The sequence below is a fragment of the Hemitrygon akajei genome, chromosome 19 (genome assembly GCF_048418815.1).
Source record: "Hemitrygon akajei chromosome 19, sHemAka1.3, whole genome shotgun sequence".
NCBI lineage: Eukaryota > Metazoa > Chordata > Chondrichthyes > Myliobatiformes > Dasyatidae > Hemitrygon > Hemitrygon akajei.
Genome location: NC_133142.1, coordinates 14333137 through 14477315, shown reverse-complemented (window position 1 = coordinate 14477315; position 144179 = coordinate 14333137). Strand labels below are relative to the sequence as shown.

The following is a 144179-nucleotide window of genomic DNA, read 5'->3' as shown; positions in this document are numbered from 1 at the left end:
TATCTGAGTACAAATATGTCACCACATACAATCCTGAGATTCATTTTCCTGTGGGCATACTCACCAAATCTATAGATTAGTAACTATAACAGGATCAATGAAAGATCAAGTAGAGTATAGAAGACTACAAACTGTGCAAATGTAAATATAAGTAAATTGCAATCAATAACGAGAGCATGTAATAACAAGATAAAGAGTCCTTAAAGTGAGCTAATTGGTTGTGGGAACATCTCAATAGATGAGTGCGGTTAGCCTTCTTTAGAAGAACCTGATGGTTGAGGGGTAGTAACTGTTCTTGAACCTGGTGTTGTGAGTCCTGAGGCTTTTCTACCTGATGGAAGCAGTGATAAAAGAGCATGGCCTGGGTGGTGAGAATCTTTGATGATGGATGCTGCTTTCCCATGACACTGTTTCATCTAGGTGTGCTCTATGGTTGGGAGGGCTTTATCTGTGATGTACTGGGCCGCAGCCACCACTTTTTGTAGGATTTTCCATTCAAAGGCATTGATGTTTCCATAGCAGGACAGTTTGTGAGTGCAACGTTTAGTTACTATTTTACTGCGGCGTTTCTTCATGCACCATCGCTTTATATGGCTTCAGAATAAAAGACTAAATGATTTTTCATGTTTTGTCCTAGTCCAGCAACTAAAGCAAACCTATTAAGGTGCAAAGATCCAAACTAATTGTTTACAATGCAGTCATTTAGGGTACTGAAAGTAGTTCCTGATGCAAGTTATATGACTGATGAACAAAAAAAAAGAAGTCCTGAAGTGATTTGCTGTGACAAAACAGAATTATTCCCTTCGTTCTTAGGCCTGAATTACTGGATTCGGTCCAGTGCTATTGAAACACACAGTAGTAGTATTGTTAAGCATGAAAGCAGTATTGTGGATACTCACTGAAAGTGTAAAAGATTACAAGTAGCAGCCATTCTTAGAAATAGGTGGAATCAAGATTTCCATGATTACATTTGTATTTAACTCCCTTCAGCAAGAATAAAATTCCTGCTGAGTAAATTATATTTTTCCTTCATGTAAGAATCTATCTGCTCCAGCTAGGCTACCCAACAGTGATATCAGTTGCAGATGACTTGACTGAATATGACTGGAACCTGTGGAGGAAAATTCTCCCTGTCTGTCACTTCTAGTGAAATCATGTTTATATTTTTATTCTTATCTTTGAAATTCTATTATCATTATAGAGAAAGGGTTAGTATAAATATGCTCTTAGGTTTGTCTTATAACAAAGATAGTATTAATTTTTTGTATTTATTTGTGAGAGATTGGTGTTACTGGAAAGACAAAAAAAATTATTGCCCAAAGCTAACATTCCTTGGAAGGCAGCACTGAGCCACCTCAAGGTTCAAGGTACATTTATTATCAAAATATGTATGCAGTATACAACTCTGAGATTTATCTTCTCCAGACAGCCATGAAACAAAGAAAACCATGGAGGCCGTTCAACGAAAACATCAACAACCCCCATGTGCAAAAAAAAAAAAAATTGTGCAAACGGCAACAAGAAAGAATGGGTGAAATTGCAGAACGCAGGAACTTAAAACTGAGAGAGTCCAAGTGAACTACAGTCCAATCCATAAATCACGGACACAGAACTTCTATATCATCCTCCAACAGCATCAAGGGACAGAAAGTTTCTCGAACGTTACATTCTTCCTGCTTTTGGCACTCTCTCAGCACTAATAAATATTATAAGTTGTTCCAAGATTTACGCTCACACTCAATGAAACAGCAGCAATACCTTTCCAAATCAGAGTAATGTAGAATCTGCTGCAATACCAACTTATCATTGTGAGCATTTCAAAGTTCAAAGCCAATTTATCACAGCACACACCATATACAACCCTGAGATTTGTTTTCTTGCAGGCATACTCAGTAAATCTAATAACCATAATAGAATCAATGAAAGACTGCACCAACAGGGCAAATAACCAGGGAGCAAAAGACAATAAACTGTGCAAATACAAAAAAAATAAAACAAGGGGAAAAATAATAAGTATTGAAAAGATGAGATGGAGTGTCCCTAAAAGTGAGTGCACAGGTTGTGGGAACAGTTCAGTGCTGGGGCAAGTGAACGTGAGTGAAGTGAATGTGATTCAAGAGCCTGATGGTTGGTGAGTTGTAACCGTCCCTGAACCTGGTGGTGTGAGTCTTGAGGCGCCTGTACCTTCTTCCTGATGGTAGCAGTGAGAATAGAGCATGACCTGGGTGGTGGGGGTCCCTGATGGTGGAGGCTAATTTCCTGCAACAGCGCTCCGTGTAGATATGCTCAATGGTGGGGAGGAATTTACCCGCTATGGACTGGGCCGCGTCCACTATTTTTTGTAGGATTTTCACAAGAGCTGACTCTAAGAGCCTGTCCATTGTGCAAATAATATCTATTTAAAAGGTGTATTTTGCATAGGAGGGGTGATTGATAAGTTCGTGGCCTAGGGCAGAAGGAGTCAATTTTAGAAAACCTAGCACATTTATTTTTCCTACATTTACACACTTAGTCCAGCAGTCGTGGAGCATACGGTTCCCTTCTTTGTAGAAGTTGGCGTCTTGGACCTCCAGAAGTGGTACACAGCATGGGGTGATTGACAAGTTCGTGGCCTAAGGTAGAAGGAGATGAGTTATTAACTTCAAACTCTCTGCATTTTCACTCAACCAGTTGAACTGCATGTGCATGTAATGAGAGCTGTACAGGCAGTCCCCGAGTTACATACGAGTTCTGTTCATGAGTCCGTCTTTAAGTCGGATTTGTATGGAAGTCGGAACAAGTACATCCGGTATTATTTAGCGTCAGTTAGTCAAACGTTTGTCTTAGTATATAGTATATATTTTACCTTTCTATGCATATAAAACACTTAAGAAACGTATGTATTCCAATAATTAAACCACTAGGTAATAACTGTAGCTTTCATTGGGGCAGCACCTTTCACATGCTCCATTATTCTCACTTTATCCGTTATCCTTTAAAATTGTTCCGATCGTTGACCGACTGTGGCCTAACACTTTTCCAATGACCGATGCCATTTCATCTCTTTCCAAACGCTTTATTATTTCCACTTTATTTTCAATCGCGATCGCTTCCCGTCAATGGAACAGAAACACTGCGGGCGGCGGCTCCCGAGCTTTGCCGGCTCCTGAGGTCTGCTGGTTGCTAAGGACCACCGCATTGAGACCGGCTAACTGGGACAAGTGGGGGCTCTGCTGGGTTTGGGTATTTGATCATCCACAATATTCCGCGTGAGAATTTAAACTGGAGGTGGCAGTGTTTTCTTTATGAGGTTGAGTTGCGAGCTCAACATCAACCCAGCACGGATGGTATGGGAGTCACTGGATCGACATCAACCTGGCACGGGAGTGGTCTGTCACTAAATCGAACTCGGGAACCGCCGTTCTCCAGCCCGGCGCTGATCTCACTGCGCCACCAGCCGACCGGAATGGGGGGGATGGGCGGGGTCAGGGTGAATCTTACTAAGAAAAATTTAAGCCAAATACAAAGTTAAACACTCAACACAGTGTCAACGGCAATGACTTCAAATGGCTGACGGCGTCGCGATCTGACTTAAAATGGCGGATGGCATTCTCCTTCCTCGGTTCGTAAGTACAAGTTGTCCATAAGTCGGACGTTCGTAACTCGGGGACTACCTGTATAACTCATGTCCTTCTACCTTCGGCCACGAACTTATCAACCACCCCTGCTGTGGACCACCTGGAGGCCCAAGACACTCTCGTTACGTGCACATGCAGTTCAACTCTTTGAGTGAAAATGCAGAAAGTTTGAAGTTAATAACTCATCTCCTTCTACCTTAGGCCACGAACTTATCAATCACCCCTGCCGTGGACTACTTCTGCAAAGAAGGGATTCATATGTTCCACGACCGCTGGACTAAGTATGCAAATGTAGGAGGGGACTATGTTGAAAAATAAATGTGCTGGGTTTTCTAAAATTGCCTCCTTCTACCTTAGGCCATGAACTTATCAATCACCCCTCGTAAAATAAGTCATTGTTGTCGGCAAAATGAATCGGTGCAATACTTTTGATGTTAATGTAATCCCAACAGGGAAACAGAATATTCACAATGTACGGCTAAGGCCTCTTGGTTTTGAAAGGAATGGCATTATTTAATATGACAATACCTGTTTCACGTAATGAGTTAGCTGCCTTGCTTGTCCATTAAGTGGAGATTTTCTAACAATATCTCACATTTTCTTCCAATAATTACAATGGAATCTCAGTTCAAAATATCTGAACAGACTCCACTGTGTATTGCAAAATGTAATCAGCTGATCATACCAATGACCAATTGTGATCGCATCATGTGTGCGTCTGTCTGCAAGTCTGGTCTGTATATCTGAGTTGTGTCTTTGAAATAAAGCCATGCAAAGTTTAATAGGCTGTTACAGAGGTTAAGGGTTCACTGAGTCAAAGAGTTCAACATTTATCCTCCAGATATTGACCTCTCATTAAGCAATTTCCACTTTAATTAGAGCATTATTTTGACAATTGGTAGCTAATTTTGACTAAATCTGTGACCATTATAGATTTACAAACCTTTTCTAGTTTTGTGCATGACAGCAATATTTTAAGGTATGGCACACAATAGGACTGTCCCCAAGTTTTCAACTTCACTCAAAGATCTTTGTCCCGTGTTTGGCTAATGTTTTATTTATTTTCCCTTATAATCTTCAGCTTCTATTGATACAGTTTTGATGCACCATCAATAACTCTCGGAGACGGGAGGCGAACGATAGGCTTTCATTAGCAGCAAAATGGAACACAGCATCTCAGAGACTGAGGGGGGGAGCAATGCCTCCAATCGTCTTTATACAGGGGTCTGTGGGAGGAACCACAGGAGCAGTCAGCAGAGGGGCGTGTCCAGACAGGTATACATAGTTTACCACAAGTTTAAATGCCTCCTTTCTTACCATGGCCTCTAAATTCAGTTGGAAAATACTCACCATTTCTTCATTGCCAGTGAAACAAGATGTGAAAGGTTACTTTCAGATTTCTGTCCTATCTCAGGCACACAGGAAATTCTGCAGATGCTAGAAATCTTGAGCAACACACACAAAATACAGGAGGAACTCAGCAGGGAAATAAACTGTCACCAATTAGGGACAAGACCTTTCCTCACAGTCATGACGCGTTGGCCCGAAACATTGAATATGTATTACCCCCCCCCACAGAGGCTGCCTGAATTGCTGAGATCCATCTGCCAGTCTGGAGGCATGGCCCTCTACCCTTCCACTCTCCAAGTGGCACAGTTGGGAGAGGCATGGCCCTGCAACCCAGATCATGGGGTCTAATCCTGACTGGATGTTGTCTGTGTGGAATTTGAACATTCTCCCCTGGACTGCATAGCTTGCTCTAGGTGCTCTGTTTCCTCACACAGTCCAGAAATATATTTGTTCCCTACAAATTGTCCCCTGTCTATAGATGAGTGGTAGAGATTTGGGGGAGTTGAGTAGAATGCAGAGGGAATAAATGTAAGATCAGTGAAATAAATTATTGTTAGTGCAAACTTGGTTGGATGTTTCTTTGTTGAATCTCTCTGTGACTCTACGATTTTTACCAACAATTGCCAATCGATAATTCAGGGTTATGTTTCATCCTGTATGCTTTCTTTGTACAACTAATCACTGGAAGACCAAATAAGTAACACCCTTAGAAGATAGTCTGTCCATGCACGTTAATGACCATCTAAATATTAAAATATCCAGGCTAATGCGCTTTTCACAAATCCACAATTCCTCCTAATGATAGATTCAAGTAACTTCATCCCATCTAACAATAAATTTGCAAATTTGTAGAAGCCCCATGTTCACAATCGCCACTCTCCTTTTAATATATTTTTGAGGAACTCAACATTCTTATCTCTTGCAGGTCTGTTCGTTCCCAGGAAGGAGGTACACAAGGGTGAAGGAAAACACTCAACGATTCAGGAACAGCTTCTTCCCCTCTGACATCAGATTTCTGAATGTTCATTGAACACTCACTGCTTTTTTTATTTCTACTGTTGCACTACTTATTCTAATTTAACTATTATATATATAGTTATTATGTGTTATATTGTACTATTATAATGCATTACATTGTACTGCTGCCACAAAGCCAACAAATTTCGTGACACATGCCTGTGATATCAAATCTAATTCTGATTCTGTATTCCTGAGATGTTAACTCCCATGAATCTATTTGTTATTTTTGCAGCTTATTCAATGTCTACTTTTGCAGCTGTTTTTATAATAGTTTTCCTTCATCTCCAAATTACTCACCTGTTGAGCTTCATTCAGCATAAAAGTTTTTGCTTTTTTCCATTTTTGCATGGTTCCACAAATGTTTAATATCTACCACATGTTGTCCTAGCTCAGCCCGATGATCAAATTATTTCTCACACATCTAAATTTTACTTACAAATTAGAATTCATATTTTTTATACTTTTCTCACTCTAAGATCTAAAATCATGATAGGACCATAAGATATGGAAACAGAATTAGGCCACTTCACTCTGCTCTGTCATTCTATCATGGCTGATTTATTATCCCTCTCAACACTGTTCTCCTGCTTTCTCCCTGTAACCTTTGACTCTCTGAGTAATCAAAAACCTATCAACCTCCATTTTAAATAAATCCAAATATTAGGCTGTATGGGCAATGAATTCCACAGATTCACCACCACTTGGCTAATGAAATTACTCCTTATCTCTACTCTACTTTGATGGCAGACTTTTATGTAATCTCAAAACTCCAGAAGGCTGCCTAACTCTAGAGAGATGAGAGAAGTAACGTCAGTCAGTGGTATCACACAAAAGTATGGGAGGGGAGCTTGCTGAGGAAGTTTGCAAACTTCCTCCGAGGGTGTACTGATAGCAAATGGATTGTGGTAGCAAGCTGAAGCACCGCTCGATATGGCCACTGCATCTTGATGCTCAAAGGCAAGCCATCAAGTTCTTATTCTGGGCTGTTATCCAGTGACACCAGGCTCTGCAGCACCTCTGTATCAAAGGTATTTGTCTGCAGAATGTGAACATAGCCCGTAATGCAATCATTGTCCAAACATATCTGCCTCGAATTGTGAAAGTGTTTGAGAACCAACCAGACCAAAAGACCATATCAAATTAAATCATACTAATACCTTTCTGCATTCAGATTGTTAACTAGTACCAACTACTTAATCATTACTAACTCTAATAATGCCCTACTTCAAATAATTAGAGAAAACTCTTTCCAACATATTCTTTAAACTCTTTGTATTTTCATTTGATGAAATCATTGCACGTGCCCGAATGAAGCACATTGTTTCTACTATAAGTTGCTATATTTTTCAAGATTGTTTAATGTCATTGCCAGTACTCAAGTGTAAAAGAGAATGAAATAATTGTAGTGTGGATCCAATGTAGCATATAAAAGATACACTGAGATAAATCACACAATAATAATAAAAAAAACACAATAAATATAAATACATAAGAACACTTCTGTACATAGAATGATTGTATGTCTATAAAGTGACGCCAGGCACAAGATTTCAAAGTTCAAATTTCAAAGTTCAAGTTCAAAGTAAATGTATTATCAAAGTACATTTACGTTACCATATATGTTATATGTTACTCCTGAGATTCATTTACTAGTGGGCATTCACAGCAAATACAAACATAAAAAAAAACAAAAAAACAAAAATAAACAATGAATATTGAGAACATGAGATAAAGAGTCATTGAAAGTAAGTCCATAGATTGTAGGATGAATTCATTGCTGGGTGTGAGTAAAGTTGTATGAAGCTATCCCCTCTGGTTCAAGAGCCTATTGGTTGAGGGGTAGTAACTACTCCTGAACTTGGTGTGTGGGTTCTGAGATTCCTGTACCTGCTTCTTGATGGCCTGGATGGTGGGGGTCTCTGATGATGGATGCTGCCTTCCTGTAGATGTAGTCAATGGTGGGGAGTGTTTTACCTGTGATGGACTGGGCTGCATCCACTACATATTGTAGGCTTTTCCATTCAGGGGTATTGGTGTTTCCATACCAGCCATGATGCAACCAGTACTCTCTACCACACATCTATAGAAGTTTGGCAAAGTTCTAGGTGATATGTTAAACTTTTGCACTCTTCTAAGAAAGAAGAGGCGCAGCCACACTGTCTTTGTAATGGACCCAGAACAGATCCTGAAATGATAACACTGAGGTATTTAAAGTTGCTGACCGTCTCCACCTTCTCTGCTTGGGAAAAGTTACTGACTTTGAGTCTGGTGGTCTGGCATGGATGCTACATCGCCCCCTCTCTGATGGGAGTGGGACAAACATCCACGAGCAAGGTGGGTGGTATCCTTCATGATGTTACTGGCCCTTTTCCACAATCCTTCAGTAGAGCTAAAGGTACATAAGTCACCCGGACCAGAGGAGCTGCACCCTGGGGTTCTGAAAGAGGTAGTGCTAGAGATTGTGGTAGCATTAGAAATGATCTTTCAAAAATCATTGGACTCTGGCATGGTGACAGAAGACTGGAAGATTGCAAATGTTACTCCACTCTTTAAGAAAGGAGGAAGGTAGCGGAAAGGAAATTATAGACCAGTTAGCCTGACCTCAGTGGTTGGGAAGAGTCAATTGATAAGGATGAGGTGATGAATACTGGGTGACACAGGACAAGATAGTACAAAGTCAGCATGGTTTCTTTCAAGGAAAATCCTGCTTGATGAACCTATTGAATTCTTTGAGGAGATTACAAGCAGAATAGATAAAGGGGACGTAGTGGATGTTGTATATTTGGACTTTCAGAAGACCTTTGACAAGGTGCCACACATGAGGCTGCTTACCAAGTTAAGAGCCGATGGTATTACAGGGAAGTTACTAACATGGTTAGAGCATTGGCTGATTGGTAGGAGGTAGCGGGTGGGAATAAAAGGAACCTTTTCCGGTTTGCTGCCAGTGATTAGTGGTGTTCCGCAGGGGTTGGTGTTGAGACTACTTCTTTTTATGCTGTATGTAAATGATTTAGATGATGGAATAGATGGTTTTGTTGCCAAGTTTGCAGATGATATGAAGATTGGTGGAGGGGTAGGTAGTGTTGAGGAAACAGGTAGGATGCAGAAGGACTTACACAGATTAGGACAATGGGCAAGAAAGTGGCAAATGAATTCTAATGTTGGAAAATGTATGGTCATGCACTTTGGTAGTAGAAATAAATGTGTGCACAATTTTCTAAACAGGGAGAAAATCCAGGAATCTGAGATGCAGAAGGACTTGGGAGTCCTTGTGCAGAATACCCTGAAGGTTAACTTGCAGGTTGAGTCAGTGGTGAGGAAGGCAAATATCATTTTAGGATTCATTTCAAGAGGTCTAGAATACAAGAGCAAGGATGTGATACTGAGGCTTCATAAGGCACTGGTGAGGCCTCACCTTGAGTATTGTGAACAGTTTTGGACCAGTCATCTGAGAAAAGATGTGCTGGAGAGGGTCCAGTGGAGGTTTACAAGGATGATTCCAGGAATGAAAAGGTTATCATTCGAGGAATGTTTGATGGGTCTGGGTCTGTACCCACTGGAATTCAGAAGGATGAGGGGGGATCTCATTGAAACCTTTTGAATGTTGAATGGCCTAGACAGAGTAGATGTGGAAAGGATGATTCCCATGGTGGGGGAGTCTAGGACAAGACGGCACAGCCTCAGGATAGGGGGGTACCCTTTCAAAACAGAGATGCAGAGAAATTTCTTCAGCCAAAGGGTGGTGAATTTGTGGAATTGGTTACCACATGCAGCTGTGGAGGGCAGGACGTTGGGTGTATTTAAGGCAGAGATTGATAGGTTTTTGATTGGGCATGGCATGAAAAGTTATGGGGAGAAGACCGGGAACTGGGGTTGAGGAGGGGATTAAAAAAAAGGGAACATCTATGATTAAATGGTGGAGCAGACTCAATGGGCCAGATGGCCTAATTCTGCTCCTATGTCTTATGTCTTATGGTCTTATATGTCCTTGATAGCAGGTAGAATGGTGCCAATGATGCATTGGGCAGTTTTGACTACCTGTTGCAGAACCTTTCTGTCTGCCGCAGTGCTGTTTCCATACCATTCAGTGATGAAGCATGTTAGGATGCTTTCTACTGCTCATCTGTAGAATGACATGAGTGTAGGTATACATAGTCTTCAGCCTCTTCAGAGAGTAGAGGCATTGGTGAACTTTCCTGATTGTGTAGAATGTGTTCTGGAACCACGGAAGGTTGTGTGAAATGTGCTCTCCATGAGTTTGAAACTGCACATGGTTTCCATTTCTGTGCCGCCAACATACAGGGAGATGTGAGTGGTGCAAATTCTTCTGAAGCTGAGAAACATCTCCTCATCTGTTGACATTAAGAAAGAGGGTATATGACTGGCAACAGGCACTGAGCTCTTCCAAAGCCTCTCTGTTGGCCATCTCAACGCTGTTAGTGATGAGCCCCACTACTGTCGGGTCATCAGTGAGACTGACAATGCGAATACTCGAGTGCTTTGTTGTGCAGTCACGTGTGAACAGAGTGTACAGCAACGGGGTCAACACACAGCCCTTGGGGGCACACCCATGTCAAGGATGATAGGGAGGGAGGAGCGGTTGTGCATCCTGACTATCTGGAGTCTGTTGCTGAGGAAGACTAACGCCCAGTAGCACGGTGTTGTATTTAGACCGAGGAGTAGGAGCTTGTTCACCAAGGTCTGTGTTGAATGCCGAACTGAAATCCAGAAACGGCATTCTGATGTAAGTATCCTTGTTTTCTAGGTGTGTCAGGGCCAGGTGCTATGGCGATGCCATCTGTCATGGAGCTGTTCCATCAGTAAGCATATTGGCAGGAATAGAGAGGTCTTGATATGTGCCATTACCAGCTATTCAAGGCACTTCATGACCATTGTCATCAGTGCCACAGGTTGGAATCTATTTATTTCTGAAGGTGTAGAGTTCTTTGGTACAGTGATAATGGTGGCTGATTTGAATCAAGTGGCAACACCAGCTTGGATGAGTGAAGTGTTGAAGATGTCCATAAAGACATTAGTGTGCTGGCGCGCACACTGCCCGAGTACTGGCCTGGCCACCTTACGGGGCTAACTCTCTGCAGAGTCCATCTCACGTCTGCTGCTGTTACAGACAGTGGATGCTCATCTGGGAGGGAGGTAGTTTTCATGGCCAGGGTTGTGCCTCAAAGCATGCTAGAAGTTGTTTAGAGCAGCAGGGAGGGAGGCACTACTAGGAAATTCAACACTGTTTCTCCTTGTATTGTCAGTAATATTTTTGATGCCCTTGCTTAATAGTTACGCAGGCCCTGGTGACATCACTGCTCAGATATCTCGCAAGCAGACACTTCCAGTTTTATGTCTTCTACTCTGTAATTTTTCTATCTGTAATATTTCCCCTATCCATCCTTCCATCGTGTGGGACTAGAAATAATTCTGAGTAAAAGTACTGGGCAATGGTTTTGTTCTCCCAATTTCTCAAGGATTTTGTAACAGTCTGGATAACTTAGTGCCTGGAGGCAACCTGATCATAGCTAAGCATCTACAATGGTTGTCACATGATATCAAAACAGATCAATATCAGTTAGCGGGACGCCATTACAGCTCGGGGCATTCCAGATTTCAGAGTTCAATTCTGAGACCCTTCATCGGGGTCACAGCCCCATATGCCGACTGTTTATGCCCCTCCCTAGATGTTGCCAGGTTTGATGAGTTCCTCCAGCATTTTGTGTGTATTGCACAAGATTTCCAGTGTCTGCAGAATCTCTTGTGTTTATAATAATGCAGGTGGACATTTTTACACTGGAACTGGCCAGTTCTGAAAAGAGCAGGGAACGTTACTTTTATGAAATAGTTAAATTCAAAAATGAGACTTGAGGCTGTAACAAAATGCCAGGAATGCTCAGCAGGTCAGGCAGCATCTGGAGTGAGAGAAATTTAATTATATAAAACTTGAGGCAGATGTCTACAAGGCTGTAGTCCTGTCTACAATGACAGGTGGGTGTGAGGCTCAGATTTTTCAGATCCATTGCTGCCACACATACATATTTGAATAGTTTACAATTGTACTCTCTTTGATACGTACTATAGATACCACAGCAAGGCAGGGTTCCAAACACTACAGTTTTTGAAATGTGCAGTATTTTAAGTATCAATCTGAGGTTTGTTACAGCTCAAAAGTGCTGGGCTGGTTGTGCTCTCACCCAGAATTCATGCAACTGCAGCAAGAAATAAAGAATTACAAAAAAGAGATTTAAAGATTCAAAGTAGATTTATGTCAAAGTATGTATGCAGTATACAACCCTGAGATTTGTCCTCTCACAGACAGCCACAAAACAAAGAAACATCATGGAACCCGTTCAAAGCAAACATCAAAACCCCAACATGCAAACAAAAAGTACAAATCGTTAAATGGCAAAAGAACGAGTGAGAAACACAGAACATAAAAACACAGAGTTACTGAAACAGTCCTGGAATGTTCATTCTTAGTTCAGTTCAGTTCAATTTAACGTTGTGTCGTTTGTTGACTGCAGGCCACAGAGGCAGTCCACCCTGATGAAAATTGTGCAAAATAGCAATTAAAAAAAGGAGTAATCAGAAACCTAAAACGCATATAACCTGAACTGCAGAGTCCAATTCACAAAACACATCGACTAAACCTTGGCGAAACCCCAAGACTCCAGCACCATCGAGCCAGAGGGAGAGAAAGACTGGTGAAATGCAGGGACCTTCCCCCAGGAGCAGTGGGCAAGGTGGAGAGAGATACCGGTCAAACACAGGTACCTTCCTCTGGCAGCAGTGAGCAAGATGGAGAGAGAGGGACCGGTTAAACTTAGGAACCTTCCTCCAGCAGTAGCAAGTGAGAGGGGGAGAGAGAGAGACGGTCCAAATGCAGGCAGACGGTGCTGGACACCCGCTTGCCTTCCGCTCTCATCCTCATAGATTTCTATCTTGCTCAAAGCTTCAATCAGTGAGATCGGCAAGAAATGGAGTCGATCACGGGCTTGCACCCTGTCTCCAGGATTCTTGGCCTCCAGGCCGCACACTCCGCTCAAAACCTCACTGAACTCCCTCGGAGAGAGCAAAGCACCAGATCGCTCAACTGGCCCGAAAGCACAACATCAAAATGTAAGTCATAGGTTCCAGTCGCACATAGCTCAGTAGCAGAATCATATTTGAAAGAAGAATAATCAAATTAAAAGTAATTCAGTAATGAACTGAGAAATCATTTGAAAGCCTGCCGCATTGATAACAGCACATGGGCTGCAAAGGGCCAAGTCGCACCTGCTTAACTACAGCTTGTGATATTGAGCGCAGTAAATAAAAATCAAAGAGCAGTTAGCGTAATGCCAGCAGAGCGATGTTGGCAGTCATACAGATCATGAATTGGCTTTACATTGCACATCAAAACTCACACTGAACTGTTTGCAAAATAACTCATTTCAATGGAAATTGCTCAGAACTATAAACTGAAAAGTCTGTGATCATAAGAGCCCGCAAGTAATCTTGAAATTCCAAGGGGAACTCTATGTTCACCCAGCCTAATCTTAGTACGAAACTCGAAGAATCCCCAGGAGAATAACAGGTTTGTATTTAAGATGGTTTTCTGCCGATTGTAAGAATCTTTTCCTTAATCTGTCTTGTCTTGTACTTCGCTGAGGATTGTCTCCCTGTGGTGGAGAGGCTTGTGAGTTCCTGAGATCTGGAGAGCGATGCTTTCTGGAGCTAAGCTCCATTGTTACCCAGGGAGGTAAGGTCAAGGGGAAAGTTGCAGACAAAGAACAATCCGACCAAAACCTCAGCAGTGGAGCTGGTGGAAGATGATGACACATCACAACGGCAGTGAAGGCGGAGGAAGGCTGCAGCAGTGAAGGGTCCCCAGTCGTCTTGCCCTCCAAGTCACTGGACCCTGACACCAATCTGTCAAGTCTGTGTGGTGGCTGCCTCTGTATCAGCCTCCCCACATTAAACAAAGTCACCTTCAGGCATTCTCTATTAAGGGAATCCACCATAACAACGTGGATTAAGTCCTGTGCTGATCAGCAAGTGGTGAAGGAAACGGGATTGTGAGGCCTGGAAGCCCCTGGCTATGAGCTGGCACACTGGGTGGTAGGTGTTCGATTCCGTCGTTGGGCTCTCGGATTGCGGCAGAAAGAGCACGTTGGCAGCTGCGCCCATTACTGAGCAGCCCTTTTCAGGATTTACTCAGCTCAGTCACTCTGGGACCGGGCTGGAAAGGAAATCTCCTGACTGGATCACCATGTCCAGAGGGATCACCACACGCAGTCAGAAAAGAAGAAACACGACTGTTGGAGCCTGGAATATGTACACTCTGATAGATAGTGCAACCAGTGATCGACCAGAGAGGAAAACTGCAGTCATCGCCAGAGAAGTGAGGAGATGCCAAACTGACCTCGCTGCTTTTTCTGAAACGCGTCTGGCAGAGGAAGGGCAACAGAAGGAGAAAAAGGGTAGTTACACCTTCTTCTGGAAAGGAAAGGCAGCTGATGAGCCCAGGATCCATGATGTTGAGTTTGCAATAAAAAACCAGCTTGTCAGTCGACTCTCTGAACTTCCCACGGGGATCAGTGATGTCTCATGACCATCCATTTGGTGCTTGACAACAACCAGATGGCAACCATTGCACTTATGCACCAACTCTGGGCTCTCGTGAATATAAAAAAGAGGCCTTCTATGTTTGCCTAGACACAACACTGTTGACCATCTCCAAGGAGGATAAGATAATTCTCTTAGGGGACTTTAACACCAGGGTGGTCAGGACTTCAACCATAATAAAGGAAGACATTGGCAACATCAAATCAAATAGAGTACTTCTTCTCACTATATATACCGAGGACAATCTTATCATCATGAACACTCTCTTCCACCAGAAAAACAAACTCAAGACATCTTGGCAGCACCCCAAGCTAAACAGTGGCATCTCATTGACTATGTCATTGTCTGAACTTGGGGCCACCATGATGTGAATATCACATAGGCCATAATTGGCGCAGAGTACTGCTGGACAGATCATCGCTTGATCTGCTCCACCATGTCCATCAGACTCACAAAAAAGAGGTGGTTTCATAACAACCAGACCAGGCCAAGACTAAACCTTGGGGAAAACCTTCAATGGGAAGATCTGGAGGATATCAAAGAACATTGAGGCCAGCTTAAATCCACTTCGGGTGCAAGTCCAGAAAACATCAAGATTGGTTTGATAAAGAGCAGTTTATCTCTAAGAGAAGGAACGCCTTTTGTGCTTGCCAAAATGAAATCAGAGGCAAGGTCGAAAGAGAAATTTCCTCCAGAGCCAAGGCAAATGTCCACTGTAGGGTGAATGAGCTAAAGAATTCCTGGTGGACTGAGAAAGCCCAGGAAATCCAGAGACTGGTAGACGCTGGTAACATTAGAAACAACTTCAGTGCTACCAAAACAGTCTATGGTTCAAGTTACTGTGGATTGTAGATTACCCCCCCCCCCCACCCCGTCCAACTAATATGCTCAGATGATGAGAAGAACTTGCTAAAGGATTGGATGGGTATCAATGATCAATGGAGAGAGCAACTTTCAAGAATTTCTTAACTAAGAGAGCATTGCTGAACCAGAAGTTACTAACCAAATCCTCCAGAGACCTGTGAGGGAAGACATGGTGGAACCTCTCAGGATGAAGGAGGTTCATGATGCCATCAGATGCCTGAAGACCAACAAAGCCACAGTTCCTGAAGGGATTCCAGCATAGATCCTCAAGAAAGGTAGACCATCCCTCCTGCACCACATACACACCCTGCTCCCAAAGTTTTGGGAAGAGGAACAACTGCCCTCAGAGCTCTGGGACGTTCTAATAGTGATCCTATTCAAAAAGGGAGTCAAGGCAGATTGTGGCAATTACAGGCGAAGTGTCAGCTCATATCCTTGTCAACTGATTCCTTCCACTAACTGAAAAAGTATTCCCTGAATTTTAGTGCCGTTTCTGCCCATCTAGATTGCTGAAGACATGATCTTCACAGCACACCAATTACAGGAAAACTGCTGGGAACAATGTCAACCATTGTAGTTGGCTTTCATAAATTTGACAAAGGCATTTGATACAGTAGACTGCCAAGCTCTCTAGTGTATACTATCAAGATATGACTGCCCTAACAAGTACTTACAAATACTGAGGCTACTGCAACATGTTATGTCAGCCACAGTACTCACCAACAGTGCTGCTGAATCAGGGCCCTTCACTGTCAAGACAGGAGTCAAACCGGACAGTATCAGTGCACCCACCCTACTTACCATCCTTCACCTCATTGGCCAAGACCTGCCACAGGGAAACCCAATCGTGTATAGAATGGACAACAGGGTTTTCAACCGCAACTAGTTCAAGGTCAAGAACTAGATCAGTACTGCCATTATCATAGCGCTTCAGTATGCGGACGACAACACCATCTCAACACACTCTGAGAAAGACCAACAATGTATTCTGATTAAAAACACAAAATGCTGGCAGAACTCAGCAGGCCAGACAGCACCTATGGGAGGAGGTAGTGACGACGTTTCAGGCCGAAACCCTTCATCAGGAGTTTCCTCCCATAGATGCTGTCTGGCCTGCTGAGTTCTGCCAGCATTTTGTGTTTTTATTTATTTCCAGCATCTGCAGATTCACTCGTGTTGCCAATGTATACTGAATGCCTATGCCAAGGTGTACAGAGCCCTAGATATTGCTTAGACTATAAAAAAGATACAAGCCAAGCAGCCCTCCATAAAAGCTGATATCACCTTTGAAAACATAGAACACTTTCCCTACCTTGGCAGCATTCTCTTCTCAAAAGCAGTCATCGACTCAGAGATCAACTACTGCCTGAGCAGTGCTAGTGGAGCCTATGAAAGATTAAGGAAAAGAGTCCTTGAAGACCCTGACCTACTGGTCGAAACAAAACTTTTGGTCTATAGAGGGGTCATTCTTCCTATAGTGCTGTACGGACAACCTACAGTAGGCACTTGAAAACCCTGGGAAAATGCCACCGAAGATCTTTACAAAAGATGTTAAGGATTAGCTGGAAAGAAAGGCATGCAAACATCAACGTACTGGAGGAGGCCAACATGAACGGCAACTCCACCATGTTAAAGCAACACCAACTCCAATGAATAGGCTATGTCATCCACATGCCTCCTCGCATCTCCCCCAAACTGATCCTTTACTCCCAGTTGAAGGAAGGTCAGCTAACCCCTGTTGGGCAAAGGAAGTGCTTCAGAGATAACATGAAGAAATACAACATCGCATCTGAATACTGGGAAGACATTGCACTCAATAGAGACACCCGGAGAAAATCTGTTCAAGAGGGAGCTGAACTACATGAGAATGACCTCCACTGTGCTGCAGAGAACAAGTGAGAGGAGAAATTAAAAACCAGAAGACCCAAACACTAACCACATCCACCACTTACTCGTGTCCACACGGCACCAGAACATATGGCTCCCTGATCAGCCTCTCCAGCCACCTGAGATCCCACCAATAGACAACTCCTTATGAGAACATCTTACTCAACTCAACTGGTTTCACTCCTACTTCTTGTCATGTACCAACAAAGTGTCTCAGCTTTACTTTTCAATGCCTTTTGATGTTATTCACCAGTTTTAATTTTGTACTTTTAATGCCTGTCAGAATCTCAGCTGGTTTATTGAATTTCATAAAATATTTTGTGTAGTTCAAATTTGTTAATATAATATTGTAAGAGCAAATGTCTTGGTTCCATTTTCAAAGTAAGATGTTCTAAAAGAGAACAATGAACAGATATGAGCATATTATCTAATCAGTAATTAATTTCAAAGTACTACCGGTAGTTTTCTAAGGGAATTTTATTTGACAAAGTATAAAGCAGTATATTACAATATAATAATTCCTTTTCAAACAATTGATAGCCTGGAAATAGAGGTTCATAGAATCATAGAAATCTACAGACATTACAGGCCCTTTGGCCCACAATATTACCCCGACCATGTAACCTATGATAGAAACTGACTAAAATTACCCTACTGCATAGCCCTCTATTTTTTTAAAGCTCTATGTACCTATCTAAGGGTCTCTTCAAAGAACCTATTGTATCCGCCTCAATCACTGTCGCTGGCAGTGCGTTCCATCGCCCACCACTCACTGTGTGAAAAACCTACGTCTGACATCCCCCTTGTACCTACTTCCAAACACCTTAAAACTACACCTCACGTTAGCCATTTCAGCCCTGGGAAAAAGTCTCTGGCTATCCTCATGATCAATGCCTCTCATCATCTTATACACCTCTAACAGGTCACCTCTCATCCTCTGTTATCCTGAGAAGGCCAAGCTCACTCAATCTATTCCCATAAGGCACGCTCTCCAATCCAGGGGACATCCTTATAAATCTCCTCTGCACTCTTTCTATGGTATCCACATTCCTGTAGTGACATAAACTGAACTGAACACAGTACTTCAAGTAAAATTGATCACTGAAGGATTTATTTTCAACATACAATAAACAGGTTTTTCAGCCCAAATTGTGTTTTCTTTTTCCTCGTTTATACCTCACACAGGCCCCTGTGTGTTCCATAGTTTTCTCATGTATTCATCTACATTACTTTGAAGAATTAGCTCTTGCCCATTTTCAAAATCGAGTGGTCTTCAAAACATATTCTCTGTAGCATCTCCTAGCGGAAAGGTTTGCTACTGCTACACAGGGTGGAGGCTCCAGTTTAAACTAGGAGGGCAGGGGGATGGGAGCTCGAGAGCCAGAACAGATAGTGGAGTGGTTGTGGAGAAAGATGTTAAGCCTACATACAAAGTGGGGAATCAAAACATCGAGCATGGTGGGACTAATGTTCTGAGCTGCATATATTTCAATGCAAGGAGTACTGTGGGAAAGGCAGATGAACTTAGGGCACGGGTGGGCATGTGGAATTATGACATGGTAGCTATTACTGAGACTTGGTTGCAGGTGGGGCAGAACTGGAAGCTCAATATTCTGGGGTTCCATAATTTTAGATGTGATAGAGTGGGAGGAATTATGGGGTGAGGGTTGGCATTACTGAGTCACAGCACTTCTCAGTCAGGAGATATGGGAGAACTTGACTATTCAAGCTTTATGGGTAGAAATGAGGAATAAAAACGGTATTACTACATTATGGAATTACATTATAGACTACCTTACAGTCCAAGGGATTTAGAGGAGCAAATCTGTAGACAGATCGCAAACTGTTGAAAGAAACATAACGTTATGATAGTAGGTGATTTTAACTTTCCACGTAATGGCTGGGGCTCTCATATTGTAAAAGGGCTGAATGGGAAAGAGTTTGTCAAACGTGTGCAGGAAAGTTTCCTTAATCAGTGCATAGAGGTCCCAGTGGAAAGTGTGCAATACTTGATCTGCTATTCGAGAATGAGACAGGGCAAGTGACAGAAGTTTGTGTAGGGGAACAGTTTGCCATTAGTTTCACAAAGTAATTATGGAAAAGGATAGGTCTGGTCCTCAGGTTGAGATTCTAAATTGGAGAAAGATCAAATCTGATGGAATCAGAAAGGATCTGGCAAGTGAGGATAGGCTGTTTTCTGGCAAAGATGTTCTTGGTAAGTTTGAGACCTTCAAGAGTGAAGTTTTGAGAGTACAGTGTTTGTATGTTCCTGTCAGAATAAAAGGCAAGGATAACAGGTATAGGGAACCTTGCTTTTCACAAGACATTGAGGCCATGGTTAAGGCAAAGAAGGAGGTGCATTGCAGGTATAGTTACAAATGAGGACTTGAGTATAAACATGCAAGAGAACACTGAAGAAGGAAATCAGGAGGCCTAAAGGAAAACATGTGGTTGCTCTAGCAGACAAGGTGAAGAACCCTGAGGGCTTCTACAGATATATTAAGAGCAAATGGATTGCAAGGGACAAAATTGGTTCTCTGGAAGATCAGAGTAGTATGGAGCTGAAAGAGATGACGGAGATCTTAAATGGATTTTTTGTATTTGTATTTACTCGAGATGGACATAGAGTCTGTAGATGTGAGGCAATGCAGCAGCGAGGTAATAGATGCAAGTGTGGAAATTGTAGGGGTCCTAGCAGAGATAGTTGAAACATTCTTAGCCGTGGTTGAGATGCCAGAAGATTGGAGGATAGCCAATATTGTTCCGGTGTTTAAAAAACGCTCTGAACATAAACCATGAAATTATAAGCTGGTGAGCCAGACTCGGTAGCACGAAAGTTATGAGAAAGCATTCTAAGGGACTGGATATATAAGTATTTGGATAGACAGACTGATTAGGGATAGTCCACATGGTTTTGTGTGTGTTAAGTCATGTCAAACCAATCTTATAGTTTTTCATGGAAATTACCAGGAAAGCAAAGCAGTGGATATTGTCTACATGGTCCCTAGCAAGGCCTTTGACAAAGTCCTGTATAGGAGGTTGGTCAAGAATATTCAGTCTTTTGGCATTCAAGATGAGGTGGTAAATTGGATCAGACATTAGCTACGTGAACGAAGCTAGAAAGTGTATGTAGATGGTTGCATCTGTTTCTGGAGGCAGTAACTAGAGGAATACTGCAGGGACTGGTGTTTAGTATGTTGTTCTTTGCCATCTATATCAACAATTCGGATGATAATGTGGTAACTGGATTAGGAAATTTGCAGATGACATAAGATTGGGGGTGAGTAGCGGACAATGAGGAAGACTATCAAATCTTGCTGCGTGATCTGGACCGGCTGGAAAAATTGGCTGAAAAATGGCAGATGAAATTTAATGCAGACAGGTGTGAGGTGTTGCACTCTGGGAGGACCAGCCAGCATAGGCTTTACATGATGAGAGGGAGGACTCTACGGAGTGCAGCAGAACAGGGGGATCTGAGAATACAGATCCATAATTTCTTGAAAGTGGCATCACAGGTAGGTAGGTTTGTAAAGAAAGCTTTTGGCATATTAGCCTTCATAAATCAAAGTATTGAGTGTAAAAGTTGGGATGTTATGTTGAAATTGTACAAGACATTGATGAGGCCTAATTTAGAGTATTGTGTGCAATCTTAGTAACCTACCAACAGCAAAGATAAAAATAAAATCGAAAGTCCAGAGAAAATTTACAAGGATGTTGCTGGGATTAGATGTATACAAAATTGTGAGGGGTGTAGATAGGATAAATGCAAGCAGGCTTTTTCCACTGAGGTTGTGTGCGAGTACAACTAGAGGTCATGGGTTAAGAGTGAAAGGTAACATGTTCAAGGGGAACATGAGAGGGAAACTTCTTCACTCAGAGAATGGTAAGAGTCTAAAACAAGCTTCCAGCTGAAGTGTTAGATGTCCGTTCAAATTCAACATTTAAGAGAAATTTGGATAGGTACATGAATGGGAGTAGTATGGAAGGTTATGATCTGGGTGCAAGTCAATGTGACTAGGGAGCTTAATGGTTTGGTACAGACTAGGTGAGCCAAACGGCCTGTCTTTGTGCTGCAGTGTTCAATGACTCTATGATTTGCTTTATATGTAAGAGAGAAGTTTCTGCCAATTCACAGAGGCTTTTAGAAAGTGAAATTGACGCGCAATCACACATATGTGAAACTAGAACACTTCTGACATTGGTCATAATAATTACGGGCACATGTTTGCTGTAAGATGATGATTGTTATGTTGATGAGGACATTGGTGTGTTTGCAGCTCTTGCCTGCCGGGAAAACAGAGACACTAGCACTAGTCAGCCTGTCTACTGTGCACACCTTCATCAACCTTCAGGACAGCAAACAAAAAGAAGTGGTGCTGGCTCTCTCACATAGTGTGTTATTCTCCAAGGTCCTGAATGCTGAGCAACATCTGCTGTAGTCAGAATATATCAACCTTTAAGAGACTCTCTCAAATGCTTTTTAAATGGCCTACCACATGACTTATGGCTGTTCAGTGAATGAAAGATTGCGCTGACTACAGAAATGGCTGGATTGGGTTGGTAATCCGTCCCAGCAATATTTTGGGCCACATGTGAATGAGTTCTGGTTAGGGGTTCCTAAACTTTAACTCTGGAATTCTTGGAAAGGGTAAACCGCAAACTACAGTTGTAATGGGACAATATTTCAGTTACCACTATTCTGGGGTGCTAAAATCTCCTTCTGCCAGGAGTGATATTCCATGACTAGTCTGTATTCTCTTAGGCAAGGCATATTGATTTTTACAGATCAGAGAAGCATCTAGTACTGTCTAATGGCTTCTTAGAGGAGATTTAGTATATCACCAAAGACTGACAAATTTCTAGAAAAGTACCATGGAGTGCATTTTAAAACACATCATCAGCATCCTCGGCATTGGACCAATAATATTCTTTATGTGTTTCATATACAGTGAGGGTCCAATTGTTCAGCAAATACTCACCAGCACATGCATACCAATTGAAACTTCCAGTAAGCAGTTAGATCTACACCACAGTGTGGAAGGTGCATGATGTATGGACAATAACTATTGTGGCAATGAAAGTAGACCAAAGTGTATGTTATTATGACTCAATTGGTACACTTTACCACTTTTCTAATCTTTTTTTTCCTTTTCTCTACATCAACAACTTATCAGATTACGTCCCAGTAACAACATGGGCTCAAAGTTTAATAACCTGCCTAGTATTTGTCAGGAAAAGCAATTTAGAGCCAGTTTTCTTTATACCCAATAATCAAAATTGTGTTTCTATACTCAGCTCTGAAGTGTATATCAAACACTGTTTTAATATTAAAAAATATTAATTTATATGATAACAATAAAAATGAAAAATAAATGATGTAGTATCTATTAGTGAAAGAATTTTAAAAAAAATAGCTGAGTATAAAATAGTACCTGGTAGAATGCAATTAGTCTTTGAAAAATATTTAGAGTTTTAAAAAGATTAATAAATCATAATACAACTATCACTAAGGTAACTACATTACTATCAAAATATTATATGAATTAAAACTCAAAAAGTTTCCTGTTATTATCTGGGGGCTCTGGGATTCTAATAGCTGGATACTTTATTCTGAAGGCCAAATTATGTTAAAGAGGGTAATGAAGAATCAAATTCACATTAAACAAAACCCTTTATTTGTGTTGTACCTAAGGATGTTAAATTAATCATCTTTGGTGTTTATTTTCAAATAATAGATTGCCCGAATTTGTTCTCTTTCACTGAATTAACATTTTCAGGAATATGAAATATCTGTGGAGCTACCAGGAACTCTTGTTTGGTGAGAAAGTCATTACCAAGGAGAGAAAAAAAAAATCTGCTCCTCGACGTTAGGAATTACAATTCTTGTCAGGAATAACAACATTCTTGCTTCATGCAGCAGGAAAAGTTTACATGTAACACAAGGTGTGCTATTATTCAGCTATTGCAATACAATGTAGCTGTAAGACAACACATAAATAAAAGATGATTACCTGTAGCAAGGGACTTTCAACTGCGAGAACATCAAAAGACCGAACATAGCCAATTTCCATTGTAACACTGTGAATAAATCAGGTTTACCCCCTTGTCTCTCGGAAATAGAGTAAGTACATTAATAGCTCTTGTTATTTGTGCAGAATTCCCATGTGAAAACTGTTTTCATTTTTTTTTCAGTTCAGAACTTGGTCTGTATGTTCAGGAGTTCACAATGTGGGTTAATTATTTTGCAATTTTGAAGCAGATAACAATTACAGAAAATATTAATAATATCTCAGTACAGCAGGTCTTCAGCCCGATACACCCATGAACAGTCAAAGTTTTCTTAACACATTATTCTTACCTTGAAGTTTAATATATATATTTTTTCTCGTTCACATATTTAGCTGCTGATGATTCTTAAAGTAAATGTTGCTATTTTTTCTGGCATTGAGCACTTGCTTGAGAGAGAGAGAGAGAGAGAGAGAGTGTGTGTGTGTGTGTGTGTGTGTGTGTGTGTGTGTGTGTGTGTGTGTGTGTGTGTGTGTGTGTGTGTGTGTGTGTGTGTGTGTGTGTGTGTGTGTGTGTGTGTGTGTGTGTGTGCGCGCGCTTTTCCCCAACATTACTGAAAAGACTACTCTCAATAGGTTTTAAGCAAAAACAATAAGGTGTATAATTGGATCCAAAAATGTTGGTAGAGTTTTCTTGTTGGCCCACGTCCATGTTATGAACAGAATATTTTGGGAAACAGTGAAATAGTGAAAAAGGATTTTTTTTTGCAGTTATAGTAGGAATCAGGGCGAACCCTCATATAATGAATGATTTAAATTTCAGGTGTACCTAAATACAATCAAATCAAATGCTCTAAGTCCATTGCTCATAATTCTCTCCAGGCTTGACAAGAAGCTCAGAGACCTCAGCCTTCATCCTGCCTTGTGTAGCTGGATCCTGGACTTCCTGTCAGATCGCCAGCAGGTGGTAAGAGTGGGCTCCCTCACCTCTGCCCCTCTGCCCCTCAATACAGGTGCCCCTCAGAGCTGTGAACTAAGCCCCCTCCTTTACTCTTTGTATACTCATGACTGTGTTGCCACCCACAGCTCCAATCTGCTAATTAAATTTGCTGACAACACGACACTGATTGGCCTAATTTCAAATAGTAATGAGGCAGCCTACAGAGAGGAAGTCATCACTCTGACACAGCGGTGTCAAGAAAACAACCTCTCCCTCAATGTCACAAAAACAAAGGAGCTGGTTGTGGATTACATGAGGAATGGAGACAGATCAATCCTTATTTACATCAATGGCTGTCCTGTTGAGAGGGTGAACAGCTTTAACTTCCTTGCATAAACATCACCAAGGATCTCACGTGGTCTGGACATACCGGCTGTGTGGTGAAAAAAGCACAACAGCTCCTCTTTCACCTCAGACGGTTGAAGAAGTTTGGCATAAGTCCCCAGATCCTAAGAAATTCCTACAGGGGCACAATTGAGAGCATCCTGACTGGCTGCATCACTGTCTGGTACGGGAACTGTACTTCCCTCAATCGCAGGACTCTGCAGAGAGTGGTGCAGACAGCCCAGCGCATCTGTGGATGTGATCTTCCCACTATTTAGAACATTTAGAACAAAGACAGGTGTGTGAAAAAGGCCCGAAGGATCATTGGGGACCCGAGTCACCCCAACTACAAACTGCTTCAGCTGCTACCATGTGGGAAATGGTACCGCAGCATAAAAGCCTGGACTAACAGACTCCAGGGCAACTTCTTCCACCAGGTCATCAGACTGATTAATTCATGCTGACACAACTGTATTTCTATGCTATATTGTTGTACATACTATTTATTATAAATCACTATAAATTGCGCATTGCACATTTAGATGGAGATGTAAAGATTTTTACTCCTCGTGTGCATGAAGGACGTAAGTAATAAAGTCAATTCAATTCACGTCCAAGCTGGAGACTCGGGAATACCATCAACTCAGATGTAGAATTCAATTCAATTCAACAGATACTATTCTGTGACTAGTAGTGTTGTTTTAACGTAGTACTGAAATATCTGCCAGTACCACAACCTATGGCAGGGGTTCCCAATCCTTTTTATCCCATGGACCAAAACCATTGAGCAAGGGGAACCCCTGGCCTAAGGCATCATCAGAGAATCAGGGAAATTTATGATTCAGAAAGCCGTTCATCCCACCATTCCCCAGCTGACTGAGAAAGAGCCTCCCAGTATTCCAGTATTTCAGCATTTGGTTCACAGCACTGCAGGGCAATGGCTCCTCAAGTGTGCTGTAAAAGGGTCAAGAATTTCTGCATCTACTTTTCCAGGCAGTGAGCTCCAGACATCTAATTTGATCAGACTGATTTTGTTTCCCTTATTCACCTTCCAATCCTTCTCTAAATGAGTTTGAATCCTAGTTTTTAACCACACTTCTGAGGAAAACTTCTCTCTGTTTACCATAGGGGTGGCATGTAATGTAGTGGTTGGCACAACACTTTACAGTACTAGTGACCCAAGTTCAATTCCTGCCACTGCCTGTGAGGTGTTTGTATGGTCTCCCTGAGACTGTGTGGGTTTCCTCCAGGTGCTCCAGTTTCCTCCCACAGTTCAAAGACGTACCGGTTCATAGGTTAAATGGTCATTGTAAATTGTCCCCTAATTAAGCTAGGATTAAATCAGAGGATTAATGGGCAATATTCATCAAAGGGCTGGAAGAGCCTATTCCGCACTGTACCTCAATAAATAAAAAAAGAAATAAATAATAAATAAATATCTCGGGTTGTCATCATTTTATATTTCCAATGCTAAGTCTTCCTCGGTCTCCTCTGTGCCAAAGAAAGCAACCATAACTTACTCAATTTTCCAGTCCTGGCAACATTCTCAGAAATGTCTCTGCACCTTCTGTAGACGAACCACACTCTTCCTGCAATGTGGTGCCCAGAACTGTATGCGTAACTTGACAATTCATCGTTACAAAAGAGCCAATGATTATTCTGTTACACTGACAATAGTTTGAGGTTTTAAATGGTGCATTCCGCGTTAATCATACTGCTCCCACACCGACAAGTTTAAAAGATTGTCCCTTGTTTATAGCTGCTGTTTATTATGCCTCCTGCTCCCTTTGCCCTTATTCATTAGTCTTTCAATGTTTCTATTACCCTTGCAGTGTTTCTTTTTCCATCCATACCCTCTCTTCTATTTCGTTTCGATTTACTTTCAGGCTATCCCCAGCTATGTGCTGCAGTCAGTCCGATTTCTAATTTATGTCACGATTGGTCTTACATCTTTGTCCCTGAGACATTTCTGCACCTTATTTTTTGTGTGTGGGGGGGGGGTTTGTTGCTTGCTTAGATGTTTATTCTCCCTTCCTCATTGCTCATTCAGTGCCGTGCTAATGACAGCTCTTGTCCTCTTTCCATTGCAGATCACTTTCAGGCGAAGGAAATGTTGGCAGCAATTCTGTGCAGCTGCATGCACAGGAAGCAAGGGGCTAGCTGCAGAGATCAATGCCAAACTGCACTCTGATCAAGAATGATTCCAGATTAAGCCAAAGGAAAGAGGAATCAAATGAGGGTGGATCAGAAATCTCTCATACTCCAGGATCTCACATGGCCAAGAGTCGATAGAGTCTCCACGACTCCTCTAAATAACTTTCAATCTCAGAGTTAACACTATATCTCAAAAAATTCAAAGTAAATTTATATTCAAAGTATGGATACATCATTATATACTACACTGAGATTCATTGTCTTGCAGGCATTCACAGTAATATCAATAGAATCAGTTAAAAACTACATACAAAGACTGACACTGAGAGCGTCCAGACAAGTTGCATCTCCACCTGTTATTTGAGCTGCCGAGCATTGGACCAGAAGTCTCCACGGAGGACTGTGAGAACGGCTGAGAGGATCATGGTGGTCTCTCTACCATCTATTGGGGACATTTATCAGGAGAACTGCATACGTAAAACCCTTAGTATTATCCCACCCATCCATCCAGCATCCTCTCTGACTTTCTACCATTAGGCAGAGGACTCCGATGCATAAAACTAGAAAGGCCAGGATGGGAAACAGTTTCTTCCCTCAGACCATTAGGCTTCTGAACTCCCTGCCGCATTGCATTCAAACTGTCACTGACTAATCTGTTCTGTGCCTTACAATATTTAAATTATGCACTTTACTTCATTTATGTGTAATCTATCTGTAGATCGCATCCTTACTTTCATAAGTCATTATGTGTACTACAGTGTGTTACAACCTGGTTTGGAGAAACATTGTCTCCTTTGATGGCGTACATGTATACAGTTGAATAACAATAAGCTTGACTTGACTTGATGGACACCACTGTGCAAAAGAAAGCAAGCTGTGCAAATAAAAAAACAAATAATACAAATAGTACAAATAATAATAAATAATTAACTAAGTTGTTGAGAACGTGAGTTGTTGAGCCTTGAGAGTGAGGCCATAGGTTAAGTTCAGTGAGGTGAGTGAAGTTATCTAATGCCTGTTCAGGAGCATGGTGGACAATTGTTCCAGAGCCTGGAGGAGAGGGACCCGAGTCTCCTGAACCTTCTTCTTGATGGCAGTGGTGAGAACAGAGCATGGCCTCAGTGAAGATTCTTGAAGATGGATGCTGCTTTCTTGTGGCAGTGGTCCTTGTAGATGTGCTGAATGGTAATGTGATGAACTGGGCTGTATCCATTACTTTATGTAGGCATTTCAGTTCTTGGGTAATGGTGTCTCTGTAACAGGCTGTGATGCAACCAGTCAGGTTACTTTGTTTTGTGAAAGTTTTAGATGAATTTTCATGTCTGGAGATGCAGAGGAGGCTTGACCCAAAAGTAGGGCAGCAGAGATGACTCAGCAGTGAACTATAACTTTAATAACAAGCCACAAGCAACTGCAAAATAAGAGACAGAAGATGCTGAACACCTCAGGCAACAAGGTAACTGGAGGCTAGGAGCAACTAGTTGAGGCTGGCTGGTTTTGTGACTGAACAAGGGCTGTGAATGAGAGCTAGGATTAAATAGGCTGCAGGTGATGTGTTGGACATGAGTGGCAGGTGACTCCTATTAGCTGGGTGGAGACTGGGAGGTGCCTACCTGTGCAGGCATGACACATCTCGCACAGCAGCATGAGACTGAAGTTTGCAGCTCTAACCTTTGTCAGTTGTGAATTCATTTTCATTATTTCCCTTCAATATTTTCAAGAACGTGGGAAATATTCTAGTTGTCCCAAGTTGTTGCTGGTGGTGGTGCAGCTCGAAGTGCTGAAAGGTCGGTTCACCTTTTCAATTTAGTTTTCAAGACAAGCGATGCATAACACTTAAAGACAGTGCTTCCAGTAATGCTTCCCTTTGTTTCCCCTCATTCCTGTGCCCCCTGCCCTTCAGCCTCAGGACCTGCCCATCACCTCCCTATGGTGTCCCATCTCCTTCCCTTTATTCCATTGTTTACTGTGCTGTCCTATCGGATTCCACTTTCTTCAGCCTTTTGCCTCTTCCACCTACCACTTCCCAGGTTCTCGCATCATTCCCATTCAATCCCCCTCCCCAGTCACCTACCTACACCTTCTCATCTGGACTCACCTATTACCTGCCAGCGCCTGCTCCTCCCCCTCCTCCTGTCTTCTTATTCCGGCTTCTTATTTCCTTCCAATCCTGGGTCCCAATCAAGGGTCCCAGTCTGAAGCTTCGGCTTTCATTCCCTTCCGTAGATGCTGCCTGACCTACTGAGGTCCTCCGGCATTTTGTGTGTGTCGGTCAAGGATTCCAGCATCTCTATAATCTCTCGTGTCTCCATTTTAAAGCCAGTTGTTTCCTGGGCAAAGCGTATAGCTCTCGCTGTGGTGCTTCGGGGCTCTTAAGAGAACTCGCCAGTGTTATGTTACTTCTGTTTAAACGTACCATGGGTTAACAGTAAAGAATTAGAGAACTTTTATTTACAGTACTTAAAAAACATGTCTTAACCCAGCCACGTGCTGGAACATCCTGGCAATCCCACACATGCTCAGTGCTCTGTCCAATCACGTACTGGCGCATCTTTGTACATGATATCACCGCAGCCATTGGAACACACATCTTTTCTTCTAAGTTATTCTCAATCCCCCATCCTGGTTTGAACAATCATGTTTTATTTTTTTTCTCGGTAATCTACTTCTTGTTTTAATGAACCAACAAAGCAGATATCTGCTTTATGTGCTGCTCAATGCTGCTTACCAAAGGTCTAGCATCAAAGTTCAAATTTCAAAGAAAAATTTGTTATCAAAGTGCAGATATGTCCCCTTTTGCAATCCTGAGGTTCATTTTCTTATGGGAATACTCAATAAATCTACAGAACAATAATGATGAAAAAAACCCACCAAATTAGCACATGCAACCAGAGTTAAGAAGATAACAAATTGTGCAAATGCAAAAAGAAATAATAAACGAACAAACAAATAAATAAATAAGCAATAAATATCAAGAACACGAGATGAAGAGTGTTTGAAAGTGAGGCCATAGGTTGTGGGAACATTTCAGCAATGGGGCAAGCAAAGTTGAATGAAGATATCCTTTTTGGTTCAAGAGCTTGATGGTTGAGGGGTAGTAACTGGTCCTGAATCTGGTGATGTGAGTCAGGAGGCTCCTGTACCTCCTTCCTGATGGCAGAAAACAAACTCGGCAACCATTCGATAGCATACAGCGTGACGGCTAACTGGAGGAGGAAGCCTGTACACAGTTGCGTCGTGGAATTTCACACCTGGCGTTACTGGTGTCTTTGCATGATCACCTCAGATGGTAACCTATCATGCCCATACTCCCCAAAGGAGCCACATGCTCTTCATAAGACCATGGGAATAGGATAAGACACTCAGCACAATGTGTCTGTTTTGCCATTCGATCATGGCTGATTTATTTTCCCTCTCAATCCCACTCTCCTGTTTATTCTCCATGACCTTTAAAGACTTATTAATAGAGAAATTATCAATCTCTGCTTCAAATATACTTAATAACTTGGCATCCACAGCTGTCTATGGCAATGGATTCCACAGATTCAAAAATCTCTGACTGAAGAAATTCCTTCTCATCTCTGTTCTAGAGCGATGTCATTCTTTTCTGAGGTTGTGCTTTCATGTGCTAAACTCTCCCTCTGCTGGAAAAATCCTCTCCACGTCCACTGTGTCCAGACCTTTCAATACTCAGTCAGTTTCAATGAGATTCCCCCCTCATTCTTCCGAACTCCGGTGAGCAAAACTCCAGAGCCATCGAACACTTCCCACATGTCAACCCTTTAATTTCTGGGATCATTTTCATGAACCTCCTCTGGGCCCTCTCCAAAGCCAGCACATCCTTTTTTTAGATATGGGGGGTCAAATTTATTCATAATACTCCAAATTTAGTCTGATCCCAAACCCGATCCTGTCATCACTCTACATCTATGTGTGCTCCATGATTCAGAGGTATTTCATAAAGTGTGATGCAGTAAACCTGCCTAAATTTACTTCCAACTTTCTCTAAGCTTACAGAGTTCAACTGTATCTCCATGTCCAGCACTATGTTAAGCAAGGTCTGATAATTTGGTACTTACAAAAGTTGAAATATGAGATTTGTATTGTGTTCTGTATTGTCCAGTATTTTTTTTAAGTGAGCAGCAATAAAGGAATAATGATTTAGTTGGGGAAATCTCCCAGGAATTTGCTTTACATTACCATATTAAATATATATAGCCAGTTATGAAAGATTATACATCTGATAATAAATCATACAAGGTCTACATTCCATGAGATGAGAGTAACTTCATCTGTGAATCTGCTGGAGTCATCTATTGTGTCCGGTGCTCCCAATGCGGCCTCCTCTACATTGGTGAGACCTATATTGGGGAGCACCTCCACTCTCTCTGCCAAAAGTGGAGCTTCCCGGTGGCCCAACATTTTAATTCTGACTTCCGTTCCTGGTCCAACATGTCGGTCGGTGGCCTCCTCCTGTGCCACGAAGAGGTCATCCTAGGGTGGAGGAGCAACAGCTTACATTCTGACGGAGCAGCCTCCAACCTGCAGCAGGGATATTGATTTCTCCTTCCGATAAAAAAAATCCCTCTCCTTCTCCAATTCCCCAATCTGGCCTCTTCTCACCTGCCTATCATGGCCCCCTGGGTCCCCTCTCTTTTCTCTTTTTCCCACAGTCCACTCTCCCCTCATATCAAGTTCCTTCCTCTCCAGCCCTTTATCTTTCCTACCCACCTGGCTTCACCTAGCGTCTTCTAGCTGGTCCTTCTCCGCCCTCCCAAAAACCTTTTTATTCTGGCATCTTCCCCCTTCCTTTCCAGTCCCGAAGAAGAGTCTCTGTCTAAAATGTCGACTGGGTTTGTCCATTCCCATTGATGCTCCCTGACCTGCCAAGTTCCTCCAGCATTTTGGGTGTGTTGTTTTGGATTTCCAGCACCTGCAGAATCTCTTGCATTAATGAGGTCCTGATATTTCCCTGTTGTGTTATAAGGAAAAGAAATGCCTAGTACATCACATACTGTGCATAATCATGAATCTTGAGCTGAATATCATGGGCTCTGAAAAATATTCTGCCTTCCTATTAAAGTAAGCATCATTTTAACAAAGGCACAGCTTCTTTTATACATGGTGTAAGATAAAGATTTTATTTGCTTTCCAAAAATTTGACAACATATATATGACAATCATGCCCTTTTATCAATAACACCATTTAGAACTGAACTACGCCATGTAATATATACGTTGAAAACTGTACATTTGATCAATTTAACATTTATAAATCTACAAAACAATACTCTTTTTACTAGACTCATTATATATTGAATGTATTTTATACAAATTAAATACATAGCTGATGCTCAAAGAGTAACACCTTAATTATGTTTTTTGTGTTATGAGTTATTGCAGTGTTAAGGTCTATGATGGAAGAATTATTATTTCTGACAAAACTACATTAAATAAGATGTAGACATTTATACTTTTTTTTACACATTTGCTATACAACAACATTTTGACAGATATAGTTGTAATAGATCTTTTAAAGCAACCAATATTTAATCAATGCACATATACTTTCTATGCCTTTACTTAGAATACATTATACAATATAGTTAAAATTTCTTCCGTGGTTCTGTTTCCCTGTCACAATTGCTTAGCTGCCATAGACACAAGCTGATGTCTGTCTCAAAGTGGAAAACTGTTAGCACTACCTTGATCTGCTGCTACCCAATGCTATGAGATCAATAATCATTTATCAGCCTCTGGGTTATAAAGTACACTGTTATTCCCAGATCTGAACTGATAAATGGAGCAATGCCATAATATTTTTGCAACTATTTCTAATATTCTAAATGAAATGGAAGGTAATGGTTAGTGAATAAAATGTTTACACAAATATGTAGGTTATATTTAAATGACCAAACTAACCACTATAGTTTGGCCTTTGACTGTAAAGGTTTGAAAGAGTGTATATGATGATCTATTTAGTTGAAGCCACTCAGAGTTAATGAATGAAGTGGTAATATAGTTGTAGATATCTGAGCATACAGACTGAGAAAAGAATGCTGAACATTTGCCAGTAGTTTAAGAGCAAGAAGCTGGAAAATGGAGGTTACTGATCCACCTTCTAATTCCCTTTTCTCTTCTGAACTTTCATGAGCCGTATCTCATTCTTCCATGTCCACTCACTAACACTCCCTTCCCTGTGCATCTTCTCCTCATTCCTAATTTCCTCCAGTCCATCCTCCTCCTTATTCCAGTCTGTACGACTTATGTTGTCAATTATGGATAAATTAGTGCTTCTCATTCTCACAAGAGATGGCAAAAGGAACAGAATTAAAGGTGACTATCTTGAACACTAATTTAAATTATAAAACTCTATCAACTATATAAAGAATTTCTTTACTTTTTATTTCTTTCTCCTAATATCAACAATCTGCTTTCTCTCACAGGATAAAAGTAGCAAATCTCCACATCGGCATTTGACAACATTGCTCGAGTGAAGCAGAAACTGGAGTGTATGCCCAGACAAAAGTCTGAAAAGTGGGCCACAGGTACACACAGGTTTCCTATCCATTGTCGCATTCATTATGGGAATGGAGAGGTTGCAGGTAAAGTGAAGTAGATTCTGGAAAGTATGACCGGACAATTAAAGAGTAAGTGAGGAAATTCTTTAGTTTTATTGCAAAACCATAATTTTGATTAATGCTCTTAGTGCTATCAACTTGACTAGACTGAATATGTTGATGTGCATACAGTAAGACGGTGATTATAATCACGTCCACATGATCACAAAAATCTTAGCCCCATGCAGGACACGAGGAAGCCAAGAGGCCCAACATGCTTGTGCTTACTCTTCAGAAGAGAAAACCATGAATTAAAAATGCTAACAGTCTGCCTCTGTTGATGGTTTGCCAAAATTACATTGTTATCAAAACCTGGAATGATTTTTTTGAGTTAAGAGTTTTACTTGATGTCCAACAACAAAGGTTTATAGCCTTTACTTTTAACTATTGGTCATATTTGTGATAGGAGGTAGGTGCACAATAATGTAACTACAGTCCTTGGTCTCGATCAACCATTGTAAGATTTATATTCTGGGCAGTGTTAGTATCGTACACTTAATAAATAATCTACATATATGCTTCATCACTTGGGGTATTGCCATGCTCTGGTTGTTCAGGGCCATTCTCCCGACATTTCGTGTCCTCAGTTGGTTGAGTCATAAGTCGAAGGCGCTACAAGCATAAGAACAAAAACAGCTTTAAATGCTTGGAATATTGATAACAATGGCCGGGCAGAAGATGCCAAGAACTAATCCCAAAACAATATTAACAGTGCTGCTTAATGACACGAGCACGGCCAATTCGTTGCCACAGGCCACAAGTCAGTGAGTATATTTAAAGCAGAGGTTGACAGAGTTTTGATAAGCCAGAGCACGAAGGGATGTGAGGAGAAGGCAGGAGATTGGGTATTTGAGGGGAAATGGATCAGCGATGATATAATGGTGGGGCCGACATGATGGGCCAAATGGCCCAATTCTGCTCCTATATTCTTATGGTTTTATGGCCTAATTACATTATGCCTGGAGCAGGTGAGATTGGTGGGTTCATCAAATATACAGTGGAATCTCAAGACCATAGTTTTCACAACTGGAATTCATCTTGTGAGTTGGAAAAGATATGAGAAAGAAACCTCAATTAACACAGCTTAATGTCTGACATCGAAGGATTATTATATAAAAACATACACAATATTTCCAGAAAGATCTTCATCCATTTTCCATTTACCTTGACACCTTTCAAATTATTGTTGGAGGTTTCAATTAGGCTTGTTTAGAGAAGTCTCTGCCCAATTATCATCAACATATATCCTGCAGCACCAGGGGTCCCAGAGCATTCGACCAGAGCTATACTGTAATTATAAATGCCTCCTGTTCCATGCCTCGGCCACATTTTGGGAAATCTGATCACTTGGCTATCTGTTTGCTATCTGCATGCAGGCAGAGGCTGAAGGGCAAGGCTCCAGAGATAAGGACAGCAAAAGAGGCAGAGGAGCAAATGCATAATTGCTTTGAGTTGGTGGACTGAGCTGTGTTCAAGAACTCAGAGGAGCTGAATGAATACACCATAGTTGTCACAGACTTTATAAAAATAGTCCTGGTTCAGTGTGTCCCACAAAATCATTCAGAATCTTCCCTAACCAGAAACCCTGGATCAACCATGAGATCCACAATCTGCTGAGGGCCAGACCCGTCACTTCCAGGTCTGACAACCTAGTAGGATACAAGGTACAATCTGCAGAAAGCCATCTCACATGTGAAGTGGCAATTCTGGATCAAACCTGAATCACTGAAGGATGCTCAACAGCTTTGACAGGGTTTGAATGCTATCACCTCTTACAAAGCGAAACCAAGTGCCCATAAGGCTTTGCTCTCAGATGGGCTCAATGCCTTCTTTGCTCTCTTTGACTATCAGAACTTGGAGGAAACTTCATGAACTCTCAGAGCTCCTGATGACCCCGTGATTTCAGTCTCTGACGCTGACGTAAGAGCATCCTTCTAGAGGGTGAAACCACGGAAAGGATCTGACCCAGATGGAGTACCTGACTGAGTACTAAAGAACTGTGCTGACAAACTGGCTGGAGTATTCACAGATATCTTTAACCTCTCGCTTCAGCAGTCTGAAGTAACTACCAGTTTTAAGCAGGCTTCATTTATATCGGTGCTTAAGAAGACATGGTAAGCTGCCTCAATGACTATGGTCCAGTAGCAGTTACATCCAGTGAGATGAAGTGCTTTGAGTGGTTGGTGGGAGGAACTAAACATGGTTTTAGCAGACCTGGGTGACTTCTTTGAATTCATCTGTGAAACAAATTAAATTTCTGTCCTCATATCTTTTTTTCCCTTTTCAAGTTGGCAAGGATCCTGTTGGAGTCCATGATCTACAGCTGTGCTCAAACTGTGTTCTTCACGGACGATGGATTCTTGCTCTTTGGAAGTCGCCAAGTGGCACTTCAGTATCTCCAGGAGCGGCTTGGAAGATGTGCCCCTATGGTGCGCGGCCCTGCCTCAATGATGTCACCGAATGAATCATCGCGGGAAATCGAAACATCGAGACTGAGGATGCAGCTGTCGGAAGCCCCTGCACTCATACGATCGCTTTCTCTTTGTCTCGATGGCGAGAGAGGGTTTGCTGACGCTTGAGTTAGTGCAACTCGAAACAAGCAACACGACAGACTGTAACATCGAAACAGCGAGTTGTTAGCCTTCCCTCTCGCTGTGGCAGGAGCGATATCTCTTTCCCCTTGTTAGTGAGAGAGAGAGAACTTGTTGCAATGTCGAGGTGTTGGAAATAACAGTATTTTGCCACTTGTGTATAGGAGTGGGGAAGGGGGCTTTGGGGTTCAAATGTTTTCTATCACTCACTCTTTGGGATTTTCTTTCTCTCTGTTTTGTGGATGTCTGCGAAGAGTAAGGATTTCAGGTTGTATGCTGTATACTTTCTCTGACATTAAATTGAAACATCAAACCATTGAACATTGAAGCATATGAACTCCTGCCTGAGAAGTGACTTGATTCTACTCTAATTTTCCTACCTTCACAGCAGATCTACAGCAGATGCCATTTCATTGGCTCCACACTCAACCTTGGAACATCTGGACAGTGAAGGTACATAAATTAGGGTGCTCTTCATCAACTCTAACTCAGCATTCAATACTATCATCCCCTCAAAACAAATCAATAAGCTTCAAGACCTTGGCCTCAATACCTTCTTGTGCAATTGGATCCTCAATTTCTTTACTTGCGGACTCCAGTCAGTTCGGATAGACAACAGCATCTCCTCCACAGTCACTGTCAACACATGAGCACCCCAAGACTGTGTGCTTAGCCCCCTGCTCTCCGCACTTTATACTTATGAATGTAAAGCTGAGCACAGCTCCAATGCCACATTTAAGTTTGTGGATAACACCACTGGTGTTGGCCGAATCAAAGGTGGTCAGAAGGCAGCCATATAAAATTGTTAAATGAAACATTTCAAGTGTTCACATGTACCTGTTTCAAAGAGCCCTTTGAAGTGAGAAACATATAACCCATGTAGCCAGGAATCAGCATCATGGATGACAGAGCCATGAACCAGCCCACACCTTGGCCCCACTTGGGGAAAACGTAACTCCCCATTGTGAGTGGCTTCATTTGAACTGCACTGAAGAGAAACACACCCTGAAGACAGAAAAAAACAAATGACTTCATTTGCTATTTTATTTAACAGACTTTTCAAAACCTATTTTCAAATCAGCGAATTACTTCAAGCATAGTTATTGGTAAAATATTAAAAACTATATAAGAAAGATTAAGAAAATCTGAGACACCAAAATGAGATGAATAGAGAGTTGATCTAATTTAGACCATCATAGAGAATAGGAACAGACCCTTGAGCCCACAGGATCTGCACCATACACGATCCTGGATTAAACTACCTGAACAGGATCCATATTGATGTATATTCATAAATCTGTCTCTTAAACACCACTATAATTTTAGAAGGATGCGAGGGGATTTGATTGAAACGTATAACATTATTAAGGGATTGGACACGCTAGAGGCAGGAAACATGTTCCCGATGTTGCAGGAGTCCAGAACCAGAAGCCACAGTTTAAGAATAAGGGGTAGGCCATTTAGAACAGAGTTGAGGAAAAACTTTTTCACCCAGAGAGTTGTGGATCTATGGAATGCTCTGCCTCAGAAGGCAGTGGAGGCCAATTCTCTGGATGCTTTCAAGAAAGAGTTAGATAGAGTTCTTAAAGATAGCGGAGTCAAGGGATATGGGGAGAAGGCAGGTTCAACCCTGGGAAAAAAGGTTATCCTGAATGGCTATCCTATCAATTGGGTGATGGAGTGGAGAGACGTCTCTACCAAAGTGCTCCTTCTCTCTGCTAGCCTGCAAATCACCCTTGGGCAAAGTGTAGCACCTGCTTACCACCCCTCCACCAATCAGGGTCACATGAAGCCTTGGGAGCAGGTGGTGGATGGTCATTTGAGTAGATGGTGCATATCCCACATCATGGTTATGTGACCACAGATGCTGAGCAGACAACCTCTGAAGAGTATTGATAATGGCTGGAGTCACCCATCTTGTAAAGACACTGCCCTGAAGAAGACAATTCTTCCGTAGAAAAATTTGCCAAGAACAATCATAGTCGAAGACCACAATTGCCCACATTATAAGATGCGGCGCATAATGATGACAATGATGATCATGACCTTATCAATTACTCTCATAAGATTATAAGCATCTCTCAGGTAATTTCAATGAGGAAATTTGTGCTAACATTTTTTAGCTTTTGACATTAAATAATGAAATATTGTGTACAAAGACTCTGTTTTTTACCCCCACGATAATTGGAGTGAAGAAAGACCAGCAAAGTTTCCACCATAGGCAAGGTTTATGGCCAACCATCTCTTCAATGTTACCAAAGAATCTGTTCACACCTGAAGAAAGGGAAAATTAGTCTTATTCAAGCAATTATAATATGAACCATAATTCTGGGCATGTATACATAATAACATCAAGTATTAATTAACTAACCATTGAATCATATTATTTAAAATTATTAGTTAAATCAACGTAACAAAGAAAGGACCAGGTTTTATGTATGGAATGTAGAACGTAATACTTAATTAAAGCCTTGAAAATGCAAAATATTCTGCAACTACAAGTGATAAATTTTGTGTTTCTGTCTCCCCAACTCTGTTGGTGTTTGATGTGATCTGAAAATGTTTGCTATACAGATCAACAGATATCTTCTTAATGTATTCATGGAGTTGTTGCATAACACTGAATAGGCTGGAGTTGCTGTTAGATCCAAGGATAGAATCTGTGAATTGGCTAGCTTAAACAAATATTTCCCTGTACAGCCTGACGGTCAGAGATAACGTGTTCATTTTGGATTTTGTTTGTTGTTCGGCTGCTCAATACATTTACAATAGATTAATTTTCTGTCATTAATTTTCCATAAATAGAGCTCTATTGAATGGTATATTTTGTGTCAGTGAATTTATTTCTCAGTTGCAAGTCGAAAATGCATGGTTCACACTTACAACTGTGACCTTGAACAGATTTTACTTATCATCTTATTGATAGAGTTTTTCCAGTCACTCAGTCCTGTTCCAGGTAGATAGAAGCAGCTTCACAGCGACAGTCCCACATATTCGCTTGGATCTATATCCACCTTCCATTAGTTGTGACTGGACTATGGCACATCAATCAATCAATCAATCAATTTATTTTTGTTGTATCCTCGAGCTTTGTGCAACAGATCAAAGAGAAAACGATTCCGTATCCATTTCATATTTCACTAAGACAAAAAAGTGAAAATGACTTTTCCTCCTCTCTTCTTGGAATCTTACTATTGTGTACTGGTGAAAATGACTCTTACTGAAAATTTTTAAGTGGGCAACATAAAGGGAGATTATTGGATAATCTAACATTACTCTTTTTTTAATCATGTTTGCGTGATAATTTTGGATACTCTTCTGGAAAAAAAACAGCATAACAGCAAAAGCTTTTGCAATGAACTGAGTAACAGAAATATTACATACATTTACATGCAGGGATTTTGATATTATGTTGAAATATTTGGGTTGTAGAAAATAATTGGGGTTGAATACTGGGAGTGTCTTTGTAAAATGAAATATATCACAAAGTATGAACATGCTAAAGTAGCAAGTAAGTTTTTCATCAGAGCTGTGGTCAAAACATTTAATCGTACACTCAGAGGCTATTTCATTAGGTACACCTGCACTCCTGCTCATTAATGCAAATATCTAATCAGCCAATCATGTAGCAGCAACTCAATGCATAAAAGCACACAGACTTGGTCAAGAGGTTCAGTTGTTGTTCAAACCAAACATCAGAATGAGGAAGAAATGTGATCTAAGTGGCTTTGACTGTTGAATGATAGCTGGTACCAGATGGGGTGGCTTGCATATTTCAGAAACTGCTGATTTCTTGAGGTTTTCATGCACACTCATCTCTGAAGTTTACAGAGAATGGGGTGAAAAACGAAACAAAAACACCCAGTGAGCAGCAGTTCTGTGGGAGAAAACAACTTATTATTGAGAGAGGTCAGTGGAGAACGGCCATACTGGTTCAAGCTGACAGAAAGGCGACAATAACTCAAATAACTATGTGCTACAGAAGAACATCTCTGAATGCACAACATGTTGAACCTTGAAGTGTTACTGCCCCAGAAGACCATGGAGAAGACTCAATGCCCACTTAATTAAGTACAGGATGTACCAAATAAACTGGCTACTGAGTGTCCAATCAATTGATGCCTTGTTATTAATTTAATGATTCTTCGAGTTTAAATGAATGAAAAATAATTTCTCTAGACACTGCTAGATGTATGTAACTCCAGAGAACTATCAGAGCTTCTTATTTACTGTTCCAGCAGCTGTGAATTTGCTTCATTGTCATTCCTAAGGATATTGGCAGTCTCTTCATCAGTACTGATTTTCATTTTGTCCATTTCGACATTTTTACTTCCAGGCTCAGTAAATCTTCTTCGTTTGAAGTTGCCATTTGCCTTTCTTTTGTCAATTTTCTGGCTAATTATTGCCTCTTCCCCGACTTGTATTCCCAGCAAAAAAATTTCTTTCTTCCAATCTTCTTCCTTTGAATTCAATTATTCATGAAAGTAAATCTATCCTGTCATCATCTGGTGAATATATTATTCTTTTTTAAAAATTCTTCAAATGCTTTTTGTTCAGTTGCAATTTCCATATTTATTGATTCTTTCTGTCATCTGTTCTGTTCTCTTCCAGATAAACACTAACCTTTCATATAGAACTACAAACAATTGATTGGAAACTTTACACTGTTCCTATTAGAAGTACCATACACTGCTTTATCCTGGACTGAACACTGTGACGTTTGACAGCTCTGATATGAAAGCTCAGTAGTTGTGTTAGGAGAGTTGATCAGTAATAGATGGAGGATGAAGGATTAGTTTAGTTTGTCAAGTTAAAGAGCAAGAATTGTTGATAGATTTCTTTTGGGGGTGCTTCCTCCTTTTGTCCTGACTTGGGCACGGACAAGAATGCTTATGGAAACTTAAGTCTCATGAAAAATAAACACATTATTTATTTATTGAGATACAGTGAGGAATAGACCCTCCAGTCCTTCCAGCCCCATTGCCCAGAAATTCCCCAATTTAACCCTAGCCTAATCACAGGACAATTTACAATGACCAATTAATCCACCAATCGGTGCATCTTTGGACAGGGGGAGGAAACCGTAGCACCCGGAGGAAACCCACGTGGTCATGGCGAGGACGTACAAACTCCTTACGGGCAGTGGCGGGAATTGAACCCAGGTCACAGGTAATGTAAAGTGTGGTGCTAACCACTATCCTACCATGCCATCCCTTTAGATGAAAAATAAGGGCTGATATAGCATAGAGAGAAAAATCTTCCAGGCTTACCGCAAACCTAAAACAGAGCATAAATATTGTTCCAGAAGGTAGGACAGTTGCATGTATCATGGTGTAGTGGACATTACTGAAATACTTCAAAAATAATTGTAATAGATCTCCTCATTTACAGTATAAAATAATGGAAGTTATATTAGACAGCAAAATAACTAATAATTCTGCCAGTATATTTAATCCAAATGTTAAATGGTATTTTCTATGAATATTAGCCTTGAGTTATATTACTATGTTATTAGTTACACAGTGTGATATCCAGTTAGCCACAGCAAAATTGCAGTGTCTCTGGGCATACTGAGATCAGTAACCATGGATAACTACATATTAAATTGATTTTATACTTAACAATATACATGGTGAATTCCAGCTTCCATTATTTTATTGGAAGTGACAACCTTCTTATGTAAACATGTTAATAATTCTGAAGTAGGTTGTTCAAGCCCTGAATTCGGTGCCATATTAATGCTGGTCTATATTTTATTTCCAATGAGTTTGTTGTACTTTTCCTGATACTTTTGCTCAATAGAAATCAATCAAATGTAATCTTAAGCATTCCCGATTTGTGGGAAAAATTGCCATCAGTATTTCTCCAAAATGTCCTCTCGTTTCAATATTATACCACCGTCTTCTTGATTTGCCAGTTAAATGATTTATTTTGCAATTATCATAGACGCTAAATCATTTAAAATACTTAGATTGGATCAACTTCGATCTTGGTAAACTTCAGGAAATGTAGAGTAACACATGCAAACTGCTGGAGGAACTCAGTAAGTCAGGCAACATCTATAGAGGGATAAACTTGACCAAGAGCCTCAACCCAAAACATCCACTGTTTATTACCCTCCATAGGTGCTGCCTGACTTTCCAAGTTCCTCCAGCACTTTGGATGTGTTGCACAAGATTTCCAACATTTGCAGAATCTCTTGTGTTTACGGAAACATAAACAGTTTCCTCCTTATTGAATTTTTTAAACCTGTTTTCACACCGGTGTAGAAATGCAAAATGCAACAAATGCTAGAAATCTCAATCAAAATCATTAATGTACCAGAAATACTCAGCAGGCCTGTCAGCATTTGGAGAAAAAGGAACATGTTGACAACCTTTCATCAGAACTGTTTGAGAAAAGGCAAGTTTTAAAGTGCATTTTCGCTTTCATCTTGAAATGTAATATTCTTCTCCAAATATTTGGTTCCAAATCTGAGTGCAAAATTCCAGATTGAATCTGGTTCTTCTTCATATATCCAGCATCTCCTGCACAGTTTTAGTTCACAAACACTTCGAAATAAAGGCAAACACAGCAAAGAAGTGTCTCAGCCCGAAACGTCGACTGTTTACTCTTTTCCATAGATGCTGCCTGGTCTGCTGAGTTCCTCCAGCATTTTGTGTGTGTTGCTTTGGATTTCCAGCATCTGCAGATTTTCTCATGTTTCTGACAGCTGTGTTTTTGGTGCCTTTTTGATTACTGTTTACAACTGTCAACAAATTGTGAAAAAGACCACTTTAATTCCTATGTTCACTTACAGCTGCTGGGCTTCCACAATCAAGAAAACATTCCATTTTTCTTTCTTAGGTCTAAATGACATGATGTTGCAATAACTTGGGTTGTCATTGCTTTGCAAACTCACTTTATCTCTCCTCATCGCTGTATAATTTTCTTCTCACTTTCACACACCTGGTATCCCACAAGGAATTTCAAGATCATCATAATGAAAAAATGGCTGCAAGGCTATAAATTCCCCAAGGAAGGTAATGATTACACAGCAGGTAGTTCCAGATTACTCTGATATCATTGTAACCCCAGCTCAGTGTGAGATTACATTCAGATTACACCAGAGTCAATATAAAGAGGCTTTGCTTCATACTGACGACGCAATGTGTCACCTTGGCCTTCACTCTGGATTCACACTGATGCTAGAAACTGGATTTATGAAATTTGTAAAGGAACACAGAATGGTAAAGTCACTCCGACACATTTTTTTGATCAAGATTTCAATTCCTTGTACACGCTCAACTGTGAGACTGACCCCTGGATGATTCCAACACTTCTAGATTGATGAACTTCCAAAACCTCACCTCTCTGAATAGCAGCTGTGGAGATGCATCTCTACCAACGGAGAAGGAAAGTACTGCTTCCCTCCGCTAGTCTGCAGGCTATCCTTGGGCAAGCTGTAGCACATGCTTAGCCCCCCGATCAGGGGGGTGTGAAGCCATGGGAGCAGGTGGAGGATGGTCGTATGAGCAGCTGGTGCATATCACAAGTCTTGGTTATGAGTCCACTGACCCCAGTCAGACATCTCTGAAGAGTATTGGTAATACTTTTTTGTAGAAAAATTTGCCAAGAACAACCATGGTCATGGACAGACCATGATCGCCCATATCATACAACACAGCACATAATGATCGAGCTACATCTCATAACATGATCAAAGCAGAAATTTGAAATATGTAAAAAATGTAGCAAGCTTCTACACGCAGAATTGAAATGGTTATATGTTTTGTTGGGATACAGCACCTAATAGGCCCTTCTGGTTCTTTGAGCCATCCTGCCCAGCAATCCCCTGATTTAATCCTAGCCTAATCACGGGACAATTTACAATGACCAATTAATCTACCAACCAGTACATCTTTGGACATTGGGAGGAAACTGGAGCACCCAGAGGAAATGCACGTGGTATTGAGGAGAATGTACAAACTCCTTACAGGCAGCATTGCAGTATATACATTAGGTTTTAGATCAGTCTAGAGCTTTTTTTTAAAAAAAATCTTGTCTATTGCAAAAGGTCTTTGTCAAAAACTTATAGGAAGATGCTTTACTTTTGTATTCTTTCAATGAGATGGATCATCAGTTTGCTATAGTGGGTGACATTGATTTACATCTCAACCTACATCTCAACCAATTTTAACTAATAGAAGTATGTCTAAACCAGGTTGCTGTGCACCCACTCCCTGACCTCTTATCAACAAAAATCTGGTTATGTTGTAAAAAGTCTTAGTTTAAAATGAGATTTTGTATGTAGATGTTTTGCTTCGGCCAGCATATTGCCTTGCTTTGCCAGCTGCTCAGAGAGATTGATGGAATCTAATAGGCAGAGATAGATTTGTTGAATTCTGCGTTACACTTGGCTTTCTTAAGATGAGGAAATATCATTCACACTGAGATGTTGAGATATTATGCTCATGAATCTTTCTCATGTATCTTCACAGTAATATCTCCATGTATTAATTTTTTAGTCATGCTCAGCCCATTTATTTGTTTCCCAAAAAACACAAATCTTCTCAAGCACATTGCAAGTGCATTTCCACTTGCTTAGCTTGTATTATTCAATTCTTCACACTTTGATGCAGATTTCCCCTTTGGGAATTTTGCAATCCTCTATGAAGTTACACAAGGGGCCACTGGTTCAGGATTGGAACCTTAATTTCCAGCCTCTGGGAGACTTTGTAAAGCCAGCTTTAGTTTTTGTTTGGTGAAGTTTGATATCATAGAAGCTGCAACAACTTTGTCAAAGTTGTCAAAGCTCAAGATTTTGAAGTCAATCAGTAGCCAATATTTGTCGCGTTTGTAAGATCCCATTGATTTTATGTCCTCCAGCTTCACATAGGTTTCCCTCTGCATGTTTCATAAGTAAGAAGAGAATTACACAATTTCAATTTGATTGATTAGGTAGCCAGAATCTTTGGAAATCATTGGACTGATGAATAAATGGTTCCTTAAGGTTGTTAAAGCCAGGGGTGTTAATGGGGATGAGCTTCCACTACCTATTAAATGCTCCCAATGGCATGTGTCACAAATAGTCTCTGAAAATCAAATCCAGCTCCTGGCCCTTATGTGTGCCTTAGCCACTAAGCCCAGTAGAACCATTTCTACTGACTGGATAAAGGGCAAAGGCGGGTTACTGGTTCATCAGTTGTGGCTGGCAGCTCATCCAGGAGAATGAAAACTCTGATCTCAAACTTCCACTGTCTTTTGGCTATCCCCACTCATGGGGAGTAAATCCTGAAGGAAAATCCCGAGCTGGAGTCCCTAAGGTAGTCCTATGTTGAGTTCAACACTGACTGGCAACTCCTGCGACATCACTGGTACCAAACTGTGTTAGTTTCTGCCATTCCTTTGGATTCATCAGCTGCACGGAGAAGGGGAGCCTGTTGTGTGGGCAACAGCTTTCTTTCCATACTGTATTGCCCAGGCTTGTGTACTGGCTCGTGTATCACGTAGACAGCTGGACCAACCGAGAGCCTCACGTTAAATAAATTGATACACTAATTTTCCCCATTCCCCATTCATTGTCAGCACGTTCTCCTTTGGATATCATCAACCTTTGTAAAAGTTTTAACTATAGCATCAATATTACTTGATTAGCATTTCGTGACAGAATCCTGAGATCCGTACTGTTCTATGTCACGTTGGGTTCAATGTGCTAACCTGTGTAGTAATGTATCACACTGCAGATTATTTATCTTGTTGGTCTTCTTAAAGTTATCTTCATTGACATCTGCTTTCTGTTAAGTATAACCAGGTTTTTGATACCCTTGTGACATCATTGCTATCACATAACCTTAACATTTGTTTGGACAGTGCCATGAATTGTATTGACTTCATCAACGCATAGTGGATATTACCTGGCTTCATGCTGAATTTCTGTGATCAATATATATCCTCTACCCATAAGTTACAGTTTCCAACAATTTTTTGACATTGTTGCCATTGCTTATTAGTGATAAGTCATTTCATTTAGATACACACCTTATCAAATGAAAACATGATTGAGAATCTTCTCTTAACTGATTCCACTCAGCTTGAGAAATCTATCAGGTTACAGCTGATAGTAATCTGGTAATTTGCAATAATGGCTTGTTATATTTACACTGCCTGCCACTGTAAAACCCAAGAATCATACACATGAAAGAGTCCTTCCCACTTCCTACACTGCTCTTCTTGAATTTCATTTGACAGAGGTATACAAAATTAGGAGAGGTAAATGCAAGCAGACTTTTTTTCATTGAAGTTGGGTGGGACTACAACCTGAGGTCATGGGTTAAGGGTGAAAGGTGAAAAGTTTAAGTGAAACATGAGGGTAAACTTCTTCACTCAGAGGGTTGTGAGAGCGTGGAAAGAGTGGTATATGTGAGCTCGATTTCAACATTTAAGATGCTTAGGTAGGTACATAGATGGTAGGGCTGTAGTCCCCATGCAGGTCAGTGGGTGTAGGCAGCTTAAATGGTTTGGCATGGACCAGATGGGCCAAAGGGCCTGTTTCTGTGCTGTATTTCTCTATGACTCTAATGCGTCAAAATTTCACTTAATACTTGGAACAATACTTATCCTGAAATATTTAAATTTAGATTTTCATGTGAAACAGGGAGGGAAGGGGTTATATTTGGAGGTTAGGCTATGTTTTAATTGGATCACATAATTGTTTCAGCTCCCGGAGCACTTGGATGGCAGGAAATAAAGAGATTACTAACATGTTTCATCCACATGCTAACTGCACAAAGCCAAGTCAATACTGTTGCAGGACACGTTTGCTCCTCAGTTTTAAACTGGAGTATAGCCATTCTCCAGAAATAACATCAAAGGGCTTTAGAGTAAATACCTCACATAAAGGGTTCAAGAGTAAGTACCTCACATATAACATATACTCATTTACGAGATCATGTAGTCAATCTATTGCTGACAATATTAACTAGGGCCAATGCATAGAAATTTGGACTGGAATTGTAGGATTAAGCCTCGATGGCAAGAGTTAGTTTTGCTTGCAAGTGTATTATTGCTACAAAATGGTAACCAAAAATGGTTTTCCTCAACTTTTGTATCTTTTGCCCTTTCACAAACCTGGTTTTTGTGTGGTATTGCAAGCAGAGAGTTAGAGGCTAGTCTGTGTTATGATTTGATCCAATACCCACTATGCTGTTTGGAATTGGTTTGGAGAAGTGTAACATGGTCTGTGTTTCCATCTTTTATTTTCTCTTCAGAGGAATTTCCTGTCTGTTCTTAACTGACAAGCCAAAGGGGTTTGCTCCGGATTTCCCTTTTATCACACTCAATATTAATTTCTCCCTTTCTTTCCTTCCAATATGACCATTACTTTTCCATTTTGTGATTTAAAGCCTGAATTCAACTTTTGAAATAAATAGATAAAGTCAGGTGGTTGTGTAACCCAATTTTAATTATTTATTTGGCAAGACAATACTCCAGAGTGGTCCCTCGCTAGCGCCCTCTACTGTCATTGGGAGGGATGTCCAGGAGACTTTGGTCCCAGGTTCAGGAACAGTTATTACCCTTCAACCAGACACCTGAACCAACATGCATCTCAATGCTGAACTCATTCAACAACTTTTGGACTCTCATGGACTCTACAAATCAATGTTCTGAGTATTATCTATCTATTATTTATTTTTGTATTTGCAGTTAGTCTTCTTTTGTACATTGTTTTTGTCAGTCTTTTGTGTGTGTAGTTTTTCATTGATTGCATTGCATTTCTTTGTTCTACTTTGAATGCCTGCAAGAAAATGAATCAAAGTTCAAGGTACATTTATTATCAAAGTATGTATGCAGTATCCAACTCTAAGATTCATCTAAGGGCAGTATATGGTAACATATAAGTACTTTGATAATAAATTTACTTTGAATTTTCTTTCTGTCCATTCTTCTCTCCCTCCCAATCTTCCTTTTAATTTGGAATCCAGGTAACTATCTCTGGCAATGGCTATTCAACAATTGCTTTGGCAGTCAGAACTGTAGCAATTTTCCGATTGCTGGGGTTGAAAGCTTTTGAGTGAAATGATATTGCTCATCTCCTTCAACTCCAGTTGAGTTGCAGTACAAGCATGGGGAATAGACATCACAGGAAGTCGCAGGCTTTGTGAGAGCTGACAATTGAATGGTGTTGAAGGTGGCGAAGGAAACGTTACAGATACTTGTTAGCATTCCTATGTTTAAATCTTCATTTTGTGGGCACGCTTTTGGGATGGGGGATAAAATCAGCATATGAAGTTGGTCCTTTGCTTTGTGTATTGATAATAAGTGAAATTGATGTTTAGTTCTCCTTTTTTAGCACCATAAATTTAATCTAATTATAATTTTTGAATATGTTGAGTCTGATTTGCATTTTGACATACAATTTTAAATTTCTTAAGATCGGCAAATATTTTCAGAAATATAGTCAATAATCATCTGCCATCATTTTGGAATTCCCATTGAGAGATTCCCAATTTTCAAAGCATTCATGGATGGATAGTATCATTAGATAAGAAACATTGTTCGATCTGCTTTTTTTTCCACTGTGAATTCAGCATCAAGGCAGATTTTCCCTCAGTTGAATGATTTATGTTATGGTACCCTGAACAGAAGGTAACAGGCAAGTAGTTTCAATGAATGTTACTTCCCATTTTGTATAGGAACTGCAGCAAATAGAAGTGTTGTCATTTATTGTTATGGTGCATGTCACCAACTAACTTGTGAAATAAATTAATTTATTGATTGAGGTACAGCCTGGATCAGCCCTTCCACCCTTCGAGTCACACTGCTTAGCAACCCTCGATTTAATCCTAGCCTAACCAGGAGACAATTTACAACCGTACAACCAACTGGTTTGTCTTTGGACTGTAGGAGGGAACCTACGCAGTCATGGGGAGAATGTACAAATTCCTTACAGGCAGCTCTTAACTGTGGCTCAGCTGTCAAAACATTAAAGGCTGGAGCACAGCCAATTACTCAATGTTCTGATCAGTTAAGATAATCACTCTTCCCCACAGTGCAGGTTCATACCTTCCTAGAAACAGGACAGGAGATGTCTGACTGAGGTTCATGAGAAAATGAGTGCAGAATGAATTATATTTTTTTAAAAATCAATACAATGATCACATTTCAATCTTTCACTGTGACTGTGCATGTGATCTCCAAGGATAAAACATTGTTAAATCACTGCTGGAACAAAGTCTGAAATGCTGGTTGCTTTAAGAAAAATGCCATTTAAAAGGATGGTAAGACATAAGGTGGAAACCAAGGGTACAACCATTAAAACTTAATTACAAACTCTGTATCTTCCATAGTTCTCTAGTTTGACCTCATTCTCATTAATTTTAATGCTGACCAGATACAATCTTTCTGAATTGCTTACTACAATATCCTGCCTACAGTAATGTGATAATGAGGAAATTATCTGTTATCCTGTGTCCTGTCTATATCCTAACTTAATCTAATCTTTTGATTTGACAAATTTACGTGTCAACCCTCTTTAATAAATCCAACTGAGAAAAGGAAAACTCATGACCCAACATTGGTGCCTTTAATAAAGATAGTCTGATATGGTTAGGTCTGGGCAAAATGATGATTCTGAGCCAGCAATTAAGCCAACAGCTGTCCATTTTCAGTGATACTCCAAAAGGAAGTGATGATTGCTGTGTTGGGTGCCCTTAACAAACAAGCATTGGTGTTAATCATGTACTTTGCCCTCCATGTTGATCAAGGCAGCATCCATCATTGAATATCCCCATCACCCAGGACATATCCCCTTCTCATTACTATCATCAGGGAGGAGGTACAGGAGTCTGAAGACCCACGCTCAATCTTTTAGGAGCAGCTTCTTCCCCACCACCATCAGATTTCTGAACAGTCCATGATCCCATGGACACAACGTCACTATTTGCACCATTTATTTTTAATAGTATTTCTTATTGTAACATATAGTATATTTTATGTATTGTACTGTACTGCTGCTGCAAAACAACAAAATTCTTGACATATTTCAGGGATAATAAACTTGATTTTGATTCCTCATTTTTAGTGTAAATCAGCTGCTTGTGTAGTTGTAAAGAAACAGTGAACTGGCTCTATCTGGTCTATAGTTGTATTGTGATGGGAGGGAACACCAGCCCACTTATTCTGCTTTGACAGTGCTGTGTGTTATGTTCATTGTTCCTTATTCTGTATCTGAGAAGTGTTCCAAAAAAAGGATATGTCAACATAATTGCTACTCAACTAAAGTGTAACATGGTCTGCAATTTTGCCTTTACATGGAACAATCTTCATATCAGCCAACCAACACACACTAAACAGCAAATACATAAGAAATGCATTCTGATTTTGATCTAAAAATATGAGTTTTGCATAAACATCTGGCTTAACTGTTAAAAGGTTTGAATAAATTGCATCCAATAGATTAGGTAACGACAAGCAATGATAACTTATTTAGTACAACTTCTATGTAATCACAGAAATAAATGTTTGCTGGAAAATTGCAAAGAATATACTCTGATCTTAAACCTAGACAAGTTATATTTGTAAATATTCTTTCCTTATCGGATGGCATGGGATCCTACAACCTGAAATATCTGGTGTTTAATTGAATCTAATTTCCAATTCTGAAGTAAAGCCAGTTGCCTGGGCAAACGTTGATTCTCAAAAGGTTCTATTTATGCTTTGCAGAATATATGTGAGTAAAGCCATCAGTGATATGACCTGATATCGAACTATTGTGTAAGACTGATGTTTTTTTCGCTCTTTAAGTTACGGAGTTGAGCTACTTGGCAAGACAAAATATTGTGGATTTGCAATGGATATATTTAAAGAAAAGGACAATAGTGCCTGTTCTGTAGGCTCAAAACACTTTCAGCAGAGAAGTTTCATGGCATAAAATCAACAAAAGATTTACTGTTAATAATTCTTACCATAGCACCAAGATATTGAGACGGTCTCAAAGAAAACAAGAAAGAGCAAAGACATTCCACTAGCAGAGTAGTAGTCAAAAAGCTTAAAGACATACAGACCACCCTAGAGAAAAAAGAATACATTGCTTAGATATGATTTTAATACATAACACTTTAAGATGTCTTAGTTATTGCTTGTATTCAAACTGCATGCTCAAGTCGTAGATGCCCTAAATATAAATAAGACCTGACAATTGTTGAATTAATTTTGATTCACTAGCTTAAATCAAAATTGCATCATTTCCATATCACAAAACTGAAATTACTGCTAACATTCAATCTCTGATAGCTAAATGAGCTGCACTGTAATTAAGGCACCTATCTTCAATGTGTGTGTGTATTTGTACAGATATCTCATTGTTTATGGGTGCATTTCTTCCCCTACATATTCTGATACATTGTGACTGACTATTATTAATAATAACCAGCTCTCTGGTTATTTATTTACATTGGATACTGATGGGAAAACTTCAACAGAATCATGCTCCCAATGGGCCCAATTTGCAAACTTTTAAGTATCTTTGATTTAAGCTGGTGCATAATTTCTATTGGGAGCTCCTACTGGAACTCTTTTCATTAATATTACGGAATCAACTCATTTAGAACTATTTTTTTATAATTTTCCTTTACTTAATTGCCATCTAACATTTTCTGCACCAAGTATGCACTTGATTAAAAAGCTGACAATTTAAATTTAATTACTTATCTTTAATACAAATTTGAAAAATCATAAATACCATTTATCAGTTTTCATAAAAAAATATTTTGATGTTCAAAGCTGGTTTTATAAATGTGTGCTTAGTGCAAGAAAAACTAGAGATCAACCACAAAGAAAGTGTTAAATTGGAGTCAGAATGTCTACAAAGTGCAATGATTTGAAGAAAAATTGTTCTGTCGATGGTCCTAAACTACATGATTTATAAGGCCATAAGACACACGAGCAGAGTTAGGCCGTGTGTCCCATTGAGTCTGCTCCACAATTTTATCATAGCTGATTTATTTTCCCTTTCAATCCCTGCCATCTTCCTGTAACCTTGACAACCTGACTAATAAAGAACCTACCAACCTCTGCTTTAAATATACCCATTGGCTCGGTGTCCACGGCTGTCCGTGGCAATAAATTCCACTCATTCATGACTCTCTGGCTAAAGAACTTCCACCTCATCTCTTCTAAAGGGGCATCTGAGGTAGTTCCCTCTGGTCTTAGATTGTATCCATAAGGATTCTACATTTTGTGATCCTGTGTTAGTTCTTTCTGAGGATTGATTTCATTTTCCACCAACCCCTCTCTGCCCACATACGTTATATGTCCTTGGACATTAAGCTCCCAGAAGTGATCTTCTTTCAACCACAATTCTGTGATACCCACAATGTTGTACTTGCTAGTTTCTAACCGCGCTACAAGATAATGCACACACTGAGTGCATTCAAATATAACACCTTCTGTCCTGTATTCACCAACCTTTTCAATTTTGCCTGAAGTTAAATTCTTACCACTTTTGGTTATTTTTCATAATAACATGACCTAGGAGAAAAGCTATACTGAGGTCCTGGGATACATAAGCAACTCCTTGACATAAAAGGATAAAGTCATGGAAGGACAAACCAAGGTATTGAATATAAAGGCAAAGAAGATTGAAAGCCACAGTTGGTACTTATTCTAGACAGTTTCTAGAGTAGGTTACATGGTCGGCACAACATTGTGGGCCAAAGGGCCTGTAATGTGGCGCAAACTTCTATGTTCCATGTACAAAATAGAATTTCAAATGTTCAGAAATAAGATGGGCTGTATATTCAGATATAGGAAGGGTATAGCATCAACTGAAGAAAGTACAAAATAGTGTTTGTTGTGTGACACTACAATGGTTATAAAGAAAAAAGCATGAAGTTAGGGTTTGTGTTCAGTGTAAATGAAGAGCTTGAAAACTGGCTGATCAAAATGACAGCTCTGAAGAACAATGAGCATATAACTTGCAACAACAGCTTCAATTGATGGTTAAGTGGTGACAACATCAGAGAGTTATTTGAGCTAATTAGATAATAGTTTGAAAGAATGCCAGTGCAACAAGTAATTGTTGAAGTAAAATCTATAGCTGTTTGAAACAGGAATTAGACAATTGTTTAATAAAGGAAAGCACAAAAAGAAAATGGGATTAGAATATCTGCCTCTTGCAGAGAAGGAAATCGGAAGAAATACTTGTTGGGCCAAATGGTCTGTACTGTGCTTCAGCTTCTACTAGCAGGCTTGGTACATGTATTCAACTTCAGTTTGAAAATGCAATCAGTAATCAATTTTTGATGCTTTGTATTTCAGTTTTAAAGCTAGCTAGGTTATATATGGCTTAGAGCTGTCAGAACATTGCTTTTGATTGCAATGAAATCTGGCAAAACTTGTCCTGAAGAAAATATTTAAGTTCTGCAAAAAGAAAATTGAAAAGTTTTTCTTTGATAAAGTTAACTTAACAATCACACATAACCATTATCCTGTGCAACAGAAACCTTAGTAGCTGAAATGATGTTATTATATCTGTAGGTTATCATGGCTCCAGTATGTTATACTTTGTTAGTGAAGCACCTGTTAAAATTACAAACTCGCCCAAAACAGAATGAAACAGAGTTTGATAATTCAGTTCAGAAAATAAAACAAGAGTTTCAGTAACTCTACGGAGCATATAATGTATTTTAAAAAGAATTTTTAGCTACAGAGAAAGTCATTTGATCTGCTTCAATCAGTCGATTTAGCTCATCCAGTGAAGGCATTCAATACAATAAGTGACTTTTGTCTTTGGGATCATAGAAATAACAATCAAGGTAGATATACCAAGATGCAGAGCTGAATTAACTATACTGAGGTGAAAAATAAGTGTAACTGACAACTTCTCTCTGCATTGATAGTATACAAATTCAATTTGCTCAATTTGAAATTCTGCATTAATTTGCTTGAAGCCCTTGTTTTATTTAAGGAAAAAATGCTAATATGTGTAATTGATTAAAAAGATGAACAGTGAGAAAATATTTCAGATGTTCAATAAAGTTGCAAATTGATTCAAAGAACAAATTTTTACTCAGTGTAGGGGAGGAGGGGAGTACCTCCTTATCATTGACCACTGGGCGTGCTTGGAAAGTTCAGAAAAGAACAAAATAGGTATTGTCTGTAATACAACCTTGGGTTAAGGTTTAAGAGTTATGAATAATATCAGAGATGAACCAAGTTTAAATGTCTTTAGGTTGTGATGAAGATTGGATGAATAAGTAGAAAAATGAGGCAATGAAAATTAATGACTTTCTACTCTCACAACACAATATGAGTGGGGGAAAGTTACCACAAAATTCCCTGGGAGAAAGCTAATTGCTTTAAATTAGGTTGAATCGGACCCCTCGAAGTCCAACCCTATGTCCCCATTGTGGGAGGAGGAAACAGACAAGGCCGGTTAACAGGCGAAGTTGTATAGGCCAATCCCCTGTACAGTGGATATAATGGATTACAGAAACATTGATCAACTCCAAAGAGGTCATCGATGTTCGATGCTCCACCGGGAGCTAAGGGCCTAAGGAGAAGTTGAATAGGAATATAGTTATGGAATATCTATAGTTACAAATTTACAATATACAAAGAATGAAAAGATTGTTCCCTGATCAGCTATTCCTGACCTAACTAAAGGGAACACTATGAAATCACATCTGATGATTTACAACTACATAGGAGCAAATGGAAGGGGGCAGGGTTAGAGAAATGTCAAGGACTGTAATTCTACATATCCCTCATATATAATTACAGTAGCCCTTTGGGCATATACTATGCTTCACTTAAATGCAATAGCTATAAATTCAACATTTAACAATTGTTACTGATTTCATCTTGGAATTTAATTCTCAAATTGCAGATGTCTAAGATAAGTAATGCAATTTGTTCCCATATTTTCAATCTATCTGATCATATCTGATGCAGGAATGATGTTGAACCTCCAAACTAAGTCTTAGCAAATCACCCTCAGCTAAATTTGTCCTCTACTACAAATGAAATTTTTGAACTTTCAACTCAGTGATAATTACCAATTTTTTGTAGTCTGGGTTAATTCCCATTAGAAAATAAAGCTATTTTCAATTAGAATCCACATGTAAAGGAAATTATCAAAATTTTGACACTGGCTAAAATATATATTAAAGACATAAATATAAAGTTGAAACTAACATCAAGCTCAACTAGGAATAGATAATGAGCAATAGAATCTTTAAAATTAAAATCAGAATATTTTTGAAATAATTTTAGTAACACTTTTTGTAACGTGCTCAGCTCATATTAACATTATAAGCTACAGTCCCAGCCGTTAACCTCATGTTGGACAGAATAGTTGATAGCTACTTGCCATCAATATTGATCGGTAGAAGTTTAAGAAAAGGAACATGATTTTCCTTTTTAATATTAAAAGGGGGGGGGGCAGGGAGTGAAAAATTATTTCATTTTTAATAGATTGTGCAAGGTAAGTGTTGCTTTAATAAGGGTAAAGAAACACAATTTTGATAAAGTATAGAGTTATGTTTTTTTAAACTGTTCAATTCTATTGACATTTGAAATAGAATCTCAGAATGATCAGTGTAGCTTCAGATAAGTTAAGTGGCCATATTTAACTTTAAGGTAGGGCCATGTAAAGTCTCATACAGTATATTAACCAATTCAAATAAAGTTCATGAGGTTAATCAGAGATTAATCATTGCAACCCAGAGAGTTGCATTTAACATTAAAAATGTCTAATAAGAAACTATCTCAAATAATCACACTTCTGTAAAAATATAAATATATCTAATGTTTTGAATTGCAGAATGGTTTTTAACATTTTGCACAGTGTGGGGTGCTGGAGCCAAAGCATTCCTTATTCCTGCCAAGAAATCCAGTTTGTGTTGAGGTATGGGCTCCATTTGCACCAGTCTAACATAAATCAGAACTTCAAGGATGGGAGGATCTGAAATGGCAGTTTGTGGGAAATAATAATTGAGAAGAACTGCGTGGTTTCCCACCTGCGCTTTCTGTCCGACTTGAAAAGAAAATTGTAGCTCGAGTCGATTGTGCTTCATGCAGTCTCAATTTGTAGAGCAAAATGTTTTCCAACTTAAAAAAAAGTGTAGGTACCCTGGCTGTCCATTTCCCTTACCAATTTGACAACTAGAAGGGCACTGATGAATGTAATTGGTAGAAAGATCAGTAGGGAGTTGAGGAAACATGTTTTACCCATGGAATCTGCCACCTTTAAGGGTGCTGAAAACAGGAATGCTCATCGCATTTCAATGTGCCTGGATGCAACTTTTGACATTCCATGGTGTTTTCCATGCATTATGCAATGAAAAAGTAAATTAGTCTGAACAGGACTTTTTCTGGTAGGCATCCTTTAGGATACATTTATTTTTAAATAATTCTAAGTGTCCTATGAGAATGCTGTATAGGTAAACAGGAAATGTTTTGATACAATTTTAGGTGGCCGCCACTTCATTTAGACCGGGATGAGCAGAGAGCAATGGTCCTGTCATTGTCCAAATTACATCAAAATTGTATAATCGTAACTCTTATATACAGATATTTATTTATTGAGATTCTGGCCCTTTGAGTCACACTGCCCAGCAATCTCCCAGTTTAATCCTAGCCAGGACAATTTACAATGACCAATTGACCTATCAATGGGTACATCTTTGGACTGTCGGAGGAAACCGGAGCACCCAGAGGAAACACACACAGTCACAGAGAGAAACTCCTTACAGGTATTGATTTACTTCTAAATTTAATTTCAGATGAAATCATGATTGAATAAGCACAAATCATGTTACATAGCAAATGGTAATGTATTAAAAGCTACCTGTCACTTTTTCAGGTAGAAATCAATATGCATCAGAAGATTTTATATAGTTTCAAGGAGATTGATTATATATCTTACCTGGGTTATGTTGGACAGTCCTATCAAGTAGGAAATAACGCAGACTACAGCAATAAAGATTTCTCTTCTTCCTCGTAACAGTTTGGGAAACTCATCCACCAGGGCAGTAATAAAACCTTCCACAGTGCAGAACTGAAAATTAAGGAACATTTTGCATAAATACTAAATTGGTAAATTGTTTTATTATTGTCACGTGTACAGTGAAAAACTTTTTTTTTCTCACAGCATCCATAAAGGTAATTTCATCACATCAGTGCATTCATGTAGTACAAAGGAAGACAATAACAGAATAGTGTTACAGTTAGCAAAAGCACAGTGTAGGTAGACAATAAGGTGCAGATACATAACCAGGTTGATTGTGAGGTCAAGGGACCATCTTATCATACAAAGGAACTGTGTATAGTCTTATATCTCTGCAGTAAAAGCTGTCCTTGACCATTGTAGTATGTATTTCAGGCTTTTGTAACTTCTGCCCAGTGGGGGGGGGGGGAGTGTTAAAAAAAAGCCTCTAGGATTTTTGATTATTTTGGCTGCTTTACCAAGGCAATGAGATGAGTAGACAGAGTCCAGAGGGGGGAGGCTGGTTTCCATGATGTGCTAAGATGTATCCACAGCTTTCTGTAAAAAAAAGCTGAGAGTTATGGGCTGCGTAGGACGGAGTTATATTGATCATGGAGTGATTATATAGGCTGTCGTAACATTGTGGGCTAAAGGGTCCATACCGTGCTGTACTGTTCTATGTTTTGTGCTTTATGTTCTCTGTAGTTTTTCTGCAATCTCAGGTTGGAGCATTTGCCATACCAAGCGGTGATGCATTCAGAAAAGACGCTTTCTATGGTGCATCTACAAAAATTTGGTGGGGGTCAAAGGGGACATGCCAAATATCTTTATCCTCCTTCAGAAGCTCAGGTGGTGGTGCGCTTTTTTGCCCATGGCATCAATGTGGTTGGACCAGGACAGGCTATTGGTGATATTCACTCACAGCTCTTGGCCTACTTTAATATCTTCCTCCACTTTTAGTAACCATTTCTTGCAAACAACATTAACTAATTTAGCAGGGAGAATTCTGGTTGAAGATCATCAACCTGAACCTGTTTTTCACCATGTGGGTTCCTCAGCTGTTGGCTATTTCCAGTGTTTAGAATCAGGTTTAGTATCACTGGCATATGTTGTGAAATTGGCTGTTGCAGTATATTGCAATACATAATGATAAAAACTGTAAAGTACAGTAAGTACTGTAAGATATAAGTATAGTATATAATTAGATATGCAAATTACAGTAAGATAAGTTTTTTTTAAAGTTAAATTTAATTAGTAGTGCAAAAAGAGTAAAATTAAGTAGTGAGGTAGTGTTCATGGGCCCAATGTCTATTCAGAAATCTGCCCCTCTCTGCTCAGTTCTTGAAAATTCCACTTCCCTGGAATGGATGTAGGGAGATGTTCAAACCTGAGCCGAGGTGACAGATTACTCTGGCTGGCAGAATGTTTTCTAGCCTTCACTAAGCCGCTACCGTAAACACAGCTGAGTGTGTATGCGAGTAGAAGGTGACACGTTGTGGATGTGGGCTGTGGGTGAAGGAACCTGCCATGATACAAATATAATCGAGTTTGCTAGGTTCAGTAATATGCAGAAATAGGGACACTTACCCCTAAAAAATAAATTTCACAGCTGTATTTGTTTAACAAAACTGACTTGTCTAGACTTCATAGAAAGATCGAAAACCTATAGCACAATACAGGCCCTTCGGCCCACAAATTTGTGCCGAACACGTCCCTACCTTACAAATTACTAGGCTTACCCATAGCCCTCTATTTATCTGAGCTCCATGTACCTATCTAAAAGCCTCTTAAAAGACCCTATTGTATCCGCCTCCACCACCGTTGCCAGCAGCCCATTCCACGCACTCTCCACTCCCTAAGTAAAAAAACTTACCCCTGACATCTCCTCTGTACCTACTCCCCAGCACCTTAAACCTGTGTCCTCTTGTGGCAACCATTTCAGCCCTGGGAAAAAGCCTCTGACTATCCACACGATTAATGCCTCTCATCATCTTGTACACCTCTATCAGATCACCTCTCATCCTCCGTTGCTCCAAGGAGAAAAGGCCGAGTTCACTCAACCTGTTTTCATAAGGCATGCTCCCCAATCCAGGCAACATCCTTATAAATCTCCTCTGCACCCTTTCTATGGTTTCCATGTCCTTCCTGTAGTGAGGCAACCAGAACTGAGCACAGTACTCTAAGTGGGGTCCGACCAGGGTCCTATATGGCTGCAACATTACTTCTCGGCTCCCAAATTCAATTCCACAATTGATGAAGGTCGATACACCATATGCCTTCTTAACCATAGAGTCAACCTGCGCAGCTGCTTTGAGCGTCCTATGGACTTGGATCCCAAGATCCCTCTAATCCTCCACACTGCCAAGAGTCTTACCATTAATAGATAGATAGATAGATAGATAGATACTTTATTCATCCCCATGGGGAAATTCAACTTTTTTCCAATGTCCCATACACTTGCTGTAGCAAAACTAATTACATACAATACTTAACTCAGTAAAAAAAAATATGATATGCATCTAAATCACCGTCTCAAAAAGCATTAATAGCTTTAAAAAGTTCTTAAGTCCTGGAGGTAGAATTGTAAAGCCTAATGGCATTGGGGAGTATTGACCTCTTCATCCTGTCTGAGGAGCATTGCATCGATAGTAACCTGTCACTGAAACTGCTTCTCTGTCTCTGGATGGTGCTATGTAGAGGATGTTCAGAGTTATCCATAATTGACCGTAGCCTACTCAGCGCCCTTCGTTCAGCTACCGATGTTAATCTCTCCAGTACTTTGCCCACGACAGAGCCCGCCTTCCTTACCAGCTTATCAAGACGTGAGGCGTCCCTCTTCTTAATGCTTCCTCCCCAACACGCCACCACAAAGAAGAGAATACTATATTCTGCCATCTTATTTGACCTACCAAAATAACCACTTCACACTTATCTGTGTTGAACTCCATCTGCCACTTCTCAGCCCAGTTTTGCATCCTATCAATGTCCCGTTGTAACCTCTGACAGCCCTCCACACTATCCACAACACCTCCAACCTTTATTTCATCAGCCAATTTACTAACCCATCCCTCCACTTCCTTATCCAGGTCCTTTATAAAAATTACGAGGAGTAAGGGTCCCAGAACAGATCCCTGAGGCACACCACTGGTGACTGATCTCCATGCAAAATGCTAAAATCTAAACTTCTTGCTAAAATCTACAACCACTCTTTGCCTTCTGTGGGCAAGCCAGTTCTGGATCCACAAAGCAATGTCCCCTTGGATCCCATGCCTCTTTACTTTCTCAATAAGCCTTGCATGGGGAACCTTATCAAATGCCTTGCTGAAATCCATATACACTACATCTACTGCTCTTCCTTCATCAATGTGTTTACTCACATCCTCAAAAAATTCAATCAGGCTCATAAGGGATGACCTGCCCTTTACAAAGTCATGCTGACTACACCTAATCATATTATGCCTCTCCAAATGCTCATAAATCCTGACTCTCAGGATCTTCTCCATCAACTTATCAACCACTGAAGTAAGACTCGCTGGTCTATAATTTCCTGGGCTATCTATACTCCCTTTCTTGAATACAGGAACAACATCCACAACCCTCCAATCCTCCGGAACCTCTTCCATCCCCAATGATGATGCAAAGATCATCGCCAAAGGCTCAGCATATTCCCTCTCATCTCCCACAGTAGCCTGGGCAACTATTAAATAAGGGGAATATGTTGTAATAAACTGCCTGGGTCACTCTGGATGTTATATGTTGATATGCTTTTGCAAGTACAATGTGTATTTTTTTTCTCTCTCTGTGCATTGGGTTTAGGCCTGTTTTTAAATAATGTTCTTTCAGGCTTCTTGCTTTGTGGCTGCCTGTAAGCAGACGAATCTCAAGGTTGTATAATTTATACATACTTCAATAAGAAATGTACTTTGAACTTTGAACACACTGCTACATTTGCCAATTGTCAAATACTAGCTCAAGCTCCTCAGCCTGCACAGTGAGTACAAGCTTATTTAGACCATTGGTGAGCAAACACGAGGAAATCTGCAGATGCTGGAAATTCAAACAACAACACACACAAAATGCTGGAGGAACACAGCAGGCCAGGCAGCATCTATAGGAGAAGCACTGTTGACGTTTCGGGCCGAGACCCTTCGTCAGGACCATTGGTGCCTGTTTGCAATGGGCCTCAATTACTCAATCTTTTAATAATACTATAAACTTCAAAATAAATAAATAGTACAAATAAAGTATTGAGGTATAGTTCAGAAATCTGATGGCAGAGCAGCCAAGCTATTTCTGAACAGCTGAGAATGGGTCTTAGAATCATGAAGTACTACAGCACAGAAACAGACCCTTTGGACTAGCAGGACCCTGCTAAACTGTTATTCTGCCTGGTCCCATTGACCTGCAACCAAACCATAGCCCTCCATTCTTCTCCCATTCATGTACTTAAAATTTCTCTCACATGCTAAGATCAAACCCACATCCGCCACCTGCACTGGCAGCTCGTTCGACACTCTTACTACCCTCTGACTGAAGAAGGTCCCCCTCATGTTTCCCTTAAATATTTTACCTTTCACCCTTAACCCACAATCTCTTCAGGCTCTTGTACTTCAGAAGAGGCCTAAAAAACAGTCTGACAAAAAGTTATTGACTAGTAAGGCCTTAATAGTGTGGATATGGGGAGGATGTTTCCTGTGGTGGGGGACTCTAGGACCAGAGGACATAGCCTCAGATTAGAGGGATGTCCATTTAGAACGGAGATGAGAAGGAATTTCTTTAGACAAAGTGTGGTAGATCTGTGGAATTTATTGCCACAGGCAGCTGTGGAGGCCATGTCATTAGGTACATTTAAGGAACAGTTTGATAGATTCGTAATTAGGGCACAAGGATTACAGGAGAAAGGGGCTGAGAGAGAAATGGATCAGTCATGATGGGCCAAATGGCCTAATTCTGCTCCTAATATCTCATGGTCTTATGGCCTGTCAAAAATGTATCTACCTGCTTTTTAAACCTCTGGTGATCCAGACTCCATGATAGCTAAGGACGACTTAAAGGTATGGATAAGAAAGGTTTGAATGTATATGGGCCAAGTGTGGGCAAACAGGACTAACTTGGATGGGTACCTTGTTCAGCATGGACCAATTGGGCCAAAGGACTTTTTCCATGCTGAATGACTCTATGATTCAATGATTTAGCAGTCTACAAGCCTAGTTAGATTTAGACAGATATGGACCAAGTTGTCGAGGCAAATGGGACTAACAGTAGGTAACTTGGTTATCACGGACAAATTAGATTGAAGGGCCTGACTAGCCCTATGATTATGACTCTCCAAATTGAGAATAGAATGATTCTTTGACTTGACATATGTTGACATAAGGAAAATTGATTTTTTTAAAAAAACAGGCACTGAACATCATTTCTGGTATGGGAAGATTTTAAGATTGTGGTTATAATAGGAATTGTGCACACCTGCATCACATTAGGAGTTTGAGGGAATGTGATTTGTTAGAAGTTTATCTTCTCTAACTAGTTTCTACAGCGGTACTGCGGAGCGCATTCAACCCGGTTGCATCACTGTCTGGTGTGGAGTGTCACTGCACAGGATCGGGAAAAGCTGCAGAGGGTTGTAAACACAGTCAGCTCCATCATGAGGACCAGCCTCCCCAACGTCGAAGATGTCTTCAAAAGGTAATGCCTCAAAAAGGCGGCATCCTTCATTGAGAACCCCCATCACCCAGGTCATGTTCTCTTCTTATTACTACCACTGGAGAGGAGTACATGAGCCTCAAAACACACACTCAACCTTTTAAGAACAGCTTCTTCACCTCCACCATTAGATTTCTGAAGAGACAATGAACCAAACCATGAACGTTACCTCACTATTTTATGCTCTCTTTTTGCACACTAATTTAACTATATATTTTTTTGTAATTTATAGCAATTTTATGTATTGCACTGTACCGCTGTCATAGAACAATAAACTTCAGGCTATATGTCAGTGATATTAAATCTGATTCTGATCTGCTATTAATGGACTTTAAAATCTGATACAAATAAGATTTAAATTTGCTCAAATAGTTGAATGATGTTAAAATGCTAACTAAATGAAATGGAATTTAAATTTTTACATTATATGGAATGTTTTGTCTTACACTTTAGGAGTATACGTTTCAATACAATCCAAAATTGCAATGTTATAGTTAAGGGCTAATCAGCAGTGTTACCCTTAGCAACAGAATGCTGTTCAATATTGATGTATGACTAGGGCAAGGATTCAGTATGCCTGCACCTGTCAGATGCAATCAATAACGGCGTTCTTGAAAGGTTTTATTTCAGTCCCTAAACTATTAGATTTATGGTGCTAGATTAAAAGTGGCAGAACACATTTCTAGCTAAACCCATTTGTTCTGTAACTGTAACCTCGCAATTCTGTGTTGCATTAAAGCATTTTTGTTCATGTATAATACAAAATGTTCCATAAACAGTAATCTTTAAAATTCTGTTTCATTTAATTGGCTTTTAAAAACATTCAACTATATTGAACACGTTTAAAATACGAATTATATTGAATTTTAAGTGCTATCCATAACAGATACGAAAAATTCCAATTATAGCCACTCCCAAAAAGTCTTGCCACACTTGTTTTATTTTTCTTAAAGATATTGATGAAATGCTATTCAGCAAAACTAAAGAACCAATGATTAAATCAATACAAGAAATGAACAGCAGCCACCCCTGCACCAAACACCATACAGCAACAATGATGTTTACTTACTTGGCTGTCGATCCCCAGCATAAGTAACATGGAAAAGAATAGAATAGACCATAATGGAGATATTGGTAATTGTGTCACTGCTTCAGGGTATGCCAAAAATGCCAGGCCAGGACCTTTAAAAAAACACATTTGTTGAAATATGACTTGGGATGAAATATTAGATCTTTTTTGTTATGTATAAAAACAAGCATTAGAATAGTAAGCAAAGTGACATGCTAATTTATGAACTATATTTTCAGTACAGGAGACATACAAAAGTAATAAATGTGAAAAGGTTATCCTTCCAAAATCAATGTTTATTTCAGCATCACCCGATAAAGTGTTGCAAAGGTCTCTACATAGCGTTAAACATCCTACATTACCCTGCCTTGCTTTATTGTCTTGTTTTGACATGGCATGTCCACGACCCTACAGAATGGCATAATTCTCTGGCCTTTCCCTTTTTAATCACTAGTAGCAGGTTTTAAAGAGTTAATTGGAAATATTTACAGAAGATTACAATGTACATTTAGAGAGAAAATATGCCTTTTTTTACTGTTATTCTGTCAATAATTTATTTGTATTTTATTTCATTTGCCTAATTAGTAATGCACTTATTTTTATATCGTAGTATTAGTTTGAATAAATATATTAAATTATATTTTTTATATGTGGCAAATACTGTACTCATTTAAAGTATACATGATTTTGCGTTCTCTTGACCTTCTGTGTTAATATACTTCTCTGAACTTAAAACGCTAATAGTTTTCAGAATGCTTTTATATGATTTATTCTAAGTTGCTGTCAGTAGGATTTTAAGAATGGTTACGTTTTGTATTTCCATCAAAAATCAACTGGGCTTCTTCCCACTCTTTCTCTCGGTGGAAATATAATTCTGTATGTGTCCAAATTCAGCACATGGGTCTAAGTGCATGTTTCATGCATACACTTGCCAAGTTTTAATTAAAAGAATTAAAGATGTGGAGTTTATAATGGGAACCATGAAGAAACTGTCAGTTCAGAGTACAGTTAATGAAATCTGCCAGTGGCTTCTAGAAGTCAAATATGGAAATCTTGATGCTGCTGCTCCTTCTGAGGGTAAATTGTTGCCCTTTTCACCAAGTCAATCAGTGTAGAATCAGTGGATTGTTAAGAACTTAAAATTTTAATGAACTATTTGCACTGTTAAAATACACTGCAACTTCATGAGTTTTAAATGGTGTTTAACTATTGCTGGACAGGTTCTCCAGCCTTGAAAAGGTAACATTTAACGTACAACTGTTATAGAAACATAGAAAAACTACAGTACAATACAGGCCCTTTGGCCCACAATACTGTGCCGAACATGTACTTAATTTCAAAATTACCTAGGGTTACCATAGCCCTCTATTTTTCTAATTTTTCTAAGCTCAATGTACCACAAATTGCTTATTTCAAAAGTCTATTTTTAAGAATCCATGTATCATATTTCCACATTGACTTTCATCCTTGTGTGAGTTCCAATTTTACTCTCTGTGAGACATTAAAAAGTTATTCACAATACTTCCATTCTCTCACTGTTCTGCTGTCCAGAAACATTTCACTGAGGTTACTGGACACCAGTAGTGGCATGTGACTACACCACCAATATACAAAATCTGGGCCAGTAATTGTATCATCGTGCTAATCTAAGTGTGTTTATAATGCCAACTGTAACGTTTTCACTTAGCCTTGGGATAATAAACTGAGCTCCTCAGATCCCTCCACAAACATACGTATTGCAAAATATTCTAACGGCAAACTATGCTCGTGCTACAGTTGCTTGATCTTGCCTGACCATCAGAGAAACTCTTCCCTTCTTCCCATCAAGGAAAAACTTCCCTTCTTCCAGCTCACATTAGAATAAATTCCAGCCCCTCAGGAGCAACTTGTTCAGCAACATTGGCCAATAGTGGCATTTGCTCCTCTACCAGCATAATGGGGAAGCAGGTTCACGGGCTTGGAGAGTGAGATAGAAAACCCTATGAATAAGCATATTAATCACAAGCAGTAAAAGATTCGACCAAACATTTAAGTTTCCCCAAGTTACACCAACTACAAAACTAAATATTCAATAAACAGATACTTAGTCAAGAGTGCCCGCCTGGAGCATACCTCCACAGAGGTTCTGTGAAGCGAGCCCTGGGGGACAAGTCTTCTTCTTATACACCCGAGGCACCCAGAACTGAAGGTTGGTGCCGTGGCATGCAAGCCAACCAATGGGAAAGAGCAGCCGCAACTTTTAAACAGGCCAATCAATGAATGACTAACATAGCAGAAGCGGCTTTCAACCAGCAAATAAGCCAACTACCCCAATAACCCCCTTGTGATGACCCACAATGTCTGATTCATGGCAAGTTACTTGCTACAAGGAACGGTGTAGAAATATGGCACGTGAAACCTTCCTAGCGCATTGGACAAGCTATAACTACCTTATATATTGGGGAATTTTATATTTGAACATTTGGCAATTTTGTTCACAGCAGAGCGAAGGACTTCGATGTTAGTTCTCTATTCAGCTGCACATATCTTGGTCCATTTTTCCATACTGAATACTGAATAGTGGTCCATCAGTAATGTCAGATTCCAGTGTGGGTATGGTTCTGTTGCTGAGAAGAGGCTGGCAGATTACATCTAAGCTATTCAGGTTAATTGTGTGGCAAAATCACTCCAGATACACTTTACAGATCATCCTGCAGTGTACTGTAGACCTACATCTGTGTGAGTCAGAGTATGCATGTGCTAGGACAATGTCTTTATCTACTTTTGGCACAATGTAGGCTGCAACTCACAAGAATAGCTCTTAAGTAATGTATGCTTTTGGGAGTAATGTTTTGTGTTAGAGAAACAAACATCTAAGTTTTTTTGTGATCTAACAGGGGCCAATTAAACATGTCAGCTGCATCAAATGCTCCAAATTTTGTTTAAAGGATGCGATGTTTGGAAAAATGCTAATATTATTCAGAGGTGAGGCGAAAAACATCACACTGTGCAAGTACAAACAAGTCTGTCAAGTCAAGTCAAGTCACTTTTTATTGTCATTTTCACCATAACTGCTGGCAAAGTACACAGTAAAAATGAGACAATGTTTTTCAGGACCATGGTGCTACTTGAAACAATACAAAAACTACACTGAACTACATAAAACAACACAAAAAAGCTACACTAGACTACAGACCTACCCAGGACTGCATAAAGTGCACAAAACAGTGCAGGCATTACAATAAATAATAAACAAGACAATAGGGCAGTAAGGCGTCAGTCCAGGCTCTGAGTATTGCGGAGTCTGATGGCTTGGGGGAAGAAACTGTTACATAGTCTGGTCGTGAGAGACCGAATGCTTCGGTGCCTTTTCCCAGACGGCAGGAGGGAGAAGAGTTTGTATGAGGGGTGCTGAATGTAGGCATTAGGTGTTTCACTTTAATCCAATGAAAGGCAGGACCTACCTGAAGCAGCGACATCAGCGATAGGCTTATTTGTTACATGGGCCATGAAGCCAACGATGGAGAAGATGACAAACCCAGCGAACATACTGGTGGTGGAGTTTATACAGCAGACAATGATCGAGTCTCTGAAATAAAGAGGAAGAAACTCTCTGTGTTACAGCTATATAGGACCCTGGACAAACCCCACTTGGAATACTGTGCTCAGTTCTGGTCACCTCACTACAGGAAGGATGTGGAAACCATAGAAAGGATGCAGAGGAGATTTACGAGGATGTTGCCTGGATTGGGGAGCATGCCTTATGGGAACAGCTTGAGTGAACTTGGCCTTTTCTCCTTGGAGTGATGGAGGATGAGAGGTGACCTGATAGAGGTGTATAAGGTGATGAGAGGCATTAATCGTGTGGGTAGTCAGAGGCTTTTTCCCAAGGCTGAAATGGCTAACATGAGAGGGCACAGTTTTAAGGTGCTTGGAAACAGATACAGAGGAGATGTCAGGGGCAAGGTTTTCATGCAGAGAGTGGTGAGTGCATGGAATGGACTGCCGGTGATGGTGGTGAAGGAGGATACAATAGGTTCTTGTAAGAAACTCTTCAATAGGTACATGGAGCTCAGAAAAATAAAGGGCTATGGGTAACTCCAGGTAATTTCTAAAGTAAGTACATGTTTGGCACATCATTGTGGGCTGAAGGGCCTGTACTGTGCTGTAGAATTTCTATGTTTCTAAACCAGGTTGTCTTGTCTGTGGTGCCTAACTGGACTCATTTCTTGAGCACCAGTTGAGATTTGGACTCACACACATGATGTTGAGTTTTTGATATGTGGTGTCGGTATCTGGGAAGCATGTGGTGGAAGGTATGCATTTCCTCTCAGCATCCCAATATGGGCAGGTCTCACTCAGCCTGTGCACCTCCTGAGAGCTGGTGCGTACACCTAGCGACCGAAGCAGAGCAGCAATTCCACATCTCTTCTCTCCTCTAACTTGATGTCTGGTGTCGACTTATTTTGAAAATGCATAGTCGGCAAGATAACTCGTGGGAAGAAGGAAATGGATGGGTTGATATTAGATGGCTTTAATTTTCAAATATAAATCACCTACAAAATCTAAATTAATGCAATGGGACAATTTGACAAGAAATAACACACCATAAGCTTCCAAAAATATGCTGCATAGAGGTGAATACCAACCTCAAAAATTGAACTGTCTATTATATTTTGTTACGTTTATGGGTGAAACATGCAATGGTGCCTATGTTGTTAAACCAAGTCCTGGTGTGTATTATGGATGGATTGTTAGATTTTCTCATTTTGAAAACATACTCATCATTTAGATGGAACAATGGCCTAATATTGCTCCTCTCATTTCTGGTCTTATATTTGAATCTCCAGCGGATTAAAAGAGCATGCATCCTCCTCTCCTACAATGCCCATGCAGTGTCAAATATTAAAGCAAGTCGCTATGTATAGCCATAAGTGGCACTGGACTTTACCTTACTGAGGAAAGTTGTCAATGCCTAGTTAATTGTAATTAGACTTATCACAGAGCATGATTAATTCAGCAGGTGATTATGTAAAGCACGTAATCAGTTGACACTCTCCCTTCTACAACACACACCCATTATCTTCGGTCAACAAGTAATGAGAGTTCAGGAGTATTGCTACATTTAAATGCCATTATCAAATTTGGATGACTCAAACTAACACGGAAACAAAAAAGGAAAGGGTTTACCTAAATCTACAAAAATAATGATTGCCTTTGTTATCAAATGGAAAAAAATGGGATAAGAGCCAGAATTAATGCAATAAAAAATGCAGCTGATGGAAATCTGAAATAAAAACAGAAAATTGCCAGTAACACTCAGCTGACCAGGCAGCATCTACAGAAAGAGTTAACATTTCTGATCAAAGACTTTTAATCAGAACTTCGTGTTGATGAAGTCGATGGGACCCCGACCTGAAATGTTAACTCCACGTATCTTTCCCTCTCCATGTGTGCTGTCTGACCCGATGAGTCTTTCAGGACTTTGCAGGTTTCATCTGGATGAAGAGGAAGCACGGATGCGACGGGCCGATCGGCCTCGCGCCCTGATTACCCTGAAGCCTTTCAGGTTTGGGAGGAAGAGCGCCGCCAGCTCAAGTGGGATACGCGAAGGTGGCAGCCGAAGGCAATGATTACCTGTAAATATTGTTGTGGAATGTGTTGTAGCTGCCGAGTGCCACCAGGGAGCCGAGACCCAGACCGTAGGAGAAAAATATCTGCGTGGCGGCGTCCAGCCAAACCTGAGGAAGAAGGGATTGAGACGGTCCATGAGCAGCGGCAACGAATGCGGTTTCATTCACACACGTGTATCAGCCCCGACCATAAACGGCCGCTAATGACGTACCTCCGAATCAGAAAGGCGGCTGAAATCGGGGGTGATGTAGAACAAGATTCCTTCTTTAGCGCCCGGCAGTGTCACTCCACGGAAAAACAAGGTAAGGAGCATGATGTACGGGTAGATTGCAGAAAAGTAAACTACCTGTTGGGGGGGAAAGCGCGGACAGATTACAATATTGGATTCTGTCCTGTATACACTTGGTACACCGAGGATATGATCGATCATTTGAAAAGGATTATGAAGGCTTAACTTGGTGCACAATGACATGGATAACTTGTTCGCACAGTTTTCTTTAAGCTAAAGTGTTCTAACAAGCTTCTTTATTAGACTATCATCATTTGCCAGGCCACCTGTATACCTTTAGTATTAAGAAGAATATGGTCGGAACTTAAGTAAATAACACCCCACAACCATGCATGCATTCAGCCTCCTAGTGCCAGGCGATGGTTTCCAGAGTTAAAGTTTTGGTATGGCCCATTGAGCAATTGATTATTCCTCTCTAATTACTATGGTCCCGGTGCACGTCGATTTGGAGTAGGCAGTTTAAACGATCTGGCACGGACTAGATCGGTCGAGTGGCGTGTTTCTCTGCTGCACTTTTCTAAGACTCTATGTGAACAGGGATGTACTTTGCCACCGGGTTAGTTGAGTCCAGTGCATCTATTAAAATCAATGGGAGGGGGTGGGGGTAGTGAGGGGAGGGGAATTAGGTACAAAGAGAACGTTGGACACTTATTTTACCAAAACCAAAATATTACCGGATATGATGGGCTGAATAATCTCGCTCTGTGAAATAGTGCATATGATTACACAGTTAGCTTCCCGCACATTCCATGTCATTGGCCAAAACCAAAGCGGGAAGTCCGGGATTCTAAAGAGCGACTCTGGATTCGCTGAAAACTCGAGCCGCTGTACCGTCACACGATTCGAGAGTCCGACGAGTGTTCTCATGAAATGTGTCAGGACTTTACCTTTCCCGTCCACTTGACGCCCTTCCAAATACAGAAGTAGACAAGAACCCAGGCGATGGCCAGTGTTACTGCAAGCGGCGCTCGGATATGCCCCGGTTTATCCAGCCCATCCGTTAACTGATGCATGTTCCGTCTGTGGATAGTCACGTTTCTATCAGTAATACACGCTATTTCCGGTCCAACGGTTGTTAATTTAAGTGTTAGCTCACAAAATAAGGCAAACAAATGGAAAGAGATAAAAACCATCTTACTCCCAGAACTCCACGATTGGGCTGCTGAGGTTGGTTGAATTGCTCATACTGTAGTTTGAGAAGCACCTCTCCGTATTCCATGAATTTCCACAGCGTTGCCAGGGCAGTTCCTGTTTGTGGAAAATTACAATTATTTTGTGATTTTCACTCGATCTCCTTTACTAATCCACTATTCTTTATCGTGCGTAATTTCCATTATTTGCCACTTCGAACCAAACAGGTGCAGACACACAGCATCATAGATGCATTTGGTTGTTCGTGTCTCGGCCTGTCACTATAGAAGCAGTTTATTGATTTACGTTAGAGGGCTTTATCGTTTTGATCACTGTTTTCGAGAACGAATTACGTTAAGGTTGCTGTAACCACGAAGAAATTAATTCGCACTCGCAAATAGGCAGAAAAAAAAGGGAACTTACTGATGTGAAAGAATTGTACAAGTAATAAATGGCCCAAGCAATGATGACGACGTAATAGATGTTTAGCCAGAAAGACAGGACGGCGGCTGCCAGACCCACACCTGTAAACAGAGGGAATATCCAAGAACCCAGAGCGTTACACCGATTAGGTTTCAAAGAGTATCAACTTAAAGGCACGTTAACAAATGTCACCTCTGTCAACGGGACTCTTACTGCTTATTTTGTGAAGCCTGGTGTTAATTCTGCTTGTCATGCTTTCTTGGAAATGACCGTCCACAGGACATTCCGCCCCCTCCCAGCCGCGCCCAGATCTGTGGACACCCAAGCTATATTGACCCTAACGCTTGCGACCTAGATCTAAGACTGAATATTCACCGAGGAATTGCAATACGTTTATAAAACCCCGTTCAAAATAAACATGCAAAGTCACATTACAATGCTTGTAAGCGAATATTTGATACGGCCACTATCTGTACAGTTTTCAAAAGGTTAGGAAGCCTCTACGTGGCGAAGAGTTGCGCCTTATGACAATGTTTATTGTTCTGTATACCATTGCCCGCCGAGGGACGTGCGGCGGCCCCGCTCACGGTGCTGGCTTTACACCATACCTTTGAACATTGGTGCCAGCCTCCAGATGCCGAGTCCACCGACAGAGGTGTACTGACCCAAGGAGCATTCCAGCAGAAAGATGGGCATTCCAGCAAAGATCAGTGTCATGAAATAAGGAATGAGAAAGGCCCCTTGGAGAGAACAATAAGCAGCATGTTAGAAATTCATGGGAAGTTCAGGTTCATTAAATCCAGGCGAAATCGACAGATCGGTGTAATGAATGCATTGAGTTACATGTCAAGTGCAGGGACTAAGCAAGTCATTTAACACAATGGACCCGATAAAATCCATTGTATTCTTTTAAAAATTAAGGTTGTTCGTTATTCGAACTTTAAAAGCAGAAAAAACAATTTTGCAATCATCAGCTCGTATTCCACATTAGCATCACTGGAGCAATTGATCTTTAACGCGCGATTGACTTTAGCAATTTGAAATCCAAAAGGGGTACGTGGGAAACATTCTGATTTCGCCGTTGTTTAAACTGTTGTTTTATCGTGTACAGCACATATCAAGTATATTTTAAAGTTTTTTTTTTACCTCCGCCGTTCTTCCCACAAAGATACGGAAAGCGCCACACATTCCCCAGACCTATTGCATATCCAACACAGGAAAGCAGAAAGTCAAATCTTCCTCCCCATTTCTCTCTCTCGGGAATCTTCCTGGTCTTCTGTACCTTCACCACGAGCGTTTTCGGTTTATCGTTCGAAGTGGGGGCGTCGTGTAGCTCGGTGGAAATTTGCCCGTCGGGCGTTTTTGCTCCGTTGGTGGCCATAATTTTAAATTTAGGCGCCCAGCGCCTGGGAGTTGATCGGAAATTTTCAGCACCAGACCACGTGGAAAGCAGCTTTGCGGTTCAGTCAGACCGGCGCAGGCAGAAAAATATGTGAAGGGTCGGCGCACGATGGTCCTGCTATGGGGGTAGCTGTCAGCTCGTGTTGGATCAGGCAAGCGTTCGTATTTAACCAGGGGGAAAGATGCTGCAAAGAGATAAGGATATGCAGGCTAGCTTTGGTAACGATAGAAACAGCCAAAGGCACGTGCTTTCATTCCGCGATTGACTTGGTCCTATTGATGGAATTGGGACATGTCACGTCATTTTTCGACTTAGGTTAAAATCAACATATCTATGATTTCCGAGCACCGCGCACGACCATCTCACTCCGGCTAAGTATTGACGGCTTTAACTTTGCTTACAAGAAAATCTCGATGTAAATATCACCTTTATAAAGAAATGGAAAATATAGAAGTTAATACAACTGTTGATCACTTCTCGGCACACACACAACACTTCATGCAATGAAGTAGGTCCGTTTGGTATCAAGTAGAACAGTCACAGAGAAATACACTTCGATCCCACTGATTTCAAGCAAAATATCAACCATGTTTTCATTCACCCCAGATTCTCATCGTCACCCTCGCCCCCCAGATTCCACCACTTGTCAATACACTAGGAGCATTTTGGAGTGGCCAATTGACCTACCAATCTGCACGTCTTTGGGATGTTTAACGGAACCGGAGCACCCGGAGGAAACACATACGGTCATGGGGGGGAGCGTGCAGACTCCACACACACGGTACCGAAAACCAGGACTGAAACCCGCTACGAAGCAGCTGCGCCACTGTGCAACAGACCTGTCTTTTCCTTAATCCCGGTGCACACTTTCGAACACGGTCACGCAGTGATAGCGATCACATTTAAACAGAGAGCACCGGCAGATTCGCGCGAACTCGTCGCCTCAAGCTCTGAGGCTTATCCGTCAGACTGTCTATTCCCGGTGTGCATAAAAATATCTCGTGTCGCTTTCCATTGATCAAAGTCGCTTGCATAATTTCTAAAGAGACAGCCTGACGTCTTGACCCTAGAGAATAATTTCTTTTAAAATAAGAGATATCTACGTCTGATTTTCCTCCAGTCCACCGCTCCATCACATTCCCACACTACACGATTCAAACTTGTATTTTATCGCTGACAGTACGGGGGGGGGGGGGGGGGGCATTGTTGTAAGACCATCCTAAAATTCTTTGGAAGTAGTGCGATTGTTTTCCAGTTTCAATGAGCTTACAGGCATATCGCCTCTGTTTCCTGCCTATTTTGTCAAGAACCTGGCTTGCTCTCTGGAAATGTTACACAGATAAACCACACACTTACTGTTTCAAGCTCCCGGTGACAGAAGCTGGTGGTGTTTACTGCTGGAAGTTGACGTCGAGAACCAGATCTTTGCTTTGTTACCGCTGTTGCTTTTTGTCCTCCACGAGCTCAAGAGATGAGACGGCGCAGATTCTCCCCACACAGCGCGTCTCCGAGTATGTGGAGAGCGGAGCAGAGAGGGGAAGGGAGCATCGAGACTCCCGCGCAACTGGCTAATAACTCCAGCAACAACGTAGCGTGCGGCGCCCAGCCTGACACTCTCATCTACATAGCGTCAATGACATCTCAAAGTCACCATCCACTGAGATGGAAGTGGGCTCCGCTCCGCTACCCCTGCCTTTTTGTATCAACGTTTGCATATTCTGGGAGTTCCTTCTATTGATGCCTGCTTCACCCAATAAATCGACACCGTGCAAATACCAAACAAGCGCTATTTCAAGGGCAGCGTTTGAATAGGATGACACCTTATTTTAAAAATTTAGAGCTCCGAGGTCCTCGACAAATGCCAGATTTTGTAATGGAGACGATTAATTTGTTTCTCGGGAAACGCCGGAAAGAAAAGGCGCAGATCACTTTTAGTCCACGTTTTCCAGTAACCTCTACACATTAAACTTCTCTTGAATCAAGTTCGTTCCCATTGAGCCCGCATTCCCCCAACTTCGCAGTGTGCATTTTATCACAAAAGATCATGGAAGTTTGTTGCCAGCTCATTCAAGCCCTGAAAGGGAATCAAGGTATTAACGAGAAGGAATAAACTTGCATTTAAATAGCGTCTTTCAGAGCGTTCCAAAGCATTTTTACTGCAATTGATGGGTGGTAACTATTGGGAGGTAAGAAACTCTGTAGGTAATTTTCACAGGGCGAGCCTCCGGATTCGGCGAAGTGTTAATGAGCCAAACGATCCACTGAAATGAAATCTGGCCTGAACCACCGAGGTAAAATTCCAGATGGGGCGAGCCTGGAATCATCATGCCCATACGAGCAAGGAGGCTGGATTCGGGATGTCTGCCGTTATGTTACCGCGACTCCATTTCCCCGGCAGAGCACCGAGATTGCTGTGGTTAAGTGGCTGATATGGGACATGCACTTGTCATGTACTGACTCGGAGGCATGAATCCTAACAGTTCAGCTTAGACCGAGTCCCAAGCCATTCTCCAGTGAATGCGACCTAAATGTCAAGAGAATATAGGAGATTCGGTCCTAACATCACGACATGGAAAGGTTGGCTCAATAAAACGATGCACAATTTCGGCCGTGCAGACAACACGTTGGATACATCCCTTTCATCTGCAATTTGAAGTTCCTCTCTTAAAACCCAAAAGAAAATTTAGGTAATTTTCAGCGTAATTTCAACAGGCAGATTTTATACTCCTGACAGGATAACAGGAATGGTCAATAGTTTTCGCACTGGGGGTGAGAGATAAACTGAATATTGTATTTATAATCTTCTTGCCTTTCACACACCAAAGGGGGCCCAATGCCCACACTCAGGAACACAGGGCTTTGCTTTAGAGTTGAAGTAAATAGATAAATGTCTGCCAGACGGTCTCGGCCCGAAACGTCGACCGTACCTTTTCCCGTAGATGCTGCCTAGCCTGCTGAGTTCCTTCAGCATTTTGTGTGTGTTGCTTCTCTTGTTTGAAATAAACTTTCCGCCTAGAGACGCCGAAATATTACTGTGTAGCTGAAGCTATTCCGAGGAAAACCGAATTCTCCTGGTAAGGTGCACGTTGTATTGACCTGCTCCCACAGAAACATGTTGTTTCCCACGTTAGTCGCTCCAATAACACGAGTCATTGGAACTAATCTCAACCGAGTACAATGAGGATGGACATTGAGTTAGTTGCTGGTTGCAATTGACTACGATCAATAAATAGCCTGTAACTTCTCTTTCGAAACTGAGCATTTTTGCGCTGTGTGCTAAAGTCTCGAAGGTGCGGTCGGCTGCGGCGTGGCGTCTACGGGCCCCGGTGCGAGGAACGAGCCGATGTTTGGCCGAGTTAAGCGGCGAGCCAAATTGTAAAGGTCAGGGTGTCGGGGCAGGAGGACGGGCCAGGGCTCAGCTTGCTGCTCGGCGACGTTTACTTGTCTCTGCGCTGAACTGAGGCTTTGGCCTGCAACTAATTGGCTCCTGGACCGGCTACAACGATGATGGCTTCGTGGCCGTGAACTCACTTCCATGAACTTTAGTTCTGAATGTTCTTTGCTTAATGTTTATTGTTCGCATGGTTTGTTCTGTTTTTGTACATTGGGTGTCTGACAGTCTTGTTAATGGTTTCTTTGTTTTGGGGCTGCCTGTAAGGAGACGAATCTCAAGGGCGTATACAGTATTATGTACAAACTTTAATAAATGTACATTGAGTTTTGAAGTTTGAATTGGAGTCATTTTTGAGCTATATCATAGTCCACTGGAGAGCAAGTGAAGATGTTCATCTTGTTATTTCTCTGAAGCTCAAAGAACGTGAAAAGAAAGTGTCCTGCCTTAGTTCAGTGAATGAATTGTGGGAAAGGGCCGCGCTGAAAAGGTCCTTGTAATGTTAAGCATTTAGATAAAGTGTAAAATTCAAAATGCAGATACTCTTTTGTGGGCCTTGTACTAGATAAGCAAACCAGTAAAACATTTGATTTGTTGTTTGGTAAAATTTCGAGTATTTATCTGAAACCTCTAAACCACTCCTCGTCTGCCTTCTTTCTATGTCTCAAGTGAGGGAACAAATTAATGCAATGTTGCGGCCTGTTTCGGAATAAATGTCCGATCTTTAATTTGGCGGGGTTTGCAAACGCATTTAGTAATACAGAAGTGATACACCTGCTGTATATTGGCTGGTTGTATTGAGAGTGTCAACGCGAATTTAAAGAGCTCTTTCTTGGAAGAGGGAGTTTGGTTCACAATTAGGTAGGTAGGGGTGTGTGTGTCTGTGTGAGATATATATAAAAAAGGGGCCACCATTTGGAAACTGTGTTCGTAATAGTGATGCATTGATACCTGGCATACCAATTGCCCTAAATGTGTGAAGAGGCGATGATGGGAACCCTACGTTTTCCATTCCAAATTACATCTATGCACTGACTGCATTTATCCTGATATGATCAGCACCAGTCGTATCATTTATCATTGATTAGTAAAAGTCAATTAAGGTGAGCTCATGTGCCGGTATTTTGAATGTTGCAAAATAGTTGTTTTGATTTCAAGAAACTCCTTTCACTTCGGTTGGCACTTCACAGTTGTCCGTGAAACCTTTGAAAACTTCAGATTCCCATCGGATCCGAGGCTGGCTTCATTTCCGACCATTTAGATTTAAAAGTCTTCGACAATGTTTAATGTCATCCCCAATTTATTGCCCTTTGGAGCATTTACTGCGCTAATTAAGTTCTCAATAGCTTTGCTCGATGTCCATTGAATTCCTACTAAATTTGCAAATATTCGGAGATTCATTCAACGTTGTGATTTTGGAGACAATCACGGCAGAAACCATTTCTCCTTGCTGGGTTATTTCGGGACAGTAATACATAATTAATAATCCAATCTTTATTGAGGCTGATCTATGATAAACTGGGAATTCAATGCAATTTTCAAAACTTTTGTTTGAAATATGTTGTTTAGCTAGAAAATGTATTTTTTTTCTAGCAGGTACATCATAGAAACACGTATTCTGTTGTAAGGAATATCCCGAAGTAAGTTATGTATATGATTTTTCGACTTCACTAACTTCAGAAATTACTTTGGGACGCATAAACCGATTTCTACACAGTTGAACTCAACCGTGGTGAAACTAAAGGAACATTTTTAGGGGGTTCTGGTTGTATGTCTTAAGTTGTCTTTAATGACCTTCCTTTGAACTATAATATTGGTTATATATCATGCACGGAATTTACAGACCGGAAGTCGTTTTACGCGCGCTATAGTCCTCGCCAATGGTGTTAGACTCTTAACAAGTTGCTCATTCTGCTTATATTTAGTCCAACTATTGCGTATCTCCACCAACGGATTTTACAATTAAGTGACACGAGTGATTAGCCCCTTTTCATTACAGCGATTAAGGATTTAATAAAGTAGCGTAGTTGCGTCCCATTGTTCATTTGTGATAGACAGTATACATTCATATTCAGCACACACACACAGTCGGCCAGGCACACTGTGCATTAGGCGGTACCACTGCTCTGGCTGATTTGGTGGAATCCGCAAAGCAGCCATCCCTATTGGGGGGGTGGGGGAGTTAGAAATATATTCATGCCTGTCTGGATCTCCACCTATCCTGCCCACTCCTGAGGCAAGATTGTATTGGCCTTCAGTTTCTGATCCTATATTAAACAGGTCCTTATGAACGACGAGCAGCTATTTTTCAAAGTTTGCTCCGGTAGCAGCATTTTCCCCACACACGTCAACTTCAAGTCAAAATACACACGTGTAAAAAAACGTGCCGTTGTTGAATTCCAAGTCAATTGGTATTAATTGGAAAATAACACTTCTCAAAAGTTTGTGATTCTCGTTGGTTATTGATTCTGTTAAATAAACATACCAAGTGTTAACTTAGAACATAGAACTAAAGCCCCTTCGGCCCTCGAAATTGTGCCCAACTTTTTTTTTAAACCTATTCTATGATCAATCTGACACTTCCATATCTCTCATAACTTTCCATCCGCATCTCTCCATTTTTGTTCTAACATCCAAGCGCCTCTCCAAGAGCTTATTAAATTCTCCCAATGTACCTGTCTCTACCACCACTCCAGGCACGGCAGTCCACGCACCCTCCACTCGCTGTGTAAAGAACTTATCCCTGCCAGCTCCCCTCTGTACTTCCCTCCAAACACCTTAAAAGTATGCCAATTATACAAATTAGTCACTTCAGCCCTGGTCAGGAAGAGTTTCTAGCCATCCACTCTAATTATGCCTCTTATCATCTTGTACACGTCTATCAGTCGCCTGTCAACTTCCTTCCCTCCAAAGAGATAAAGTCCTCGCTCACTGAGCCCGTCTTCATAAGACGTGCCAGGCAGCGTCTCTTCTTCACCCGTTCCAAAGCTTCCACATCCTCCCTATAATGAGGCGACTAGAACTGAACACAATGTGGCCTAAGCAGAGTTTTACTGTGTTGCAACATTGCCTCGTGGTTCTTAGACTCAATCCCCCGATTAAAGAAAGCAAACACACCATATCACTTCTTAACAGCCCTGCGAATTTGCGCGGCAATCTTACTTAAAACAACGTTAAGCAGAGAAAGGAACAAACTATTCCTTGATTGCAATTTTAACTTGCCTCCCTCCACCGCCTAGATATCGTTTCCATTTTGTTCTAAAAGTTTTACTTCAGTATCCGTTGGAATTAACATGCATTTCGAGTTATAACCCTAAACAGCAGGAACACGGCACCGCCGTGTTTAAGTTACTTAGAGATGGGGGGGGAAAAAAATCAACGTTACCCAGTTAACAGTTTCTGAAGGATTTACTGTATGCTTTGAAACTATGTCTGTTGAAGGTATATTAGAATAGGAAGTAAGTGGGATCTTTGTGATTTTTGTGTGAAGGGACAGTTTTAATCACTTCTTGATGACCAAGCTGCCTTAACAGAGGTTGAATGGTGATTTAAACAGGATAATCTCCTTCGCTGCTCATTGGAAGGGCGATTCGGGGTATAAATTCGGTGGATAGATGCACATACAACACTGCATTTCGCAGCGGGCTCTGTGCAGGCAGCGAAAAGCGAGTCATGACAGCTCCAACTGAGAGAGCATCAAACCCGCTCGACTGAAGAGTTCGGAGTCGCACGCAGAGGCGCTCGATCCGAGTTGATGTCCTTTTCCCTTGTAGCCGGCACGAATGATGTTCCTCACCCAAACTCAGGCTGCAGATTTCATCCTTGTACACAAGCTGCATTTGAATGGCAAAGAGACATTGAATGCAAAAACAGAGGTAAGTGGCGACAAATTTTTGCTGTGGTGGCTTAAAACCAGTGATGCAATTACATGGAGGAAAAGCACGTGTTTGTAGTCATCTTTAGTCTGACTCCGTTCATCTGCTTGGATTGTGGCTACTTTTTGACTGAATACAAAATAAGGGCTCCACTGCCCGGGAATCTGAAACAAAAATAATAAAGTTCTGGAAACGCTTAGCAGGCCAGGTAGCGTCTGTGAGGAGAGAAACAATTGGCACCTCATGTGACAACCCTTCATGAGAATTGGAAAAGTGAGAAAAGGTACATGAAAGCAGTAGAAAGGAAGTGAGGAGGAGAGAATGAAGGGAAAGTCTGTGATGGAGTAGGGACAGTTTTTAAGGAAAGGAAAATGAATGCTAACCAGTAAAATGTGATCTCTCTGGAAGTGAGCAATGAAGTTAGTAGGATCAAAGTGTGAACTGAATAACTTAGTTACTGAAAAGAAAGATGTAAAATTTATAAGAATTTTGCTGGTCTGTCTGGAGGAGCTGAGTTATAGGGAAAGATTGAATAGATTCCTATTTTATTCCTTGGAGCACAGACGATTGATGGAAGATTTGATAGAGGTATACAAAATTATGAGGGGTATAGATTGGATAAATGCAAGCAGGTTTTTCTTCCCTCCACTGAGGTTGGGTGGTGCTCCAACTAGAGGTCATGGGTAAAGATTGAAAGGTGAAAAGTTTAAGTGGAACACGAGGGGAAACTTCTGCACTCAGAGGGTGGTGAGTGCGGAACAAGCTGCCATCGTAAATGGTGCATGTGAGATTGAATTCATGGTTTAAGAGAAGTTCGGATAGGTATGTGGATAGGAAGGGTATGGAGGGCTATGGTCATAGTGCAGGTCGATGGGAGTAACAGTTAAATGGCTCGGCACAGACTAGGTAAGCTATAGGGCCTGTTTCTGTGCCGTACTTTTCTATGAAAAACTGGAATTTTAAAAAACTGCTAAAAAAAATACTCAGCAGATCAGACAGTATTTGTGAAGGGACAGAAAAGTGAGTTAATAATACAGCTAGATGATTTTACATCAGAACTACACTGTTCTGACACAGATGGGGAACTTCAGTTATATGAGATTTCAGTGTCTCAAGGACCATATGCAGGTGAAGTACTATTTCCTGAGTTTATGTTGGACTTTACTGAAACCATGCTGGAGGCTAAAGACAATGAGGTCACAGCAGGAGTGGGTTGAATGTTAATGTGACAGGCTTCTGAAGCTTAGTGTCACCCTTGCAGACTTAAAGGGAGGCATTCTGCATCACAGTCACTAGATCTGTAATTTGTTTTTTTTTTCTTCCCAATGTAGATGGGACCACATTTAGAGCGGCAAGTGCAGTACAGTGGATTGGAAGGAACAGAAGTGAATTGCTGCTTCATCTGGAAGGTCTGCTTGGGTGTCTGGAGGCTGGGGAAGGAAGAGGTAAAATGGCAGGTGTTTGATCTCTTTCATTCGCACATGAAAAACCAAATGTTAGTTGGAGATGGAGGTTGGTTGCAGAAGGGGTGAGGGCAAAACTCTGAAGTCAGAGACATAGTTAAGAATCCTGTAACTATGGTGGAGGGGGGGAATCCATGGTCAAGGAAAGAGGAGGATGTTCCAGAAACACTGGAGTGTTTCAGTCTCGTCACCTGAACAGGTGCAATGAGGATGGAGGAAGTAGGAGAACAAAATGCTGTGCCTACAAGAAGGTGTGAATCAGGCCGAGAGAGTCCACAGATAATGGTACTGGTCAGTAAGATATCCCATGAGATGGAAAAAAAAAAGAGACCAAGAAAGGGTCAGAAATGGACAAGAGCAAGTGAGACTTGGGTAGAAATTGGCAATGAAGTTTTGAGGTTTATACAATTGCAAGAGCAGCACCAATATAGAGAATGTATGAAATAAAATGGGATGGGCTTGAGAGGTGGGCAGAGAACTTGAATAGGACAGAGACATCCCATTAATTAAAAACAGGCAGAAGTTGGGCTCATGAGTTCCAGGGCTACATCTTTTATTTAAAGAAACATCTCCTCTGCATCCTCTCCAGCTCTATCACCATCTTTCCTACAGCACGCTGAGTAAAAAAAATCCAGTACTTACACTGAGGACTGACCAAGGTTTTATACAGTTGGAGCATGACCTCCGTTGTTCAGTATTTAGTGCCCCAACTAATGAAGGCAGGTACACAATATGCATTCCTAACTATCTAAGTTGCCACCTTTAAGGGGCTATTGACATGGTTCAAAGTCCCTCTGTTTCTCAGTGCTTTGTAAGTCTCAGTGCATGTCCTAACCTCATCAGTACTCTCAGAATTCATCACCTCATATTTGTCTGGATTTTTAAGACTATTTCATGAACACTTTGATGTCTCTCTGCAGCCTAAAACTACCTACCACACTATCATCTGCAATCTTATTGATTGTGCCTTACACACCCACATCTAAGTTGTTGATATGTATTATATCAGCAAGGGTCCCAGTAATATGGGACACTAATCATTGGCATCAAATCACAAAATCAATCCTCTACAATCACCTTCTGGCTCCTATTGCCTAGCCAACCTACCCTGGTTGGCATGAGCCTAACCTTTTTAACCCCGTGTCTCCCATGTGGGATCTTTTCAAAGGCTTTAGTCATGGCCATGTTAATCATATCTACTATGCTGCCTCATGGGTACACTGTCACCTCTTCAAAGAATTCAGTCAAATTGATCAGACTGCACTTGCCTTTGACAAAGCCATGTTGGCTGTTTCCCTGCCTTTCCAAATGATCATAATCCTCTCCCTCAGAATTTTTCCAGTATCTTCCTTGCCTCTGATGACAGGCTGTCAGGTCTATAGATACCAGACTTTACCTTGCTGCTTTTTTTGAAAAATAGAGGCACTTTTGTTATCTTCCCATGACCTGGTACCCCATTGTGTCCAACAATAATTTTAAAATTTCAGCCAGAGTCCCAAAAATCTCTTACATTGTCACCTATGGCAGCCTGGGATATATCCCATGTGGGCATGAGGACTTTTCCCACTTTTAAATCTGTAAAGGCTTTGGATACCCTCATTTATTTATGGAAACCTGCACTAGACTTTCACCTCTCTCAATGAACTCTGACTGTAAAGCTGGTTTCTTCTTTGAATACTGATGAAACACAAGACCATAAGACCTTAAGACAAAGGAGCAGAAGTCGGCCATTTCACCCATTGAGTCTGCTCTGCCTTTTTATCATGAGCTGATCCATTCTCCCATTTAGTCCCATTCCCCCACCTTCTCACCATAACCTTTGATGCCCTGGTGACTCAGATACCTATCAATCTCTGCCTTAAATACACCCAATGACTTGACCTCCACTGCCACCTGTGGCAACAAATTCCAGATTCACCACCCTCTGGCTAAAAAAATTTCTTTGCATCTGTTCTGAATGGGCACCCTTCAATCCATAAGTCATGCTCTCTCATACTAGACTCCCCCACCATGGGAAACAACTTTGCCACATCCGCTCTGTCCATGCCTTTCAACATTGGAAACATATTCATTTAGAACTAACTTCATGGGAGTCATCATTGAGGAGAAGCTTAAATAGATCAGCCAATCAAATGCTATGGCCACATGACTATTTCAGGGACTAGGTATTCTATTTTGGTGACAGGGTGGTGATATGTCTCTAATAAAGGACAAGCCTGAAAGATACCCTTGGGCAAGGTGCAGCATCTGCTTAGCCCCTCGACTGGGGTCACTTGAAACCATAGGAGCAAATGGTAGATAGTCCTATGAGCAGCTGGTCCATATCACAAGTCCTGGTTATGCAACCACTGACGCCAGGCAGACAATCTCTGAAGAGTATTGTTAATGGCTGGGGTCAGCCATCTTTTGAAGACACTGCCCAGAAGAAGACAATGGCAAACCACTTCTGTTGAAAAATTTGCCAAGAACAATTCTGGTCATGAGACCATGACCACCCACATCACATGACAGCACATAATGATGATGAAATTTTCTGTAACTCAGCTCCTCAATCATAAATCTTTTCCAACCTGTAAAAGACAAGTCAGTGCTACACTATATTCTGGCTAATAATCGTTTCATCATTAATTCGTCTTTGACTCTTTGACCACAAAATCATTCACCATTGATTGGAATTGGAGCAAGGACTGATTTTGCAGAAGTTCTGCCTTGTAATGGTAGGTGTGTTTTTGTTAGCACTGGGATGAACAAGATCACTGAACAACACTGATTAAAATGAGTATAGTGAGAAATGCTGGACAATCAGAAAAAGCTTTGCAGTAGGTTGAAATTAGTTCTGATTCCCATTCCGACACATTGGTCCATGGCCTCCCCTTGTGCCAAGATGAGGCACTCTCAGAGTGGAGGAGCAGCATCTTCTGTTCTGTTTGGCTAGCCTCCAACCTGATGACAAGAATATTGATTTTCCCCTAATGGTATTCCCTCCCTGTCCCCTCTTTTTCTATTCCCCACTCTAGCCTCTTACCTCTTCTCACATCTCTATCATCTCCTCCTGGATCCTCCCTCCTTCCTTCATTTTCTCCCATGGTCCACTCTTCTCTCCTATAAGATTCCTCCTTCTTCAGCCCTTTACCTTTCCTACCCACCTGACTTCAGCAATCACCTTCTAGCTATCCTCTTTCCCCTCCCCCATACCTTTCTATTCTGGCATCTTTCCCCTTCCTATCCAGTCCGGAAGGAGGGTCTCAGCCTGAAATGCCAACTGTTTATTCAATACCATAGATGCAGCCTGACTTGCTGAGTTCCTGTGTGTGTGTGTGTGTGTGTGTGTGTGTGTGTGTGTGTGTGTGTGTGTGTGTGTGTGTGTGTGTGTGTGTGTGTGTGTGTGTGTGTGTGTGTGTGTGTGTGTGTGTGTGTGTGGCTTCAGAATCTGGTCAGTTAGTGGACCAAAAGGATGGTGAGTGGTCAAACAATGGGAAGGGAGTGCAGGATAAGGAATTGTCTCAGTCACAGTAGGATTCTTTACTTTTGAAATATCTTTGCTAAATTGAGATTATATATGCATATTATCTGCCAAGAAAATTATTTTCCATAAGAAGATTTGTTGAAAGGGAGTCATCACTGTCAAGTATTATAATCATGAAAGTATACAGATATTTAGGTGAAAAGAAACTAAATTTTGCTTACATTGTCCTTTTCTCTTGTATAGGGGAAAACAGCATGAGTAAATATAGGCCTTCTTATCTGGCAGATAGCAAAAACAGCAAACCCATGACGAGAGGCAACAAATCTCTCAATATGTCAGAAGAAAGTTTTGCATTCCTACAAGTTGAGTTGTAAAAATTGATAGACAGCTTAACAGGAAGAGGTCGAGACTCCAAGAACATCCTTGGTGACGGTAGGGCTAAAGAGAAGCATTTACAGTCTTGTCTAGTTAGACTACTTTGCAGATGATCCAATTCTATCATCTTCAGCCCCTTTGATTCATCCTATGAAGTAACAACAGTTGGCTGCAAGCATCAAATATCTGAGGCCAGACGCTGCCCCAGCTGTAGTTCTGAAGACCTGCACTCCAGAACTTAGTGTGTCTTTAATCAAGCAACACACACAACATGATGGATGTACTCAGAAGGCCAGGCAGTATCTATGGAAAAGAGTAGTTGATGTTTCGGGCCGAGACCCTTCAGCAGGACTGGGGAGAAAAGGATGAGGAAGGGGAGGGAGAAACACAAGGTGATGGGTAAAACCAGGGATGGGAAGTGTGAAGTATGGAGCTAGGAAGTTGTTTGGCGAAAGAGATACAAAGTTGGAGAAGGGAGAATTGAATAAAAGAGGACAGAAGGCCATGGAAGAAAGAAAAGGGGGGGAGGAGCACCAGAGGGAGGCGATTTCAGGCAAAGAGGCTGAGAGAGGGAAAAGAGGATGGGGAATGGTGAAGCGGGGGGGGGGGGGGGGGGGAGGGAAGAGCATTACCAGAAGTTTGAGAAATCAATGTTCATGCCATTAGGTTGGAGGCTACCCAGACAGAATACAAAGTGTCATTCCTCCAACCTGAGTGTGGCCTCATCACGACAGTAGAGGAGGCCATGGATTGACATATTAGAATGGGAATGGGAAGTGGAATTAAAATGGGTGGTCTCTGGGAGATCCCTCATTTTCTGCTGGATGGAGTGTAGGTGCTTGGCGAAGTGATCTCTGAACCTGCGTCGGGTCTCACTGATATACAGGAAGCCACAGAGAGCACCAGACACAGTAGGTGACCCCAACAGTCTCACAGGTGAAGTGTTGCCTCACCTGGAAGGACTGTTAGTGGTCCTGAATGGTACAGAGGAAGGAGGTGTAGGGGCAGGAGAAGCACTTGTTCCACTTGCAAGGATAAGTGACAGGAGGGAGATCAGTGGGGAGGAACGAATAGACAAGGGAGTCGCATAGGAAACGATCCCTGCGGAAAGCAGAAAGTGGGGAGGACGGGAGGAAGGAAAGGCGGGCTTGGTGGTGGGATCCCATTGGAGATGGTGGAAGTTACGGAGAATTATGTGCCGGATGCAGAAGCTGGTGAAGTGGTCTCTAACTAAGTGGTTCCAGCCCTGGCATCTATAGGACAAATCTAATCTGGCGAATTACTACCAAGTTAGAATGTTATTAATCATCAGCACAATGATGAATTGACACAACGCTGTTATCAATTGACACTTAGTCACCAATAACCCACTCAACAAAGTTCATTCTGAGCTTAGTGAGGACCATTCAGCTCCAGACCATATCACATTCTTGGTCCAAGGGATTCTGGTAAAACTGGAGGTAATGGGCTTCATGGGGAAAGTGCTCCAATGGATGGAGTGGGGCCACACTTCAGACAAAGGAAGGTAGTTCTGCTTTGTTGGAAATCAACTATTCCAGGCACAGACATTCTCAGCCAGTTTACGACCCAGCTTCTTTACATCTTAGGGTCCGAGGAAAGGACATTTAAACAATGTTTAATTCCATTCTCAACTCCTCAGCAATGAAGCATTTTGTGCCTCTGCAAGACAACGTTCTGGCATAGGTTCAAAAGAGATTAAAAAGGGAAGATTATGTACCTTGAGATATCGAAATATTCAGTGAACTGTGTCCTTTGTGTCAATGACCACACAGTCCACATCACTTTTGGTGCCATGGAACTCACTAAACCTAACCTTAGCTGTACACCTCTGGAACGCGGGAGGAGACCGGAGCACCCAGAGGAAACACATGCGATCACGGGGAGAACGTGACAGACAGCAGTGGGAATCTAGTCACGATCTTGCAATTACCACTGTAAAACATTGTGTTAGCCACCATGCTACCATACCACACTTGTCAGGGACAAGTTACATTTGCATCACAAAGCTGCCAAACAAAAGACAAAGCCTAATAAGAAAGATTCTACGTGTCCTCCCCAGCTTATGTGCAGGAAGGGGTGTTTAGGGGACTGGTGGGATGTATTTGCTGGCTGCTTCAAGGCTGCAGGCATCTTCTGCCATGTAGGAATTCCATTGAAAATTTTATTTCTCAACCAAACAGCTCTGATATTCAAATGGAATACTGATTATGAGTCACCCACTGGGAATGATCATTAAATAGAACAGGAGTTTCCAACCTTTATCACGCCATGGACCCCTACCATTAACCCAGGCATCCACGGACTACAGGTTGGGAACTCCTGAACTGGAAGCTCAAATTGATTAGCCGCATAAATACTGCAGCCACCAGGCAGACTAGTGGCTAGGTATTCTGGGGTGAGTAATAAATCTCTACTATCTTTTGTCTTTCTATCATCTACACAGCGCATGTCAGGAGTGCAAGGGAATACTTCTACTTGCCCGATGAACAACACTGAAGAAAACTAAGACCATTACCGATAAATCTGGCTGGTTGATTGGTACTCCATCTATAACTTTAAGCAATCATTCCCTCCAGTAATAGAGTACAATGGCTGTAGTGTGCCGCATCTACAAAATGCACTGTAGGTACTTGTCTAGGCTACATTGACATCACTTGAAATACCCTTGGCTTCTCTCACCAAGAAACCTCCTCCATGATAGAGGGGTATAAGATGATAAGAGACATAGATAGAATGGACAGACAGCACTTTTCTCCCAGAGTGACAATGGCCAATACATGAAGACATTCTTTTCCGGTGATCAGAGGAAAGAATAGAGGGGATGATAGAGGAAGGGTAAGGGTGAGGGTGGTAAGGGTATGGAATGGATTGCCTGGGGTGATGGGAGAGACAGATACAGCAGGGACATTTAAGAGTCTCTTAGACCGACATATGGATGAAAGAAAAATGGGAGTGTTACCTCAGAAAAATGTTAGATTGATCTTGGAGTTGGTTAAAAGGGCCTGTTCTGTGCTGTACTTTTCTAGGTTCTATGGTCTCCTACAAACTATTCACCATCCTGCCTTGGGAATATCAATGCTGGGTGTATGATCTGGAAGTCCCTCCTCAGCAGCACTACAGAAGTACTACAGATGCCCAAGAAAACAGCAAACCACCACCTTCACATGGTCAGTTAGTGATGGTAGGTAAATGATCCCCACAAAGCCATGATAGCAAAACAAAATGAACATACACACAAGTAAAACAGTAACTGGAGGAGAAAAGAGTCTTGGATCAGTGCACTTGAAAGGCCTTTAGGAGAATTGATGAGAAATCAGCTCTCAGAGATTGCACCACATGGATCGTGCTCTCTTCTCGCTTTGTCATCAGGTAGAAGGCACAAGAATCGCCAGACTTGCACCACCAGCTTCATGAACACTTACTACCTCTCAACCTCCAGGCTCCTGAAGAGGGATAACTACACTCCCTTGCCCCCTCATCGATATGTTTGCACAACCAATGATCTCGCTTTTACGGGCTCTGTCTCATTATCTGATGCTCTTGTTATTTATTGCTGTTTATTTATATTTGCATTTACACATTTTGTTGTCTTCTGCTCTCTGGCTGATCGGTTATAGTTACTACTCTATAGATTTGTTGAGTATGCCCACAAGAAAATACATCTCAGGGTTGTATATAGTGACTTTCATAATAAACTTTACTTTGAACATTGAAATTGCAACACAGTGGGTGATCAGAATGTGAAAGATGAAATGGAGGGAATTTATTTTCATGGATTTGGTGTGACTGTCCTTTCATTATCTGTTTCCTTGAGAATGGCAACATTGTTGACATAACTATTTTAGGAATTTTTTTTGCAATTCTAGGGAATGTAGCAAAAGAAGGACCCAGCAAGTAAGATTAAGTCAAATTCAATAAACGCCATCACTTTGACCCTACATTTCATACGTGTACTGTATGTTTTGTATGCCTGAGCAATAGCCAGATAAACACAGCCAGTAGACCCTCCATCTTACTGGGATCGGATTCATCTACACCTGCAGGTTCATCTCTGATTTTGCATAGAATTTTAGTAAGTATTAGTTAGAACATCTAATTGTTTAACTCTAGTCTCAAACCTGATCCTTAGATTCAAATTTGCTGTTTTCTCAATCTCAAATCAGAGTGCCATACATATAGAATAAACTGCTTTCATTACTGGAGGATTGGACAGGATATCTCTTTATGTAGGCGTAGTTAATTCACCAGATGATTTATAGGTAACGAGGGTGAATGCTTTAACTGATATACACTGGTTCACCTGTATGCAAACATCTACTCAGCCAATCACGTGGCAGCTCAATGCAAAAAGCATGCAGATGTGGTCAAGAGGTTCAGATCAAACATCAGAATGGGGAAGAGATGTCATCTATGTGACTTTGATTGTGGAATGATTGTTGGTGTCAGATAGAGCAGTCTGAGTATCTCAGAAACTGATGATCCTGTTAGAAAGGACTTAGTGAAGTTAGAAGGTGACTTGAGAATGCCGTGGTGAGTAAGATGAAGGAAAAACCCCCAAGATGTTCTACATGTACAGGAAGGGCAAGAGCATGATTAGAGTGAGAGTAAGGCCAATCATGGATAACAGAGGAAATGTGTGTCTGGAGATGGTAAGGGAGTTTCTAAATAAATACTTTTCTTCAGTTTTCACCAATGAGAGGGGACTTGAGGAATAGGAGGTCAGCATAGAACAGGCTAATGTGCTGGAACATGTTGATATTAAGAAAGGGGATGTGCTGCAATCTTTGAAAACCATTAGAATAGATAATGGGATATACCCCAGGTTACCACAGAAAGTGAGGGGAGAGATTGCTGTACCTTTGGTGTTCTTTGCATTCTCACTGGCCACAGAAGTATCACCGGGAGATTGGAGGGTGGCAAATATTATTCCTTTGTATAAGAAAGATAATAGTAATAATCCTAGGAATTATAGACCAGTGATTGGCAAACCTGGGATTTTCACACACAACTGTCTTTAGAGTTTACAGAGAATGGTGCGAAAAACAGAAAAAAACATCCAGTGAGTGGCAGTTCTGTAGGCAAAGATGTTTTGTTAATGAGAGAGGTCAGAGGGGAATGGCTAGATTGGTTCAAGCTGACTGGAATGTAACAGTAACTCAATAAACATATATTACAACAGCAATGTGCAGAAAAGCAGTTCTGGATGCACAGCACATCGAACCTTGAAGTAGGTGATCTACAGCAGCAGAAGACCATGAACATACTCTTGGTGGCTACCTTATGAGGTACAGGAGATACCTAATAAACTGGCCATTGAGTGTACATGAATTGTTCGCATTACAGGAGAATTGTACAAGATATCTTTGTGGACATAGTTAATTCACCAATAGGAATAGGGGCTTACCTTAATTTCTTGAGGTCAGCTCTCTTCTAACATGCAGTCAGTCCAGAAAATAGCATTGGAGATGATTAGTGTCTTAACTCATCTTTATAGGACCAATTACTTTTGAAGTGAATGTCTGTCAGACGTGGGTAGATCTCCAGTTCAGTGAAATTCATTATTGGTAATCTCTATTGTTTGATCATCCTATCGAGTCATAGGAGGCCTCCATTTAAGAGGATTATCACAGTATTAACTCTCAACCAGCTCACCCATGAAAAAATGCAGAAGTTAAAAGTGTGCTTAATTCACTATAATTGATGCTGACACTTCATTGGAGAACAGGTTGTGTGGATGGGAAATTACATAATTTGCACACGAGGCTGAAAGCATTTGGATGATTTGCAGATGAAAATGTGTCCAGTTATTTTCAGTTATCTGAAACAGATCACATTGGACCACAATTAAGTGTCATAGATGCCATGTTAGAATTATTGATGCTTCATTTATTTCCACTTGAAACTAGAAAGAAATTTCACTTTGCTCCTTGAGAATGTTACTTCCTCTGGGCAACATTATTAGTCACCAGCACAACCTGATGGTGCATATTTCACATGGCCTGTTAGGGAGATCAACGAAAGGTCTACCCCACTTTGTGCTCCTTAGTTTCAGATACTTCAGATAAAGCTGCAGGAGTTCTTTTTGTTAACATTTCATTTTTGCTTCATTATCCATGAGCATTTCCTTAGAACAGGGGTTCCAACCTGGGTTCCACAGACTGCTTGCTGAATAGTATTGGTCCATGGCATTAAAATGGTTGGGAGCCCCTGTCTTATTTAGAGCCCAAAAAGAGGACATTGTGTCCATCAAATCTATGCCGGTTCCCAGAACAATTTTGTTCCTCCTTCACATTTCTCTGTAATCTATTCTTCTCACATTCCCACGCGCGCCACTCAGATTCTATCACTCTCTACAAAACTAGGAACAACTTACAGTTATTAATTCACCTATTGACTTGTATACCTTTAGTAAGTGAAAGACTTCCTATGGTGGGGGAGTCTAAGACCGGATGACACATCTCAGAGTAGAGGGGCGATCATTTAGAATGGAGACGAGGATCACTTCTTTAGCTGGAGAGAGGTGAAACTATGGAATTCACTGCCGCAGGCAACTGTGAAGGCCAAGTCATTGGGTACACTTAAGGTAGAGGTTGATAAATTCTTGATTGGTCTGGGCATGAAGGGATACGGGGAATAGGCAGGAGGTTGGGGTTGAGAGGGAAATGGATCAGCCATGAAGATGTGACGGAGTGGACTTGATTGGGCCAAATGGCCTAATTCTGCTCCTATGTCTCATGGAAAGAAACCTAGAGGATCTGGGGGAAACACTGTGGTTAGAGGGAATCCATGCGGATTTCACAGAGCACCAGAGACCAGGATTGAACCCATATTTTTGCAACTGCAAAACAGTAACTCTACTCGCTGCACCACTCTGTCTTAACAATATTCCAGCCATGAATCTTCAGCTATTTGCAAGATATTTTTTAAAAATGTGGATTAAACTGACCAATGATTTACTTAAGGTAATTCATCTCCTTGACATTTCTCAATTGTTCCTTATAACCATTGCATAAGCTGTTTTGCTTATAAGTACCCCTGCATGAATTGTATTTCAGCTCTGAAGAATTTTATTTTGTACTTGCATCACACCTTCTAACAACATTCACATGAAAAAGATGCCTCTGATTGAAAATGCATGTACACTTCTACCCCTTGTTGATGGTTATGAGATCCTACTACCCTAAGTCACTTTAGTCGGCCTAGAAATGGCAGCTGAGTTTTTTGTTTCTCTCCTGATGACTTTTCCCAGCTTTATAGGCAAGGCTTAGTCAGAACCTAATAAGTCAACTCTAGCCTAGAAACTGATGTTACCTTTGTGAAGCAGGCTTCTCTCAGGTCCTCTTCTTCTCTGTTCACTGGGAGGCCTTTGTATCGGTTCCAGTAATGCTTTGCTGCATTATGTCAAGCTTCAACTGTCAATCTTTGCCTCCTGAATCTGGCTTTGTCCTGTCTGTCTGGGCTTTACTCTGTTTCTGCTGCCAATTTCCCATGGATTTTGTGGAGCACTACACTATAGCAGTGAATTCAAATGAGCCTGTGCATCATTAACATGTTGTTTGGCGTGCTAAAGTATTGGTGTTGTCTGTGAGTTGCAATTGGTCAGTGCAAACCGTGTTGGGAGTTTGTACTAGATCTGAGTGGAAAACACAGTTTTCTTGGCAAAATATAAATGTAGAAATCCTTTCAATTGTGTTCGTGTTACTTCCTGAATTTTTTGTTAGACTAAGGTAAAAAAAAATCAGCTTAGAACTAACTGTGTGGTATTTAAAACCTTTTACAGACCCCATTATTTTTGATATTTTTAGTTGAAATAACTTTTTTAAAGGTATTTAATAGCTGGAAAGCAGCAATACTGAAAGGAATTTGTTGCATTTAATGATTAGGATGAGAACCCTGATGCTGTAATCATAACTCCTCAGCCAAGCAAATTAATTCAAAGCATAATTAGCTACTGGGATATTTTATTTCCTCTTATCATTTATTCGTCGATTTTCCTGGCATGATACAGGAATGGCAGGTATTTAGAAGCTTTGCTGTTTGTCTTGAAATAATAATATTAGTAAATACAAGCTGGTAATTTTAAAATGTGTGAAACTGTGTAAAAGCAGAGACATGGAAGTCAAGAATTTATTCACTGCTTTAGTGCATCTTTTAGATACCTTAAATCGTTTAACAAACAGTAATTGAAATTTGTTACGTGCAATAGATAAATATATCTATGATTTTCTTTGAGCCCTAGAACATTACAGCACAGCCTGGTCCCAGCAACCTGCCCCTAGACCGTACCTCTCCCTACAATGAATTTAGCCAGGTTTCTCTTCAATGTAGAAATTGAAGCCACATCCATCACTTGTACTGCTAGCTTGTTCCACACCCTCACCACCCTCTAAGAGAAGAAGTTCACCCTTAAACATTTCACCTTTCACCCCTAACCCATGACCTCTAGTTTTTGTCTCGCCCAACCTTTGTGGAAAAAGCTTGCTTGCATTTACCCTGTCTGTAGCCCTCATAATTTTGTATAGTTGTATCAGATCTCCCCTCATACTCCTGAACTCCAGGGAATAAAGTCCTAGCCTATTCAAACTTTCCCCATAACTCAGATCCTCACATTCTTATGCTGCATGATCTCACACTGACTAGTGATACGAACCTTCAGTCTGGCTGTATTTGTGAGGGAGATAAGTTGGTGTTCTGTCTCTTGATTTTTAGCATCCATTAGGCACACAGATGAGACAGCTTAAGGGCTCCTTGAACAGTCTGCGCAGATTATGTGGTCAAATTGGGAACTTGGCTCATATCAGTGGTGTAGGTGTCAGTTGTGGGTGGCAGCACTCTGTTCATCCCTGAGAGGCCCCAGACAATGTTCACTTTTGTGGAAATTGGTGAATTGCAGTAGCAGGGAGTGGGTGGAGCAGGCAGGCATTTCAAGAGTGCTCCTTGTGATTTTTAGCACACAAGTATGAGGAACCCCGATTGGGCCAAGCGAGACTTTATTGTGAAGGGCCTGATTCCACCATGACTCTAATACCTGCAATCATCATCATTGTTTTTATTTTAGTATGGCTCCCCTGGCTCCAACACTGATCTTACTGGTTCAGAAATTGAAGTAACGCCTTGCTATAAGGATGATATTACTCCCTGTTGAGAACACACATTTCCACAGTTAAACTGTTGGCTTGCATAACATTGAGCAAAATAATTTAGAAAGAGTTTTTCTATTGTGCTGGGATGTTGGCCTGGATTTAATGACCTCATTTACATGTGAGCCTTAACAGTAATCAGTGAGAGCAGACTTTCTTCTCCTTTGCTTCTGGCAGCAGATTCTAATTTCTGCTATAAAAGAGTAATGACCGAGATGTTTTCCTCACCTATACCATCTGGCTGGATGAAAGTTGCCCTCCTCCCCTTCTTACCCCATCCCTGACATATTTAGTTCTTTGCCTGTTCTCCATCTCCCTCTGGTGCTTCCCCCCCCCCCCCCTTCTTTCTCTTAAGGCCTCCCGTCCCATGATCCTTTCCCTTCTCCAGCTCTGTATCACTTTCACCAATCACCTTTCCAGCTCTTAGCTTCATCCCACCCCCTCCGGTCTTCTCCTATCATTTCGCATTTCCCCCTCCCCCCACTACTTTCAAATCTCTTACTATCTCTCCTTTCGGTTAGTCCTGACAAAGGGTCTCGGCCCAAAACGTCGACAGCGCTTCTCCCTATAGACGCTGCCTGGCCTGCTGTGTTCCGCCAGCATTTTGTGTGTGTTGTTGTTTGAATTTCCAGCATCTGCAGATTTCCTCGTGTTTGAAGATGGAATCTTTGTTTTTTGTCTCCCCCACTAGTTGATGTCAAGCGATAAGAGTGTAGCACTCATTGATGAAGTGTGGCTGAAGCCCTTTGCTGGCTAGGGTCAAGCATGGATATTGCGTCTGAGCTGTCTACGCCATACACAAGCCAGGGGCAGTATGATATGGAGAGCAAGCTGTTGCCCATGCAGTTGACGAACCCGAAGAAATGGCAGGGGCTGATGCACTTCGGCGCCGGTGGCTGCTACGTTTTCACATAGGTCCTGTCTGATACTTGCTTGAGTAACTAATCAATTTATCAGAGACAAGGGGCTGTGCTATGAAGTATATCTTGCCAGTTAGTGCATCATTCTGCATTGCAGCATCTGATGCCAGCACTACTGGTGTAAAAAAAAACAACTTGGAACAATTTTTCATCAATCAAGCTTACCTCGTATATTTTTACACTTGTATTATCGATGCAAAAGGAACCCAACCTTCTCTGACACAATATAGGCAGTTAGTATACATCAGCAACTGTCATTCATGGGATTTTAGAATATTAAAGCTAGGATGGAATATTGAGTCTTTCTCAAGCACTGGTGAGACCTCACTTGGAGTACTGTGAGCAGTTTTGGGCTTCTTATCTAAGAAAGGATGTGCTGTCACAGGAGAAGGTTCAAAGGAAACACACAAAAATGATTCCGGGATTGAATGGCTTGTCATATGAAGAGTGTTTGATAGCTCTGAGCATGCACTCACTGGAATTCAGAAGAATGAGGGGTGTCCTCATTGAAAGCTATCGCCTGTTGAAAGGCCTCAGTAGAGTGGATGTGGAGAGGATGCTTCCTATGGTGGGAGTGTAGGACCAGAGGACACAGCCTCAGAGTAGAGGGGCGCCCTTGTAGAACGGAGATGAGGAGGGATTTCTTTAGCCAGACAGTGGTGAATCTGTGGGATTCATTACCAGAGGCAGATGTGGAGGCCAAGTCACTGGCTATATTTAAGGCAGAGGTTGATAGATTCTTGATTGGCCAGGGCATGAAGGGATATGGGGAGAAAACAAGAGATTTGGGCTAAGAGGGAAAATGGATCAGTCATGATGAAACAGCGGAGCAGACTTGATGGGCCAAATGGCCTAATTCTGCTCCTCTATCGTATGGTCTATGGTCTTACGTTCATGGATTTATTCTGGCATATTAAATAATGGAGAACATCTGAAAATGGCCTATTAAAACCAAATACAAAACTTATAGGCATGTGAGCCTGACATGAGTAGCGGGTAAGTTATTGGAAGGTTTTCTATGGAACTGGATGTATAAGTACTTGGATAGACAGGGGCTGATTAGGGAAAGTCAACATGGCTTTGTGTGCGATAGATCATGTCTAACTAATCTCATGGAGCTTTTTGAGGAATTACCAGGAAAATTGATGAAGGCAAGCAGTGGGTAGTGTCTATATGGACTTCACCAAGGCCTTTGACAAGGTCATCTATGAAAGGTTGGTCAAAGAGGTTCATTTGCTTGGCATTACAGAGTAGATTGTAAATTGGATTGTGAGAGAAGCCAGAGAATAGTAGTAGATGGTTACCTCTCTGACTGGATCATAGTGACTAAAAAGAGTGCTGTAGAGTTTGATGCTGGGTCCATCGTTGTTTGTCATCTATATCAACGATTTGGAAGATAATGTGGTAAACAGGATCAGAATCTGTGCAGATGACACCAAGATTCAAGTTCTAGTGGACAGTAAGGATGAGAGATGGAGATGAGAAGTGACCTGATAGAGGTGTATAAGATGATGACAGGCATTGATTGTGTGGATAGTCGGAGGGCTTTTTCCCAGGGCTGAAATGGCTAACATGAGAGAGCACAGTTTTAAGGTGCTTGGAAGTAGGTACAGAGGAGATGTCAGGGGTAAGTTTTTTATGCAGAGAGTGGTGAGTGCGTGGAATGGGCTGCTGGCAACGGTGGTGGAGGCAGATATGATAGGGTCTTTGAATAGACTCCTGGATAGGTACATGGGGCTCAGAAAAATGAAGGACTATGGGTAACCCTATGTAGAAGGGGTGGTTGCAGGGTCAATTTCAACATTTAAGAGAAATTTGGATCGCTACATGGATGGGAGGGCGATAGAGATCTATGGTATGGGTGCAGATCGATGGGACTAGGCAGATTAATGGTTCAGCATGGACTAAATGGGCTGAAGAACCCATTTTTGTGCTGTACTGTCTATGACTCTGTGACTCTAAAGGTGTTGAATTCAGCGTATTTTAATACTTTTGAGTAAATGTTCAAAATTGAAATATCCAATGTTGCAATGATCTCAGCTGTAAACTGTATATGAAACACAAACACACTTAGTCAAAGATGAGTTGAGCGATATTCACGTTGGAAATTAAATGGAACTTTTAAGGCCTGATTGCTTTAACTTTCAAAATAACAGATGGTGAACGAATGAGGGAGAAAGCAACCTGTTAAATGATGGGAAAGGCATTTAGCGTTTAAGTTCCCATCTGGTGTTACCTTCATGAATCTGCTCCGATCTGGGCTTTGACTGTGAAACATATCACATCCTATGATCGTGTAGTATAATTTGTGAAGGCTTTCCGATCGTTACAGTCAAACACGTGGCAGTGTGGCTGAACTAAAGGCCCAGAGCTGAGGTATCAATTACTTTCTGTCCCTGGGTGCTGGAGGGTAGTTGGACAGTGTGCTGCATTTTGTTAATTCTCTCTAACAGCTGCTATACTCTGCTTAAAGGTGGCTTTTTTCAACTAATAGTGGAGCTGGTGTGATAATATTATATAATTTTTTATGATTAAGGTGATGAAATTAAAGAAATTACAAAAGAAATGGTGTAATAATGCTATTGAAGATTCTCATCTCTCTAGATACAGTTAAAATGAGCATTCTGATATTTGAAATTGGGCTTGTGACACTGATGCAGATCAAACAGTATATAGCTATAATTTAGCTTTGCCAAAATGGTGTTGGTCCAACATCTCCCCAGGGGTCCAGCTGGATTAGGTGGTCTCATTTAACTTTTGTTTTGCATCAGCCATAGTTACACTGTAATTATACTTGGCAAGAATTTTGTCCACTATACAATAGGGCAACGATTTGCCTTGAGCTGTGTTCTGCATATTAATTCAGCCATTATGTGGCGCAGTTATCATTTAGCTCCATCTCTTTGATTTTCAGGTGGATGTCACTTCTCAGCCAGTATTGTTTGTTGGCTTTGGTAACATTGGAGCAGGATTCCCAACCTTTTTTATGCCATGGACTCCTACCATTAACCGAGGAGTCTGTGGATCCCAGGTTGGGAATGCCTGCGTTAGAGATATTTTGACCACAGGTGCAGGCAGATAAAGCAGCGTACTACACAAATTGATATGTGTTGTCCCAGGATAATATATCACAGGCCACTCTCTTCATTGGCAGCTTGGAGCAATCAGCATCTCTGATGCTACTTAAAGGCAGCCGGCACATATTCAAATGAAGGTTCAATCGTTAGATAACAGAGAAACTGTTTTAAATTCAGGAGGTTTGCAGCAAGTAGAGAGGTGTTTTGGAATGCTCTTTAGAGTACTGATGTGGGTTTGGAAGAGTTAAGTCCTGTTCCCTCAGGGACAACAGCTTTTTCAGGTAACAGTTCCACAGTCAATGGCATATGGGAGGTTAGTCCAGATTGTAATGGTAATACTTCAGGAAATTCATTGTCTTCAAAGATGCCAAAATAACCACTCTTCTTCCTTATGTCCTGTACACAGCTCATTTCTCCCAGCCTACTCATCTTTTCAGCTTCCTCAAATGCACCACAATTCACATTACCTTTGGCTGAGACCCTTGTCTAACACTTCCCCATCCCCCAGTCTCATCTTATACACTCTCTCCTGACAAAGTGCTCCTCGACACATGCGCAAATTCAGGCACATGGTCATTTACTGTATCTGGTGCTCCCATTGTGGCCTCCTCTACATCAATGAGACCTGACGTACTGTACACTGGGGGTCCACTTTGTCGAGTCCCTTCGCTCAGTCAGTGACAGGTAGGAATTCCAGGAGGACACCCATTTTAATTCTACTTCCCATTCACATGTTGGTCCATGGCCTCCCACGATGAGGCTGCTCTCAGGATTCTGTCTGGGTAGCCAATGTGACTGTATGAACATTGATGCATGAACACTCCCCCATTCTTTTTTTTTTCAATTCTCCATTCTGGCACCCCTCCTACCCCTTCTCTTCTGCTCATCTGCCTATCAATTCTCTCTGGTGCCCCGCCTCCTTCCCTTTCTCCTGTGGTCCACTCCCGTCTCCTATCAGATTCCTGCTTCTTCAGCCCTTAACCTTTTCCACCTATCACCTCCCAGCTTCTCACTTCATCCCTCCCTCCCCCAACCACCCACCTCCTCCTCATCTTGTTTCACCTATCACCTGTCACCTGTACTCCTTCTCCTCCCCCACCTACTTTCCCCTTTCCCGTCCTGATGAACGGTCTCAGTCTGAAATGCTGACTGTTTATTCCTCTCCACCAGTACTGTCTGACCTGCTGAATTCCTTTAGCATTTTTTGTGTGTTAAATTGTTGCGGGGTGGTGGGGTGGAGATGCGTCTCTACCAAGGAGGTGTAAGGTGCTCCTTCCCTCCACTAGCCTGGGCAAGGTGTAGCACCTGCTTATCCCCCCGATCAGAGTCACATGAAACCATGGGGAGCAGGTGGTGGATGGTCGTATGAGCAGCTGGTGCATATCACAAGTTCAGGTTATGTGACCCCAGGCAGACAATCTCTGAAGAGTATTGATAGTGACACTATCACCTAAAGACACTACCCAGAAGAAGGCAAACCACTTCTGTAGAAAAATTTGCCAAAAACAATCATGGTCGCGCAAAGACTATGATCACCCATGTCATACGACAGCACATAATGAATGGATATTGTTAAGACTGATAAAAGCATATTCCATCCTTTTTTGGAGAAGAAAGCTACCGTCAACAGTGAACGGTCAGAAGCTGGTCTCACCTCTGCAATTGCTAACTCTCAATGAAGTGTACCAGGCTGGAATAGAGTATGGTTCTGGTTATGGCCACACAACTCGGTTTCCTCTGTTACATCTATCGCATCCCCCATTCCATGCATAATAAACTGCAGATTGCCAAGTCTCCAATAAATTTGTAATCCAATGATTTTACCTTTGAGAACAAATGTCCTGTGCTAACTTAGGAAGGATGCTTTGCATATGGTGAAGCTGATCAGTTAATAAGCCTCACTGGAATCAGTGTGGAAGCTGCATACAGGAAATCATGCCCCAGAGATGCTTAAGTTATTGAAGCAAATCCACAAAGTTAATTCTGTTGTGCCCTAGAGTATGAAGGAAATGATAAAGTAAATAGACTTCTGGCTTTGCAAGTGGGTGAGAAATTGTTACTGCCATTTGTGGATGAAATGAAAGATACAAGACAGCCCCCCCCCCCCTCAATTTGTAATGACTAGAGTGCGCAACAATCTTGTGCTGTACAATTATTTTTGCTCAGTGACAACAATATGACAACAGTGGAAGTAAATCTCAAGCGATTCTAAGGATAATTCTAAGGATTTCATCGTAGCTGCACATTCCTGACCTCATAAGTTCCTGGTGTAGAAGTTTCTACTGTTTCATTAAGCCATTCCACTTTAAATGAACAAGCAGTTCTCTTGCGCTTCACGCCCTTTGTTTCTTTGGAATTCAACATAGTGAATCAATAACTTCATCAATAAAAACAGTGTAAATAAGCCAGAGCTAAAATCTCATCACAAACTCCATACTGTCAACACCATCCGCATCAGAATCCGGAAAAGGAAATGTGATTGTGTATGATTGTGAAACATACTTAGCAAGAGAATGAGGTAGAGGGTAATAATCTATCGTGCACAGTTTAAACTCCTTTGTGCACTAGTAGTAAAAGATGCACACACACACACACACACACACACACACACACACACACACACACACACACACACACACACACACACACACACACACACACACACACACTAGAAGCAACATTGTGCGAGTGTGAATCTATGCTGAAGGAATCTATCATGATAGAAGTATTACTGTGCCACAGTTACCAGTGATGGAAGAATGCAGAGTTACCAGGTCGGTGTGCAACTCGGATCTGGTTCCCATGAGTCCGCTTTAGATCTCAGCACTCTATTCGATGCCCTTAAACTCCTAATCCATAATCCAGAGTGTTTTGCCACTTGAATCTCACTTCACAATTGTCCACAGCTTGGAGTTTGTTGGGTGGGTGAGCATTTCTGACTGTTTCAGCAAGTCTTCCCACATCTGCTTTTTCCAGGTAGTTTCACATCAGCTAAAGGGCATTGAAACCATTGGCATTTCTCTATAAAGGAGTTATGCCAGGAGGATTTGGGCTTCCCCTTGATATCAGCTAAGTCTGAGAAAATGAATGAAGGAAGAAGTGTGAGGTGGTACACTTTGGAAGGACAAAATCCAAGGCAGAGTACAAAGTAAATGGCAGGATACTTGGTAGTGTGGAGGAGCAGAGGGATCTGGGGGTACATGTCCACAGATCCCTGAAATTTGCCTCACAGGTAGATAGGGTAGTTAAGAAAGCTTATGGGGTGTTAGCTTTCATAAGTCGAGGGATAGAGTTTAAGAGACGCGATGTAATAATGCAGCTCTATAAAACTCTAGTTAGGCCACACTTGGAGTACTGTGTCCAGTTCTGGTCGCCTCACTATAGGAAGGATGTGGAAGCATTGGAAAGGGTACAGAGGAGATTTACCAGGATGCTGCCTGGTTTAGAGAGTATGGATTATGATCAGAGATTAAGGGAGTTAGGGCTTTACTCTTTGGAGAGAAGGAGGATGAGAGGAGACATGATAGAGGTGTACAAGATATTAAGAGGAATAGACAGAGTGGACAGCCAGCGCCTCTTCCCCAGGGCACCACTGCTCAGTACAAGAGGACATGGCTTTAAGTTAAGGGGAGGGAAGTTCAAGGGGGATATTAGAGGAAGGTTTTTCACTCAGAGAGTGGTTGGTGCGTGGAATGCACTGCCTGAGTCAGTGGCGGAGGCAGACACACTAGTGAAGTTTAAGAGACTACTAGACAGGTATATGGAGGAATTTAAGGTGGGGGTTATATGTGAGGCAGGGTTTGAGGGTCAGCACAACATTGTGGGCCGAAGGGCCTGTAATGTGCTGTACTATTCTATGTTCTATGAATCCAGAGCAATGCAAAGGAACAGACTAGGGAGGAAGAGGAGGATAGCAATAAAGTGCTCTCAGCCAGATACAGTATCTGCCCAATTCTTCACATTTGCCTCTTTCTAGATTTCTGGGAAATAAATAACTATGTGCGAGATAAACTTCAGTGAGGTGGCATCACAAATATGGGGTTCTGTGGATGCTGGAAATCCAAAGCAACGCATACAAAATGCTGGAGGAACTCAGCAGGCCAGGTAGCATCTATCCATTCCAACATGTCAGTCCTTGCCCTTCTCTACTGCCACAATGAGGCCACACTCAGGTTGGAGGAGCAACACTTTATATTCCATCTAGGTAGCCTCCAACCTGATGGCATGAACATCAATTTCTTGAAATTCCAGTAATGCCCAGTACCCCCCCCTTCATGATTCCCCATGCCTGTTTCCCTCTCTCCCCCCTATCTCCTTACCTGCCTATTACCTCCCTCTGATGCTCCTCTCCCTTCCCTTTCTTCCATGGTCTACTGTCCTCTCCTATCAGAATCTCCCTTCTCAGCCCTTTATCTTCTCACTAATCACCTTCCAAGCTCTTTACTTCACCCCTCCCCCTCTCCCAGTTTCACCTACCACCTGCCATCTTGTACTGCTTCTTCCCCTCTCTCTATTTTCCTATTCTGGCTTCTTCCCCCTTCCTTTCCAGTCCTGTCGAAGGGTCTCAGCTTGAAACGTTGACTGTTCGTTCTTTTCCATAGATGCTTTCTGGCCTGCTGAGTTCCTCCAGCATTTTGTGTGTGTTGCTTCAGAGAAGTGATATTGTCTGGGGTTAGTGGTAACATGTCAATAACACGCTAATGCCTATTTTAAAATGTATGTCTCTTGTAATTGGTGTAGGTCAGTGCTTATGTGTAAACATAGAGCCTCAAACAAGAGAGAGAGAATCAGCAATTGCATTTGTGGGTCTTCATTAGCATCAGTTTCAGTGTATACCGATCTCGAGTTCCCACCTACTTGAAGGCAAGGCTCATCATAGTTGAAACAGTCAATCTTCCCAATTAATACCTTCTCTTCATATGGATAAAGAAAGTTGAGAAGATTTTCTGCCAGTGGTATGTGAGTGGAAATATGCTAATTGAAGATTATTTAATGTAATTTCCAGTGCTGGTGGCGCAGTGACATCAGCGCCGGACTCCGGAGCGAAGGTTCCCGAGTTCGAATCCTGTCGGGCCGCTCCCGGACACGCTTTCCATACGCGCCGGGCTGAGTGTCGAGCTCGCAACTCAGCCTCATAAAAAAAAACAACTGCGCTGTGAGAAGCACGTGGGGGACCACTCACAGAATCTTTCCTCCAAGACAACCACTTGAAAAAAGATAAGTGGTCACCGAGGCTCTGGCAGAGTATGGCACACAAAAAAAATGTGTAAAGAAGAATGAAATAATCGTTACTCAGGTGCAATTATTTTGTTCTGGATTTGGTGCAGCGCAAAAAATACCCACTATAACATAAAGAATAAAATAAAATACACAAGATAGCTTATAATAATAGTGGACATCACAAATAAAGCCATCCCAACCATTGAGCAAATCTACATGAAAAGCAGCACCCATCATCAATGATCCTCAGCACCCGGGCAATGTTCTTTTTTTCACTGCTGCCATCAGTTAGAGGGTACAAGATCCCGAAGACTCTCGCCAACCGGTTCAAGAACAGTTACAGCCCCTCAACCATCAGGCTCCTGAATAAAAGAGGATAACGACACTCATCTATTGAGATTCCTTCAACCAATTATCTCACTTTAAGTACTCATTATCTTGTTATTTCATGCGCTAGTTATTTATTGCTATTTATTTATACTTGCATTTGCACAGTTTGTTGACTTCTATGGTCTTGCTCTTTCATTGATCCCATTTGCAGTTACCATTCTATAGACTTGCTGAGTATGCCTGCAGGAAAAAGAATCTCAGGGTTGTGTGTGGTGACATGTATATACCCTGATGATAAATTTTACATTGAACTTTGAAATATTGGTACTAGAGTCAAAATACTTCCAGTCCTAAAGGGAAGGGCCATTAGGAGTATTTAGCATGACAACAGAGAATTTATCTTCTACTTAATCAAACCATCTTTCACCTGTCAGCAACGTAATGGGTTATTTGTACCTGAATTAGCTAGCAGTTGGTGAAGAACACAATGAAAAATACCTTGCCTGGTCAGACAAGTACATGAAGCACGGTAAGCACATCTTGCAAAGGTGAAATAGGATTGTAATGTTTGGCAATGTTGACAGATCACACGATGTATTGCAAGCCCCAGTAAGCACAGTGCTTAGGTACACTGGATTTCTGTAAAAAAAAGCTGCATGACAGATCATGTCTTATCAGAGAGCATGGTCTAATGACTTTGCCATGCTACGTAATTAGGATCCCGAGGAGAAGGCTGCAAATGTGACAGTCCAGGAACAACATTTTCAGTATGAGAAATCAATTTTGAAAATCCTACCTTAGAACTCACAGAGCTTGGAGGATCCTGTTTTCTGCCTACCCTCAATGTATAATTATCAACCTAATATAGTGTAGATAAATGGTGACAATAATTGGTGTCAAGCTCGAAGAAAAAGCATGAGAAACTTAAAGAGTGAGCATTAATTCCCTACGGGAGATGACAACATCCCATTTATCTCTGAAACAGTCTGTGTATATACTGCAATCATAAGAAGGATTTGCGAGGAGCATGTCAAGCACCTGACAACCCATGGCAAAGCACTGAACAATGGCAGCCAGGTATTCAATTTAACTGTGCTCGCTAACAGTTTCTTCTGATAACGATAGAGTATTCTTCTTTCTGGTACAAGGAATGAGAGCTGCAAAGGAAGAGCTAAAATGGTCGTGTAAAAAAAAAATGACAAAAGGGATGTTTAGGCATATTATCCCAGGACGCCATTAGGAATGAATAAGTTATTGGGGCGGCACAGTATCGTAGTGGTTAGCACAATACTTCGCAGTACCTGTGACCTGGGTTCAATTCCCACCGCTCCCTGTGAGGAGTTTGTACATTCTCGTTCTGACCTTGTGGGTTTCCTCCAGGTGTGCCACTTTCCTTCCACAGTCCAAAAAAGGACCAGTTGGTAGGTTATTCAGCCATTGTACATTGTCCCATGATTAGGCTGGGATTAAATTGGGGTGGTTGCTGAGCGACACGGCTTGAAGGGCCGGAGGGCCTATTCCACTTTGTGCCTCAATAAGTAAATACAAACTTTGATAGGAAGTGAATTAGACTGAAGGATAGGGAACCATAAGCATATTCAACAAGTTGACCTTACAGAGTATAGTGAGCTGAGAGAAAAGCAGGCTTGTCAAGAATTGTGCAACATTTTTTGTTCATCTTTCTGTCCTGGAACAATCATTAAAACTGTGATTGGAGTTAGTTATTGTACTCTCTTCAGTGGAAATGAATGGCCTACGATACTTCTTAAGAAAGAAGAGTGCAAAGGGATCATGTCTAATAAGACATTTGGTAAGTCTTCCCATTTGTCATTAAGTTAGTTTACTTCTGTGCTTCTCCACATTAAGGTGAAGCACTTTGATTTTGATATATTCTCATCGGCATGACGCCAACAGGCTCAATAAACTGATTAGAAAGGCTGGCTCTCTTATAGGAGTCAAACTGGACACGCTGGAGGCTCGGGTGGAACAAAGGACCTTACAGAAAATCCTGGCAATTCTGGACAATGTTTCTCACCCTCTGCATGCCACCTTGGCTGAACAGAGGAGTGCTTTTACTAATAGACCAAGACAACAGTGCTGCTCCAAAGAGCACTATATGAGATCATTTTTTCCCTCGGCCATTAGGCTCTATAATGAGTCAACCTATAGCTAGGGAAGTGATGACCTCTCCTGTTAGACTCTTTTGAGGTAATTATTTTTTAATCTTTTTTACTTCTCTTCTAATATTTATATCTGTGTGCTTGTAACGCTACTGTGACACAGTAATTTCCTTTGGGATCAATAAAGTATCTATCTATCTAGTTCTGATGTGAAGCAAGAACAGGGGAAACAAAAGATTGGGGAAATCATGCATGTAGTTTGTTCACTGCAAACCTCAAAGGGACCATCTCGTAAACCTTTCCAAGTTGCATGAAGCATTACAGTGGAGCTCTTCCAGGGCATTTAAGGACGTACTGTCTATCTGCTGTTATTAAAACAATCTATTCAATTTCAAAGTAAATTTATTATCGAAGTACATATATGTCACCATGTACATTTTCTTGTGCGAATTCACAGTAAATACAAGAAGCATAATAGAATCAATTAAATACCGTACCCAGCAGGATGGACAACTAGTGGGCAAAAGAGAACAAAAATGTGCAGATACGAAAGGAAAGGAAAATATAATAACATTAATAATACTAATAATTCTCCACAATTTCCATAATTCTCCACCTTCTTCCTAGCCCATTTCCCTTCAGCCTATCACTTCCCAGCTCTCTACTTCATCCATCCCCCCACTTCTTATCCCCCCTCGACCATCCCATGTTACTTCACTCCTGATGAAGGGTTTTGGCCCGAAACGTCGTCACTACCTCCTCCCATAGATGCTGTCTGGCCTGCTGAGTTCTGCCAGCATTTTGTGTTTTTAATAATACTAATAACTGTTTCCCAGAAACAGAGGTGTTCCTTTTGACTATACAGGGCAAGGTGGTTAACACAAAAAATTATCAAAAATACAAAAGACCAACTAATTCAAGATCATACATGTAGAAATTGCTGAGAAAAACCGGAAATAATCCAACTCATTACAGGATCCTGTAGCAGTTTAACACAATCTGATTACTTACACAGGAACAATCAACTGGAAAACATCATTCTCTAAAATCTTGCTTTAAAATACAAACTGAAAAATGAAATCATACCTTACTATAAATACAGTCCTGATCCAATATTAGAGTCTTAGCCCTACTAATTATATTACGACTGATCAGTTATTACGGGTAGGACAATCCATAATAACCGTCGGATATAATAATGCAGGATAAACTAGCAAGAACAATTTACTTAATATAGCCATTCCAAACACACATAGCTTAAAAATCAGCAAGTGAAAAACACCAGAAATATGCTGAACTAAAAGAGGAAATTGAAAGACTTTGGAACATGAACAAGGTATACATTGTCCCAGTAATAATATCTACAACTGATATCACCCCAAAGGCGCTACACAATAGCATTAAACAGTTAGGGTTACACAGCAGTATCTATGTAAATCTTCAGGAATCCACAATACTAAGCACCAGTAAATTGATTTAATTAATATTATTAGTTTTATCTGTTTTATTTCACCAACCATATGTTTGGTGAATTCATAGGCTTCTGATCTGGTGCAGTAGAGTGCTTGTTTTTAATGAAAGGGGGTCATGTAAAGTTATAGCCATTGTTTCCAAATAACTCTGCAGGATAATCAAAGGAGAAAATTAAAGATGTCTTGATTATCATCAGTCAAAACTCTGCAAATTCAGGGGTGGTACCCTAGTAATGGATAATTGCAATGTAACACATACAAACAAAAGGGAAATGGGAAAAATCCAGTAATTACGTTCAAATAATTTAATCTTGGTAATAGGCAAAGCTCTTGAAACAATTGAATTGGCAGTCACAAGGATGACTGTTGATTGATTACAGCAGGGTTCCCAACTTTTTTATGCCATAACCCCTATCATTAACTGAGGGGTCTGTGAACCCCACGTTAGGAATCCCTATACTAGAGAAAGCCAACATTGGATTTGTTAAAGGACAGCCATTCCTAACAGACATGATAAAGTACATTAATGAGGTTACAAGGCTGTTTGATGAGGAAAATCTGGATGAAAAGAAATATATTTCTTGGTGTTTATCTGGTGGAGAATCTCACCTGGTCCCTCAACACCAGCTCCATAGCAAAGAAAGCACAGCAGCGTCTCTACTTTCTGCGAAGGCTGAGGAAAGTCCATCTCCCACCCCCTATCCTCATCACATTCTACAGGGGTTGTATTGAGAGCACCCTGAGCAGCTGCATCACTGCCTGGTTCGGAAACTGCACCATCTCGCATCGCAAGACCTTGCAGCAGATAGTGAGGTCAGCTGTGAAGATCATCAGGGTCTCTCTTCCCACCATTACAGACATTTACACTACACGCTGCATCAGCAAAGCAAACAGCATTATGAAGGACCCCACGCACCCCTCATACAAACTCTTCTCCCTCCTGCCATCTGGGAAAAGGTACCGAAGCATTCGCGCTCTCACGACCAGACTTTCTAATGGTTTCTTCCCCCAGGCTATCAGACTCCTCAATACCCAGAGTCTGGACTGACAGCAACTTACTGCCCTCTGCTGTGCTTATTGTCTTGTTTATTATTTATTGTAATGCCTGCACTGTTTTGTGCACTTTTTGCAGTCCTGGGTAGGTCTGTAGTCTAGTGTACTTCTTTGTGTTGTTTTACATAGTTCAGTGTAGTTTTTGTATTGTTTCATGCAGCACCATGGTCCTAAAAAACGTTGTCTCATTTTTACTGTGTACTGTGCCAGCAGTTATAGTCGAAATGACAATAAAATGTGACTTGAACTTGAACTTGATATGGGTTTGCAAAAGGTGTTGATTAATGTATCAGATAAGAAGGTTGTCATCATGATTGAAGGTTATAGGATATAAAGGAACTTCAGCAACATTGATAGAATGTTGGTTAAGTGCCAAGAAGCAGAGGGCTGCAATAAATGATAATCTTTCATACTGGAGCAAAATGTACAGCTTTAGTTATCTATGGAATTGGTAAGAGCCCATTTGGAGTGCTGTGTTAGTCTCCTTATTTATGGAAGGAATAAATGTATTGGAAGTAGTTTGGAGAAGGCTTGCAAAACTAATATTTGGAATGCATGAATTTTCTTATGAGGAAATGTTAAACAGACCAAACTTCCATCCACAGGAACATAAAAAGTGAGAGGGGCACTTGATTGAAACATAGATATTAAGAGGTTTTGTCATGGTGAGTGCAGAGAGAATCTTTCCTCTTATGGAAGAACTAAGAACTTGGGGTCACCAATGAAAATGAAGAGGTTTTCCATGTAAGTCAGAGATTTACCATTGTGTTTCTCCAAGGTCGGTTGAACAATTTCAAAGCAGAGACAGATAGATTCTTCAAAACAGGGTGAAGGGTTGCCAGAAACAGGTGGGATTAAGGAGTTAAGGCTACAATCAGATCAGCCATGATGTTATTGCATGGCAGAGTAGGCTCCAAGGTCAAGAGGCCATCTTCAGTTCCAAGCCTAAATGTTCATATGGATAATGGATATAATTAATAGAGGTAGAATGTGAAAGAGAAAATAGATCATGATGGATATTTATAAAACATTGGTTCAGACACTATTTGAATATGGAGTTTCAGGCACTACCCTTTAGGAAAAATGTGAATGATTTGGAGGAGGTGCAGAGGAATTTTACCAAAATTATTCTAGGGATGTGGAACTTATATTAGGTGGACTGAACAGAACAGTTTGCAAGTACCTTTGATAGTGGTATTTTAAATCATGAAAGGTACAGACAGTGTAGATGGAGAGAAACTGTTCCCGTTGATGAAGGGGTTAACACAAGAGAACATAGAATGAAAAGAATCCAAAAGTCGCTAAGGCAAAATGTTTTTTTCTACACAGCACATAGTTGGTTCTGAACTGTATTGATGAGGTATTTCTGGAGGCAAATGTAATTATTGTGTTCGATAGGAAGCTGGTTAAGTATTTGAAAAGAAAGTATTTGCAAGTATTTAGGGAGAGGGCAAGGTGGTGAGACATGCTGAATTGCTCTTACATGGAGCTGCTATGAATTTAGTAGGTTGCATTTCCTTCCTCCATTTGTAAATATCATGTAATTCAGTTGCTGGCAAAAGGAAAGATGTAAATGGACAATCCTACGAGTAAGTCAAATATGTTCTATAGTTCCATTTAATATCAGAGAATGCATACAATATTAACCTGAAATTCTTAATACAGCATATTAATTTTTAATGTATCAAAATCAATGGGCAAGGGAAATGGCATAATATTTATATTTGCAGTGAAAGTTTCTAATTATGAAATAGTACCAGACACAATAAGGATTTTTTGGTACAGAATCTATCAGATGATATTCGGTGCAGTGCACAAAAGGAAGAAAATTACTGCTTTCATCCTTGGCTTTGTCACCTTGATTAAAGCTATTCATTGAAACTTAGAGTTAATCTTGGTTTTCTTTACCATGCTTTTGATTTGCTGTTTCATTCCCCTTATGGTTACTGTGCAAATCAGGGAGCTTCAATATTTTATTTTAAATTAGAAAAGGCCAGAAGTGAATTACTGTGGGTTGGGGAGATCTGGAATGTAAATGAGAAAACGTGGATATTTGCAGCAGGTGAGGCATCTGTGTAAAGAAAGAGTCACTGTTTCGGGCTTATGGCTGGTTCTGATGAAAGGTCTCTAGCCTGAAGCACTAACTGCAGCTATCGAATACTTGTAGCATTTTCCGAGCAGCAGCAAGTCTGGGAAAACTCTTTTCTCTGTGTCGGTGATAACCATGCTTTAATTCTTGTGCACATTTACTTTGACCATTAATCCGTTGCAAATAGTACTTTTTTTTTGTTTATTTGGGTCTAAAATTCCGTTCAGAAATTAATTAGTTGCACGATTTGCTCAGCAGTGGAGCCATTAATGGATTTTAATGAATCAATATTGACCAACTCTAATCTCTCATTACTGACCTAGTAAGGGAATGTAGAAAGGAAACTGATCGCATTCAGGCTTTAGCATCTTACTGAAGAGAAATTCTAAAGTAAAGCACACATCCAGTTGCTCATTTTGTGTAATAGCTGGTGTACAGCACATTTGAGTTTACCATCAGATTTCTGAATGGACATTGAACCCATGAACACAACCTGACTAATTTGTTTTGCACTACTTATTTAATTTAACTGTTTTATATATACATACATCCTTACTGTAATGCACAGTTTTTATTATTATGTATTACAATATACTGCTGCTGCACAACAGCAAATTTCATGACAAATGCCAGTGATGTTAAACATGATTCTGATTCTGAACTAAGAGTCATTTTTAATTTCATGCTACAATTTGTTTATTAATCTGTAAGTACTTCAAATACTTCTATTAATTGTTCCTTATTAATGAGGAAGGTAGATAGCTTCTTGAGTGTATGAGACTTCATTAGTACATTGAGTTAAGTGCCTAAAGTTAGTGCTACACTAATATTTTCACTTCTTATATAACACTTTCACATATTCGTGAGGTCCCAAAAGCACCATAGTCAATTAAGCAGTTTTTGAACTGTATCATCATTGGGATTTTAACCATCTTATATCCATTGAAAACATACGTTGCATCTGTGGAGTGAGAAATGGAGTTGATGTTTTGATGTGAGAGACGGAAGCGGAGTTGACATTTTAGCTGGATGACCTGTCATCCAAGCTAGAGAGAAACAGCAATCAAAATTTATAAGTAAGGGGTGGACTGCAAGAACTGAGAATGTCTACGACAAGGTGGAAACCACGTGAGACTGAAGCCTCAAGCATTAGTGGTGCCAGCTGAGGGAGTGGAGAAAGCTTGTTAATTGCAACCAGGCAGTCCAGAGGAGATGGAACGAGACAGAGATGAATGAGAACAGAGGAGAGACAGAATGTTGGTATTGTGAGGTACAAAATGTTACAGCAGCTGGAAGTTTGAAGCAGAAGAACGCTGAAATTTTCAAGCAGCCTCTTTGAAAATGGAAGCACAGAGGTAACAATACAGGTTAATGACTGACTAATTCCAAAGTAAACAGGAAAGGTGGGCTATCTGAAACTGATACATTCAATACTGAGTTCTGAGGAGTGTAATGTACCTCAACAGAAGAGGAGAGTGTTTCAGGTTTGTTTGGCTTCATTAAAACAGCATAGGAGCCCAAAGACACTTGATTTTTGATTGTCTCCATGGCATTCCACTTCTCAGAAATGTCAAAATGTTTCTAATATCAAATGAAAGCATGAATTGATGTGGTTCAGAAATTTAAATATAAATCTGTATTACATCAATGCAGCAAAGTTGAAATAAGTTGACACTTTGCAAAGAATTAATATGAAATGCTCTTGTCCATCATTGTAACGGACTATTCAGTTCATTTGTTTTAACCAGGAAAACCATTCTATTAATTTAATGAACAAAGTAATTAGACTCATGCATATTAACATCGTGCACAGTGATTTAAATGCTTTATTTTTTATATAGCCTTTGGGTTTATAGCACAGTTAGTTTTACAATCTTGTAACAAACTACTCACTGGTAAATTAAAAGTAAATTGCAATGGAGCTATCAAGCCAACATTGCTCCTTGCGTTGTTATAGTTACCTGTTGTAAGCTAACTAAAAAATAGCAAGATTATGAGAATTTTAAGGGTGGCTCATGAACTTCGATGTGCACTGAGTATCATTTTCCAGACCCTCAAGGACGTTTAACAATTCCTCATTGTTCAGTACCTCGGCCAGTTGTTCAAATCGTTTTCTGTGACCTTGACAAGCCCCATCTTCTAATCTGCAAAAGAAGAAAAATATTTGCAATTATACAATGTAATTAACATCTGCATGATATCCCCAAGTGCTTAACAGCCGCTATGAAGAATAGTCTCTATTGATACCTGTATGTAGTGAACACAGCTGCCAGTTTTCAAACTTTCCCAAGCAGCAAGGATATTGATTGGATATTGTATTTTAACAATATTGATCAAGGGATAAATATTAATCAGGACTTAAGGGATAACTGCTCTGCTCTCAAAAATCCTACCACAGGATCTATTAAGTCTAACTGAAAGAAAAGATTGGATCTTAGTTTTTTATTTCACTAGAACTGCACTGTGTTATGCATCAGGTAATGATCTAATCTACATGAACAGTGTGCAAGACAAGCTTTTCACTGTATCTCAGTACATGCGACAATAATAAGCCAATTCTAGTTCCAAAAGGAAACTTCTCTGAGACTGCTGCTTCCTTGACTTTTGTATTGAAGTCTTGTGGTGAGATTTGAACACACAACAGCTGCCTCAGGAAGGTGCTGCTTCAAGAACCTCCTCCATTCAGGTAATTTGCTTTGATGGGACCATAAGCAACAGGAGCAAAAGCAGGGACTTGCCTTGCCATTCTGAAAGATTAATCTTAACCCTTGATTTTCGTAGACTCTGAAGGATAATCTCTGCCTTAAAATTTCTCAGTGACTGACCATGATCGAGATTTATAATGTTTAAGTCGAAGAATTTTCTCCTTATCTCGGTCCGAAACCTTCACGGGAAACTCTAGAGTAAACAACCTTTGTTAAAAACTCCAAAGAAGATTATCTTCTTTTTTCTATTCCCCTCTAGATAGAAACACGTTGTATTAAATCCTTCCACATAGAATAAATCACTCCCCTCAGGAATCACTGTAGTAAATCTATCTTGCACTGTTTTTAAGACAAGTTTATTCTCCCTAATTTGCCAGCTGCCAAGCTGTATACCGTTTTCAGGTCCTGTATTAGTGTTTTAAATTGCTGCTACATTTGGAAATTTACTTGTGCATATCTCGTACCATGCCTTTCTTAGAAACATCCATAATTACTAATTTCTCAGTATATTTAATTGTATTGCTTTTCTATTTTCTTTCATCTCCAGGGACATTGTGGTGTTCTCTTCTGGGCACCGAAATTATGGAGATCCTTGGTCTAAAGTGTTAGGTCACCCTGAATGATTTCCCTAGAACAGAAGACAACATTTTTGGCACCAGCTTGTCACCAGAATGGCTGGAAATCTGACTGAGTTAAGTATGAGTCTGATTTTAGTCTTTGTTTTGCCCTAGAATAGGTACAAAACAATGTGTTAGTGCAGTACCTGAGTGCCAGAGTTTATCCAAATGCCAACAGACTAGCACACTGATGTCCCCAACCGCTTCTGAAGCACACAGAGCCACAGCAAAAGGGTGCAGTAGGTGTTAAGAACCAGATTAAAATATTGAGGGAGAGGTTCTGAGGGCTGGGCTTCCTTACTTGCCTCTCTGTTTAACATTATTGCTGGTCAGGGGTGCAGGCTGGAAGCAAATGCTGCCAGCAGCATTTGACACATTAACTCCCATTTCCTTCACATTGCATTGATGTGATGTCCGAGATATAATAACACATTTTATATGATAATCTCCTTATCACAAGGTTATCAATCCACAACCTTGATCTTTCTCTACATTATACCTGTCACCTTCTTTCTCACTAACCTGGTCTCTTTTGTCTTACCTTCCCACAAAATTTCAGTCTCTGCATTCCTCCATTTCTGGCCTCCTGTGCTCACTGACAACCATTCTCCACCACAGCAAGTGTGCTTTCAACTGACTAATCTGCAAGCTTCTATCCCACAGTTGGATATTTCCCATGCTAGTATCTTTCCTCTAATGTTAAGCAGCCTCATATGTGATACCTTGTCAAAGGCCTTCTGAAAATCAAGGTACACAACATCCACCTGTCTATCCTGCTAGTTATGTCCTCAAAGAATTCCAACAGGAAACCATGCTGACTTTGGCCTATTTTATCACCTGCCTCCAAGTACCCTGCTTTTCTTCCTTCCTGAAGAATGGAGTGACATTTGCAATTTCTGTTCCTCTGGAACCACACCAAAATCAATTGATTCTTGAAAGATCATTATTAATGCCTCCACAATCTCTTCAGCCACCTCTTTCAGAACCCTGGGGTGTACACCATCTGGTCCAGGTGACTTACCTACCTTCAGACCTTTCAGTTTCCCAAGAACCTTCTCCCTAGTAATAGCAACTTCACACACTACTGCCCCCTGAAACTCTTGAACGTCTGACATACTGCTAGAGCTTTCCACAGTGAAGACTGATGTGAAATACTTATTCAGTTCATCCGCCATTTCCTTGTCTCTCATTAATAGCACTCCAGCATCCCATTATCTGCTCTCACCTCTCTTTTACACTTTATGTATCTGAAAAAAATTTTGGGACCCTCTTTAATGTTATTGATTAGCTGGCCTTCATATTCCATATTTTCGTTCTTAATGACTAAGTTGCATTCTTTTGGATTTTTTAAAAGCTTCTCAATCTTCTAACTTCCCACTAATTTTTGTTCTATTATATGCCCTCTTTTTGGCTTTTATGTTAGTTTTGACTTCTCTTCCTAGCCACGGTTGTATCAGGTTGCCTTTAGAATATTTCTTCCCCTTTGTGGTGTATGTATCCTGTGCCTTCGAAATTGCTTCCAGAAATTCCAGCCTTTGATGCTCTACTGTCATTATGTACCATGTTGTATGATGTAGGTGATCGTGGTCTTTCTATGACCATGTTTGTTCTTGGCCAATTTTTCAACAGTAATAGCTTACCAGTGCCTTCTTCTGGGCATTACCTTAACAACACGTGTGATCCCAGTGATTATCAATACTCTTTAGAGATTGTCTGCCTGCCAACAGTGGTTGCAGAACCTGGGCTTATGATACACATCAGCTGCTCATATGACCATCCGCCACCTGCTCCCGTGGCTTCACATGACCCTGATCGGGGGTGGGGGGGTGCTAAGCAGGTGTTACCCCTTGCCCAAGGGTGATCTGCAGGCTAATGGAGGGAAGGGGTGCCTTCCACCTCCTTTGGTAGAGATAGATCTCCACCCTTCTACCCAAACACTTCAGTACCTGTGACAATGATAAACAAAGTTACCAAAGCTTGACTTTGTAATTCCTTCTCTGAACTTCTCCACAACTCCACTCCTCAAATTTCAGCATGACTCCTTAAATCCATCTCTTTGAGAAGATCTTCAGATCTCTCCATGTGACACATGTTGAATCTTATATAATAATCCTCCTGAATCATGAAGTGCATTACTTCTGTCACAACCACAGATTCAGCAGTGCAGTAGATATGGCAACTGCACTCGTGAATATGCACATGTCAGCTGATTATTATTTCATTGTGATAGTTTTTAACTCCATTCATTCTGTCGCAGTGTTTGTTGAGACTTGGACACAGCAACGTTTCGCTGCCTGCTTTCATTCTGCCTTGCCTGACAAATTGGACTGTCGAGTCAACTGACTCTGAAGACTAGCGGTATTTGTTTTATGTTTAAGTGTTCTTTACAGCTGCAGTGTAGGCTTCATTTTCCATTTGAGAGTTTTTAGTTAATGACCCTGTTTGGCCCAGCATTTATTGCTTTATTTTCCCTTTAACACTGTTCACATTAAAGTCTGTAAACTGTTGACCTGCTTCAGTGTCTCTCACTCCGCATTTAGGCCATATCCGAACCTGCTGACAGCAAGTCTCGACCACACAAAGATGGACCCACCAGAGAGGAGAGCAGCTGACCTTGGCCACGAGATTTATTGGTCAGAGTGATTTGTCGTGGCAACAATGTTCAGCTGGAATTCGTACGTATAAACTCTTGTTTCTGTCTCCATCGTGTCAAAAGGATCTTGGCGAGTAATGGGCCCAGCAAAGTTTCAACAGCGATATTTTGACATTGGTGGCTTGAAGAGAAGGTGCCTTCTATTCTCAGTGCATGTCCTGCCTCTACATTCCGAGAGTCCTGAGTCTACCTATCGAGCTTCTCCAGTCTACATTGAGTTTCTCTAGTATCCATCCCAAGCTTTTTCAATTCACCAGTACCCAGGTTCCCAGCTTTGTGGTCCTGTGACTCATGTCTGTGTAACAAATGAGCGCTTCAAGCAAGCTTATCAATTAGTTCAACAAATCATCATTCAAGTCAATAGTGTAAATTCTGGAAGAGCCCTACTCCAAAAGCTGATCTCAGGCTGGAGTGTGCAAATACACAAGTAAAGTAACCCTATCAAGAGTATTTTTAACCTCTTGATGACAGTCATGGTACAGACTGGGAAAATTGAACTTTCATGTAGCAAATTAAACAGATCTACAGAGAACCATCTAACTTAGCGATGAAAGAAACCTGTTTATGCTGTCTTGATCTGTAAACTTGAGAGTATATCCTAACTGCCTCCGGAAAAAAATTGTGAAAGATAAAACACTGAGCAAGATCTGAAAAGCTTCCTTCTCTAGGTTTCAAGTTTCAGGTTTCCAAGGTTTCCCAAGGACTTTTCTCTATAATCTCAATGCTGTTTTTTTTTTATTATTTGCTGCGAACGTACGTGTTTCCTCTTAAACTCGGATTATACAAAAGAAGTATTTTGGCAGATTTATGCTTTGCACAATTGACTCTAGGTGATGTTGGTGAATGCTCATCCGCTTTTTAGAGTGGCCTCTTGTCATATGCATAAAATGTAGATTTTCTCCACTTCCATCGGACACAAGTTCTCAGCAATGTTGTGAGGTTACATGCTCTGCTCCGATGCAGAGTTCCATTGTTCCAGCTTATAAACTGAAGTGTCAGAAACCTAAAAGAGATGTGATGCTGAGGCTCTTTAAGGCACTCGTGAGACCACATCTGGAGTATTGTGTGCAGTTTTGGACTCCTTATTTTAGAAAGGGTATGCTGACATTGGAGAGGGTTCAGAGAAGATTCATGAGAATGATTCCAGGATTGAAAGGGTTACCGGATGAGGAACATCTGGCAGCTCTTGGGCTGTATTGCCTGCAGTTCAGGAGAATGAGGAGGGATCTCATAGAAACATTCTGAATGTTAAAAGCCCTGAACAGATTAGATATGGCAAAGTTATTTCCTATGGTAGGGGATTCTAGGACAAGAGGGCACGACTTCAGGAATGAAGGACATCCTTTTATAACTGAGATGCAGAGAAATTACTTTAGTCAGAGGGTGGTAAATCTGTGGAATTTTTGCCACAAGTGGCTGTAGTGGGTGTTTTTAAGGCAGAGATAGATAGGTTCTTGATTAGCCAGGGCATCAAAGGGTATGGGGTGAAAGCAGGGGAGTGGGAATGATTAGAAGAACTGGATCAGCCCATGATTGAATGGCCTTCTTCTGTTCCTATATCTTATGGTCTTAAAACCTAGAAATTCCGTAATTATGCAGTTCAAGGTTTTTAATAGAAGTTCTTGAAAAAGCTTATCCACCTATAACACATAGAAAGATCTTTTGTCTGTATTTTCCCTATGGATAAAATCTACATGCATTGAGGTCAGCAGGCATGATTAGTGATAATGGTACAAGATGTTCTGCAGACACTGGACATCTTGAGCAATGCACACAAAATGCTGATAGAACTTAACAGGTCAGGCAGCATCTTCTTGTGTTGATAATATTGCACAAAATAGTACTTGCAGGTGAAAGATGAATGCTGCAAGCCCAGCACGTGGAAACTGGAGAATTGAGCCTCATTTGGAAATTACTTGAAGTGCTTAGCTTATCCTGAGTTACATTCTTAAGAGTCCGGGGCATTCAATTCTTCCAAATTAGTTTCTTTAACTTTTCTGCACTAATGACCACAGGAACATTTCGTTCCACTGTCACCACCCCCCAGGTCCCAACTCTCATCCAATGAACTCAGGCCAACTTGGATATCTCGACAAGTGAACACTCCACCCATCAAACATCTTGCACCTGCCTTTTATATATATATATACACAAACACACACACACACACACTTGTCTCTCTCTCCACACCACCCTCAAACACTGGCTATCTGATTAATCATGTTAAGGAAACTGAAAAATTCAGTGGGGAAAAAAACAGCTCCCCTCTTTCTCCATTATCAGTGCAGATGCCCCATGAATTGAAACCTGATTTGCCATCCAAATCGTTAAGCTCTGTTCTTATTTACTCCATCAAGCAAATTGCTGACAGTAATATTGACGTAATTACTTTAGAGTCTCACTTTGTTAATTCAGCCATGAGTACTCCTCGTCTCTCAGCAGGATCGCTTTCTTAGCCCAGTCTCTACCATTAGCACCTATGTGGGGCACACAACTCCATCTTTCCCCTTTGACTCCAAGTTCATCTCCAATCAAAAGGAAATGCCCTTAACCTTGACATGCAGCCTTTGAGATGGCTGCTGCCTGTAGGTCTCAACAATACTGGACTGTGCCCCTGTGCTGTGCCACTTTAATGAACCCATAGAGTTCCATTTCTAGGCCACTTTCTTTCCTTGGGAAATGGACAATTTGTTGCCATGGAGGACAGCATTAAGCATGCAGAGCACACATGAAAACCACCTAACAAGCATTTAATATGTTCTAATATCAAATATTACGGAGTATTTACTATGACCTACTTATATTTCCTCGTATTTCTTGCTGTTTCATAATATTTAATGTAAAAAGCAAACTGGGTTATAAATAATAGATTTGTAGTGTGTTTAATCAAATAATTATGTGGGTGATGTTAAGAGATCTGACTTTAATTTCATTTTTGCCCAGTAAAGTTGTAGATAATAGTATTTTAATAAGTCAGCGATTGCAACAAATAAAATCAAACTGTTTGTGATTGCATCAGTGCTCACGTGTTGGCAACCTGTAGATACTATCAAATTTATTCATCTACAACATAATTTGCACTCGTAAAAAAAAATAAATCCAGCTGCGATTCTCCACAAACTGGACTGTGATCAAAAATCAACATGTTGCACTGTCAAAATTGTATTGAATATGCAAAGGCTGAATAAGAGTTTGTTGCTGGTCTCCCGTGATACGTGTTTCTTTGTTTACAAACAGTAGCCTTGAAACCACTATTTGAGAAATTAACGCATGACTTTCGTTTTCCAAGTAGTGTGATAGAATGATTTTTTTTGTTAAATCTAAAACATTGGTTCATATCATGGGTGAAAGAATATCCTATAAATGTTAAGCGGTCAACAGGTTAACGTCGTTAACAGGTTAATAGGTTTTCTGCTAGCTTTATCCTATCTATAATGATCCTCTTTGATATATGTGGTATGTTCAACTATGTTACATTTATTGCATTCTTTTTCTCACTTTTAATATTGTACAGCAATGAAATTAATCCTAAAACAGCAATAACAAAGATTTTAGGCTGATAGCTACAGAAAATTATGAAATTGCACATAATAATTGCAAAGCAAAGATTGGATTCATTGCAGAGTAAGTTCCTGCTTAACTTGTTAAAATAACATCATGTTCAATATCCTAGGAATAATTTTATGGGATATAGTTTTTCAAAGGAAAGCAGCCATAAGAAAACCTAATGAGGCAAGAGTTCAGAATGTATCTTCAGCATTTGAACCATGTATAAATGCGTTGGTTATGGTGTGTAACAATGTGAGAATCATTGTGGATCTGTCATTGGAGGTATTTGGTAGAAAACGAGGGAGGTTAGTGCAACACTTTACCGTACCGGCGACCCGGGTTCAGTTCCTGCTGCTGTCTGTACGGTGTTTGTACATTCTCCCCATGACTGTGTGGTTTTCCTCTGGGAGCTCCAGTTTTCTCCCACAGTCCAAAGATGTACCGAATGACTGTTAATTTGTCATTGTAAGTTGTTCTGTGCTTAGGCTATGATTAAATCAGGGGATGCTGGGTAGTGCGGATCAAAGGGCTGGAAGAGCTTATTCCATGCTGTATCTCAATAAATAAATAATAACAAACTTTGAGAAAAAGAGTAGACAGCTTGCTTAGACAAAAGTAATAAAGTGGTATTGTTTTTAAATATATAAAACACTTTTAAACATTTAAAAACATTAAAATGCTCAAGTAATTGAGAACATTGTGAATTATTGTACACTTGTGGCACTCAGCAGTCTCTGTTAGTCCCTGTTCAGGATCATTGCATGGTATGGGTGCTGGGAATTCAGTCCATCTCCATAGATGGCCTCCCATAAGATTCAAAAGGTCCAGGCATGTCTGGGAAATCAGAAGTGGAACCCATCATACATGTTTTGACTTCTAGGCATTCTAAATTTGTTAACACTTTATTATCAAAGTGTGGCGCGATGCCAAGTGGTTAAGGCGTTGGACTAGTGATCTGAAGGTCGTGAGTTCGAGCCCCAGCCAAGGCAGCATGTTGTGTCCTTGAGCAAGGCACTTAACCACACGTTGCTCCAGTCCATCTAGCCATCCACCCAGCTGAAAATGGGTACTGGCAAAATGCTGTCTTGTACTCTCAGTTGCTTCACGCCATGGAAACCGGCATAAGCTCGGGACAGACTTTAACTTTAACTTAACTTATTATCAAAGTGTGTATCCATTATGATTGGTTCGGAGGTCCATTTAATATCAGAGAATGTATACATTATATAACCTGAAATTCTTACTCTCCGCAGACATCCACAAAACAGAAGAAAAAGCCAAAGAATGAATGACAGAAAATAATTGGAACCCCAAGCTCTCCTCCCCCTCCCATGCACAAGCAGCAGCAAAGCATCAAACCCCCTCCAGTTGTTTCTGCAGGAAGCGAAGCCCTCCCCCACCACCCACCAAGCAAGCAATAGTAAAGTCCCCAGAGAGACCTTGATCTGCAGTCCAACAACAACGACGACAGTCCATAATCCAGCACTTCGACATGTCACAGGCTCTCTCTCTCTCTCTCTCTCTCCTCCTCTCTCTCTCTCTCTCTCTCTCTCTCTCTCCTCTCCTCTCTCCTCTCTCTCTCTCTCTCTCTCTCCTCTCTCTCTCTCTCTCTCTCTCTCTCTCCTCTCTCCTCTCTCTCTCTCTCTCTCTCCTCTCTCTCTCTCTCTCTCTCTCTCTCTCTCTCTCTCTCTCTCTCCTCTCTCTCTCTCTCTCTCTCTCTCTCTCTCTCTCTCTCTCTCTCTTCAAGGGAGAGCGAGGCGTGTCCCCTTTCTCAGTGAGAGGGGAGACCTAAAGCTGACTGTTTCGATCTTACAGTCTTCAGTGCCGCTTTTATTTTGAAGAATCGGTAGCGTACTCTCGCCACCCCCGAACGAGAGAGCGAGAGAAAGAAGGAGCGTCGCTTGAGTGCAGAAGCCTTCTACAGTCACACCTGCTGTCCACAATGTTGCAATTTCCTGTGACACCTAGTCGGCGACTCCGGTGAAGAATCGGTTATACACAAGGCCGCACCCTGTAGGTGCACCGTCTTCTAGGCCACTCCTGGAGATATTAAAACCGGCCTGTCAGCGAGCTCAGGAAGTGGGAACCCTCTGCCATGAAGAACCACAGTTTGAGTGCAGCTGTAGATCATGGGCTCTGACAGAAGCCCAGCCAACTGGTATTGAAAAGAAGAGGCATTAAAGAGAGGAATTTAAGCTGCTTCGCAGAAGGACTAGAAGAAGTAGCCCTCTGGCACCATAAAACCTTGAGATTCCATCTCCTTAAAGACAGTCACAAAACAAGAAACGACAAAAGAACCCCTAAAACAAAAGAAAACTGGCAAACACCCAATGTGCAGAGAGAAAAAAAGTAAATGTGCGAACAATAAAAGTAAGTAAAGAGCAGTTAGAACAAAAATGAGTCCTCAGACATGAAGCCCAGAACAGCCAGAGCAGGTCACAGCCTCAACCTTAATGCAGCAAAGAAAGGAGTAAACGTCATGGAGTAGTAAGCGGCACCAGCCTAGCCCTCGCCTCTGGTCCCAACACCCTGCTTTTCAATCTATCTGGTCCGGCACAGAAATTGTCCAGACATTGGGTCAATTCTCACTCTGAAACTTGGGCACTGTCGCATCGATACTGGGCCTGAACCCCACTGCCACATTTCGGCCCATACCGATCTTTCCAAATCAGTCCGGTGCTTAGAGCAATCAAACCTCACTCTTGGGTTGAGGTGGATGGGCCCCGAATCTGCCTCTCCTCCGCTCTGCTTGCCCTCGACTCAGCCTCACCTTCGCTTGCCTCTTTATTGTTTGCGTTGCAAGTTTACCATCATTTTTCTTTCTTTCTTTATCCGATATTTTTATTAAATTTCATATACACAAATACAGAGTTCATAAGGATACAAAATAAGATAGCACAAAATGCATACAATCACGGTATCCCATATTGATAATCAATCAAATAAAATAAATTGAGTAATGAAATACACTAGTGTGGTTAATTTTACTAAAAAAAATCTACACTCCCATAATTTTTTATAGAAGAGGTGTTACCAAAAAAGTATTTCATTGAATTTCTTGTTTTATTAACTGCCAGTAACTTGTCATTTCCCTTTAGCAGTGCCACCTTAAATGGCTCCTAGACTTCCCTACCAATGGAAGCATTCTCTTCACATCCGCTCTATCTAGGCCTTTCAATATTCGATAGGTTTCAATGAGATCCTCCTCATTCTTCTAAATTCCAGCGAGTAAAGGAACACCACTAGTCACTGGCAATCCAAAAAGGATTCCTTTATTCCCACTATTTGTCTCCTGCCAGTTAGCCAATGCTTTATTCGTGCAAGTGTATTTCCTGTAATACTCTGGGGCCCTATCTTTTTTAACAGCCACATGTGTGGTACCTTGTCAAAGGCCTTCTGAAAATCCAAGTACACAACATCCACCAATTCTCCTTTGTCTATCCTGCTTGTTATTTCATCAAAGAATTCCAACAGATTTGTCAAGTTATATTTTCCCTTGAGGAAACCATGCTGACTGCGGCCTATTTTAACACGTGCCTCCTAGTACTCTGAGACCTCATCCTCAACAATCGACTCAAGTATCTTCCCAGCCACTGAGGTCAGGCTACATGGCCTATAATTTCTTTTCTTCTGCCTCTCTTCCTTCATGAAGAGTGGAGTAATGTTTGCAATCTTCCAGTCCTCTCGGACCATGCCAGACTCGATTGATTCTTGAAAGATCATTACTAATGCTTGCACAGTCTCTTTTAGAACACTGGGGTGTAGGCCATTAGGTCCGAGTGGCTTATGTGTCTTCAGGCCTTTCAGTTTCCCAAACACTATCTCCCTAGTAATAGCAACTGCTCTCACTTCTGCCCCTGACGTTCTTGAACTTCTGACAAACTGCTAGTATCTTCCACAGTCAAGACTGATGCAAGATACTTATTCAGTTCGCCTGCCATTTCCTTGTCCCCTATTATTATCTCTCCAGTGGTCTAAATCTACTGTCGCCTCTCTTATACTTTTTATATGTCTGAAAAAGTGAAGGGGAAGTATTAGAGATATGGATCCACATTAAGGTGTATTATTCATCAGGCACTGATGAAATCTATCGCAGGGTATTGTATATAAATTTTATATATTAAATAACTTGGACGAGAATGTCTGTGGTTTGATTAGTAAATTTTACTGATGGCATAAAAATTTAGTGGAGTTTTAGATAGAAAGGGTGTAAACAGAGGGACACAGCAGTTGGAAAGTTGGGTGGATGGAATTTAATCCAGGCAAGTGTGAGATAATGCATCTAGGATCATCTAATACTGAACAGACACATTCAATTAACATCCGAGACCTTGGAAGGGCTGATGTACAGAACAAACTTGGAGAGTTAGTTCATAGTTTCTTAAAATGGTGACAAAAGCAGATAGGTAGTGAAGAAAGCATTTAGCTTGCTTGCCACTTCAAAAAAAAATGACACAGTGTGGGGAATAAACAGTGAAATGGACCAGCTGTGTTAATTTTAATCATGACATTGGGTTTGATGTCATGTGCATATCCTTATTTAGTTCTATGCAAATCTATGATTTGCTGTGGATGTTTTAATTAAAACTGATCTCTTTTTCTCTCTCCATGGTTGCTGCCTGACTTGTTAGTGGTTTGCATTTTGATACCAAGTAAATGTATCTGATGTGTTTTGTGTTTACAACCCCCCATCTTTGGAACTACTCTATTAAATCTCTTTTTTCATTTTCCCCAAAGCCTTCGAGTGTGTTGAACCAAACTAAGCATAATTCTCCTATAAGGGCCAGATTGGGATATTGTAGAACATTTTTCTCCTGTTCTTATCAAGCCTACAATTCTGTGTGTTTTAATAAACTCTTTGTCAACCTGTCCTGCCACGTTCACACATTTCCCCAGATCTCTCTCTTTCTATCAACCCCTGTAAAATGATACCACTTAGTATCTCCCATTAAGTTTAACTTCTTTTCTTCCGGCAATCACTAGATTCATCATCACACACACAAAATGCTGCAGGAACTCAGCAGGCCAGGCAGCATCCATGGAAAAATGTACAGTTGACATTTCGGACCGAAACCCTTTCGAAGGGTCCTGCCAAAGGGTTTCAGCCCGAAATGTCGACTGTACTTTTTTTTCCATAGATGCTGCCTGGCTGGCTGAGTTCCCCCAGTAGTTTGGGTGTGTTGCTTGGATTTCCAGCGTCTGAAGACTTTCTCTGTTTTGTACTAGATTCATCATCATCATTATGTGCCACGTCGTATGACATGGGCGATCAAGGACTTCGACCATTTCTGTTCCTTGGCATTTTTTTTCTATAGAAGGAGTTTTCCACTGCCTTCTTCTGAGCAGTGTCTTTACAAGCCAGGTGACCCTAGCCATTATCAATTCTCTTCCTTGCTCTTGGCAATGGGCCAGCTGTCTTGTCTTGCCTTGGTTCTGCCACATTGAATTCCCTCCAACAAGGGAGTTACAGCCTGTTGTTTGTGATGATCATTTACCAGAAAAATGGTGATTAACAAAGTACTTAATCCAGGGGTGGCCAACCTTTTACATTCCATGCGTTAATTTTTTCACGCACAAGTTCAGATGCGCCATACAACTCTTGTACCCCCATTCAATTCTTGTAAAAATATGTTAATATAGACATACTTAGCATTTTTACATGACATATTGATTTAATATATAAACAAGATTAACATTACTTACCTTAATGAGACTTTTAACAAATATATTTTGTCTTCTTTTGATTTCTTCCTTTTCTTAATCACGTATTCTTTCCGTAACTCAGAACCAAGCACTAGCTTCAGTTTTCCTTCTATTTCAGTCTGATGTTGTGTTTTATAGTGTCTATTAAGATCATGTCTTCTATTATGTGAGAAAGTGTTTTCACAAACAATGCACAACGGTTTTCCTGACAGACCCTCTATAAATAAGAACTAATTTTCCCACTGTTCATTGAATTCACGCTTACTATCAATTTCTGCTTTTCTTTTGTTCATTTTCTTTTGCACTGTGATGGGTAACTGAATGTAAAAACAAGGCTTAATTCTCAAGAAAGTACAAAACTGCAAATGTTCACAAAGGACGGACAAAGCACAACTCCGTAGCGCACGAGTATCATTTGTAAACTGACTGGCAAAAACCTGCGACGCACCGCTGGTGAAGACACCTGGTGCCTCAGGATCAAACAAGTATCAAACGTGTATTGAACAGTTATGGAACGACTGCAGAACAAAAGTCCTTCTTTCCTAGTTTGACTCATTGAACATTTTTTTAAAAATTGAGAACAGATGAATGTGAAAGAAGATAACATTCGCCAAAAGATGTGCACAAAATAATAAAATTGCTAAATATAATTGCTAAGTTTTAGATTTATTCTCAGTAAAATCCATTTCTAGCTCTAAGCTACTTGAATTCCTGTTCTAGATTTTTTCCCTACAAATTGGTTTTTGGTTAATACTTTTTGCATGAGTAGGTTTATTTTTCTATTATTATCATTGGGGTGCAATGCTCCACTTCTGATCATCCGATGTGCCACTTTTGGCACATGCGCCATAGGTTGGCCATCCCTGATTTAATCGTTTTCCTTCTTTCAGTGGCCAACATCTAGAAGTTGCTGAGATTCACCAGTGCCATCGTCAACTAGTCACCTAACCTGCGCACCCACTGATCATATGATCATCCACCATCTGCTTCCATGGCTTGACATGACCCTGAATGGGGGGCCAAGTAAGTGTTACACCTTGTCCAAGGGTCACCTGCAGGCTAGCAGAGGGAAGGAGTGCCTTACACCTCCTTTGGTAGAGATGTATCTTCTCCCCGCCACCCTAATCACTAGGTTATATTTGTTAATGATGAATAGATGACTACAATCTATTAATGTTTTTAAATTTTAGAATCATAAAATCTGTACTGAATCAATTAATACAAACTGTATTTGACCATAATAATGATTTATTTATTTAAGAGAAAATTTTAAATTAAGCTGCATAAATATCCCATGTCAGATGAGAAAGGTTCATTAGGTCTTTTTGAAACTCCACTAAACATGGTGATTAATGTGAAGAAGTTAATTATAATTCAATATCACATTAAATATAAGGTGGCACTCCTGTAATTTAAGATTCATTGGTTCCATTGCCAAGCTTGTCAATGAAATGAAATGTTGCATTTCAGAGCAGCTGCTCCCAGCAAATAAGATTCTGATTAATAGTAGACTGTTTACAATACATAAAGAGTTTGGAACTCTGCAAATCATGCCAGGTTCCACTACTGACCTTGACAGGATTTGTGTAATCAGTGAGATTCCACCTCACAGCCAAGCACTGTGTCCTCATATAGAAAGCAACACACTCAAAATGCTGGAGGAACTCAGCAGGTCAGGCAGCAGCTGTGGAAAAGAATAAATAGTTGATGTTTTGTGGACTAGAGACCCTTCATCCTTCATCAAGACTTGAAAAAGAAAGATGAGGAGTCGGAGTAAGAAGGAGGGGGAAACACAAAGTGGTAGATGAAACTGGGTGGGGGAATAGGTGATGTTAAAAGCTGGAAGTTGATCGGTGAAAGAGATACAAGGCTGGAGAAGGGGGAATCTGATAGAAGAAGACAGAAGACCATTGAAGAAAGAAAAGGGGGAGGAGCACCAGAGGGAGGTGATGGGCAAGTAAAGAGATAAGGTGGGAGAGAGAAATAGGATTGCGAAAGGTGAAGGAGAGGCGGGAATTACTGGAAATTCAAGAAATTGATGTTCATGCCATCAGGTTGGAGGCTACCCAGCCAGAATGTAAGTTGTTGTTCCTCCAACCTGAGCGTGGCCTCATAGCAATGATACAGGAAGCCGTGGACCGATATGTCAAAATGGGAATAGGAAGTGGAATCAAAACGGGTGGCCACTGGGAGATCCCACTTTTTCTGGCGGATGGAGTGTAGGTGCTCGGTGAAATGGTCTCCCAACCTATGTCAGGTCTCACCGATTACAGGAGCACCAGACACAGTAGATGACCTCAACAGACTCACAGGTGAAGTGTTGCCTCACCTGGAAGGACTGTTTGGGGACCTGAATGGTAGTGAGGGAGGAGATGTAGCACTTGTTCCGCTTGCAAGGATAAGTGCCAGGAGGGAGATCAGTGGGGAGGGATGAATGGACAAGGGAATCGCATAGGGAACGATCTCTGTGGAAAGCAGAAAACGGGGGGAAGGAAATGATATGCTTGGCGGTGGGATCCTGCTGGAAATGGCAGAAGTTACGGAGAACTATGTGCTGGACATGGAGGCTGGTGGGGTGGTAGGTGAGGACAAGAGGAACCCTATCCCTGGTAGTGTGGCAGGAGGATGGGGTGTGGGCAAACTTGCACGAAATGGAAGAGATGCAATTGATGGAAATGTTGATGGTAGAGGAAGGGAAGCACCTTACTTTGAAGAATGAGGACATCTTAATTCTGGAACAAAAAGCCTAATTCTGAGAGCAGATGTGGCAGAGACGAGGGAATTGAGAAAAGGGATGGGATTTTTACAAGTAACTGGGTGAGAAGATGTGTAGTCCAGCTAGCTCTGAGAGTCAGTAGGTTTATAGACATCAGTAAATAAGCTGTCTCCAGAGACAGAGACAAAGAGATTGAGAATGGGGAGGGAGATGTCAGAAATGAACCGGGTAAGTTTAAGGGCAGGGTGGAAGTTGGAGGTAAAGTTGATGAAGTTGACAAGCTTGGCATGCGTGCAGGAAGCAGCACCAATGCAGTCGTCAATGTAGCGTAGGAAAACTTTGGGAGTGATACCAGTGTAGGTTTGGAACATAGACTGATCCATGTAGCTGATAAAAAGGCAGGCATAGGTGGGACCTACGCGAGTAGGCCCATGGCTACACCTGTTGGGAGATAGCAAGATAAGTTTTCCTAGGTAACCTTCTTGATCCTGTCATTCAGGATAACTGCACTTTGAGCAGGACAGGAAAGCTGCATTTCCAAAAGCTGCATTTGTCTTATTTTTTTTTTTTGGCTTCTAGTCTAGTTAACTAGTAAATTAGTTGAACTGAAAGATTACATCATGCTAAATTTCTTGTGACTCAGGCACCATCTATGTTTACATTTTTCAGCTGGTCTCCAGTGAGGCTGGATCTTGATAGATCTCTGCGTCCTTGAATTGAATAGTAGGTTCCAGAGACAGACTTGGTCATACTGTGAAGATCACACCCTCAGGGTGACAATGATGGACATTCATTGAAGGCAAAGCTGTGGGTACAGTATTATCTTCTGCCAAAGTGATCATGGATCTTAGCAGCTTTAAATTGTGATTTTTGGAAATATCTAAAAAGTTATTAAAGATAGAATAAAGCAATAAAAATAAAGTCAATGAAAGCATATAAAGCTATCTATAAATAATTAAGTATGTTAACTAAAACATATAATTAGAAAGAAAATAAATTTCCCTTTGCCTCCTAAGCAGGTCTAAAATATCCATTGACCCAAGAGGGTTTTGGATCTCGTGCTAAGTCTGACCAATGCAAAATCGGAAAGGAAATTCCCTTAGCATATATTCTAAGGAGTCACAGCCAGCTGCTGGGGTCCAAAAATAGTGTGTGGTGACAGAGCTAGTCCCTGAACCTGTTAGCGAGTCACAGTGAGAGTGTGCAAGTCCAGCATATTCCTCGGTTCAAATGGTTACACACAGGCAGTTGGCTGAAGAGTAGTTGCTAAGGCCAGTAAGTTTGAGCCTATTGCTTTCTGCACAGCTTTATTAATTGCTAGTTTGGAAAGGAGGGGGCTATCACATTATTATTGACAAAAGTTAGGCAATTGATGTGAGGTATTTCTGGACTTATTAAAATACTATTTTACAGATGATGGAGAGTAGATGGGTTTACTGAAGCAGGAAGAGATTGCTAACTTTTGTACACAAGCAAACCTTCTTCAATTTAACTGTCTACATTGTTTAAAAGTGTCTGACAAGTAAATGAGCCATTCAACAATGTTCACAAGCCCTTCATTTCTTCTTATTTGCACTAACAGAGGACAAAGCATTGAATGAACCGAATTTTTGAAAGCTCTTTCTGTACCTCATCCCAGATGAGCTGGTTAGTAGTACCCAACGTTGGTAAAATCTATGCCACATCAATGATTTGGAGACAATGAACTTTGTAACGTGAAAAAATAAATCTCCAACTTGAGAATCTATTGATGGACAAAATTCTAATGCCCAATTTTGCAAAGCATGTCGCTCTTCAAGTAAAAAATTACAGTAAATCAATGTAATTGTTACATAGTTTAAACCCTTTCATATAGATTCATTTCTGATCAGAATCAGGTTTAATATCGCTGGCAGATGTCGTGAAATTTGTTAACTTACCGGCAGCGGTACAATGTAATACATGATAAATATAGGAAAAAATAAATTACAGTAAGCATGGCTATGTATATTAAGTAGTTAAATTAAATAAGTAGTTCAAAAAGTGAAGTTTTTAAAAAAGTAGTGAGGTAGTGTTTATGGGTTCAACATCCATTTAGAAATCAGATGGCAGAGGGGAAGAAGCTGTTCCTGAATCATTGAGTGTGTGCCTTCAGGCTTCTATACCTCCTAACTGATTATAGCAATGAGAAGAGGGCATGTCCTGGTTGGTCAGGGTCCTTAATGATGGGCACAGCCTTTTTTAGGCATCGCTCCTTGAAGATGTCCTGGATGCTATGGAAGCTGGTACCCGTGATGGAGCTGACTAATTTTACAACTGTCTACAGCTTACTTCAATCCTGCACAGTCATCCCCTGATACCAGACAGTGATGCAGCCAGTCAGAAAACTCTCCATGGTACATCTGTAGAAATTTTGGGTTTTTTTGGGTGGCATACCAAATCTCCTTAAACTCCTAAAGAAATCCAGCTGCTGTCTTGCCTTCTTTGTCCCTGCATCAATATGTTGGGACCAGGTTAGATTTATCTGTACAACACACAAATTATACTTCAGATGATGGTGGCTTTTGTCCTTTTTAATTTGTCCATAATCAACTACATAGTAGAGAAGCAAAAGTTGGTGGAATTAAAAGCATTGCTAAATAGAACGGAGTCACAAAGACTGCAGATGCCGGAATTTAAAACAACACACAAACACTGGAGGGACCCACTGTGTGAGGCAGCACCTATCGAGGGTAATGGGTAGTCGACGTATCAGGTCAAGACCATTCATCTGGTGCGTTTTATATATTGGTGAAGGAAGTATGCTGGAAGGTTGACAAAATGTCTATTATTCAGGGAATTTGGAAGGTGGCATGGTGTGTTCGACACCAGGTACTGTTGGATAGTATCAGTCTGTGTAATGGGAAGAGGAAGATAATTTAGCTACTGGCAATATTTGGAAATATTATTGAGATAGAATGGAGGCTAGAGGTACTTCCACATTCTCAGATGCGGCTTTGCAAATCGTGCTCCAGTCTGTCAATAGAGCATCACATTCCTGTTCTTACTGGAGCAAGGTTCAAAGACAACACCACCACCCCCAGGGAAGATATTGGTGTGAAGGTTAATGCAACAAGCTTAATTCTTAGAACATGGCTAGAATGCAGGCAAATGTTCCTAGATCTCACAAGAGACGTCAAGTTCAGACTCTTACTTCTTCGATCAGATTCTGATTTAGTTTTATTCAAACAGCACAGTGATCTAGAAAGTAGGATCAATGCTTCAAAGCTTCAGTGGATAATTTCACATCATCCTAACTTGTACTCCATTTGCCAGATCTTTCCCCACTCACTTAAGCCACCTATGTTCCTTCTTATCTCCTCGTGTCCCTCTTCACTACCTTCCCTCATCACTAAATTTACCAACCTTGCAAAATTCAGCCTTTCAGAGTAAATATCACATTCCCAAATTTCACGCCTGCCTGTCAGTGTTTTGGCTCAGATTTCCTCTTTATATTTCTATGGTTTGGACTGCTTGACATGTGTGTTATGATAAGGCAACAATGAGTATAGAATTGAGACAGGCTTTTTACAAGCAAATAAAACATTTATTAAACACTGCTCAATAAAAAAACCAAAAGTAAGCGAATGACTAACTTAACAGGAAGTTAACTGCTATACAGCAACTTGAACAGTTCTTAAAGCAATAAATGCGAACAGTTTTTAAAAGTGGTAAATGCAAAAGTCCAAATGATTTACACAGTCAATTAGGAGAGACTTTCCTAAAGTAACGAATTCCTCAACAACGTGACGTTACTGCTGATCCCAGCCAAAATATGCCTTGCCCGAAGGATTTGCGATGAAAGAAATAAAACGGCTTAAAGGCACTGACCTTTCCTTGGCGAAACCCCGTTCCAGCCCTTTCAGCTCTTTTAGCAGGGATTATCTCGGATGCAGGTTACTAATTCCTTCCGAATGAGGATCAAATAAGGTTGAACCTGTTTTACCGCCGACAACACCAACTTTTCTCGATCCTTCGGGTTTTCCGTACTTCAATAAATTCTTCACTCTCCGACTGGACTGCATAGGTAGGAATCAAAACTGGCGGTGGTTTTAAAATTTGCCGGCACAACTTACAATAGAAAATAAAACTCCACTTTAAAACAAAACTGCGCCATGAGAAGAACACACAGCATAATGGAGTCACTGGCAAATTAAGCCACTCACCGACCTGCGTCACCGCAGGGCTTTCCCCTTTTATACCTGTTGAAACAGGCCATCACCTCTCACTGGCAGGAAAATTACATCATGTGACCTCACATTGGCAGGAAATTACATCACTCCACCATCACAAGACCATTACATCATGCCCAGCAGAGTGAATTACATCATGATCATGTGACAGTCACAAGATATCCACATGGTATGTAACATGTGCCACAGCCTTGCTATTTGTAGCACGTTACACAGAAAAGGACAATTTGATCCAAACTCCTAATGCTATATCTAGTTTAACTCATTTGGCCTCACCCTATCAGATATACTCCCTTTATTCGATCAGCTCCTCCCCATGTTTTCAGTGATTGAAAACTAAATTGCTTTCTTTCATTCCCAGTCCCAATCCTTTTGCTCTTTTTATAGATACTACCTGTTCTAATATATGTGTCCAATATTTTCTAATTTTATTTCGGATATCCAGAATATTCAGCTTTTTAATTTTTTTAACACTGCAAAGGAACAGCGCTCCAAATATTTTATTGCAGGGGTTCCCAAACTGGGGTCCACGGACCTCTTGGTTAATTGTAAGGGTCCGAGGTTGGGCGTGCACTATTTAATGCACAAACGATGAATGCCAGAACTTCAAACTTAAGTGAAGTAAATCCTCCTGACTCTTTCTGGGCTTTTGTATACCACGAGGATCATATTCCATGCTGCAAGATATTGGATCTGGTAGGAGAAATCAGAGACCAACTATCTGTTCCATCACTTGTAAAAATTCCTTTTCCAAATATCTTTAGATAGTTTTCTTCATGGGTTCATGAAAGAGTATTTTCTGAAAGATGTATATTCTTGTACTGGAAGCTCATGTCAACTACACTGACACCTATGCAACAGACTAGGCTACTTGATGATATAATGAGGACCTGTCATAACAAAGCAATTTTTATTTGAAACAGATAGAAAGACTTTAGCCAGTCACGGGAATCTAAAGCAATTCGAAGCAAGACAATTACTGTCTAAATCATAGTGATGCACATTCCGTAGAGCTGGACTTAAAATCAGGTTGGTGATAATTAGAATTGTCTTTTCTTGAGAAGGAGTTTGAATATTCCAGGATTCTGGCTTATTTGCGTGTAACAGCACAGAGCTGTGCTTTACCTTTTCTCTGTTATTCTTTTAATTTCTCGTTTGACAAACCTTAACTTTCAAAATCAAATTTCATGCACCTGCAATGAGTTGCTGTTTTCAAGAAGTTGTTGAAAAAGGCCTTTGCTGTTGCCCCATCCTCCAGCCTCCAAACATTTATCTCTGTTTGCACTACTGTACATTTTTTTTAAATTGATAATGTCATTCAGCTTAGAACAACACTTTTCTTCCCTTTTTTAAAATCTAAGATCACCAGGTGTTATTTTGGGAAAGCCCTCTTCCCACTGAAATGTAGACATCAACAAATGTAACTGATTCTTCCTAGGAACTTCAAAATTGTTGAATCTTTTATCCCTCAGTCATCTGCTCGCTGTTTGAATAGCAGAGAAGGTACATCTGCCAAGTTTAGGGGAGTCCGTGATGTTAATTAAATGATAGTGGTAGTGTTGTAACACATGTCCAAGTTGGGTTGTGCACTTGACTCGGTGTGAAATTTGGAGCCGATACTGTCCCCATACCTTTGCTGTTTTTGTCATTCTAGGACACAAGAGGTTCTGCAGATGCTGGAAATCTTGAGCAATGCACATGCTGGAGGAACTCTGTCGGCCAGGCAGCATCTACAGAGGGAAATAAACAGTCACTGTTTCAGACAGAAGTCTTTATCAGGACTGGAAAAGAAGGGGTCAGAATCCAGTAAAAAGGAAGGTGGGAAGAGAGGGATGTGTATAAGATGGCAGGTGAATAGTGAGGCCAAGTGAGGGGAAGGTGGGTGTTTGTAGGAGGGGAGGATAATGTGAGAGGCTGGGAGGGGATAGATGGTAGAGGTTTAAAGCTGAAGATTGATAGGAGAGGGCAGTGGACCATGGAATAAATGGAGGGAGGTTTTTCCCAGATAGTGTGGGGACAGGGCTTTGGAGGTTTTTTTTCAGTAAAGATGGCTATTTTCTCTATCTTGCCATTAAAAATGGATTGGTTAATGGATCTGTCATTCCTATATGACACTTTGTGCTAAGTTCATAAAATCTTGAGTATGAAAATTGTTATATATTCAGATGTTATTTCTAAAAATTAATTCTATTTTCTCTGTCATTGTAGAAGGACCAGATAATGTTTGGTACCATGAACATTATGGCATTTTAAACCAAAGAAGTCACAGGCTTCCTTGCCTTTTGAAAATGATCCTCAGAACCCTGTGTTAAGAGCTCAGAAAATTATGATTAATGAACCACATAATAATTCATAAATGGGGGAAATTCAGGACACTCTAGTTACACAAGAATATGATTTGTCTTCAGGATTATATTCAGATGAGTTGGGAATTTATTAAATTTTCACTCTGGTTAATTTTAATATTCATGGATTAGACAAATTATAAGAGCCATTTATTTTAACTGCTTTTGTTAGGCAATGGGGTATAATGATATCAGGGTCTGCTGAGATAGCTGCAAATAACATTTAAGAAATGTATTCATGTAGAGCTGCATCACCATCCAGCTGATGATGTCATATTGCCATGGTTACTGTGACTCAAAAGCTGCTTTCACTGTCTGTGGAGATAAGGCCACTTTGATCTGACCTTACCATCATTCTGGTGCAGCAGGAGAAAATTGCATGTTCCTACAGCACTGATGTTAATGTGTTTTTCTCAGAGGCAATCTCTCAGAGATGGCTTAAGGGTGCCGCTCAAGATCCAGCTACCATTTAGCTAGCTGTAAACTTCAGGTTTTGTTCATGTCGCTGTCATCACGGAGGTGTAAATTCCACTCACGAAGCTTCATGGATTATAGGAAGCTGATTAGGATGTAGAATATTGAAGAGTTTTGGAATTGTACTTTGAATATGAAATATCCAGTGTGGTTTTGCCGCTGCGTTTGAAACCTGCAATTTGCCACAATTGAGGTTAACAATGCAGCATTTAGTTCATGCACTTTACACTGGATTTCCAGCCTGATGTTTATATACTTAACTTAAAAATACAGGCATGCAATATAAGCAATTTTAATACTATGATCATTGTAAAAAGCCAGTCACCGTAATATAGGCAGTATATTTATATGGAAAACTGGATATACCGAGTTTAAGTAAAATTGGGCAAGTACTGTAAATCATTTTTCCACTCTTAAAAAAAATTGCTTGATCTTGCAGGATTTGACCTACAAAAATTGCATCAGGATGATGAAGGGTCTCAGCTTGAAACGTTGACTGTGTACTCCTCTCTAGATGCTGCTTGACCTGCTAAGTTCCTCCAGAAGTTTGTGTATTGCTGATGGAAGTGGAGTGATTTGTGATTACATACAGACTTCACAACTCAGACTCATTTTGAATGTAATATATCTTAGAGATGAGATGAAAGGGTGTATAATAGGGTGTGTGTCCACCAGCTTGGAACTGCAACTACTACCTGAAGTTTAGCAGTTTGGTGCAACTTATCATGTGGTTCTATTGTATCACTCTCTGAGCCAGTCCAGATGCAAGTGCCATAATGAACAACAGTGTTCGCTGATGTCTAAGAAAGTTAACATGTTCCTCAGCACCATCAGTATTGAAGAAGGCACTGGCAGAGAAGTTTGTTAGGATGGGGGAATGGGTCTGTTCACAATATTTCAAGAAAAGCATGGCAACATTGAAATTTCTCACGGAGGGAAATAAGAATCAGCACAGACATAAAGCAGCTCAGAGTTCTTGGCATAAATGAAGTACACGAGGAAATTTGGTGAATATGCTAAATTAAAGGAGAGTTTAACATTTATATAGAATACTTGAATAGTTCCTTCAAAACCAATAGCTGCAGAGGCTAATGGAAGCAAGCAGAACAAAATGCAGTGATCTAACTGTATGGAAAGAAGTAGGCTTATCAGTAAATGCGGGCTTGGACACTTATGTAACACCAGTTTATTTGCTCTCTGGTGCAGCTGAAGTCCCAGTTGATGAAATAATTGCAACAATGAAAGCACACTTGAGTCTAGCAGCACACAACCCCATACCAACACACACAAAGTGCTGGAGGAACTCAGCAGATCAGGCATTGTCTCTGGAAGACAGTCAACAGCCAAAACCCTTCTTCAGGGCTGGAAAGGAAGGGGGAAGATGCCTAAATAAAAAGGTGGGGGGTGGGGGGTTGAAGAAAGAGGCTAGCTGGATGGTGATAGGTGAAGCCAGGTGGGCAGGAAAGGTCAAGGGCAGGAGAAGAAAGAGTTTGATAGGAAAGGACAGTGGACAATAGGAAAAATCCAGATATTCACTAGTGTTTTGGTTAAGTAAAATAAAGGTCTTTTGATCTTGTAATTGTGTCAAGAGATGCCACAGAGCTCAGATAAAGTGGTCCTTATTAAAATGGTCTCTCTATGCAGTTACTGCAAAGGCAATTATTTGCCAGTTTATCATTTAGGAAATCAAATGCAGCAGAGACTAAATCCGTATGGAGGTCCTGATGAAGGGTCTCGGCCTGAAACATCGACCGCACTCTTTTCCATAGATGGTGCCTGGCCTGCTGAGCTCCTCCAGCATTTTGTGTGTGTTGCTTGGGGTTCCAGCATCAACAGATTTTCTCTTGTTTCTGTATGGAGGTGAGATGTTATGGGCAATTGTTCACAGGCTGAGCATCTTCAGGGAGGACAGGATGGGAATGGGATGCGAATGAAGCATTGAAGATTCCCCTTTCCTTGCTCCCTTCCCACTCTCAGTCCACAATGGAGACCCATATCAGAATCAGGGTTATATTCACATATGCAGATTTGCAGAACCAATTGAACAGAGACTGGGGGATTACAGAACAAAATAAATGTGAGTTGTTATACAAATTCTGTATCAGGACTGCAGGCCGGTAATGTAGAAGAATCTAAACAATGGAATCAGGGTATGTTCTGACACATCTGGAGTCTGGAGGTGGAAAAACAAAGATTGAGTCTGCAAATCTGGGCCAGGGAATGGGAGGTTGAAGGCCAGGTGTCTTTGAATCTGAGACCAAGGACTGGACATCTGGAGACAACCTGTCATGGGGCTGAAGCCCTGCCTATGTGTGTGAGGGATGGAGGAGCAGGTGAGAAATAGGCTTGCTTTGCTCTTGATGCCTTGCTTTGTCTCTTTGTTTGTTGTCTGTGTTGTTCTGCTGAACCTTGTTGACATGCTACAGTACCATGCAAAAGTCTTGGGCACATGTATATTGCTAGGGTGCCCAAGACTTTTGGACAGTACTGTTGTAATATTATGAATTGCACTGTACTGCTGCTGGAAAAAAAATACACGTTTCATGACATATGTGAATGAAGATAAACTGATTCTGATGTGCATCTCCATTGTGGACTGAGTGTGGGAAGGGAGCAGGGAGAGGGAAATCATGATTGGGGAAAGGAGTGGGGAGGGAGTGGGAAGTACCAGAGAGACCTCCTGTAATGATCAATAAGCCAATTGTTTGGAATCAAATGAACTTGCCTGGTGTCCCAGGGCTGGGTGTGTCTGCACCCGTGCCACCCTCTGGCCCTGGCACTCCCTCTCTGTTATCTGCCCCACATCCCTCCAACAGCACTCCACCCTCATATTCTCAAAATGGATTTACAAACTCACTCTCCACTCCACATTGACAAATACAGCGCTGTGCAGAAAGTCTTAGTCATCCTAGCTGTATATATCTGTGCCAAAGGCTTTTACACGGTACTGTATGTCGCTGCTGGAATGTGTGGAAGGACTTGTGGGATGCTCCCAGCATATCTTTGGGTGTACTAGTTGTTAATACAAACAACACATAATTTTGCTCTGAGTGTATAATCTTCTAATCTTTTTCAAACTGTCTTGAGGTTTTGAAGATGTTCCTTGTCACCCAGGTTAACACTGAGTGCCTGGGCAGCCTTCCAGCACACAGTCCATAACTTTCTGCCAGAGGGCAGGTGCAGATGCAGATTATAGTGATAAAACCCTTTGTGAGTGTTTATGGTGAGAAACACCTTGGACTTTCCTTCCATCTCCATCTGTTGGAGTGTCTTCCTCCAGAAAAGTTTGCAAAAGTATCCTCTATCCTGGGCAGAGGGTATTGATCCACTTTCAGTGCAGGGCTGACGGTGACCTTAAGATCACCACAGATTCTTTGTGGTTACCAGGACCACTGGTGTCGCCCATGGGCTCCACTTAATCTTGGAAAGAACTACTTCAGCCTCTGTGCATCTACCTCACTAGCTACTTCATCAGATATTTTATAAGGAACCAGATGGGCTTTGTAAAACAAGTGTGGCATGTTCATTTAGCTCTATTTGAACTTTGATATGTTTGCGTTTCCCAATGCCTTACTTGAACACTGCTGTGTAATCATCCACTACCTTTCTTAATTCACTTTAAGTTGACTCTGTTACAGGGGATGTGGCATGCAAATTGTGGATGGATCTCCAATCGAGTTGAAATTGTCTCAGCCAATCATGGCCTCACAATGTTACCCTCCTGTTTTTGCCACCAACAAGCCCAGTGTATCTTGTTGGTTGTTCTATTTCACTGCTACAAATGTCATTCCCAATGGAGTTATTTTTTTCTCCAGTATAAGGTCTTACTTGTCTATCTGCAGACTTCAGTTGAATATCTCTGAAATGCAAGTCAACCTCATTTTGTGGACTGACTAAAACAGCTGAGCCAGTGTACAATTCCATTTTAATTAATTTGCTGATCTCTTTTGCCGTAAACCATATTGTTTGTCTGTTGTTAGTTTTCACATTGTAAATCTCAAGGCTACCTAGTTTTATATTAGTCTAATCATGATCAGATTTCTCACCAGTTCCATGCAGAGAAGTGCCTTTTTGAAACTGCAACTTGATCTTTTTATCTTTTTCTCTTCCCTGTGCAGTCCATTTACTTTCATCTGCCCAACATGCTCTTATTATGTGTCCTGTTTTGTTGCATTTTCTGCAAGTTTCACCTTTAAATCTGCATTGGTCTTGTGTAAGTGAGCCCCTCCCAAAATGGTAGCACAATTTATTCCACCAGGCAGGTTTCTGTTTAGACTTTGCAATATTGTTCACACTCATTTTTTTCCTGGTTGTAACTCAATTGTGTTTCTGTCTGCAGTTTCCATTGATACAGTTATTTCAATTGCTGTATTAAATGTGAGTCATTTTTCAGTTAAGAGCTGTTTTTGAATGCTTTTTGTAAGATTCCACAAACTAAACAATCTCTCAGTGCATCAATAAATCCATCATTGAACTGACAATGCTCAGACAACTTCTTCAATTCAGCCATGTGTGCTGAAGTGGACTCCATTTCCTTTTGATTCTACTTATGAAACCTAAAACATTTGGAATCAACAATGGTTTTGGTTCTAAATGTTCTTGCATTACTTTCACAATATCAGCAAACCTCATTTTGACTGGTTTGATTGGAGCAGTTAACCCTCTTAAGCAAACTGTGTGCCTTTAAATCCAATGCACCGAGCAAAACTGGCACTCACTTTTCATTGGCTATTTCATTTGCTCCAAAATACTACTCAATTCACTCAGTATTCAGATTCCAGTTTTCTGTTGTACAATTGAATGCATCAATCTTTCTGATGTAGCCAGCCATTTTTGCTTTTTTAAAATTTATGATTATTATCGCCAGGTGCTCACTGTTTACGAACTGATTAATTCGTCCACTGTTTGCCTCTCTGTCTATTCCTGAAGAAGCTCAAACTGTGCTTACTTTTTAACTTGAACATCTTGCTGCACTTTTAAAAAATCTGAACAGCACTTCAACAAGTAAGTTGTTGTCTTGGGTTCGTTTGAAACTTAATTGTCGCCACTGTTATGTTTTGTAAGTCCAAAACATAAAACTAATTCAAGGAAAAGGATGGGAGCCCAGGAAATTGCTTACATTTCATTTTATTAAACTTTAAAGTGAGGTGCATGCTTGTGATTTGATGTTGTATGGCATTCATGTGCTTTTACATATAACCCATAATGAATTATTTAAACAAACAAGAATGCTTAATCAAAAATATATTTACAATATTACTCAAATATTAATGCATAACATCTGAGTATTTGTATATATTTCATACTTGTACATCTAATAAACTTCAGTTTAATGTGAAACTACTACCTATGATGTCTAAGTCAACCCATATTGCTAACAGAGAGCATAAAAGGACAAGCTAGGATTTTGTTAAGTGTGGAGCACATCCAGGGAAATCTTTCATATTTCAAGACTTTACTACTGATGAGATGAGCAGCAATGTTACAGAAAATTGCAAAAGCTTTTTGGGCAGTTGGAGATGCAGATATGAGCCTATCAAGGAAAGTGACAAGGCAGTAATGGCACTCCTAGCTGTGCCTTTTCATCAAAACTTGATCATGTGAGTGCTAAAGGGTGTCTTTACAGCAAGCTAATCCCAGGAACCTGAGAGATGAGAAAGACTGGGTCAGATAATTGCTAAAGTTGGGAGGCACTGTTATCGATGCCAAGCATGTTATGTGGTCTCCATTTGCAAGCAGTTTCAAACTCCTAGGAGTGCACATCTTGCACAACCTCTCATGGTCCCTGAACGCATCCTCAACAGTGAAGAAAACTCACCAATGCCTGGACTTTCTGAGGAGGTTGAAGAGAGCTGGTCCATGCACCCCAATACTCTCAACCTTCTACACATGTGGAGTGGAGAGCCTCCTAACATGCTGCATCACCGCATGGTACAGAGACTGCCCTGCGACAGACAGCAGGGTTCTACAATGGGTAGTCAAAACTGCTCAATGTGTCACTAGCACCAGCCTATCTACCATCATGGACATATGTTCAGACAGGTGCTGGAAAAAGGCCAGCAATATCATGAAGATCCCACACACCGTGCTCAAGGACCGTTTGTCCCACTCCCATCAAGGAAGAAGCTACAAAGCATCCATGTCAAGGCCAACAGACTCAAAAACAGTTAGATTCCCCAAGCAGTCAGGCTGACCAACACCTCCACCACTCAACGCCACCACTACATATCACCTGGCATCACTTTACAAACATAAAATCAATCTAGGTACAGTATATAACAGTTACTTACATGTTGTGTTTTATAGGACTACTGTTATATTTATACTTATTGTGCTTTTATTGAGTTCTTTAAACATATTTTGTTTTAGTGCACTGAATAATGACTATAAATAATCTTTAATTTTTAATCTTGAAATGAAGATAAAATAAGCCTCTCAACCATTGGAAGGAACAGCCAATGTCACTACTTTATCCACGTTCCTCTAGCTTAGAGGAATATCTTTCTGGGAGAGAAAAGGTGACCTGCTGCTCAGGATGACAAGGAATTCAAGCAGCTGATAATTGTGGCAGACTTGTACCCTGTAGCGTGTAGAGTTGAGTAGGGACTGCATGTAAGCACTTGGGGGCGATTATATTCTGTTCAAACTCCGCTCTCAGTGAAGCAGAAGAGGACAAAAAGCAAACAGACAAGTCTCTCTTTTTTTTCCCCTCCAGAATCACTCGTTCTACATCTGATTCTGCACAGTGAAATGGAGAGAGGAATTCGAATCAAACCAGTTGCATAAGCTGTGCTGGAAAGTGCCCGGAAAACAAGGGACCTTCCATAAACAGTAACAGGGGATATTGTTAAACAGTTCTGTGATGATGCTACTTGTATCAGAATTCCTGTCCCAGGACAAGTATACATTAAATTTGATAGCAAAAGCTTGCAGGCTCAGCAATAACAGGATACGAAGGAGATTGTTGTCTTTGATGTAACAGTGTGAGGTGGTTCAGCTTGGTTACATTGTGTAATAAATAACCTTCTCTCAAATGGACCAAGGAAGGCAGCAAACACAACTGATGTATGGCCGTCACATTTCATTCAATTGAGGTTGTCAGAGAGGCCCTGTAATGTTATTGCAAAACCTGAGTTGACAGAAGAACCACGGGGTTGAAATTCTTCAATCCAAAGCAAAGATGAGGTAACTGACTGAGTGCAACTGGTACTATTGCAAATATATTTCCTGAAACAACAGAGCAAAACTCCAAAGGAATTTATAAGGACGCAATATCAGTTGAGTAAGATTGCAGCATGGTGTTGACTTAAACAACACTGGACCATAAAGATTATCTGTGACCTTAGGAATGGAGTAACAGACAGGAGGGGAAAAAAGTGAAAAATAAACACACTTTGAAAAAATCTAGACGTGGAAGTAAAGAGTAAGCACAAGAGATTCTGCAAACAATGAAAATGCAGAGTAACATAAAATGGTGGAGGAACTCAGCAGGTCAGGCAGCGTCAATGGAGAGGAATAAAGAGTCGATGTTTTGGACCGACACCCTTAATTGGGTCTGGAAAGGAAGAGGGAAGAAGGCAGAATAAGAAGGTGGGTGGGTGGGAGGAACAAAAATAAGCTGGAAGGCATCATAGTGATTATTCATCACTCTTAGCATCTTGCCTTGAAGTTACCAAGTGAAACATCACATTCATCTAATATCAATTACCTTCTGGAAAAAAGTCTGTAGCTATTCATTAAAACAAGAAAGTGAGTGGAAGAAAGAGTCAGATGTTTAAATTACAATTGAGGCAGGTAATGCCTATTTTATCTATCTGAAGTGTTATCTGTTTCTCCCCCCATAGATGCCACCTGATTTGTGTATCTCCAGCATTTTCTGTTGTGGTGTCTATTTTGGGCTGACGAGTGGCAAGTAACATTGGAGCTACGCAAGTGCCAGGCAATGACCATCTCCAACAAGAGAGGCTCTAACCATCGTCCCTTGACATTCAGGGGCATCACCATCACTGAATCCCCTACTATCAATATCCAGGGGGTTAAAATTTTCAAGAAACTGGGCTAGTCTAGCCATGTACAAGCCATGGCTACCAGAGCAGGTCAAAGGCTAGGAATCCTGCGTTGTGCAACTCACCTCCTGACCCCCCAAAGCCTGCCCACCATCTACAAGGCTCAGGTCAGGAGTGTGATGGAATACTCACCACTCACCTGGATGAGTGCAGCTCCATCAACACTGAAGAAGCTTGACACCATCCACAAGCATCCAGTCCCTCCACCATTGATGAACAGTTGCAGCAGTGTGTACTATCTACAAGATGCACTGCAACAACACACCAAAATTCGCAAGGTAGCACCTTCCAGAATCACAACTACTACCACTTGGCAGGGCAAGAACAGTAGATACCTGGGAACACCACTTGGAGATCCCCCTCCAAGTCACTCACCATCCTGACTTGGAAACATATCGCCGTTCCTTCATTGTCGCTGGGTCAAAATCATGGAATTCCCTCCCTAACAGCACAGTGGGTGTACCCACACCTCAGGGACTACAGCC

The 144179-nt window shown here is 40.9% G+C and overlaps 1 protein-coding gene and 3 long non-coding RNA genes across 5 annotated transcripts; 1 reads left to right on the top strand and 3 right to left on the bottom strand.

The window, feature by feature from the left end:
* Nucleotides 1–31941: 31941 nt before the first annotated feature.
* slc6a1b (solute carrier family 6 member 1b) lies at nt 31942–74703 on the bottom strand. 2 transcript variants are annotated; one of them, XM_073072101.1, is made up of 15 exons: nt 74000–74703; nt 72388–72827; nt 71850–71981; nt 71242–71342; nt 70826–70935; nt 70575–70707; nt 69610–69744; nt 69402–69505; nt 67229–67353; nt 63786–63898; nt 56951–57082; nt 50988–51090; nt 38216–38316; nt 36880–37047; nt 31942–34063 (listed from the first exon to the last, which is right to left on the bottom strand). In XM_073072101.1, the coding sequence occupies exons 2-15, from the start codon at nt 72620–72622 to the stop codon at nt 33959–33961; spliced, it is 1797 nt and encodes a 598-aa protein (XP_072928202.1). In that variant the 5' UTR covers nt 72623–72827; nt 74000–74703; the 3' UTR covers nt 31942–33958. The 2 variants fall into 2 exon arrangements, with proteins under 2 accessions (XP_072928202.1, XP_072928203.1); XM_073072102.1 differs by lacking the exon at nt 74000–74703 and adding an exon at nt 73483–73622.
* Nucleotides 74704–79513: 4810 nt separating this feature from the next.
* LOC140741756 (uncharacterized) lies at nt 79514–92678 on the bottom strand. The gene is made up of 3 exons (XR_012102128.1): nt 92546–92678; nt 90639–91052; nt 79514–79867 (listed from the first exon to the last, which is right to left on the bottom strand). It is a non-coding gene; the product is annotated as an uncharacterized lncRNA (long non-coding RNA).
* On the top strand, nt 81239–118049 carry LOC140741755 (uncharacterized). The gene is made up of 3 exons (XR_012102127.1): nt 81239–81354; nt 113908–114051; nt 116518–118049. It is a non-coding gene; the product is annotated as an uncharacterized lncRNA (long non-coding RNA).
* On the bottom strand, nt 112496–132826 carry LOC140741754 (uncharacterized). The gene is made up of 3 exons (XR_012102126.1): nt 132448–132826; nt 127454–127566; nt 112496–112799 (listed from the first exon to the last, which is right to left on the bottom strand). It is a non-coding gene; the product is annotated as an uncharacterized lncRNA (long non-coding RNA).
* Nucleotides 132827–144179: the final 11353 nt, after the last annotated feature.

Bases quoted from the DNA above. Each gene is read 5' to 3' on its own strand.
- slc6a1b (XM_073072101.1), bottom strand. From the start codon at position 72,622: ATGGCCACCAACGGAGCAAAAACGCCCGACGGGCAAATTTCCACCGAG. The intron at 71,982-72,387 runs GTAAAAAAAAAA...GTTCTCTCCAAG, and splicing joins TTGTGGGAAGAACGGCGGAG to GGGCCTTTCTCATTCCTTAT. The intron at 70,708-70,825 runs GTAAGATGGTTT...GACTATCCACAG, and splicing joins CCAATCGTGGAGTTCTGGGA to ACGGAACATGCATCAGTTAA.